At 35.7% G+C, this 144,179-nt stretch overlaps 7 protein-coding genes across 10 annotated transcripts in view; 4 read left to right on the top strand and 3 right to left on the bottom strand.

The window, feature by feature from the left end:
- LOC144451201 (ubiquitin carboxyl-terminal hydrolase 48-like) overlaps positions 1–12,271 on the top strand; it is a 24,256-nt gene extending 11,985 nt beyond the window's left edge. The window contains exons 13-26 of the mRNA XM_078142001.1: positions 302–377; positions 1,207–1,364; positions 1,516–1,676; positions 2,325–2,440; positions 3,185–3,277; positions 4,081–4,205; positions 4,836–4,952; positions 5,371–5,543; positions 6,290–6,414; positions 7,156–7,355; positions 8,253–8,384; positions 8,806–8,983; positions 9,823–9,849; positions 10,442–12,271. Coding sequence (XP_077998127.1) covers positions 302–377; positions 1,207–1,364; positions 1,516–1,676; positions 2,325–2,440; positions 3,185–3,277; positions 4,081–4,205; positions 4,836–4,952; positions 5,371–5,543; positions 6,290–6,414; positions 7,156–7,355; positions 8,253–8,384; positions 8,806–8,983; positions 9,823–9,849; positions 10,442–10,464 — 1,704 coding nt within the window. The 3' untranslated portion in view covers positions 10,465–12,271. The remainder of the gene's footprint in view (positions 1–301; positions 378–1,206; positions 1,365–1,515; positions 1,677–2,324; positions 2,441–3,184; positions 3,278–4,080; positions 4,206–4,835; positions 4,953–5,370; positions 5,544–6,289; positions 6,415–7,155; positions 7,356–8,252; positions 8,385–8,805; positions 8,984–9,822; positions 9,850–10,441) is intronic.
- A 4,092-nt stretch (positions 12,272–16,363) lies between these two features.
- LOC144451202 (salivary C-type lectin 2-like) lies at positions 16,364–19,743 on the bottom strand. Its single transcript, XM_078142002.1, has 5 exons — positions 19,666–19,743; positions 19,249–19,258; positions 18,218–18,617; positions 17,655–17,728; positions 16,364–16,661 (listed from the first exon to the last, which is right to left on the bottom strand). Exons 1-5 carry the CDS (start codon positions 19,741–19,743, stop codon positions 16,597–16,599), a joined length of 627 nt encoding a protein of 208 aa, XP_077998128.1. The 3' UTR covers positions 16,364–16,596.
- Positions 19,744–27,978: 8,235 nt separating this feature from the next.
- Positions 27,979–42,201, bottom strand: LOC144451147 (ATP-binding cassette sub-family F member 3-like). Its single transcript, XM_078141928.1, has 19 exons — positions 42,128–42,201; positions 40,858–41,002; positions 40,251–40,336; positions 39,040–39,092; positions 38,679–38,767; positions 37,668–37,793; positions 37,442–37,546; positions 36,774–36,935; positions 36,304–36,393; positions 35,390–35,449; positions 34,880–35,015; positions 34,075–34,275; positions 33,667–33,743; positions 32,897–32,941; positions 32,291–32,423; positions 31,633–31,813; positions 31,112–31,244; positions 30,698–30,785; positions 27,979–30,117 (listed from the first exon to the last, which is right to left on the bottom strand). Exons 1-19 carry the CDS (start codon positions 42,198–42,200, stop codon positions 29,965–29,967), a joined length of 2,136 nt encoding a protein of 711 aa, XP_077998054.1. The 5' UTR covers position 42,201; the 3' UTR covers positions 27,979–29,964.
- Positions 42,202–42,260: 59 nt separating this feature from the next.
- Positions 42,261–74,696, top strand: LOC144451384 (protein LZIC-like). Its single transcript, XM_078142210.1, has 7 exons — positions 42,261–42,313; positions 47,794–47,956; positions 49,317–49,452; positions 52,492–52,590; positions 60,746–60,841; positions 72,131–72,212; positions 72,755–74,696. Exons 2-7 carry the CDS (start codon positions 47,856–47,858, stop codon positions 72,811–72,813), a joined length of 573 nt encoding a protein of 190 aa, XP_077998336.1. The 5' UTR covers positions 42,261–42,313; positions 47,794–47,855; the 3' UTR covers positions 72,814–74,696.
- A 6,895-nt stretch (positions 74,697–81,591) lies between these two features.
- Positions 81,592–116,257, top strand: LOC144451093 (calsyntenin-1-like). 2 transcript variants are annotated; one of them, XM_078141865.1, is made up of 16 exons: positions 81,592–81,742; positions 82,290–82,412; positions 98,628–98,925; positions 102,035–102,243; positions 103,065–103,211; positions 104,154–104,348; positions 107,776–108,030; positions 108,492–108,776; positions 109,615–109,811; positions 110,424–110,536; positions 110,703–110,914; positions 111,170–111,319; positions 111,733–111,878; positions 112,526–112,679; positions 113,328–113,497; positions 114,289–116,257. In XM_078141865.1, exons 2-16 carry the CDS (start codon positions 82,328–82,330, stop codon positions 114,457–114,459), a joined length of 2,787 nt encoding a protein of 928 aa, XP_077997991.1. In that variant the 5' UTR covers positions 81,592–81,742; positions 82,290–82,327; the 3' UTR covers positions 114,460–116,257. The 2 variants fall into 2 exon arrangements, with proteins under 2 accessions (XP_077997991.1, XP_077997990.1); XM_078141864.1 differs by lacking the exon at positions 81,592–81,742 and having other exon boundaries at positions 82,222–82,412.
- A 15,209-nt stretch (positions 116,258–131,466) lies between these two features.
- On the bottom strand, positions 131,467–139,692 carry LOC144451426 (2-phosphoxylose phosphatase 1-like). Of its 3 annotated transcripts, none has more exons than XM_078142262.1 (5): positions 139,624–139,692; positions 138,086–138,443; positions 137,172–137,282; positions 135,514–135,609; positions 131,467–133,954 (listed from the first exon to the last, which is right to left on the bottom strand). In XM_078142262.1, exons 2-5 carry the CDS (start codon positions 138,168–138,170, stop codon positions 132,738–132,740), a joined length of 1,509 nt encoding a protein of 502 aa, XP_077998388.1. In that variant the 5' UTR covers positions 138,171–138,443; positions 139,624–139,692; the 3' UTR covers positions 131,467–132,737. The 3 variants fall into 3 exon arrangements, with proteins under 3 accessions (XP_077998388.1, XP_077998385.1, XP_077998386.1); XM_078142259.1 differs by having other exon boundaries at positions 139,618–139,651; XM_078142260.1 differs by lacking the exon at positions 139,624–139,692 and adding an exon at positions 138,836–139,173.
- A 280-nt stretch (positions 139,693–139,972) lies between these two features.
- LOC144451353 (solute carrier family 25 member 36-A-like) overlaps positions 139,973–144,179 on the top strand; it is an 8,460-nt gene continuing 4,253 nt past the window's right edge. Inside the window, exons 1-3 of the mRNA XM_078142164.1 lie at positions 139,973–140,100; positions 141,024–141,212; positions 141,569–141,747. Of these exons, the coding sequence (XP_077998290.1) occupies positions 140,060–140,100; positions 141,024–141,212; positions 141,569–141,747 (409 nt within the window). The 5' untranslated portion in view covers positions 139,973–140,059. The remainder of the gene's footprint in view (positions 140,101–141,023; positions 141,213–141,568; positions 141,748–144,179) is intronic.

Raw genomic sequence — 144,179 nt, forward strand, 5'->3', positions numbered from 1 at the left:
AATTTGGTGGTTGCAATTTTTTCAAGAAGGTGGCCCACAAGTTGGTTCTTGGTGGCAGTCCATTGAAAAGTCACTATGGCAAAAACACTTCAACCATTCAAATTATGTTTATTTTTATTTGCAATATAAAGCATAGTGAGCAGGCGGGAGGGGTTCCAAAAAATTAATGCATGAAAAATAGTGTATTGTGAAAACCAGTGATTCTCCTAAACTACTTGCTTGAGGACTGCTGATATATAGAAAGATGTGTATGTGGTATCATTTACCTTGATTGACCTTTGACCTGTACTTACCTTTACAGGAAATCAATGTGTTAAGTGGGAAAGCCAGGCATGATGAAATCAAACAAATCTACAGTTTACTACTGCCAAAAGAAGGTAAGTATGTCAGCAGTTGATAACACCTGTGTACATTTAAGGTATGATTGTTCTTTGTAGAGTGTTTGCTGTGCCTTTCCTTCATTGTAATCCAGGGAATCCATGCCTCTCCATCCTTTCCCATGCCTCTCCCATCCTTCCATACGTCAGCACATTTTCCTTCGTAGTATACTTGAAATAAGAATGCAGATACAAACTGATTTCTAAATTCATTTAAAATAATGTGATGTCATATGTGTTTGACCAATCAGTTTCTCTGTAGGTCTTCCCTATGAATATGTAATGAATACCAAGGTTTACATCCTATAATTACAAGCTTGATGTTTAGTAGATGCAAAACCTGATCAAATTTGACACTAGAGTGGTGTTTCTGATCACCTCCACATATGATTTTACAGTGTGTATTTTTAGGAACTTCCAGTATTTTACACTATCTTGATTACAGGATGATTATGTATCCACACAACAAACACACAGCTATCACACACTGGTGTAATCTACCACATCATACAATAATATAGTTAGTGTCTAGTTTAGTAAACTGAAAGTTTGTCTTGTCAGGGGTGTACTACAATTGGCTATTGTCATCTGCCTCAGAAGAGACACATGAAATGAACTTGAGAGAACAGCTGAGAGTATAGCTAATGAAAGGTACGGCCCATTGTACTACACCCCTGACAATGCTGATGAGATGTTAGCAAAAATCTTGGATTTGTTTTGTAGAAATTTTTGACTCGATGAGCAGAAATTTTTATCAGTAACTATGAACCCAGAGCCCATGAACATTCATCATTTATTCTCTTGTGTTTATCTTTATGTGTGTATTCAGGTGAATATGGTGAGTGGCTTGCAATTGACTGGATAAAGAAATGGTTAGCCGATACCAACACAGTGTGTCCTGCAATTGATAACTCCAAACTCTTGTGTCGCCATGACAACGTAGATCCTGATCAAGTTCAGAATGCAAAGTTAATAAGCAAGCAAGCTGTAAGTGTCATTTTTTATTTTACCAAGTTGAATGTTTGTGCCTTAGAAAATAGAGTTACCCTTGGTTACGATACAAGAACTCATTATTACTATGTTTTACCAAGAATGTATTTTAATAAGGATAATATTTTATGTTGATCCTTACTTGTAGGCTGATATTATATTCACTAAATATGGTGGCAAACCTAGGATAGCTGAAACACAGCTGTGTAAAGCATGTGTTGTAGAAAGATGCAAGTTACTGAGAATGAAAGTAAGGTTATCAGAAGACTACAAGGCTATTAACAGTCTAAGTAAAAATAAAATAGACAGGTAAGGACAAAACAAATTCTTTCCTTGTTCTGGAAGTATTCATTTTGATTTCTTCGAGTTTCTTAAAGTGGGAATATGGATAATTTATCCCAGGTGACTTGCTCTGCACCAATCACTGGACTTACTTAGATTATCCCAGGTGACTTGTTTTACACCAATCACTACACTGCTTTAGTGTACCCCCAAATGATTTGCTCTGCATCGACCACTTGACTGCTTTAGTTTTCCTTGTGACGTTCTGCACCAATCACTAGACTGCTTTAGTTTACCCCATGTGACTTGTTCTGCACCAATCACTAGACTGCTTTAGTTTACCCCATGTGACTTGTTCTGCACCAATCACTAGACTGCTTTAGTTTATCCCATGTGACTTGTTCTGCACCAATCACTAGACTGCTTTAGTTTACCCCATGTGACTTGTTCTACACCAATCACTGAGCTGCTTTTCAGTTTATCCCTTGTGACTTGTTCTGCACCAATCATTGGACAGATTAAGTTTATACCATGTGATTTGTTCTGCACCAATTACTGGACTGCTTTACCTTATCCCAAGTGACTGTTTGTACGACTGTCATAGGTTAGTGTTGTACAGCATATTAGCTAAACTCCAACTCAGTGTAAAGTTATAATAAGTTTTTGAAATTACAGGGGATTCTGGATCGGGAAATGTTCACTTCGTTCCTGGAGACGAATTGTGCTTGGAAAACTAGAATTGAACGGAACTGAAGACACAGAAGAAAATGAAAATATAAGTAAAATTTCAGGTAGACTATATCTTTTACGTTTATTATTATGAATACTCTTATGGTATTATTGATTTATGCTGATATGATTATTAACACTTCTTGTGTAAAATGGAGATTGAGGTCGAAAGTTTCAAGTTTCAAACTTTTTGTAGGACAAATCCTTTACAAAGTGAATTTTTATATATGTACTATGTAATATATACTCCAGAGAATGTGATTGTTAGCAAATCTTTGAAAACATGAAAGCCTTGCTAAACTGTGTCATCACATCTCACTATAAAACTTTGCTTGAATAGATAACATTAATGTGTGTGTAATGTTTACCAGATATACAAAATTGGAATCATGGTTTTGTTAACTCCATGTGACTTGTTCAACACCAATCACCATACTGGTTTAGTTTACCCCATGTGACTTGTCTTGCACCAATCACATAACTACTTTAGGTTTTAAATACCCCATATGAATTGTTCTACACCAATCACTGGACTGCTTTAGTTTACCCCATGTGACTAGTCATGTACCAATCACAGAACTGCTGTAGGTTTACTCCATGTGAATTGTTCTACACCAATTGCTGGACTGCTTTAGTTTACCCCATGTGACTTGTCTTGCACCAATCACAGAACTTCTGTAGGTTTACTCCATGTGAATTGTTCTACATCAATCACTTGACTGCTTTAGTTTACCCCATGTGACTTGCCATGCACCAATCACAGCACTGCTTTTGATGCATATTTTTGATGTATTTTCTCTTTGCAGACAAAAGTACAGAGGAAAGTAATAAATGCAGTGGTAGTGAGGATTCAGAAGAAGAGGATTTAGATTTTAATGAAGATATTCTATGTGAACATGGTAAGTACATTTAAATGACTCAGAATAAGGATTATCTGGCTCAAATTCTAATCCTAATCTTCTATTGATCTTTAAGTCAGTTTTGACTTTAAAGCTGTACTAGCTGTAACTGGGGTTTTAGTTGTTATTCGATATGACAACCAAGAATATATTCACTGAAATTGTTATAATACTAATTATTAGACATTGTACATGTTAATTAAAGGTATTTTTTTTTTATCTATAAGTAATATAAGTAATAAGTTGAAATTGTGATTCACTGGGGCACTTATTTTTGAGTGTGGTAAATAAAAAAAAAATTTGAATAGATAGAGTATGCATACTGGTACACAAATATATTTACCCACAGATGATTCAATATCGTGGCCATATGGATGAAGATTGGGTATTTATTTTGGATTTTTAATTTACAAAACAATTTTATCATGGCTTCCTACTTGAAAACTCACTGCGAAACAACATAGACAAAGTATGTGTTTGTATGTCAATACAGAGCAAAAAGCTAAAAAATGTGTACAAAAGTTTGTTATTGTACGTACAATAACAAACGTTTTATACATTTATTAATCTTTTGCAATCTATTGAGTTACAAACAAGGACTTGGCATATGTTGTTTCACATTGATTTTCCAAGTAGGAAGCCATGATGAAATTGTTTTGTAAATTAAAAATCCAAAATAAATACCAAATCCTCATATGGCCACTGTAGAAAATGCATTCTAGTTGCCGCTAGTACAACTTTAATGATATTGATTGCATGGAAGAATCATTTGTAATCCGGTCTTTTCTTTGCTTTTTTACCAGGCAACTTGACAACTGATGAGAGTTGTCGACGTCTGGTGTCCGACGAAGTCTGGTCCAGGTTTCAGTACTATTTTCCTGATGCCTCTCAGTTTACATCAGATACAAAGCCATGTTTAGATTGTCAGGTATGTATGTGAGTATATGTGTGTGTGTGTGTATGTGTGGGCATATGTACATGCATGTGTGCATATGTGCGCACTTGTGGGCATGTGCATTTGTCTTTGTGTGTGTGTGTGTGTATGTATGTATGTATGTATGTATGTATGTATGTATGTATGTATGTATGTGTATGTATGTGTGTATGTATGTATGTGTGTATGCATGTATGTATGGTATGTAATATGTGTGTATGTACACATGTGTATGTATGTGTGTGTGTATGTATGTATTATGTATGTATGTATGTATGTATGTATGTATTATGTATTTATGTATGAATATGTACGGTATGTATGTATATATGTACATATATAAGAATGTACATGCGTGTGTGTATTTGTGTGTGTGCGTGCATGCATGTATGTATGTATGCATGTATGTATGTATGTATGTATGTATGTATGTATGTATGTATGTATGTATGTATGTATGTATGTATGTATGTATGTATGTATGTATGTATGTATGTATGTATGTATGCATGCATGCATGTATGTATGTATGTATATATGTACTGGTATATACAACAGTGCATTGTATGTTTTATTAAATTGTGTTGAATAACTGAGTAAGTGATCTAATTTCTATTTTTGCAGATAACGGACAGAGCAGATGAAGAAAGTAGTGAACGACTTAAAAAGATTGCAAGTGAACATAAAACATTATTATCACAGTTATACCATGATAGAAACAGACCGTCATGGTTTAAAAGAGTAAGTCAGACATGTTTCTGTCTTCAGTTCACTTTAAACTTGTATTGATTACTGCTCTATTACATTGGTTTGGTATAAGTTCATTTCACTTTTGAATTCAGATAATATAACTTATCTAAATAATTTAGCTTCATTCATTTATTTTGCAATGAAAAATAGAGAGGAATTTCCCTCTATGAACTGAAATGTTTGTATTACTGTTTGCTCTTTGAGCCTGTGGCCTTATTGTTATGAAATAAACTGATTGATTGAAACTGATTGGTATAAGTTACACAATATGTAATATCCCCTAGCATTCTCAGTGTTGCCAAAAAAAAACATCTGTAAGATAGAATTCATATGAAGTATCATATAGCATTTACAGCTAAAAAACAAAAAAACAATTGATTTGATGGCTTTTTTTTTGTTCTCTACACAGGATGTTAGTATTCTGTATGTTGTCACAAAGCATTTTGTAGAAGCATGGAGGAAATTTATCAAACAGCCACTGAAATCTACACCGGTAACTTCCATCAACAATGCTATGTTTTTATGTGCTCATCATAGATTAATGTTTCATCCCAGTCTAACGGATCAACAGTGTATGGACATGTAAGTATTTAGAGTGAAATGTATTTATTTGGCAGTAAAAATTGTTAGAGAATACCACTCCTAAGAGCTTCTTTCCTTTGCATAAATAGTCATGAATTGAAAAAAAGAGTATTCTTTCTACAAGACGTGGAATAAGCTCAGAATTTGGTAACTTTTGCGTTCTTTGAATTCCTTCAAAAGAGCTTATTGATTAACAAACTAATTTAAGTCATGAATATTCAGCGTAGTACAACTTATGAATATTCATGTTTGCCAACCTATGATGCAATGGTGTTCCACTGAAAGGGCAACAGAGATGAAAAAGAATTTCAATTTGGTGTGTCTTGGAAACTGAGTGAAATTTATATGATGTGAAATCATGAAATGACTCTCCAGAACCCAAAGTTTATGAAAATACCTTTATTTCCTGGATTGACGTTCCCCTGTATCCATATCAAAGTACTGCCGAGATTAACACAAGAAAGCAGTTAGTACTTATTTCAATCATGGTGTTTGAGATGGAACGGATGTTTATTGTTATCTTTAGGCCACAGGCATTAAATGAAAACATGTATCACTGTAGTTCTGTTTCACTTGGAGAGTGATATCGAACACCTTGATATATGACCAAGTTATACCTAACACTTTGATGTCTGACCCAGAATGATATCTAACACTTACATTTGACCTTTGACCCAGAACAATATCTAACACTTTAATATTTGACCTTTGACCCAGAGTGATATCTAACTCTTCATTGTGTACAGGGTTTGCTATGTTTGGCCACATGAATGGGAAGTGTTGAAATCCCTGCTAACAGTTGATTATACGGTGGAAATAACTAGAATCACAGAGGATGAAGGAAAAACAAAGACATTTATATGTAATCCAGGTAAGATGAATTTTAGTTTGAGGATGATTTTGGTGCAGTGAAGATTTCCATGAAGCTAGCGGTATTTAAATAACAGTTATCATGTAACAATTCTTTAGGGTGCCCTCAGTGTTGGCAGAGATACTGGTATGTGCACTACAGAGTCAGTGAGTGCTTTCAAGTTCAACAGAGTTTACAGGGTTGTCCGATTGAAGTTATAACATTTGTATGGCCACAAAAATGAGTTGTTTCTGGTCATGGCATTGTGCTAAAAGTGGGGCAACATTTTTTTTTTAATCACTGAGTCTGCTAAGACAGTCACTGATCATGCGCCTTGAAGAGCTTCCTTTTCCTTCACAGCATTTTAGGTTTACATTCAGTACAGGTTAGGTAAACATCAATTGTTTGTTCTCCTGATATTAAATCATCTCCACCACAATGACAGCAAATGGCAGGAAACAGCAATGAGGAAAAACAGGGAATTTCAACTGATGATGTGCATTCCAGATCTTATCTTTACTTCTCCACTTGCCGTCACACTAAAAGAAAAAAAAGACTGACATGCTGGTATCCAAGTTACACATGTGCTGGCCAGCAACAACTTTATTTTTGGTCTATGCAACACTTTTATATTTCATAAACTTCAAAATCAAAACTTGGCAGAATAGAAACTGATAAAGGAAAATGAAATAGAGATATTTCTTGTCTCCTTGAAATGTATTTTGATTGAATTCTGAGTGTTTTTGATTCCTTCTCTAACAGAGATCTGTGAAGAATGTATTGCACTCAAGTTAAGTAGAGATGAGATGGAAAGACGAGAATATACAGAGGGCGTTATTTACATCCGTAAATTGACAGACACAGAGAAACCTAACTTTGCTATGCTTGAAAGTCTGGACTATGAAGGCGTAGATGTCAATGATGGCAGTTTTAAAGATAACAGTGACCCAGACTTTACACAGGTCAGTCACAATGACCTGGACTTTACACAGGTCAGTTACAGTGACCCAGACTTTACTCATGTCAGTTACAGTGACCCAGACTTTACACTGCAGGTCTGTTAGTGACCAAGACTTTACACTGCAGGTCTGTTAGTGACCCAGACTTTACACTGCAGGTCTGTTACAGTGACCCAGACTTTACACTACAGGTCTTTTACAGTGACCAAGACTTTACACAGGTCAGTCACAATGACCTGGACTTTACACAGGTCAGTTACAGTGACCCAGACTTTACTTATGTCAGTTACAGTGACCCAGACTTTACACTGCAGGTCTGTTAGTGACCCAGACTTTACACTGCAGGTCTGTTACAGTGACCCAGACTTTACACTGCAGGTCTTTTACAGTGACTCAAATATTACACATGTCAGCTACAATGACCCAGACTTTACACATATCAGTTACAGTGACCCAGACTTTATACAGGTCAGTTTCAGTGACCCAGACGTTACACAGGTCAGTTCCAGTGACGCAGACTTTACACTGCAGGTCTGTTACAGTGACCCAGACTTTACACAGGTCAGCTACAGTGACCCAGACTTTACACTGCAGGTCTGTTACAGTGACCCAGACTTTACACAGGTCAGCTACAGTGACCCAGACTTTACACAGGTTAGTTACAGTGACCCAGACTTTACACAGGTCAGTTACAGTGACCCAGACTTTACACAGGTCAGTTATAGTGACCCAGACTATACACATGTCAACTACAATACAAAACACTTCCTTTTATTAGCGAGCACACTGCTACATGTGGTTTGTTAGTCTAGTGTAATTATTAGCGATCACACTGCTACGTGGTACGTGGTATGTTATCGTAGTGTGGTGATTCCAACGTAATGTTTACTTGTCTTACAGAGCAACAAGACCAAGAAGAATGGCTTGAGTGTAGATAAACAAAGAAGGAGAAGTTCAAGACACAGACGAACAAGGGGAGAAAAACAAATTACAGTATCTGCCTCAGATACACTCAAAGAATTGAAACTAAAGGTAAGCATGGTGTAAAAGTGTCCATGTTGGAGGCATTCTACGTAAAGTAAAATTCTTGCCATTGTCTACAAGGGTTCGTAAGTATAACAAATGGAATCATCGGCAATTGGTAACTTGCGATAGGCTCTACATTGCTGTTATACTAAATTTGAATGAATTCAATATTAAAGGTCCAGTCAGACATTACTTCTGCTTTTACTCTTGTTACTGATTACTACAAAGTTAAATATGATTTGGGTGACAAAATAGCACCTTGGTAAATTTTTCAATTTTTCAGTTTTGTGAAGAACCTCTCTACTGCACTTGACATGTGTTCAGCCATAGGCATTTCCTGCAAGGGTTTATGGGAAAACCTGTAATGGGTACATCACAATCTAGTTGTCATGACACCCTTCTTCTCTGTCTATTCATCGATATTCAGATAATGAATGAATTTAGTGTAGCACCATTTGATCAGCATCTAATAATTGAAGATGGAAGTTACTTGACGCGAGAAACTGCCACCTTGGGTGACCTTGGGGTGACCCCTGGAGATGTTCTCTACCTGAAAGTGGATTTACCGTGTGAGGATCCTCTATTTATGGACGAGATCATGAAAGGTAAAGAATTTGATTTATTCCTATTTTGTTCCAGTTGAGCTCAAAAGTCACTTGTGGATTGTGATCATGTGTATATGAGATCAATCTGATTAAAATCCGATGTAGTGTACACTTCTTTTTGGCTGTTACAGTTACTGTCGTTTGTTCTTTTGTGAGCGCTCGTTGCATACATCTGACATAATACCTTGGTTGGTTGGTTGGTTGGTTGGTTGGTTGGTTGGTTGGTTGGTTGGTTGGTTGGTTGGTTGGTTGGTTGGTTGGTTGGTTGGTTGGTTGGTTGGTTGGTTGGTTGGTTGGTTGGTTGGTTGGTTGGTTGGTTGGTTGGTTGGTTGGTTGGTTGGTTGGTTGGTTGGTTGGTTGGTTGGTTGGTTGGTTGGTTGGTTGGTTGGTTGGTTGGTTGGTTGGTTGGTTGGTTAAAAAGAAAAAAAAAATTAAAAAGTAAGTGTATGTGTATATGTTGGTGATACTTTCAATTCATAATGATACTTTAACAGTCTGAATGACTTAGAAATGACAAAAAGGGAAAAAAAATCAAAATCAACTTTGGCCATTTGTTTAAAGTTCTCAAATTCCAGTATAATTCTTGAAACTCAAGAATCATGATGTATCTTATCATTAATTATGACTCGTGACAATCTTATGTTATCAAATGTGTAATACTTTTTGTCAGTCGAACACTTCAGAGCTAATCAAAACTTGTAATTTAGTATCTTATGATTTGATTTCAGTCTTTATTGCGTTTTACTTCAAACTGCAATTCAGTACCTCCATGATCTAATCGTAAGTTTTAACTGTGACATGGTATAAGTAATAGTATTGTTTATCTGATTATTTTGCAGCAGGTGCCCCAGAAGAAGGGTTCAAAGGTAGGTCAATGTGTATGTCAATCATTGTCTGTTGACCAATCAAAGAATGCCTTGGTAGGTCACTGTGTGTCAATAAAAGTCAGTCGACCAATCAAAGGATGTTTAGGTAGGTCACTGTCAATAAAAGTCAGTCGACCAATCAAGGAATGATTTGGTAGGTCAATGTTTGTCAATAAAAGTTTGTTGACCAATCAAAGGATGCATTGGTAGGTCAGTATGTGTCTATCTGTTGATGCCTTTGTAGATCAGTATGTGTCAATCAATATCTGTTGACCAATCAAAGGATGCCTTGGTAGATCATTGTGTGTCAGTCAGTTTCTGTCGACCAATAAATTGAAGAGGTGGTAGGTCTCTCTGTGCCAATCAATTTAGACTATAAAAATGTAAACTTGAAAGCACTAACAATTGAGTTTTTATATCTCAGCAATTTGTGTGTACATTTTACATGTTCTATGACCATGTCAGACAAGCAGAGAGTAACCAGAGTGAATCAAAGGTCAAAGGACCTTGCTGTTTTGAAAAAATGCAGAGACAGTGATAGTTAATTATATTCTGAAATAATTAAGAATATCCACAATATTCTTTGTTACAGGGACTGGACTTGTGAGAAGTTAATGAAAGATTGGAGAAAAAATACATTAGCCACAATCTGCCTATATACCGAAAGTTACAGTATTTTCAGTTGAGATGTTTACCTGTGTACTGGCTTTATCTATGATACTCAGAACGTGAAGCTCTACACAAAGTAAAGATAGACACACATGAAAATTTCAACTTCTGTAATATATTGCTATAAGTTATCAATGGACACTGAAGTACTTACACTCATTATTTTCAGTTGAAATACTTACCTCTGTACTTGCTTTAATACCTATGATACTCAGAAAGCTGTAGGTAAAGTAAAAGATTAGACACACATCAAAAACTTTTCTGTAATATGTTGCTATAAGTTATCAATGGACACTGAAGTGATTACACTCAATATTTTCATTTGAGATGTTTACCTCTGTACTTGCTTTACCTATGATACTCAGAAAGCTGTAGGCAAAGTAAAATAGACACAAATGAAAAACTTCAGTATATGTTGCTATAAGCTAATATCATAACTAGGCAAAGCCCATAAGATCGTGCAGGGTATATTCATTTTTCACCAGCTGCCTCATGATGATATTGTAGATAGCGCCCTCTGGAGAATGTGCATAGTATATAGAACGCACATGCATAGTCATTGTGCCGCAATGCATCCTTGGGTAAAACCACCAAAAAAACATCGCATAGTATGTAGGACGCGCATGTGTAATAGTCGTTGAGCCGCTGCGCAAGCTATTAATGGATACTGAAGTATAAATTACACTCAATATTTTCAGTTGAGATGTTTACCTGTGTACTGGCTTTATCTATGATACTCAGAAAGTGAAGCTATAGGCAAAGTAAGGTATAAACCGGTATACCGGTATTTCCATCGGTAGGCAGATAGTTCATAGATATTACCTCCTATTTTTCACATTTGATCAGCTACTGTTAAAATTAGCTACATCCCTGTTTGTGTTGACGACAATATGTATAGATACTGTTAGAATTATTGCAGTGATGAACTATGTACAGTAGTGGAATCACAGATTGAATCAGTACATATTGGCTTTTTATAGTAGTAAGTACATAACTAGGGTTAGATAAAAGATGTAATGAGTACAAAGTTGGTCTCAGATTCAGATTCACAATCAGATTCACATTGGAGGACAATATGAGGCCAGTCGCCTCAGGTTCAGTCTCATATTCGAAAAATCATGATAAGACCGAAAGAAAAGGAGTCAAACAAGAAATAATAATGTCCAGGCTACAGGAAATGTTCCCCCTTCACACACACTTGATGGGAGAGTGGATGTCTCAGCTTGCGTAGGGAAAATTACCTGAAAATCAGAGATAAAAGTGTGTCGTCAAGACATTAGTGAAAGGTCAAAGTTCAGCTGATGTGTTTGCTGGTAGGCGCACTATACCAATGATGGAATCTGCATTGCGGCTGTTTAAAAAGATTTTAGTGGTATTTAAAAGTCTGTAAATGTAATATTTTATATGAATGAGAAGTGGAATGTTTCCTGCTTTTCTTCTGGTGTTATGATTTTTTTTTCCGAATATGAGACTGAACCTGAGGATCAAAATGAGACTGGACTCGAATTGTCCTCCAATGTGAATCTGATTCTGAATCTGAGACTAACTTTATACTGGTACTACAAGCTGGATTACAGGTAGCAAATTGTGTCAGACACACAAACAAGAAAATTTGTATGTATTCGTAAGAACTGCCATCAATGAATGGTTTATGGAAAAATTTGATTTTTTTGTATGCCTTTATTGTACATGTGAATAAAAGAGAATTATGTGTTGTATTTATACATAGATGTGTGAATATTATACACATACAAGGAGACTTTCAGTTAATATTGATATTATTGTTGTCTTGTGTTGTAAAGATGTCATTGATGAGATTAAAAATGATAACAATTTCATCTATTTCACATCTAGTGGTCTATTTGTTATTGACGATGTGTGTGCGTGTGTGTGTGTATGTATGTATGTATGTATGTATGTATGTATGCATGTATGTATGTATGCATGTATGTATGTATGAATGTATGTATGTATGTATGTATGTATGAATGTATGTATGTATGTATGTATGTATGCATGCATGCATGCATGCATGCATGCATGCATGTTTATTATATATATATATATATATATATATATATATATATATATATATATATATATATATATGTGTGTGTGTGTGTGTGTGTGTGTGTGTGTGTGTGTATGTGTTACTGTGTGTTAGTCTCAATTACCCAGACTATACCACTTGCCTATCCACCCCTGTTGTCACATTTGCAGTACACACCATTATTTGGCTGTTGCTATGGATGTGGTCATATGTTGCTAGGCATAGCAGTATTTGCTTTTTGAATGTCTGTCAATTTGTTTGCTATTGGAATGATCATGTTACTGAGTATGTTAGTAGGTATATGTGTATATTTTGTCAATGAATATTTATGAGATGTTTTACACTACAGGGTATAACTATAAGCACGAAAGAAGTCATGAATATTCATTATTCAACCATGAATAATTATTTCTGCTGACTCCAATGAAGAATTGTCCACAGGACCATAGCAAAAGTATCCCATAATTTATACAGGCACAAGATCAACTCGATATTTCTCTGAAATCGGAAGTAATTGTAGGATATATGTAACCATGAAATGACTCTCCAGAACTCGTAAAATATGAAAACATCTCTATTTCCTGGAGTGACCTTCCCCCTTAACTTTGCTGGATAAAAGTAAAAAATCAAACAAAAAACTCTACCACGAATACCACGAATAAGGACGTACTGAGCGCCACCAACGGCTGCACTTAAGAGTCTGACATTGACAGCTCCGTGATCTGGCGGGCTGACACATGGGAACGTAAGTATAAACTTTATTTGTCACTGTACATGCTGCAAATGATCTATCATTGACTGTGCTTAGAGTGATCATAGAGGGACGAGATATTTACGGAAATGGAAGAGATTTTTTTCATGTGGGAGGAATTTCGCGGTGCCATACATACATGATACACCGGGCCTGTCACACAGTCGCTTGCCTTGTAAACTGTTATTCCTTTCCTAATGGTTTTATTCTTGTCTATGACGGTCCTAATACAGAACAGTGACGTTATTTAGGGATTGGCGATATTCTTATAAAATCGGTAGCGATGTCATACCCCCTACATACATACAACACATGTAGTTGTACAATTGCCTGCATTTTATTTCTCGAAAGGATACCGGGAGAGGATAAATAAAACGACGAATTACAAGTTTTTGTACTTCAACGGGAGAGGGCGTGGTGAAATTATTAGACTCGTATTTGCAGCAGCAGACGTCAGAATTTATAAAGAGAAATGGCGAATTAGCTGAACTCAGAAAGTAAGTAATATGACGGGAGTAAGTAATATATTAGATTATTCATGCTATTGTGGTGTTCTGTGGTACATGGCAGGAGCAGAATTTGCGAATTTATTTTGGTCAAAAATTATTTCGCAGTGCCCTTCCCATTCTCAAAAAATTTATCCCAAAAGAACTCGAGAGTTTTAGTAGCTCCCCGGGGTACGCAGGGTTTAATAATAGGGTTAAAAAAAAGTTCAATTGTACTTGGTAAATAATCACTCCTGAGGTCTAATTTTGTTCAAAACCTTGTCATTGAGCAAATTTTTGTGAACCATCAGAATTTCCATGGGCCTCTTTGCTCTTGGTTTTCAAACACAATATTTACCCTATTCATTTATAGGTTTAACAAATTGTTTTTAGTAAAAAAAAATGATAGATAGATAGATCTCGATAAATAGAGATAGATAAATATAGATAAATAGATAGATAGAGAGATAAAGGATATAGATCTAGATAGACAGATATATAGATCTAGATAGATAGATAAATATATATATATATATATATATATATATATATAAAGGATAGATAGATAGATAGATAGATAGATAGATAGATAGATAGATAGATAGATAGATAAAGGATATATAGATAGATAGACAGATAGATAGATATATAGATCTAGATAGATAGATAAATATATATATATATATATAAAGGATAGATAGATAGAGAGAGAGAGAGAGAGAGAGAGAGAGAGAGAGAGAGAGAGAGAGAGAGAGAGAGAGAGAGAGAGAGAGAATTTGCTATCCATGTGATCATTATTGTCGCTAGAGCTGTTGAGTTCCTCTCATGTGATGGTATTCTGTTACATGTTCTCTGAAGTGAAAGACAGTGGTTGAATGGGCGCATTCAGTCGACAATATAATAGTTTGGTCTGCAAACAGTTGAAATCCCACGACTCAGTCGAGTACATCATGATGTGGTCAATGTAGAATAAAAGCATAGGCCTGAGTATTGATCCATGTGATACATATAAGTATTGCTATATTTGGTTTGATCTGTTGTCCCCAGTGTTATCGTTATGAATTGATTTTCCATATACAGAAAGAGTGAAAACCTGATTTTTTTAGAAGAATTCCGGTAGTTAAAACCATCACATGCTTCTTTTAAGATGTTGATAATTAGTATCAAGGCAAAGAAGTCTTTGGACAATTTTGATCAGCAAGTAGCGAGTTTTGAATTATTTGTCTCCCAGAGTCCGTACTTGTTATATCCCAGAAGTGTTGCGTTTTTTTCAGGAAATATAACAAACTGATCATACAGAGTGTGGATAGTATCGATGTGAGTCCAGTTTAACTGAAGCTGATTCCTTGCAAAGTTTTATTTGACTTGTCACTTTGGCAAATTTGAGGGGAGATGGATAATTAATATCTAGGGAAGAGAAGAGTATTAACAGTTTTGTATTACATATACATAACACTGGAATTGAATGGATAGAGTCTGGGATAGAGCATGCCATGGGCTGTATTAAAGCTAGATAGAATCAGTTAAGGTATAAGCTTACACCTATATGAGAGGGTGAATGAAGGGATCAGTGATTGTCATATTTATAACTATCTGGAGATCTAGGAGTGTCATGTCTTGGGGTAATACCACTGTCAACAACTACACAGTAGACTGTCAGAGGTATACCGTGTTTATTTTTTTTATTTTTTTTATTTTTTTATATAAAATGCTAAAGTGAACAATAGCTCATAAGATGTGACCAGGTCATACACAGATATAAGCAGCAAAGCACTATATAAGTAAATCTCATGAGCCAAAGCAATGGTTCACAGCAGCTTAGGAGTACATTAGAGAATCTTCTGTTTCTTTAGGGTGTTGAAAGATGTTTGTGCACACGGCTCTTGAAGGACTGAGCACCATTATCACTGATCACTCCAACTATATTGTCAGGGAGTCCATTCCAGACATGGACTGCAGTGTGGATGAAAGTTCTGCCAGTGGAGTAAGTTCTTGATACTGGTTCGATGAGTGCATGACTTGACATTGACAAACTGGTGCGAGTTGCTCGTCTTATCACATGGCTGAGGAAGCATTGCTCTCAGATCAGATGGGCACAAACTTGTGTGCATTATGACCATTTGTTTATCTTAGACACACACACACACACACACACACACACACACACATGCACACACACTTTAACTTAAGTAGTCAAAAATATGAGTAGAACACGAGTCTCGTGACCTTATTTCCACTTTTTCTGGTTATGCATATGTTGTCTGTCAGGGAGAATATAACATACAGACATCAAACAAGGTGAGATTACTGCTGGTCCACCTGGTCACACAGCAAAGACACAGTACTTTCCAATGACATTACAACAAAGTCCCATGAATATTTTTTGTGTCATTTTTTTATGTTTTATTTCATGCCTAATTACTATGCAGTGATTCAAATTACAGTCCATGGCACCAAAGTAAAGCATTTTCTGTATGTACCACAATCATTTATAGCATCCATATCAAGTGTAAAAGTATACTGTTTCATTTGCTAATTGACCACATTAGAAAGGCCACATGCTAGGCTTGTAAATAAACCAATTGAAACAGTATACTTTTACACTTGATATGAATGCTATAAATGAGTGTAGCACATAGAGAAAGTGCTTTACTTCAGTGTTACTCAGTGTACATTCGAGAACGTAGTAGAAGCATGCAAGAATAACAGTACAAGGTGGTCGTTAATTTATTAGTACAGCTGAATAGTACATGAGGCACAACAAGTGACAAACTTTGACGTTGTCCAATTCTCTAACCATCCATGGCCCAGTTGGGACATGCGGGTATCCATCCTGGGACATCATGACAATGCGGATCTGTGTAATAAAGCAGAAAAAAACATAATTGTGAGATTCCAATACTGACCATCTTGGAAATCAGTACAGGAAGATATTGCAGGTCAAAGTTCAGAGCAACTCTCAAACAATTTTATCAAACTCTTTGTCGAGCACTTATTGGCCTAAAGTGGCCATATGGATGAGAATGAATAATCTATTTTGGATATTTTGATAAATAAATTAATCTACCATGTTTTTTTTCAAATTGACACAGAAAAAGTGAAACAATAAGATTAAGTCTTTGTTTGTAGATATAAATTGCATTTAGACTGACACTAAGTTGTTGTTATTGTACATACAGAAAGTGATTTGTAAATAAACTATGGAAACACAGATAATCCTTACAATTATGTCGAGTCCGTGCAATACATCTGTCACTTCCCTATGTAAATTTGACAAGTCACTTAGTCTCACAGTCACACTGCATGACTTATGGCTTTCTAAGGCTTGTGATGTGCACACAAGCAACAACGCCACAGGAGGAGGTCAGAACTACAAGGCAAGGCACATGTTGATCCACACAACCTTGCTATCAATATTCATTTTACCCCAGATCATGAGCACAAATTTTCTTGAACCGTCATCAGAATTTTCATGGGCCCCTTCGCCCCATCACTCCAGTACCACAGTGACTTGTGTGTGTGATAACCACAATGTGTTTTGTACAGTATCAAAAAATTGATCACATCACTTCAGTACCACACTGACTTGTGTGTGTGATAACCACTAGGTGTTTTGTACAGACTACTAATAAGTGATAATGTTGCTTTATAACTCTTACAGCTTTGTCGCTTGAGACGTGCTTTGCATGTGTGTCTTGACGTAAAGTTACGAAATCTGACAGTGAGACTACAACTTATTACAAATCACCATGTTTGGTAGATCAAATGATTTACAAAGTTTATAACACATATTCAAGCAGTTCAAAGTTTTTAGCATTGATTTACTGAAAGAAATATAAACAACACTTACAGCGTTCCTCACACACACCACCTTTTGGTCTCACATTGCAATATTCATCATCCCACAGTCCACCACGTCTGAACCTAATGTAAAGAAAGAATTACAATCAGTGAGTTACTCCTTCACAACATTGAATTAGAAGTGCATATAAGCTTAGAGGCAGACCCTGATCTCGGTAGGGGGGAGGGGGGCTGGAGAATTTCTAGAAAAAATTGCCGCTGGCCAAAAGGGGGGGGGGGGGGATTACTGACCAATACATGACAGAAAAAAAATTTGCTTCCCAGGTATGGGCTAAAAAAATTGTCATGCAGGGCAGCATATGTTGATTGCATTGTAACAGTTGACAAGTTGGTGACAGTGCTATAGAAATGATCAACATATTTCATTCATGTGTTTAATGTGTTAGTGGACAGTTCCTTTTATGGATTAACAGCTAGTATACAGACACACTTTCTTTGTGTAAAAGTGTCCCGTTATTAACTTAACTGAGAAAATGTCTGCTAAATTGAATATTGAGAACACAGTTGAAACAAAGGGAAAGAGTTGGAGAGGAGTATAACTTCATCACTCACCATAATTGAACGCAGTCTTGTCCACCTGGGTCATTCTTTTTAATGTTATTATTTGGCTCGCCAGATGCCCAGTTGCTGTAGTCTCCAGGCTCACACAGTCCATCACGAACTGTGTCTCCCAGCCATACAAAATCACCTTCCTCATCTCTATCATCCAAACCTATCCAGAAGCCGTGTTTGGTAATACATGAGTTGTCGTCCAAAGCATTGTCTTTGATGTACCAAACAATGGCGTTGTGTTGTTGCTCACTTTGCAGTCTTGCAAGGCCATGATAGTTTTTGAGGCAGAACCGGCTTGCTACCTCATAGTAAGAATGGATCCGTTCACTGTTTTGTTCACAGAAGAAATGATAGACCCTGCAATCACAGTCTGGTTCGTTCAGTTCTAAATAGCAGCTACCTAGATATGAAGAAATTCAAAACAGTACAAATATCTGAGTCACTAGTATGTGGAAGTTTTCAAAGGGAAAGTATGACTATAAAGTCCTTTTTGGGATAATATGAATACATCATACACACACACATATACATACATACATACATACATACATACATACATACATACATACATACATACATACATACATACATACATACATACATACATACATACATACATACATACATACATACATACATACAAGGAAAACAGGTCAACTGACTTCAAATAATACTGAAATACGTTATGAAGAGTATATCGACAGCCAGAAATGAAACAGATTACTAGACTAAGTATATACTGAGGCATACAGAAAGACAGATTGTGAACAGACATCAGCGGGCATACAAAACGACAGCAGACATACAGACACGTACACCCTTCAAGCAATACTGTATGGACAGCTAGACTGCCAAATGAAAGACCCAACAATGAACATGCACTTGCAATCAAGCAACAGTAAAACAATGACAGAAAAAAAAACACACTGACCAATAAGTCGAAAAACGAACAGAAAAGAAATCATGGTTCTACAAGTCCTAGGGAGATTTGATATCTAGATAAGAAAACTATTAAAACACCAAATACTCACCTTGATATTGCTGTAGTGTAAACAAAGTTTAAAAAAAACAGGTTATCTTACGAAATACATGACTGTATGAAACAGATTTGTAAGAAGTGACCCCCTAATCCCCCTGTAATTACTGAAGGGCCCCTTAAGCTACAAATTATGAGATACGATTGTAATAGTACTGTTGGTATTCGCTCTACAGATCTCTGCCAATTACAATGACTGTGACGTAGTACGTTTCTAGAGAAACGCTCCATAATATGCAAATGATGTTTATTACCAACTCGATCTAAAATTAAGTGCAGGGAGGATGTGATAATGGAATGTTGTTTTAATTGCATTCATTTGCTTATACATGGTAATTAAGGGATTTTTAGATTCTAAAACCAACGGATAGCTTGTAGATGACAAAATAATTTAGTTCCTTGAATTACTCACCCCCTCGTAGGGATTATCAGGATCAGCAAAAGCACAGGACAGTCCATATGCAAACACAAGAGCTAACTTCAAATCCATGTTATGATATATTCCTGTGTTATAACGATATTCATATTATGATACTAGTATATATTTGTGTAATTTTTATTTATGCCTAATTATTACTCTCACTGGTAATTGAACCTTCGGTTTTCTAAGACAGACACAAACTAAAACTATTGTTGCAAACATGTTGATACAACAGTGATAAGCTATTGAATGGATGTTGGTTTAATTATAGTCTCAGTAGGGAGGCATGTACTGCAGAGTTTTATTGACAGAATATTTAAGTGATGCGCACTGACCAGAAACAATTCTTTTTTGGGGGGTGTTTAAAACTCTTTCTACGGTGAGTGCTATGCTACAACGTTCTATAAAACTTCACATTACATATTCTGGTCGGCCAGGAGATTGCTACAGCAAACAGCAAACAGCAATCAATGAGAAAAAAATAACTTATTGCATATGTTCTGTTGTATTCCAACAATTGTCTGTAGGAACGAGAATCTCAAAACTTTGCCCTTACGGAAGGCATTCAGTTTAAATCTGGTTCTGTATAAACCCACATCACTATAATAAAATTACTACATGTATACTATTATACTGTAAAGACATTGACCTACACTAAAAAAATGTCGCGACAATAAAAAAGAAGAGAAATGAAAGAAAGAAAAAAATGAATAGGAATAAGGGTTAAAATAAAGTTAGGTAAATAATGTGATGGATAGAGAAGTCTGGTTCGTTAAAAAATAAAGTACAACTTAAAGTGGCCATATGGATTTTGATTTTTAATTTATGAAACAATTTTATCATGGCTTCCTACTTGAAAAATCAATGTGAAACAAGATACACTAAGTCCAAGTCCATTGTCATGAACAGTGTGTTAATGTTTCCCGTAAAAAAGTTATGATTGCTACGGTAACCTGTATACTGCCAATAAACACGTCCCTAATTAATATGTTGTACTGATTGTTGTATTAAACTTACACAAGACATCAGATCTGCACTCAGAAGGTTGTCAAACAAAAGCTGAGGTTGACGGTACATCTGATGCGTATAGTCTTGTATCAAGACCGTATCTGAACGTGGACAGTTGTCGAACAAAAGCCGAGGCTGACAGTACGTCTGATGCGTAGTCTTGTATCAAGACCGTATCTGAACGTGGACAGTTGTCGAACAAAAGCCGAGGCTGACAGTACGTCTGATGCGTAGTCTTGTATCAAGACCGTATCTGAACGTGGACAGTTGTCGAACAAAAGCCGAGGCTGACAATACATCTGATGCGTAGTCTTGTATCAAGACCGCATCTGAACATGGACAGTTGTCGAACAAAAGCCGAGGCTGACAGTACGTCTGATGCGTAGTCTTGTATCAAGACCGTATCTGAACGTGGACAGTTGTCGAACAAAAGCCGAGGCTGACAGTACGTCTGATGCGTAGTCTTGTATCAAGACCGTATCTGAACGTGGACAGTTGTCGAACAAAAGCCGAGACTGACGGTACATCTGATGCGTAGTCTTGTATCAAGATCGCATCTGAACATGGACGGTTATCAAACAAAAACCGAGGATGACAGTACATCTGATGTGTTGCAGAAATGCCCTCGATGTGCACCATAGGTGCAATATGCGACCTCATATCAAAAGAAAGCCCAACAGTCTAACATTTAGACTATGCTTGTTGGTATAAAAATGAAAGTTTATGGAATTCAAAGTTACTTTTAATACTGATAACATTGATGATGGATCATCTACGAACAATCAAAGTAAATTTCGCGCCAGAAATTGAAGGGCTAAAGTGTATATATAGTTATGTATCACTATAACGTGTAGAAATGCCAGTCGAAACAGTGTGATATAATGAAGATATAACATAAATCCTGGTAGTAAATGCAAAACAAGTCAGAAAGGGGAAAAATATCGGCATGAAAGTGTTGCTGTTAAATTTCATAAAGTCTACTTCATCCAAAAAATATTTTACTTACGTAACTCAATTCTGTGTATATCTTCTCTTCGATGTAATGTATAACTTCTGAAGTCACTGGAAAGTTGTCGAGTTTGATGAAATCAGGGGCTATATATTTAGTTTTTGGCATCGGGGGACCTCAGTTGCAGTTGTGGAATTCACATTGAGCCAAAAACTCACAGTAATCATGCTTCATTAATCTTCTTACTTCCAGGATAGTGGGGTATCCCCCCGTTTTAAAACTTATGTTGTTTTCATTCCAAAAAGCTGACTAGTGTGCTGGACACAATATGGCCATTGCAACAGATTTTGTTTGACTTTTTCTGCTTTCTAAAAGATAGGCACCACATCTTCACTTGTTACAGAGAGATAATCAGCTTATCATAGAGAAAGATGATATATGGCTACGTCAGAGCGGAATTAAAAGCCACACGCTTTTCAGATCTTCAGTATAATTTCTAAAATGATGTCACACATTTGAACGAAGTATAAACTACATATTAAATGATCAATCCAATTTCCATCTTCTCTTCCAACTCCTCATTCCCTAAATCCTTTTGTTTCTACTGTCTGTCTGTCTGTATATATCTGTGTCTTTATCTATCTATCTATCTATCTATCTATCTATCTATCTATCTATCTATCTGTCTATCTATCTATATGTCTGTCTATCTATCTATCTATCTATCTATCTGTCTGTCTCTATCTGTGTCTGTGTGTGTGTGTGTGTCTGTCTGTCTGTGTCTTTCTCTGTCTGTCTGACAGGCATTCTCTCTGTCTCTCTCTCTCTCTCAGCCTTTAGACAAGGAGTACAGTATATGTTAATTTCTACTATTAAACTCAATGAAATCATTAAATTTTCAAACGACAAAAAATTCCATAGAATGAAGCAATATTCTGTTATTGTTTAGGTATCCATCTGCTATCTAAAGTATTAGTGACCGACTTCAAACATTGATACTAAAATATTCATGAAAGCTATTCAAGCAAATATACAAACATATGGTACATAATTATCTATCTATCTGTGTCTGTCTGTCTGTCTGTCTGTCTATCTATTTATCTATCTATCTATCTATCTATCTATCTATCTATCTATTTGTCTGTCTGTCTCTGTCTATCTATTTATTCATCTATCTATGCATCTATCTATCTATCTATCTATCTATCTATTTATCCATCCGTCTATCTATATATCTTAATCTGTATAGTGCAATTTAAGTATATCATGTGATTATTTTCATTCTTTCTCTTTTTTTACTAAAAATGATTGGTTATAAAAGTGTAAATGATTAGCTATAGTATTGAATATGGTAAATATTGTGTTTGAAAACCAATCATTTTTGGTGATGAATGTGACAGTAATAATTCTCTCCCTTCTCTGTCCATGTCCTGTCTTACTAATTCTCTTGATTCCACCTTAAACATAGAGGTTGAAATCTTCACAATGAAATATTCCCTGGTGACGTCAGTATACCAGAGAGTGATGGAGAATGACATGATTCAAAATACAACAAAAGCAACAATCACACATATTGTCTATCTAACATGTAAATTGTGGAATTGTGGAATTCACATTGAGCCAAAAACTCACAGTAATCATTACTGGGACAAGCCATTAAAGAAGCAAGTCCACTTGTTATCAAAGAGTACCAATATTTACACATGTGATGATGGGCTCTTACATAACACAAGTAAACAGTGTAGTTCACAGCGTAAGATCATTTCTAAGGAGTGGGTCAATTGAGGCAAACCTTATCTCCGTCTTATATCAGTTGTTATCAATTTATTAGGCTATTATAAGTAACACTACAAACAGCTTTAGAGATGCAAACAACTTTTATGACACCCGTTTTCGTCAGGCAAGCCCGCGGGTTTGTTGCACTTGGACCGTTAATGGCTTGTGAATGTCATGTCATGCTTCATTAATCTTCTTACTTCCAGGATAGTGGGGTATCCCCCCGTTTTAAAACTTATGTTGTTTTCATTCCAAAAAGCTGACTAGCGTGCTGGACACAATATGGCCATTGCAACAGATTTTGTTTGACTTTTTCCGCTTTCTAAAAGATAGGCACCACATCTTCACTTGTTACAGAGAGATAATCAGCTTATCATAGAGAAAGATGATATATGGCTACGTCAGAGCGGAATTAAAAGCCACACGCTTTTCAGATCTTCAGTATAATTTCTAAAATGATGTCACACATTTGAACGAAGTATAAACTACATATTAAATGATCAATCCAATTTCCATCTTCTCTTCCAACTCCTCATTCCCTAAATCCTTTTGTTTCTACTGTCTGTCTGTCTGTATATATCTGTGTCTTTCTCTATCTATCTATCTATCTATCTATCTATCTATCTATCTGTCTATCTATCTATATGTCTGTCTATCTATCTATCTATCTGTCTGTCTCTGTCTGTGTCTGTGTGTGTGTGTCTGTCTGTCTGTGTCTTTCTCTGTCTGTCTGACAGGCATTCTCTCTGTCTCTCTCTCTCTCTCAGCCTTTAGACAAGGAGTACAGTATATGTTAATTTCTACTATTAAACTCAATGAAATCATTAAATTTTCAAACGACAAAAAATTCCATAGAATGAGGCAATATTCTGTTATTGTTTAGGTATCCATCTGCTATCTAAAGTATTAGTGACCGACTTCAAACATTGATACTAAAATATTCATGAAAGCTATTCAAGCAAATATACAAACATATGGTACATAATTATCTATCTATCTGTGTCTGTCTGTCTGTCTGTCTGTCTGTCTATCTATTTATCTATCTATCTATCTATCTATCTATTTGTCTGTCTGTCTCATCTGTTTGTCTGTCTGTCTATTTATCTATCTATTTATCTATCTATCTATCTATTCATCTATCTATTTATTTATCTATCTATCTATCTATCTATCTGTCTGTCTGTCTGTCTGTCTCTCTGTCTGTCTACCTATTTATCTATCTATCTATTCATCTATCTATATATCTATCTATATATCTATCTATCTATCTATTTATCTATCTATCTATTCATCTATCTATCTATTTATCTATCTATCTATCTATCTATTTATCTATCTATCTATCTATTCATCTATCTATTTACCTATATCATGTGATTATTTTCATTCTTTCTCTTTTTTTACTAAAAATGATTGGTTATAAAAGTGTAAATGATTAGCTATAGTATTGAATATGGTAAATATTGTGTTTGAAAACCAATCATTTTTGGTGATGAATGTGACAGTAATAATTCTCTCCCTTCTCTGTCCATGTCCTGTCTTACTTCTCTTGATTCCACCTTAAACATAGAGGTTGAAATCTTCACAATGAAATATTCCCTGGTGACGTTAGTATACCAGAGAGTGATGGAGAATGACACGATTGAAAATACAACAAAAGCAACAATCACACATATGGTATGTCTATCTAACATGTAAAATGGATGCCTTTCATGAGGGAAAAAATAGCCTTTTCATTGTTACTCCCACACGTATTGTCAAAATGCAAAATTCTGAGCTACTACCGAGGTAATACTGAAAAACCACACACTTCTATTTGTACTGAGTCTCCAAAAATAATGTTACAATGTGACAATAAAATGATAACACTTGGTGCCAAAATTTGTTGTCATTCAATTTGATATTTGTTGTGATGTCTAATATTAGTATCCATTATCAGGGTTGTAGCTACTTTAGTTAAAGTGGCCATATGGTGGAGAATTTGGTATTTATTTTGGATTTTTATTTGATGAAACTGCTTCACTATGTTTTTCTACTTGAAAAAATAATGCGAAAGAACATATACCAAGTCCATGTTCATAACTCAATACATTGCAAAAAGATGCAAAAAGTGTAAAAAGTTTGTTATTGTATGTACAATAACAAACATTTTATACATTGTTTAATGTATCATGCACTGTAATGATGTAGTACCACAGAACCAATGACATAGACACACATTGCCATGATGTAGTACCACAGAACCAATGACATAGACACACATTGCCATGATGTAGTACCACAGAACCAATGACATAGACACACATTGCCATGATGTAGTACCACAGAACCAATGACATAGACATGCATTGTAATGATGTAGTACCACAGAACCAATGACATAGACACGCATTGTAATGATGTAGTACCACAGAACCAATGACATACACACGCACTGTAATGATGTAGGATGACCAGTGCATAAACTCCATATATTTTGTTCAAATCAACTTGGCTTGCATGAGGTATAACAAAAATGGTGAAAAAAAACTTTTCTGGGTTCCTATAGTAAGCATACACAAATATAGCCAAGACAAAAACAGCCTCATACATTGGTAACCCTTTAATAAATTAATATAGGTGGGCTTATTTTCTTTACTTCTACATAAATTATACATTTTCAAATGGAAATTCATCTGTATTGGTAAACCATAGGATTGAATTGAACTCCAGGCACCTATGACCCCTTATCAGGGTCACGTGTCCATAAGGTCACGTGTACTGAATAGTGGGTCAAACTGTTGACAAAGACTGAAGTATGCAATTGAAAATTTCAGGTAAAATTTTCAAGTTGGGTTTGGAACATAAGTTCATTTCAATGCTATAAATTATACACAATGTATTTCAAACATTCTTCCATACATAGAGTATGTGATACAATTCAGTAACATCACATGTTTTACATAAAAATATGCATTGTAGATATATTGATACATAATTATACTAGGAATAAGAAACCTTTAAAGAAATCTGACGTAGGAATTCCGTTCATTTCCTTTCATCACCTTCCTACAGGAAGAAGCAATCATTCCCAGAAAGACAAACACAAAATACAATGGAGAATATATTATTCATGACTCAAAGAATCACGAGGACAGTACAGTGTAGTTACTTTGGAACGGTAAATTGGAAACGAATGCGACGTTTCGATCCGTCGACTACGGACCTTGATCATAGCAGTAATGTTTCTCTTCTTGTCAGTTCAGAGGAAGACATTAATGCTGAATACGTAATTATATCATTGCGTGATCAAGGTCCGCAGTAGACGGATCGAAACGTCATTCGTTACCAATTTACTGGCCACAAAAAAAAGCGACAATGTTCAAAGGAATAAAAGGTTAAAGTGGCCATATGGATGAGGATTGGGTACTTATATTGGATTTTTAATTTATAGAACAATTTCCTGCAAAACTTGCAAAAGATTAATAAATGTGTAAACTATTTATCGTTATACGTACAATAACAAACTTTTTGCACATTTAGCTTTTTGCAATGTATTAAGTTTCAAACACAGACTTAGTCAATATTGTTTCACATTGATTTTTCAAGTAGAAAGTCATGATAAAATTGTTTTATAAATTAAAAATCCGAAATAAATACCCAATCCTCATCCATATGACCACTTTTAAGGGAATCAGTTTTAATAATCAGATTGTCTTCAAAGATGGAAGCCAAGAGAAAATATTGATCCAAAGTCATACTCTGTCTGCTTTCACTGGGATAAGAATGTTACATGTCGGGAAAGTAGGATGGAAGTCTGGAAACGTGTCGGAAATGTGGGAAAGAGTTATGGAAAGGAACACTTAAGTCAAAGTCCTTTAAAATGATAATATTAGTGAAAACAGAATTCAGGGTTTTTTTTGCATTGTATGTCCAATGAAGGCAGTTCTGGAAATGAATATTTAACTTGTATGGAGATTACATAGTCATTCAAAAAGGAAATTAATATTTTGTTTGTATTTTATTTCACTGATATAAGAGAATAGACTACAGAATGTCTTGTACACTGTAAGATATCATATGTAGGCTTGTCAGTAATCGATTAACTCACATGCATCTTACTACTTCAGGTCTAAGTTACTACCAAATTAGAGTGACTATAGAGCTTCAATTAGGCAGCACAATGTTTTTTACTACCAAACTAGAATGACTATAGCATTTCAACAGGGTAGTGCGATGTTTTTTACATTTTACCAGAGTGACTATACCATTTCACTGGGTAGTGCGATGTTTTTTACTACCAAACCAGAGTGACTATAGCATTTCAACAGGGTAGTGCGATGTTCTTTACTACCAAACCAGAGTGACTATAGCATTTCAACAGGGTAGTGCGATGTTTTTACTACCAAACCAGAGTGACCATAGCATTTCAACAGGGTAGTGCGATGTTTTTTACATTTTACCAGAATGACTATAGTCTCAACTGGGTAGTGCGATATTTTTTACTACCAAATTCCAAACCACACACGATTTTTGTGACATAAAATAATACATAATTTTCTTTTTTAAAACACAGACACTGATAACACACAATCATATCTCACTGTTAACACAAATCTACATCAATGTCATGAAATAAGGAAGATTCAAACACAAAACTGTTTATTTGTGTTCACAGTGAGATAAAATGTAACATTTCATGTGCATGCTTGCTATATTTTGTTTGTGTAATTTGTAGCAAAATTGCACAAGATTTAAAAAACTTTGTGGCCCTTATTGAAACTCTATAGTCTTTCTAGTTTGGTAGTACCACTGCAGGCTGGATATGAACACACCCAGTACTGGCTGGACTTGATTGAAAATTAATCAGGTCTACATGTAAGGAGAATTGAAAATTAATCAGGTCTACATGTAAGGAGAATTGAAAATTAATCAGGTCTGCATGTAAGGAGAATTAAAAATTAATCAGGTCTACATGTAAGGAGAATTGAAAATTAATCAGGTCTGCATGGAAGGAGAATTTTCAATTTGACCCTACTGAATACAGATTTGTTACTGTGTTGTCAGACTGTGCCATTTAAAATTATGACAACAGTGAAAAGACTAAGCTAGGGATATGCATAAAATGTAGGTTCTATGCATACCTTTATTTAAAGAGCGCCCTCTATTGCGGCACTCAAGTCTAAAGGTCTTCATAAGACGTATCTTGATTACATTGTGTATCGAAGAAAAGATTATCAGCAAAACTATTTCTGAATCATTGCAGATATTTTGTAAAAAGAAAATGGCATCATACTGTTTTTTTTATACAAGACTTTAAAAGAATTTATTGTCAATACACAAAAATAAAATTCCATAGAATCACAAAGATTTCTCTTTTTCATCAAAAAATTGATATTTCTGGTTGTACAGTATCGCTTTATCGTACGGAAGCTGCTGTTGGCAGTGTAATGACAATATGTAAATTATAGACTGCCAACAAAAGGGCTGACGGTTTAACTTAGTAGCGTTTGTTTTGACAAAAACTGTTCTTAGTCCAAGGAAGAAGGCACCTCGGGACAAACTTACTTGAATATCGAAGTATCTTGCATGACCCCAGACTTTGCCTTATACGGCTTATTCCTGGTCACTTGTAAGTAATATGCGAAATTTCTGCTTCACCACCATGTTTCATGACCGGATCAAGCCGTAAGCCAAGCAAGTGGGGTTTCACCTCACTTCTTATCACTAAGTAGTGTTTGTTGCCAATATTTACAAATGTGAGAATGCACTCTTACATAACACCAAGTCAACAGGAGTACATCATATCAGGCAAAGCGAAGCTCAATGTTGTATCAGTTGTTATCAGTTTTATTAACCCATTATCAGTGACATTGCAAACAGCTTTAGAGATGCAAACAATTTTTATTATACCCGATCTGCTGGCTCACCAAGTCGGGTTTGTACCACTCGAACGGCTTATACAGGAAAACCGTCACATTCATGGAAATCGACAAACTCTAATTATGCCATAGCATTTCACACTTCAAGTGGTCATATGGATGACAAATGCGTATTTGGATTTTTAATTCTTACGACAACTCTAATATGTTTTCCTACTTGAAAAAAAAACTACATGAAAGAACATCGACCAAGTCTGTGTTAGTAATTCAATAAATTACAAAAAACTAAAAAATTGGCAAAAAGTTATTGTACGTTTTTAATGTTTTGCAATTTTTTTGAGTTACAAACAAGGATTCATTATATGTTGTTTCACATTGTTTTTCCAAATATGAAAACATAGTTTTGTGAATTAAAAATCCAAAATAAATATAATTTGTCATCGATACGGCCAAAGTAGCCTTTGTAGAATCTAAAGTGTAGGATTCTCTACAAAAAGTTCGGATTTTAAAATAATTTTGACGTCAATTTCACAAATTTGTACGATGACCCATGATTTTTTTTCCTTGATTATGACTAAGAATGGATTCGCAACAAAGTAACAGCAAAAGTTTACGACTTTTGTTTCCGAGACGCATTCTACATAAATTAAATTCTGGTCAAAACTCCGATTAAAGTTATATTCAAGTTGTGGATATTCATTGGGTGAGTAAAAACTCGGCCTCTATTATTTTCTTGTATTCGTCGAAACCTCCTTCAACTTGTCGAACGGTTCCATTACCACATACCCACAATTCCTTGCAAATCATACGAATCAGTCTTTCGTCATGGGATACGAGAATTACGCCTCCCTAGTGAAATAAACGCAAATATAAATGCACAATTCGTCATGAGAAATCCACCTCAAAATTGACAATGTTATTTGCTGAGGATGCTTCAAACAAACTGTTTTCATCACCATGTTTGTTATGTTTTGGTAATGTTTGAATACTTATCATAAATTACAAATACAAGTAGTTTCAGTTTTAATAATACCCAGACTCTCATCGCTGGGGGCTCTCGCTTATGGTTACCGCCACCCAGAGTGTCTACATAGTTACCGCCATTTTACAAGCTGCAATTGTTTATTTTCTAACTTATAATCAACATTTCAACTTGACTACTTCTACATCCCCACTGTGCCCGGCACCTATGTAATTGTTTCTTTTGCATTAGAAGTTGTCTGAGGGTGTGTAACAAATGTCATGTTACATGAGTGAAACACTAAGCCTTCATCATTTTAGCTGTAACTACATTAGAAAGGTCACATACTAGGCATATAATGAAAGCAATTGAAAGAGTATACTTTACACCTGACATGAATACTATAAAAAGAGTGTGACAAATGTAGAAAGTGTATTACTTGAGTGTTAAGGGTTGTTGAATTCTCACCTTAAATTTATTGAGAGCTTTTCCAAGTGCTTCTATAGTTTCCATATCCAAATGATTGGTAGGTTCATCAAGTATGTAGAAATTAGGACTGGAAAAGAAATGGAATAAAAATACATAGGTTCATCAAGAATGTAGAAATTAGGACTGGCAAAGAAATGGAATACAAATACATTAGGTGAAAGCGAATGTAATATTGTCAAATTGTAGTGATGGCTGGTAGGTGTGAGACAATATGAAATACTATGTTTGATACATACTGCACTAGCTAACAGATCAGTACAATGTATGTGCAACACATACTGCACTGGCAAACAGATATGTAACACACTAAATTATGTGCAACACATACCGCACTGGCTAACAGATCTGGAACACCCTAAATTATGTGCAACACATGACAGTTACATGACTTACTTTGTCATACACATAATTGCAAATGCAACTCTACTTTTCTGTCCACCAGATAAACTTGATACTTGTCTGAGAGCTAAGTCTCCTGATACACCAAACCCACCAAGCTGATGTCGATATACTTCTGATGGGTGACCTATAAAGTAAGAAAGTTTAGTCTTGTTAAGGGGGCACAAGCTGAGTTTATACATATTTGGGCATAGTTTTTACATATTTGGGCATAGTTTTTTACATATTTGGGCATAGTTTTGACATATTTGGGCGTACTTTATACATATTTGGGCGTAGTTTATACATATTTGGGCATAGTTTTGACATATTTGGGCATAGTTTTTACTGCATATTTAAAAGGTACTCACATTATTGTACCTATTGAAGCATACTTAACTACCATTTGTAATTGACTGAACTCAACCCTGGTATTAAGATATAACCCATAAATGATCCAATGACGTAATTTATGGTATGTACCAAAAAATGTTTAGGAAATGATGTACAGACAATTGCCATAGTAACTGACTGACCTTTGAACCTGGAAGCCATAAGTTCTAATGATGTACACTCCATTTCAAGTTGGTCTACGTGATGCTGACTAAAATATCCGATTTTCAGATTCCTGTGGACATGTCGAATACCTTTCACTGGTGATAATTCTCCAAGCAGTATCTTTAGTAGAGTTGTTTTACCTGTACCATTTTCACCAACCTAGACAAAAATATGATGTGATATTTACATGTATTTACATCACTTCAAATTGTAAATAAAGTTGTGTGAGAAAGTGTGTGTTTGTGTATGTATGTATGTATGTATGTATGTATGTATGTATGTATGTATGTATGTATGTATGTATGTATGTATGTATGTATGTATGTATGTATGTATGTATGTATGTATGTATGTGAGTGTGTATGCATTTACATGTGTATGTGTGTGTGTGTGGATGGATGGATGGATGGAAGGACATACGTACGTATGTATGTATCATGTATGTGTATATGTATGTATGTATGTATGTACGTACGTAGGGACGTATGTACGTACGTACGTATGTATGTATGTATGTATCTGTCTGTCTGGCTATCAATCCATCCATCCATCCATCTATTCATCTATCTATCTCTCTCTCTACGGTATCTATCCATCTATCTATCTATCTACAGATATACCTGTAAATATACTTACTATACAAATCCTTGCATCAAGCCCTGCTGATACATCAATTTTATGAAATATTGGCTTGTCTTTATTGTAGTAAAATTCCACCTCATCTAACTGGAGTATAGGAGGTGACAATTTTTCTTGCATTTCTGGTAACCTAGACAGTAAAAGTGAGAATATCATAGGTGAACATGTATACAAGTTATTATGACGGTAAATGCTAACAAACTGTTATCTAGTCACAATACTCTATGCATTATATGTAAATTATGTAAAGTGCAAAAATGAAATTCAGCAATCATTTTGACGTCAGATCCCCTCCCCCTAAATGAACAAAGTTCATTTTTTGAGCTTGTGTGACATTGTGCAATACAAATTTCCTGAATCACACTAATTTTTTCACATTTGCCCTTTTCAAAATTCATTCCTGTAGTTTTATTGAAGTGATTTCTCTGTACATGAAAGTTTGCCATACATACTTCAGATAATATTTCATACGTAAAACCGCACATTTATAAACATATCTGAGCATGTTCAGATGCAAAGGATTATGGGATAATCCCAGTTGGATCTTATGTACATATGTTGACCAAAGGATTTGATGAATTGTTTGTTTGTTCTAACACTTACCTCAGTATAACTTCACTTTCCCTTGTCACTGGTTTCAATTCTGGCCTGTAATGATAGTGATTTGAACAAATTTAAATACCAGTCACTGTCTGATAAGGCATAGTTTTTTAAAACTTCATTCTCTGTTCACTGTATAATTTTACAAAGTTTTTAAAATTCATTTTTCATGCACTTAACATTCATGTATTTCTGTATTGTGTATTTCATTAAATATATTTTCCATTCACTGGCCGATACTTTATAAACCAAATACAGAAATATACCAACATCTGCAGGGAGATACAGCAAGTAACACTGACGTAAAGCACTTTCTTTATGTGCTACACTCATTTATAGCATTCATATCAAGTATAAAAGTATACTGTTTCAATTGGTTTATTTACAAGCCTAGCATGTGGCCTTTCTAATGTGGTCAATTAGCAAATGAAACAGTATACTTGATATAGATGCTATAAATGATTGTGGTACATACAGAAAATGCTGTACTTTGGTGTTATGGGTTGTATGGATGCTATAAACGATTGTGGTACATACAGAAAATGCTTTACTTTGGTGTTATGGGTTGTATGGATGTTATAAACGATTGTGGTACATACAGAAAATGCTTTACTTTGGTGTTATGGGTTGTATGGATGCTATAAACGATTGTGGTACATACAGAAAATGCTTTACTTTGGTGTTATGGGTTGTAGTTACATGTATTATAAGACTTGTTAAAAAACACCCCAAAACACTTTTATAAGTCTACCTGTATTTCAGCCCATACTTACATTCTTTCTATAAGTTTAATTTTACTTTGGACAAGAGCTGCTCTGTTGGCATTGTATCTAAATCTATCAATAAAGGCCTGCAACAAAAAACACAAGAGATCAAAACATGTGTAATAAGAGGAACGAGGTGATTTTCCCCATACATATACAAGATGGCTGTTCTATTACCAATACAAAGATGACTGCTGCTATATACCAATACAAAGATGGCTGATACAACCATTACAAAGATGGTTGCTCTTATACCAATACAAAGATGGCTGTTCTAATACAATACAAAGATGGATGCTATATCAATACAAAGATGGCAGTTGTAAAACCAATACAAAGATGGCTGGTCCAATACAAATACAAAGATGGCTGCTATGCATGTTGCTGTATATGTTAGAAACCAGTGTAATATCGCACCTGTATGTGTTCCCGTTCTCTTTGCTGTGCCTCATATTCACGTTGTTGATTTTTTAATTTCTCCGTCATAGTTCTTAGAAATGTTTCAAAGTCTCCTTTATAGTTATCTAATCTCTGAGAGTGTAAATGTATACAATCTGTGGCTGTACAGTTCAAGAAATTACGGTCATGAGATACTACCAGTAAAGTAGTGGGCCAGTTCTGTCAAGATAATCAAATAAATGTATGATTATTTTAATAATTAATTAATCAATCAATCAATCAATTAATCAATCAATCAATCAATCAGTCAGTCAGTCAGTCAGTCAGTCAGTCAGTCAGTCAGTGAAGCAACCAACCAACCAACCAATCAGTAAGTCAGTCAGTCAGTCAGTCAGTCAGCCAGCCAGCCAGCCAATCAGTTAGTTAGTCAGTCACTCAGTCAGCCAGTCAATCAGTTAGTTAGTCACTCAGTCAGCCAGCCAATCAGTTAGTTAGTTAGTCACTCAGTCACTCAGCCAGCCAGTACGCCAGCCAATCAGTTTGTTAGTTAGTCACTCAGTCAGCCAGCCAACCAGTTAGTTAGTTAGTTAGTTAGTTAGTTAGTTAGTTAGTCACTCAGCCAGCCAGCCAGCCAATCAGTTAGTTAGTCCCTCAGTCAGCCAGCCAGCCAGCCAATCAGTTAGTTAGTCACTCAGTCACTCAACCAACCAGCCAATCAGTTAGTAAGTCAGTCAGTCAACCCATCCATCCACTAACCCATCAGTCTGATCTCTAAAGTTTTGTTTACATTTTTAAGATTGATGCATTTAATGTTGTCTCTCACCTGTAGGTAATTTTCAAGCCAGAATATAGCTTTGAGATCTAACATGTTGGTGGGTTCATCAAGAAGTAGTAAATCAGGAGTTGAAAACAATGCCCTTGCTAATGCCAGCCTCATCCTCCATCCACCTGAAAATTCTCTGAAATTTAGACAATACACCGAGATGTTAGTTGGTTGTGAACTAGTGTGTGTGTGTGTGTGTGTGTGTGTGTGTGTGTATGTATGTATGTATGTATGTATGTATGTATGTATGTATATGTATGTATGTATGTGTGTGTGTATGTGTGTGTATGTGTGTGTGTATATATGTGTGTATGTATGTATGTATGTATGTATGTATGTATGTATGTATGTATGTATGTGTGTGTGTGTGTGTGTGTATGTATGTATGTATGTATGTATGTATGCTTGACTGTGTATCTATGTCACTTTAGGTTTGTCTATTTGTCTGTGTGTATGTAACTGTATGTTCCTGTGTACAAATCACCAGCATAACTAGTTTTTCATACTCACCTAGTTTTCTGTGTCTGCATTTCTGGTGAAAATCCCAAACCTGCTAGAATGACTGAAGCCCTGTATATTAAACAAAACAGACATTTGGAGTAACTAAGTGTAAGTGCTGACTTGTCTTGTCAAATTGATCTCAAAGATGGTGTACTTACAACCCTTCTACAGGACAGGGAAGTGAATTAAATATATGGCATCTTTACGTGTTATGACTTTGAGAGGATGGTTTTTATACAATGATTGCCACATTTGTAAAAGCATAACAAGGGAAATATAGGTGATGGTTTGTTTTTTTTGCAATTTCAGAACTGATTTATGCTAACAATTTAAAGTGGTCATATGGATGAGGACTGGATATTTATTTCGCATTTTTAATTTATAAACAATTTTATCATGGCTTCCTACTTGAAAAATCGATGTGAAACAACATTGACCAAGCCTGTGTTTGTAACTCAATACACTGCAAAAAGCTAAGAAATGTGTAAAATGTTTGTTATTGTGTACAATAACATAGATTTGACACATTTCTTAGCTTTTTGCAGTGTATTGAGCTACAAACACAGGCTTGGTCAATGTTGTTTCACATCGATTTGTCATGTAGGGAGCCATAATAAAATTGTTTTATAAATCAAAAATCAAAAATAAATACCAATCCTCATCCATATGACCATTTTAATCATCTTTCAGAAACTGATGCAGTCGCACAGTAACTCAAGTACCAGTATGTAAGAGAACTGAAATATTCACAAGTCGCTGACATGTTTTACCAGAGTTCCTGTCAAGATCCTTACCACCTACAACCCTCTCTATTTATTGTATATCAAACTGAGGTAAGTGATAATAATCACAATTTTACATATACCAATAGATGCAAAGTACTGGTAAATCTTGTAATCAGGGGGTGTCACTCCTATACTCACCGTGATGGCGCTTTATCAGCCTCTATATCTTCTAATTTTGCATAGACTTCAGATAGTTGCGAACTCAGTGAACTGTCTGTTGATCCGGGACTGAAGTACATAAAATATGAATAAATATTTATAAATGTTATAGCTTTGACATTTATTTTGACTATAATCATTGGAAGCAGCGTCGGACAAAATGTTCATAAGTCCTGAGTGTCTATACCCGTGTGTAAAACATATCTCATGAATATTCATTAGGCAACTTGAATATATTATTTCTGGTGATTCCCATAATGTAATGGAGCATTGCATAGATACCCTATAAAGGCACAAGATCAACTTGATGTTTTTCTGAAATCGTAAGTACTCGCAGGCGATGTAAAATCATGAAATGGCTCTCAAAACCATAGTTTATGAAAATGACTTCATTTCCCGGACTGGCACTCCTCTTTAGAGCAACAGAAAATGGGTAACAAAGGTCTTACCTTGTTGCTTGTATTTTTTCATTTAAGTCTCTCTCAGCTTTGAGAAGTGATTCTCTAACTTCATCACATTCCAATACACTGTCCAATGCAAGGGTGTCATCTCCGACCACTTCTTGTTCAACATGTAGTGTACGTACATGAGATGGAATTCTCAGTTCACCCCTTAAAAGGAATAAGAAAACCAGTATTATAATCCTAAACAAGTTTGATACGGTCAAATTTTCACTGATTTGACAACCAAAATGAAAAACAGAGAAATATCATAGTTACTACCAAACCAGAGTGACTATAGAGTTTCTTTAATTAGACTGTACAATGTTGTTTACTACCAAACCAGAGTGACTATAGAGTTTCTTTAATTAGACTGTACAATGTTGTTTACTACCAAACCAGAGTGACTTTAGAGTTTTAACTAGGTGACACAATGTTTTTACGTCGCACACAACAATTTTTGTTATGAATTACACAAACAAAGTGCACGCACTGATAGTATGCATGAACACGAAATGTTACATTTTATCTCGCTGTGAACACAAATATAAATAAACAGTTTTGTGTTTGAATCTTCAGTGGTGTTAATTTGTGTTCACAGTGAGATAAAATATGACATTTTATGTGTGTATGCGATGTGTCTATTTTTGTGAGTGACAAATTTTGTTTTAACTTACGTTGATATAAGGCGGAGTAACGTAGTTTTTCCAAGTCCATTTCTGCCAACTAAACCATAGCGTCTACCAAAGACTAGATTTAGATTAGCTCCAGTAAGAAGAACTCTAAAAAACAGAACAAAATGAACCATTGTGGGTACAGCTTTCACAATCCTACGATAAAAAATAATAAATATTGAAAAGTACAACTATAGGGGCAACAAGAAAATTGCTGTAGTGTACTTACTTATCTCCAAATGCAATGTCAAAGTTTTCAATCTTGATGTCACGTGACTTGCCGCCGGCCGAATCCATGCGGCTTTCCTTTCTATCAATGACTTGACTGGCAGAGGCTTCAGCACCGAGAGACACGCTGAAATTAATGGAAGACTTGATAATTATGACTCACCTAGGTGGTATTATTCTAGCCTAGGTAGCCATTATGACTTACCTAGGTGGCATGATTCTATCTTAGGTAGCCATTATGACTCACCTAGGTGACATGATTCTAACTTAGGTAGCCATTATGACTCACCTAGGTGGCATGATTCTATCTTAGGTAGCCATTAAGACTCATCTAGGTGGCATAATTCTATCTAAGATGGTCATTATGACTTACCTAGGTGACATGATTCTATCTTAGGTAGCCATTATGACTCGCTTAGGTGGCATTATTCTGTCTCAGAAAGTGATTGAGACCCACTTAGGTGGCAGATTTTAATCTTAAATAGCAATGACTCACCTACTGATTATGATTCATGTTATTGAAGTAATGAGTATTTCACTACTTTCTACATCCGCACCGTATACCTATAAACCTTCATTCACATCACTAATAATATGATGGAACCTCATGAAGCAAGAGTGCAAGTGTGGCGTACTCAGTGTATTTGCATGACTACTTGCAGTGTTTTTCGCGATCGTACATTCATGAGCGTAACAAGTGAAAGTGCAGCAGAAAACACTGTAAGCATAAGTGCAAATACTCCTGAGTACCCACACTGGCAGTATAATGTGTGGTTCTGTTATTATTATATGTTTATCCAAAACAGCAAATTCCATAAAAACTGTGTGATCACTAGCTTTTGAGTACATGTACAACAAATAGTGTGCCCTCATTTGCATATCATTTGCATGTAGGTTTACACTAAAGTTTTTGGTACTGCACACTGCAGTGTGAATACCACATGAATGTGTGCGTACTGATGCAAGTAATCTGTGGTACACATGGAATAATGCACAGAATTCTGTTACATACCCAGGCTTGACATCCTCTCTCAGTGATCTTCTTTCCTGTTTGGCCTTTAGTTTGGCTTCTGCCTTCTCTAATTTCTTCTTATCTACAACCTGTGTGGAAAATACACAATATTTGGTTATAAAAAACAAAACATGTCGTCGTCATAGTAGTAGTCATTGTCATCATTGTAGTAGTAGTAGTAGTAGTAGTAGTAGCAGTAGTAGTAGTAGTAGTAGTAGTAGTAGTAGTAGTAGTAGCAGCAGTCGTGTTGTCGTAGTCACCATCGTCGCTGTAGTAGTAGTTGTTGAAAAGGAAGGAAAACAGAAAATATGATGTTACTCTAGTTATAAAAAAACGTCAAAAATAGGAAACAGTCACTTACTGAATAATTATCTTTCTGAACAAGCCATATTCCTTTATCAGTTTCAACATCACCTAGAAAACAGTAAAAGGTACAATATAATAATAACAAGTCATTGAGAATGACATAGTCCCCGCTATGATTGGGTTTTAAGGAATTATCACTACTCTGATCACGCAACAACACTTGTGAACCTAAATCAAACAGACTTAGATATGTTGTGTCTGCTTGTTGGACATGGAACATGCCTACAACAATAAAGGATTGGTCGGGTATGGGGGATCATATCACGATGAAAATGGATATGCACATGTATGTCATAGAACACTGTCCTAATACCAACTTTGAATGTGATCTGTTCAAGCATGTCTGAGTTATGGCTTTGGACACAGAAAAATCGCAAACAAAATGGCTGCCAGGCGGCCATATTGGATCATATCACAACAACAATGAATATGCACATGTATGTCATAGAACACTGTCCTAATACCAACTTTGAATGAGATCTGTTCAAGCATGTCTGAGTTATGGCTTTGGACATGGAAAGTTCACAAACAAAATGGCTGCCAGGCAGCCATATTGGATCATATCATGACAACAATGAATATGCACATATATGCCATAGAACACTGTCCTAATGCCAACTTTGAATGAGATCTGTTCAGGCATGTCTGAGTTATGGCTTTAGACAGGGAAAATTTGCAAACAAAATGGCTGCTAGGCGGCCATATTGGGTCGTATCATGAAACAAATTGACGTGCATATGTATGCCATTGTATGTTGCCCCTGTGCCAAGTTTGAAAAAAATCGGTCCAGGCATCTCCAAGAAATGGCTGCGGATGGACGGACGGACACACGGACGCACGGACAGACAGAACCCAATCCATAAGTCCCCGTCCCGGACTTCGTCCGGTGGGGACTAATAATGAAGTCAGAGTGGAGTGGTTATCCAGGAATTCAATAAATATACAATTAAAATCATGAAACTTGAAACACTATGTCATCTGGCGTAACAAAAATCTTACAATATTGCTACATTTTATCTCTGATGCAATGAAAATCTGACTTACTTTGCTACACTTTATCGTCTGGTTCAACAAATATTTGACCAACAGTGTTACATTTTATCATCTGGCTCAACAAAAATCTTACCAACAGTGCTACATATTATCATCTGTCTCAACCAACAGAGATATTCGTTGAGCAAATCACAGTATTTTTAGATGACTTACTTTGTTTTTGTACAACTTCACCGAGATGGACTGGGGCATCTAATAATATCATACCGCCATTGCTCATCTCATCATCTTGCTTTTCTCTGAAACAAAAAGTAATGTTGTCGATGACTTTGTAACATGTTCATTCAGTAACACAAATTATCATATACCCAGTTATCGATTCCGATGCAATTCAATGCAGAGCATACACATCGAACCCGAGCAATAATTTTCCATATCACGGCCAAATATGGCAAGTGGCGTGCTCATCAATATCCGTTCGCTCAAAGATTTGGCTTTGTTAATTTTTTCACTATTTTTATGATTCTATGAATAAATTAACATTTCAGTCCCAATTTATGTGATTATGTGATTCAAATGTTGTTTCCATGCCACTACATGGGATGTATGATAAAATCTTTACGGCACGGATATGGGTTTTGTGGACCTCGGTAATACTGCTTACGAGGTTCCTTTTCAACATTGATACTAAATCACACTGATATTCTACAGGTCCCTGTTCGAAACACTGGCTGCTGGCACTGAATTATGGTACATTTATTTTCCACATGTCCCTGTTCCACATTTTAATAAGTACGTTAGTTTATGTTTAGAGACTTACATGGACATGACCTTCATTAACTGACTGCATATATCTCTGATATCGTCATCACTTTTATCTTGGGCGACTTCTTGTAACATGTCTCCCACAGCCTCATAGAGATCATCCGGTGATGAGAAGTCATCTGATCCATCCTCTAGTATACCTGCAGTCAGTACATCAATATATAACAATGTCATATTTATTTCATCAACACAGAAATATAACTTTGTCTTGAGAATCTTTAGAAAAGTCTACCCAAATGTATTCATGCCTTTCAATAATTCAACTACAATGTGATGGATGAATGAATGAACAAATGAATTAATTGATTAATTAATGAACAAATGAATGAATAAACGAACAAACAAACGAATGAATGAATAAATAAATGAATGAATGAGAGTGAGTGAGTGAATGAACGAATGAATAGATGGATGGAGTGAATGAATGAATGAATGATAGAAATTATGGATAGATTATCAATGTGGGATGGGAATGGGGTTTGGTACCTGAGTTGGTTGATAAATACTGAATGAATGAATGAATGAATGAATGAATGAATGAATGAATGAATGAATGAATGGATGGATGGATGATAGACTAGTTAGAAATTATGGTTAGATAGATAGATAGATAGATACATGAACGTTAGCTGGAAATGAGAGTTGGTTGATAAAAACTAAATGAATGAATGAATGAATGAATGAATGAATGAATGAATGAATGGGTGGGTGGGTGGGTGGATGAATCACTTGATAAATGGTGGAAATAATCTACCATTTGATGTGACGTGTATTAAATCTAAGATTCAACACCAATAGAAATCGTGGTCGTGAATACTTTCTGTAAATCTACATACATATTATATGATACAAAAGCTTATCACTATCACTGCCATACGTAACATTACCTTTTAGCAATATTGTTTCGTGGCATTGCGTTGTCTATGGTAGTTTGGAAAATGTTAGATTCAGTGTACATACACGTATACATGTACCAAACACACGTTAGTGATAAATTGTATTCACATAACACCCTTTAAATAGAATAAATATCAAGGTCTTGAGTTTTACAGTGAAATGTCGTGGCACGTTCCAACACTCGAGTTGTCCACATCAGCGATTGATTGTGAAATTCCAAAATAAAACGTGGTAACTTATTGCAAACGTACTGCAAATGAACCGGCTTCTTGTGAAATCCCCATCAATGATTTATTTAAAATCAAAACTTAACTAACACAGAGCAAGATGATACATGTGTGAATTAAGCCACATTACACGTTACTTACCGTTCACATATTGAAATAATTCCGTGTCCATCGACGGAAACGATTGACGTAAAATTTCACAGTGGGTCGCCATTTTGAAATATTTCTCATTTCTACCTCAAGAGGTCGCTACACACTCCGACTGCTTCCTGTCTGCTCAGTCAACAATCCATCACTTTACAGCAGACATATCTCACGCCTGGACAGGTATGTAATAAACTACATTACTTGCGACAATATAGTAGTCATCTCAGAATTATGCATATCGTAGTATTTCTTTCGAAGGATTCCAGGGAAGTTTAATTCCAACAAATACATCTTGACTACATGTAGGCTCGAAATATAATTTATGATGCATACGGTGTAGTCTACAGACTACAGCCAAGGGATGGGATATGGTGCACTGTTGTACAGTTTACATGTTATTTGCAAAAATAACGATATCACATAACCATGTGCCGTTATTTCAGTGAGAGAAATCAGTAATCCTGTTAAGAGTACCTATACGATTAACCTTTATGTGGCCTTGGTACCTCATTTGGGTGTACACGTTGTTTGAACAACGAGTGTGAAGCTACCATCATATTCATATTCATATTCACTTTCAAAAGTTGACCTCTACGATCAATGTGAATATGATGATAGCTTCACACGTTCATCATCAGATTCGAAGTCTTCCGAATGGGTACGAACAAACGTTCGGCAAATCACAAATCCTTCATTGGCAGGTTAAAATCATGTGATTGTAGTTACTTTTCACTTGATTAGCGTGGATTTGCATGCTTTCTTCTTATTTTTGCCAGAGTATCCAATTTGCACCATGAATTATTGTTGTCATATAAAAAACTAATTTGGATGTTAAATATGCCTCTCCCATATCTTTGAAAATGAAATATCAATATTTGGGTGTACAAAAAACCTGTATGAGTAATGTAATAAAATACGGCCTGCCTGGGTGTGTTTTGATTTCCCACAGTGCCGCTATCTTTGAAACCCTACTTAACACTTACACTGGTGAAATTTACACAAAATAGTGTTGTCAAGACCACAACTATCACAATGTGTGTAGTTCCCTTGATCGGGATCAGTCAACGCAATCGATACTCTGGCAAAAATAACAAGAGAGCATGCAAATCCAGGCAAATCAAATGAAAAGTAATTCAATCACATGATTTCAACCTGCCAATGAAGTGATTTGCCGAACGCATGTTCGTACCCATTCGGAAGTACTTCGAATCTGATGATGAATGTGTAAGCTATCATCATATTCACATTGATCGTAGAGGTCAACTTTTGAAAGTGAAGATGAATATGAATATGATGGTAGCTTCACACTCGTGTTTGAACATTCCGTGCACGACCCTGCGGACTACATTATAAAGGTCATGAACTGTCAGCGCACATCCAAGACGCACACAGAATGAAAACTTGAAACTTTTTGGAAAAAGTATTAATGAAATGATATTTTTATGTAGCCATCCTCTCTAAAATAGGAATACCTATATCAAATACAGTCAAATACTGTTATAGTTTGCTTTGTTTATATATATCTTTGGTAGATTGGCAGGGAAAACAATTTTATGTGTGATGGGTGGGGAATGTATTTACAAGGAAATCCTTCAGCCAACATTTTCACATACACACCCTGTGTCATCTTTACAATGTTATTCAGCTTTTCTACATTCTGCAAACTTTAATAGATAACTCATTAACATTTATTGAAATTGCTCGTCACAATTTTAACAAAGGTAATAAATTATGGAGGGGTGGGTTGCAGTGCAGTTGGGTGGGTTGGGATGGGGTATAGTAATAGTAGGGTATAGTGTAGTGTAGTATGGTGTGGTGTGGTGTGGTGTAGTATCGTATAGTATAATATAGTATATCATAGTATAGCATAGTACAGTGTGGTTGGGTGTAGTGTAGTGTAGTGTAGTGTAGTGTAGTGTAGTGTAGTGTAGTGTAGTGTAGTGTAGTGTAGTGTAGTGTGGTGTGTAGAGTAGTGTAGTGTAGTGTAGTGTAGTATAGTGTAGTGTGGTGTGTAGAGTAGTGTAGTGTAGTGTAGTGTGGTGTGTAGAGTAGTGTAGTATAGTGTAGTGTAGTGTAGTGTAGTGTAGTGTAGTGTAGTGTAGTATAGTGTAGTGTGGTGTGTAGAGTAGTGTAGTGTAGTGTAGTGTAGTGTAGTGTAGTGTAGTGTAGTGTAGTGTAGTGTAGTGTAGTATAGTGTAGTGTGGTGTGTAGAGTAGTGTAGTGTAGTGTAGTGTAGTGTAGTGTAGTGTAGTGTAGTGTAGTGTAGTGTAGTGTAGTGTAGTGTAGTGTGGTGTGTAGAGTAGTGTAGTGTAGTGTAGTGTAGTGTAGTGTAGTGTAGTGTAGTGTAGTGTAGTGTAGTGTAGTGTAGTGTAGTGTAGTGTAGTGTAGTGTAGTGTAGTGTAGTGTAGTGTAGTGTAGTGTAGTGTAGTGTAGTGTAGTGTAGTGTAGTGTAGTGTAGTGTAGTGTAGTGTAGTGTAGTGTAGTTTATTTGACACAATATGAAAAAAACATAATTCATTGCCAAAAATAGAAATATGACAAAACAAACACTCAGTGATATATTTAGCCAATCTGACTTAATTAATAATGAATACTATCCCAGGTCACTAAAAATTCTTTAAATTATTGTTCATCTGATACATTTTGATAGTTTACACCATGTATGAAGATTTAGTTTATCTAATACATGTTGTGTGAAACCAAGGCACAATGGAACCAAAACTATCTACCTCTGGTTTCTAGTGAGTCACCAGAGATCATAGTTGTAGTTTTGAATATCAAACCAGCAATTCTAAAATGACATGCATCATATAATTTATCCTATGTTTGTAGATTTAAAGGCCTATGTTTCAGTCCCGGGTCATTTCATTTAGTGTTATCTTAATTAGGATTACGTGTGATCATTTTTTTGTTCTGGACCAACTCTTTCAACCGTTTTTCACACCTAGATCCCGAGTAGACCTTTATCATGTTCTGCTGCACCGTATACTGTTATAAACATACACACACACACACACACACACACACACACACACACACACACACACACACACACACACAGAGAGACAGACACACACACACACAGACACAGACACACACACACACACACAGTTGTGCTATAAAGCCATTGGTGCTATTTTTTTCAGTTTGTTATTATAGTTGATGAATTTTCTTAATATGATGCTTAATCTTCATTGATAGTTATACTATAATTCAGTGTAATATGCTATCTTCTGAAGTTCCAGCCATTTCTCAGGTAACCACCACAAGAGGGTGCACCAGATTTGGCAAAGTGAAGGCTAAAATTTGGTCATGGCCACTGATCATATGGCAGTGGACTAAGCCATGAAAAAATGTGTGTAAAAGAAATTTTGTGTTCTTAAAAGAGCGTTATCATAGTAGTTAGGTATGGTTTAATTACTTGCAGTCACTGATAAAATTTAAAAGAGTACAGTTTGAATAACATGAAAAATGAGTGGTAAATTTGTGTCTTCTGTCTTTATACTACAGTCAACTATTCTGACCCTCACTTCTTGCCCCAAAACAACTTGCGAACAGCACTCCTAGTGGCCAAACTGTGAGATCTTTTAGCTCTCTGCAAAGATAACCAGAATGCGGTGTATTGCTATTATAAGTTGAGTTCTCTCAATTTATTGAGTTCTTGGTTCTTTGTTCTACCGTATTGTATTTTGAAAACAATAGAAGATATTAACATTACTATTCTTTTGTCATGCTAATTAGAAATGACTTCATCATCATCATATGAATTCAAAGTGATAAAAATCCGATGTAGATGTCGGCTAATCGTTCATCATTATTTGACCTCGGTATTTTTGTTTCAATTGACCTTCGTGATACATGTCTATGTTTACGTCGTGGTGACCACCTCCTCTAGAAATACTGCGGTAAAATAACGATGAACGATTAGCCGACATCTAAATCATATTTTAATCAGATTGCATATGAATTATAAATAGATGTATCATCATTTTTTCTTGCATACTCATGTATGGAAAATAACATGAAATACAACTATTTATGACAGTAACATGAATTTTTCGATATACTGGGGTTAAAGGTCAAGACATGACAAGTGAGTTTTGCTGCATATAAATTGAAATTATTTTTATGGTTTCTTTAATATTCTTTGTAGCAATGAGATGAAACTTGTCAGGATTGCCGTACAAACCACAAACTGATCTAGAGCAAATTCAATATGTAAAGGTCAAAATTGGTCTTCTGCCTTCAGAAAAACGATTGTCATGAACCGTAATGTTTTGCTTGTGCAAATATAAAACATTAGATCGTTTGTCTGTATTTTGAACCCAACTGGCTTTCACTACCCAGACACTCTCAGATTACAGTCTTTATAATGTAAGTTCTCAAATGGCAGCAATGGTAGTGGAATTCCGAAAATATGAAAAGCATATCTTTACTTCTCTATTCAGTATAAAAATATTTCAATATAGACTATGGTTAGTTCTGATATTGTCATATGCTTTTGTTGGTGATATCTTTCTATATGAAGCACTCATGAGCACAGCTCAAAGTGCTTTATTACCCCTGGCATGGACCTATAATGAAACAATGCCATTCATACCATCTAAACTCACTGGAAAGCATACAACCCATTGCTGCCCCTACTAGCACATAGGATTTTATCCTTCAAACAACAATCTCTGGCCTACCAGGTCCCCATTTATACAGCTGTGTTAACTAGGGTATAGTGATGATACTGCCACTAAGTAAATAGCATTAAATCCTTCACATTGCAATCTCTATCCTACCAGGTCCCCATTATATACAGCTGTGTTGACTGGGGTACAGTGGTGGTACTGCCACTAAGTAAATAGCATTAAATCCTTCACATTGCAATCTCTGTCCTACCAGGTCCCCATTTATACAGCTGTGTTGACTGGGGTACAATGGTGGTACTGCCACTAAGTAAATAGCATTAAATCCTTCTCATTGCAATCTCTGTCCTACCAGGTCCCCATTTATACAACTGTGTTGACTGGGGAACAATGGTGTTACTGCCACTAAGTAAATAGCGTTAAATCCTTCATATAACAATCTCTATCCTACCAGGTCCCCATTTATACAACTGTGTTGACTGGGGTACAATGGTGGTACTGCAACTACGTACACAGGATTACAACCTTCACATGGCAATCTCTGTCCTACCAGGTCCCCATTTATATGTAGCTGTACTGACTGGGGTATAGTGGTGGTACTGCCACTAAGTACACACGATTACAACCTTCACAAAACAATCTCTATCCTACCAGGTCCCCATTTATACAGCTGTGTTGACTGGGGTACAGTGGTGGTACTGCCACTAAGTACACAGATCAAATCCTTCACAAAACAACCTCTATCCTACCAGGTCCCCATTTATATAGCTGAGTTGTGTGAGTTATTGTAGTGGTTCAAATGTTGCCAAATGAATGACTTTTAGTCATTTAATAACAAATGGTAGTAACAAGGCTCGACTTGACAAATTGCAGATATTTAGCTGGTCACTAACCATTCGACCATCTTTGTTTTTATTGAAACCAAAATAACAGTAGCCAGGTTCAAACCAACACATTTGAGATTTTGAATTAGCCATGGCCACTCTAACTATTCAACAATCATGACTGTCTGTGTTATGTTTGCAGGATCCAGGCTGATGTAGTAACAATCATAACGAGAAGATAGTTCAAATTGTGTCAAAATTACCATGGCTTCTAGAGGTAGGACAGAAACTTCCAAGCTGCGTCAAAATTTAGAAGAGCAGCTGGATAGATTGATGGCACAACTATCAGACTTAGAGGAATGCAGGTAAGTGTACTGGAAATTTATGAATATTTCACAGAGTCTAAGTGCAAACAATAGGCCATTCCAGATTGCAAACAGGAAATTGAGAATACAGCGCCCTCGCTCAAATTGGGGGTGTCATCACCTCATAATACCATTTCTTAAGAGTTTTGTCCCTGGGTATTCTGTAGAAGTATAAATCAGGGATGTTTTTTGTATTGTTCAGACAATGAGGAAAGCAGCAGTGCTCTATGATTAACCGAGTAACCTATACAATGTATACCCACAAGGTACACACAGACAGGAAGTAGATATTTATGATCATGATGTACACCATAATATATAGTACCCAAGTATGAACAATACAGAATTTTGCAATCTGAAAAGATAGTAATACATATAGTTAGTAAAGTTTGAAGTTGGTAACGCCAATTAAAAATTGTGTACTTGTTTATAAGCTTTCTGACTCAACTGAGTCCGAGATCACATGATCTTCCTATGATACAGTGATTTCTTTAGATGTATGTTGCTGTCATGACCCCCCTCATTCCACTTTGAAGTATATGGGTCCAGAAGGTGAAGTATTGTAGCAACCTCAGCCCTTGTTCAGGGTTGGGTTAGTCACATATAAATGTATGGATTCCTTCACCCCGCTCTCAAACCACCTGACTTTAAAGAAATCCCAATGTCATCAGATGATCATGTAATCAGGGACTCAGTTGAGTCAGAAAGCTTATGAACAAATTTTTATCCAAAGTTACCAAGTTCAAACTTTATTACTAATCAGATGACAGGTGTAAATAGCAAACTTCCATATAGCAAAGTTAGATTTTTAAGAACTCTAAAATGTTCAGTGAAATTCATCCCCTAGGTGCATTCTACCTTTATAGTCTAGTTCCTGACGACCATCTTCCGATTTTACACATTATCTTCCCACATTGCGTCTAGTGAATGTCGTTACTCTAGGCGTTTAATGTGGTTAAGCCGTGCCCAAGCAGCGCATGTCAGTAGTAATCCATCACAAATTGACAGGCTGTTGCTATCGCTCATTAATATTCACTTGGTACAGCTGTGAACCGTAAAAATGTAAAAACCGAACCCCAGCTCCAGTACAAAATCACGTGGGGAAGCGACAGTGTCATCGTGTTTATATGAACCCTGTAGGGGGGAGCACAGAATTCTGTGCGAGAGTAACAACATTGACTAGATGTAATGTGTGAAGATAACATAGTGTAAAATCGGAATATGGTCATCAGGAACTAGACTAACCCTTAGATGACTGATATTGTTATGCTAGGCCAAATTACATAAACATGTACTTTGAGTCGAGTACTGGTAATGAAGTGGATGTACTTAGTAATTTGTATGAATTTGTCCTCACTAGGGAAGACTTAGATGACGACGAGTACGAAGAAACCAAGTCAGAGACATTAGAACAATTAAAAGAACTTAAAGAAACTCTTGCCAAGATAACACATGGAGACATGTCATTGGTAGATGAATTAAATTCTATGCAGTTGGTATGTAAATACTTCTTGATTTCTTGGTATTATATATATATATACATATTACATCATATTTATATAGCCTACAGTGATTGGCTTAGATCATATCACATGGTATAGACTACTGACTCATAGTACATAGATTGTGCACTAGTCACATTCTATTTTCCCTAGGGCACTATTCATGTAGCATGGAAGTCTTATCAAGGTGTGGGTTTAGAATCTCATTCAGATAATTTAACATGAGGTGACACAATTCAGACAATTCTGATAGTAAACCCTCATGTCTGCCATTACTATGGAAACGCAGACAAGAAATGCAACTATTTAAACAAAGGAAACAAGCACATCTGTTAAACCCCCCCCCCCCCCCCCCCCCCCTATTGGTTCTGGTCAGCACGTGCATCACTTAAATACCCCCCGCGTCGGTCTTTTTTGTGTGTGTTTGTTCAGCCCATGCAGTCTGCAGATCTGTGGGAAAACACAAAAATAACCCTCCCTACTTCAGTGAAGATAACTACAGAGTCAATCCATGAACAAGCAAATTACATCTGCCCCACATACACACTTGCTCTAAAGTACTAAATAAAACGAACAGTAACTGTCATAAATAGTAGATTGAGTGACAGGTTTGTTGAGAATAAATAAAAATGTGTTGTCACACCATTTTAGACAAACAGTCCTGACCAGAAACAATTCTTTTTTTTTATTTGGCCTTAGCTGTGTGCTGTTAATGAGTGATGAAGTATATGTATGTTTTATAATCAGTGGTAAGCTTGTAATAGCTTCACGTCACCACTATCCAATCAGTGGTAAGCTTGTAATAGCTTCACATCACCACTATCCAATCAGTGGTAAGCTTGTAATAGCTTCACATCACCACTATCCAATCAGTGGTAAGCTTGTAATAGCTTCACATCACCCCCAGATTTAGGGTAATACCGGTTTTTAGTAAGCATTTAGTTTGGCGCCATGCATGAAGATTTTATCAAACGTTGAAATCTTAGCTGAGAGATATATTTATTCTGCAATGCATGGTCTTATAGGATAAGTAAGACAGGTCTAGTAGCATATGATACCACTATGTCGATTTATTGAATTTGAATAGTTTCATAACGTGCCTTGGTGGTACAATATACTACCGACTGCCCCTAAGTAAGAAAGAGTATGTTAATATAAAGCTGTTTAATCCAACTGAAATGGTAGTGATTAAATCTGTCCTGGGGTAAATAGATCTCCTAATATTTGCCCTAGTACTTCTTGAGACATCTTTTCAATGCATGCCTTTGTGTAAGTTTGGGAACCCCAATAATATAGGGATAAATCTGGTAAAGCTAGCTTATATTTCCATACATTGTGTCTGAATTTTGGTGGGGAACCCGAGACAAGATGCTGGGAACTCAGATGGTGTACTTAACACTGCCTTGAACAATCTAAAATGATTAGTAAGGTTTACAGGAGGAGATTATCTGTTACTAGCTGATAAATTATTTAAGAGATGTAAGTCTTGTTGGGGTCATGGTATAAAAAATTTTAACACTGTAGCTAGATTAAATATTTTTAGCAAAATGTCTACATTTTAAGCCTGAAGAATAGTTATTTTGTATTGCTATGTGAAAACTTATACCATCAGATAGAGTCTTTCTTAAGATACCATCATCGTAAACCACAGCCTCTTGAATGATATTTCACAGTGTTGTGGAAGAAATATTCACTCAGATTTGTGAGAATGTAAGACACAAGGTAGAGTTCAATGGTGAGAGATGAATATTGTTTTTGTTTGTTGATTCCAAGCAGTCATCTGCATTCACTCAACACAGAGGGCGCTGTTCATGTGACACCATTAGTCTGTTCTTCCTTGCTATGACATGTGGAGATCAGACATACTGATCACGAATGATTGTAATATTTCTTAATCGAAGTTCACTAGAGTTTCCACTTATTAATAATACCTTTTGTGGGTAATAAATTGGATAGCATTAATAGCATATAGCACAGACAAGCTGGAGAGAATTTCATTTTATTAAATTCATTTTAAAAGTTAAAGAATTTGACATGGAGCTCACAGGTACTATGTTTGCCGGGCCTTGGTGACTCTGGGATAGTCTGTGGACTGACTGGGAAAGCCTTGATAGTTCCACAGTGACGTGATATAGAGCTTGCAACATAGCCCTGTCACGTAGTCCCAAAAAGAATTTGACGGTTCAATGAACAGACAGAAATAACAAACTCAGACTCCCATACAGGACAACGTGTTATGAATATTCATTTTACTGGCAGCAATGCAATTACACAACCAACAGACAGACAGACAAACAGACTGTGACTCTAGCAACATCCAATGTTTACTATTTTTACTATATTGGTACTACATGTCTACCTTTCAGGCAAATGTTTTTCGAGTTCTCGATTTGTTCTTTTATTTTTGTAATTTATGTTTGTAAATTGGTTGCATTTTATGAATTAATTTTATTTGTTTTTTCTGTACGTAGCACCAGAACTATTAGATTTTTTTACTTCATAAATGTACATTTATGAAGTAAAAGGTATATTGAACTTAAGTAAAAATTATATTCTTGATAGTTATATAAAAGATTTTGTAATATAAGTTTTGGAGTTATGGTTAGAATGGCCAGTTTGGAATCTGCAGGTTGCAGGTTCGAGCCCCATCGCTGCCATTTGTTTCTGAATGGCTACAGTCCTTGTGGGCAAGATTTGAACCAAAATTGCGCCTCAGTCCACCCAGCTGTATAATTGGTTACCTGGTAGGATATAGGTTGCAATGTGAATGCTGTAATCCTATGCACTTATAAATGCTTCAGTGGATTGTATACTCCCTAAGGAGTTGAGGAAGTATAAAGGGCCATTGTGCTGATATAGATCTGAGCCAGAGGTAATAATTGTAAAGTGCTTTGAGCACAGAGTGGGAAAGTACTATATAAAATAAAACTAACACAACATAAGAACAAAATGGTTCAAACAAATCCATTCAAGAATGTTTATAATAATGTAAATGTTATCATATTCATTTCTGATATTATTTGATATTTACAGGCAATCCAGGCAGCCATTAGTCAAGCATTCAAAACTCCAGAAGTAATCCGACTGTTTGCAAAGAAACAACCAGGACAACTAAGACAAAGAATGGCTGAGGTATGTAACAAAATATTACATTGTGTCTGTCTGTCTTTTTACTATGATCTCGGTGGAACGTTACGAACATTCTGACGTTCTCTTGCGTGATGATGTATCACGCTTTACTTTTTTTTACCATGAGCTTGTTTAAGGCACCTATACTTAATTCTATGTTCACATCGTAATACCTAAAAAATGATGGGTCAGTCTGTCGGGGAAAACTGAAAAAAAAAAGTTTCAAAAAAAGTTAGTATATGAGTGCATATTAGTAATACTTTCAATTCATGACTGTACTTTAACATTCTGAATGACTTAGAAATGACAATTAAGGACATAAAGGAAACATTTTGTTTAATCAAAGCTTCCAAATTTCAGCTATAAACAATAGTTTTCACTCAGATATGCACTCGTAGGTTTGCCATCCTATAATCAGTGATGTTGTGAATTTTCTAATCCTGCCGTTGTTTTTTTTTAATTATTTCACCAGATAAAAGAAATATTGGGGTAATCATGTCATTAGAAACATAGAATTAATTAAGGCCACCCTTTTAGAAAAACATCGTTTATCACGAAAAATATATATCACGCAAACTCTGGTCCTCTACACAGGACAACTTTGCAAAGAATGGTTGATGTATGTGAAGTGATGTTACATCGATTCTAGTTGTGTTCTATTGTCACATTACACAATAATTTATCATATCTTAGTTAATGATTTATCGTTTATGACGAAAATACATATCACGCAAACTCTGGTCCTCTACACGGGACAACTATGGCAAAGAATGGCTGATGTATATGAAGTGATATTTAATACATTGTATATATGTAGTGTTCATCCGTTATGTTACATGACGACTTACCGTACTTGAGTTAATAAATCATCGTTTATGACAGAAATATAAATAACACTGTAACAGCATGATTAGTTACATGATACATTGTATTTTACATTGTATCTATGTATCTTTAATACATGACGACTTATCGTACTTAAGTTAATAAATCATCGTTTATGACAGAAATGTAGATAACACTAACAGCATGATTAGTTACATGATATGTTATATTGTATCTATGTAGCGTTCCGTCATTCTCTTACGTGATGATATTTCATACTTTAGTTAATACACTATCATTTATGACAGAAATATAGATAACAAGAGCATGATTAGTTACATGATGTTATATTGTATCTATGTAGCGTTCTGACGTTCTATTTAATACATGATAATGTTTTGTACTTTCGTTAATAAATCATCATGAAAATATAGATCACAGTAAGGAATAGAGTAAATACGTCTTGTTACATTGTATCTATGGGTTTTGTACGTAGCATACTATCTTGTTACGTTATGACGTCTCATACTTTTGAATTAAATAAATCATTTTATTATGAAAATAAAGATCCCAGCAAACTTGCATCCCCTACCATCAATAAACACAAACGGTGTTCAAAATGACTAGGTAGACAAAACACATTTTACTACACAACAATGCAAGAAAGGACTGCTGCTTTCGGATTTGCATATTTGTTTTCACCTCTTTTTCTTTCACCTTCGTTACATGGTGATGTAATGTACTTTAGTCATTCCACCAAAGCTACAACAACAGACAACAGACTTTAGAAATCCTTCAAGGTTGATTTACACTGTAAATCCTAAGTGCTATTGAAACCATCCTAATGACTACAATTATAAACAAATGCAGTGTCTGTATTGTCTGTATTTTCTCTGTTTTATCTATAACGTTTACGCACGATTAGGTCTTTTTCTTGTCTAGAATTGACTACTTTGAATTTTGTTTTCAAAAGCCCAGTAGTAAAACAGGAGTATTTCCAACAAATTCACCAAATTGAGCTTGGTGACTTGTATTTTACCAAGCTGACTTCTTCCAATGCCAAGCCCTGGATCAACCAACAACACCAAAGTTTATCTAACTAGTTTACACTGATGTTGTACCCTGTTACAAACTTAAAGGTCAAACTATCTGAAATCTTAAGAAATGTTGCGAGGTTTTCAAAATCTTATAATAGAGAGGAGAAATCTAATGAAATCTAATAAAATATTCTGTTTCCTACATGTTCAGAAAACTTGAAAAAATAGAAGTAGATTATTTCCAAACAATACTGAACTTGTTTTCTAGAAACAAATCCGATATCCTCTATTTCTTTCCAGAGAGTTAACTTACCATTAGGCAGCCATTAAAACTTCCAAAAATATTTACAGTATTTTGTTTCCTGTGAACGTTGTTTAAAGTTTCTTTGTGTGAAATACTTTGAAATTCTTGAATATAACGTGTTATCAAGTTCCATGAACAACAAATAAAGTGTAATCAGGTACCAAGGTAGACCAAGGGTTGTTGTTGTTGTATTTTAGGTGATCACGTTTGTGCTACGAATGTAACCTATATAATAGAAGCCTTTTAATGTGAAACAGAATGTCCTCTGACTCTGTAAAAATCTCACTAACATTGCTACATTTTATCATCTGGCTTTACAAAAATCCTACTAACATTGCTACATTTTATCATCTGACTTTACAAAAATCTCACTGACGTTGCTACATTTTATCATCTGGCTTTACAAATATCTTTCTGAGACTGCTACATTCTGTAAATTCATAGCAATATTTCTGCATTTTCTTAATGTAAGCTACCTCCGAATAGGTGATCCACAACCATGTATTGATTTAAATGTAATAATCGTACTTAAATTTTTTGTTGAGCTGATGATAAAATGTAACAATATAACTAGATTTCTTTTGAGCCTGACAACATTCTGTTTCAGGTTAACTCGTTTCTCTTATATAAAAAATATATGTAGAGAGGAAGTTGGTATGATTTCAAGTATTAGACTGAGCTCACATGATCTACAAATTGAAACTGGAAGACATAAAAGACCAGAGATAAAAAAAAATAGATTATGTAACATCTGTAATATGATAGAAGATGAAATACACTTCATCACAACATGCAACAACTATAACATTGAGAGACAACAAATTTATACCAGACTAATTCCAATCAGGGGTCTAGGTAATCTCAAAGAACTAGAAAATGAAACCAAATTTATTACTCTTTTAACTCTGATCAAAGACAAATACGTATGGCACTGACAACTTTCATAAAATCAGCACTTATCAAAAGGAAAGACATTCTACAGAGTTAAAAGATATATAAATTACATTTATCTAACCTAAAGTTTACACTTTCGTATAAACATTATTTTGTTATTTTTGTTAACTATTATTACTTTTAGTATATAAATACTAGTTTTAGCAACAAATACTTATGGCAGAAAATCCTATTAAGAAATCTAGTTTTCTTAACGGATGCAATAAAGGTTTCATTCTATTCTATATATCATGGAGCATTAAAAAAAATAAAATATTGGTATATAGATAATGAATATGTATTTGTAAGATAGCAAACATTCCCATGTCACTTTCTGTCATGTCGGTATGTATTTATAATGAAAAAAAGTAAAGAATTATGTTGAGACAAATACATGTAAAAGAATGATATTAAAAAAAATGATATATGCAGAAAGTGATAAAGATGGCTGTCAGCTTTGACAACAAAGTTCCCATAATTCAATGCCAGGTTTTTGCATATTAGTTCATTCTTATCAGTGTTGCCATACCAACATATCAGTGGAGCTATTATATAAAGATCAGTGGGATTGTTTTCAGATCCAAATGTTGTTTCACTAGGCCAGGCAATTATTTTTCCCACCCACATTTTATCCAACTTGTACTTCGTCATTTAAAACTAAATCTGCAGCTTAGTAGCCCCTGTATGGGGCTATAGGAGTTACTCTGTCCATTCATCCATCAGTCCGTAGACAGCCATATCTCAGACATCCACAACTCAATTTCAACCAAACTTGGCACACATGTCAAATACTATATGGTATATATGTGCATTACTTAATTTCGCGACTTTGACCTTTAAGTCCAAATGGCAGCCATATTTGTGGTAAAAAATGCACATTTTGCCTCGTAACTCAAAAGTTTAGTTCATACTGACACCATTTAAATGTCTACCCCACATGGTGAACTTTCTGATGAGACCTTGATATTTGACCTTGATCTCCATCTTCAAGTCCAAATAACCAAAGTATGTCTTTCAACCTTAACACAAGAAACAATTGTCTACAACCATATTATCAGAGATAAGCTGTCTTTTTATACCTTGACCTTTGACCTTGACCTTCAAGTTCAAATATGAAATTGCTCAATAACTTTTGGAAGTTTTATATCTAGAGACACCATTCAAATGTCTGCACCGTGTGTAGGCTTTCAAGTCAAATACAAAGCGTTGACCTTGACCTTTATCTTCAAGGTCAAATAGCAGATTGCTCAATAACTATGGAAACTATAATCAGAGAGAGTGTTTAAGTACATGCACCAACATTGTTAGTGATTAGCTTTCTATTTAAGCACTTACGTTTGACCTTGACTTTGATCTTCAAGGTCAAAGTGAATTTGCACAATAGCATAGTAACTTTAGCAGTTTTGATCATAGGAGCATTATTCAACTGTCTACACTAATATTATCAGAGATATTTTTAAAACTTTTTCGATAATACACTATGAATAATGTTATGAACTTTCCAGTGAATATTTTAGATATTTTAGACACAATGAACGGCACATTTAATGTTGTTGTTTGTTTGTTTGTTTGTTTGTTTGGGTTGGGGGTCTATGTCTTTAATAAAGACCTGTATTGAAGTGTGTTTTGAATTAACATATTCACTGATTGTTTTTCCTGGTATTATTTCACAATATCAATCTACTGACTAGACTCCCTAAGTAACTATTACATTTTCATAAGTGATTATCTTTGTACAGTATTACTCTGTCACAGCGGTGTATTTTGTCTTTCTTCAACAACGAATTGTATTGTATTATATTTTTGAATTAACATATGCACTGATATTTTTTTTATTTTTTAATATTTTATTTCAATATTTAATATCTAAAAATTAGGCTGCTTTTAATTTGTATTCAACATTTAATGAAAGTAAGTTATCATATTTGTATAATATTACTCTCTCATAGTGATATATTTTGTCATATTTCTTCCTGATTAAACTAAAATAAATTACCAGCTTCAAAACATAAATTACTACTTAAAATAAAACACTTCCTACACAAAATTTGATGATCTATATATTTAAGGGTATTCAAAAATATACAAGCAGTTGCCATGGTAACCACTTAGGAGGTATGCATCATTCTGACATTGATATTTTCATCAGCAGTTCTGGACAATGAACAGAGCTAAAATGTCAACATGACTGTGAATTATTTATACTCAATACAGCTAAATTGTGTTTTTAGGATATTAGCTGAAATTTTAATGAGCTATGTTTTTTATAATTGTTTGGATATGTATGCTGATTATAATGTGAATTGGGGTCATCAGAGTTCAGCTTTCCATACTCTGACTTCTTTCTCACATCCTGAACAGACATGGAATTTTAAACGGAAAAAAAGTATAGCAGGAACTATCATAAATATGCATTTTAAGGATTATGCATTTTAAGCTCTCAATAAAAGACTTTGACCAAACCTGGTTTAGAGACATTTGCATCCAGAGTATGGTACAGTTGACAGATGTAAATATGGTCCGGTAGCCAACAAAGACAACCAACATCTTCACAATATTTTGCTGGCTACTTTTTCATTTTTTTTTCTAAAATTCTTTGTTTCAACCAGTATCTTTCCATCATTAGGCAGATTTATGATGTCGTTCCTTGGTTACCCAGACTCTCACTGCTGGTGGTTCTGCCTATGAGACCTCCCCAAACAAGAGTCTGGGGTCAGGGGTGGTCTCGAAGGCAGAGGCCCCAGCTGCGAGAGTCTGGGTAACCGAGACTAGTTCCTAGACAGTACTGCCTACAAATCAATTACTGAGAATGATTTCTGTAACTGTAATGCTGAATTCTAAGCTTCTTATTCATATAATACTTTAATAAGATTAGATTCTGTTTAATTCATAAACATGTCATATGAAGGTATATCAAAAATTACTAATCAAACAAATGTTGATGTATGATGAAGCTTTCATTTCTGAAAATTAATAAGGTAGTTATATTGAGTAGATCTTTTCACGATTTCTCACGTCTTGAATTAGTTGATAAGAGGTAGATATTATTCTTAGTCACAATGCCTCGATTTTCACATTGGATTTGTTAGAATATAAGATTACATGTTTCGGTACTTGTGCAACTATCGGATTTGATACTGTACAGTTTATGTAACTACTAGTATACTAATGGACAATCGCACAATTTCACACAAGCTGAAGAAACAAACTTTGTTCGTTTAGGAGGGAAGGGAGTCTGATGTCAATACGATTGCTGAACTTCATTTTCGCTACCCAAGGAGTTGAGGAAGTATAAAGGGTCTTTGTGCCACTATAGATCCATGCCAAGGGTAATAATTGTAAAGTGCTTTGAGCACAAAGTTGGAAAGCGCTATATAAAAACCAACATTATTATTATTATTATTACTGGTACATGTTATGTGAAATTTTCAGCATTTATCTCAAATGATGATGGTATTGTACCCCAGGTAGTTCTAAAAGAGAGTGTAAGCTGTTGTAATACATTAGTAAAACTTGTATCATGTCCCATTATATGTTATCACCCCAGGCCTTTAGAGAATACATGCAGCAATTTCCACTCTATAATTTTATGAAAATGATACTAACTAATTTACATAACATATTCTTTTGATATGTAAATTGCTCACTTTCCATCATTTGTTTCCTGGGAAGACACTGGTTATACCATCAACTTGGTGATATGTAAACATAAATTCTCTTTCTACTGGGGATGGGGAGGGGGTTTGTTTGTACACAAAAAATACAAGTTAAGGAAAGCAGGATTAGAGAACCCCATGGTGTATATTTGGTGGGGATGTTCTTAAGGATGTGTACATAAAGGATTGTTCATGACACGATGATTCCATCACGTAGAGTACATGTATGTACTCTTGTGTTTGGGGTGTATTCAGCTGCACTTTCACTCACTACACTTATGAAAGTATGACACTGAGAACATTTCAAGCACTCATACAGATATAGTTTAGTGCTATCCTTAATCGAGTCTTACGATCTCTCTTTTGAAATGATTCGATACCACGTTGACATCCAGACTATCCTGAGTACCAAAGTGGCACTCGTTTGTCATGTGGTTCTGTCATATTGTTTGGCAAATATTTTACCCAATATAGTAATAATTGCTTCCTTTATGAAAAACACCAGATAAATGTGTTTAACATCAGTAACAGAGTGTCTGATAAGCTGAAATGATTGCTTGATATGGCCTGGGAATAAAGGCTTGGTTTGCATCTGTTATATTATAGTCTTATCGAAGACATAAATTGATGAATAAATTCAGTAATGTGCTGTGAGTCTAAATATCTGAATAGTTTAAAAACCCTTCTAGCTGTGAGTTTTTTGCTATTTTTTCATTAATTTCTGCTCATTCAAAAACACAACAAACTTTACTAGAAACATTGTGATTAGTTGTTGATGGTATTGTGTGTATTGGCTTGATGTCCATATGTAAATAATATGTAATGACCTGGACAATTCTTGTTACTTGAAATAGAATTTTACCACCTAAGTATGTGATAAAATAACAATTCATGTTATTTGAAATAGACTTGTACCACCTAGGTATGTGATAAAAATGACAATTCTTGTTGTTTGAAATAGACTTGTACCACCTAGGTACATGATAAAAATCACAATTCATGTTATTTGAAATAGAATTGTAGTTTGTACCACCTAGGTACATGATAAAAATGACCATCATTCAATGTCTTGGTTGACATGACGACCTCCACTCTACATGCTACACATACATTACTATAGGCACATGGGAGTTAAACTATATGTTAGCCTTCTTGGTCTATTTTGAGCATCTAGCATTTATTAGGTACCAAAAATTCAACCATTTGTCCAAACTATGCAAAGCTGATAGGGTTGGATTTTTAGGTAACCAATCATGCTTCATTGTGTATGTGACAACAGAACAAGATGCCAACAAGAAGTCATCTCTTATTCTCATAAAATGTGTGTATAATTTTTCTGTATTGTTTCACTGCCATGCTTATTAAACAAGTGAACATATTTTCTTTATTTATCTTTATTGCAGATTGAAAGAGATACAAAAGTTGGTAAACTCACACAAGATGTTTGCACACAACAGAAAGTTGAAATTTTGACAGCATTGAAAAAATTAGGTGATAAGGTAAGTCATTCCATCATCATATATCCATGTTATGATTACTTACATCACTGTGACCCTTGTGTGACCTCTGTCAGTCAGCTGTGACATGTGACCCACCTGTGACCTCTGTCAGTCATCTAAGACTTTTCTTATGTGTAAGCTGATTATAAATTAAGGTGACGTGAGGTGAACTTATCTTTTATCATTTAATTTTTGTGAAATTTTCAGTACATTGTCATGAAGTTTTTAACCTAAGAATTCAGCAAAATAATTGTAAATCATGTACAATGATATCAAAGGTTACAAAATTTACTGATAGTACTATCAATGTGTTTTCAGCTCAGGATGCCCAAACTTAATTCTCTGTTTCTCATCACCTTAAAATGATGGGTTGTTCAGTTAAAAAATTAAAGAAAAACTTGAAAAAAAGAAAGTGATACATTTGCGTAGGTGTTCAATGGTGATATTTTCATTTCATAATCATATTTTAACAATCTGAATGACTTAGAAATGACAATGAAAGTCACAAGAAAACTTTGAACCTGCGTTTTGTAAATTTCCCAAATTTCAGCAATAAACAATCATTTTTGCTCAGAATCAGATAAAAACTTGTTGGGTTGCCATCTGACAATTAGTGACGTGATTTTTAGCACAACTGGACAGTAAAGTTGTTCAGTAGGGCTATACATCACAAAATGTGTGTATGTGCGGTTGCGTGTGTGTGCGTGTGTGTGTGTGTGTGTGTGTGTGTGTGTGTGTGTGTGCACGCATATTTGTGTGTGGGTGACAGGCAGGCAGACAGACCACATATTCACAAATGTCTCTGTTATGGCTAAAAACCCTTAGTTCAAATTGCAATTTACCTAGTTTCATTGAGTGTCTATTTACCTATACTAAAACTAGTCTAAATAAAAAGACAAATAAAAAAATGAAAAAGTTAGTTGTTTATTTTTTGGGTAAGTTTCCAAGTGAAAATCTTTTCCCTAATTGTATTATGATTTTGGTTCGTTTCAAATCTGTTATCAGTCAGTAAACCAATGTTATACCAAGTTGATGTGCTATAGATTTGTCTTGTTGTCAGTGCTACCGGGCTTGCTAGCTGATAATTAACTCGGCATAACACAGTGTACAGACTGTTTGAATTTGAATTTATTTCATAAGAATAGTGGTCATTACCCATCATTCAACAATAAGAGTATAAATAATACTGTAACTTTTGGAACAAATGACAAGTAAACTAGAAATTACAAAGATAATAGCGTCTTCTCTCTGAGGAAAAAAGCTTTGAATACACAAATAGAGAAAGGAAAAATCATAAATTAGGTTACTGATTGAAAGTAATACTAGTAATTGATTTTTGTCGTGTTGGGTATTGTATAAAAATAATTGGAAGTAGTTCTTGTTTGAAACATCTGATAAAAAGGGCAAAATATAAAATCATGGCGTTAATCTTCTAAAATATTTAAATCAACATTTTCACAAGAAATATATTTTCTGTCAGAAATAGCTTTTCCGACATTTTTGTCGATGAATAGACTAGATTAGCTATCTCCTCCACTGTATAGTCAAATGGATTTCTCTAGCACAGAATTCCGGGTTTTTTTTACCACCAACAGCAAAAGTTAATGCTATTGGAGTGTTGATGTAAACCGTGATGACGTTATCGCATCCTCATGTCACTTACTTTCAAACTAGAAGTTGAGTTTGTTGTAAACTGAATGAAGTAACCAATTACAACCACCTGTCTGTGTGTGGTGGATTACTACTGACATGCACTGTTCATTCCTTCCCCAGCAGGAGATTTAGATAGATTTTCGATAGAATTTGTCTGTTTCACTCTATGTTAGAAAGAGATTATAGAGAACAACTACACATATAGTAAATAGCGTAAGACAACTGATGCATAGAATTTTTTGTTTTCCCAGCTATCCCTTACTATGCTGTAATTCATAAGAAATAAGATTTTATCATTTTCACCCACATCAAAAAAAAAGATTTTCTTTCGTGAGTGGGCACACTCGGTGAAAGTAAAATAATTGATTGAAATTCTAGCTACCACTTTTATTATGTGTACAATTTGAGTGTGTTCAAATAATCGATTCAAACTACACTACATGTACTTTGTTGTTACTGCTTGCTAGATACAACCAGGGTTGTAAATCAACACTACTGCCGTAGGGAAGAGATTAAAATGGAACTTATCAAAAGTAAAGAATTCCTAATGTTCTGTCTGGCAAGGTTTTATAGATTCTAATTTGTCTTGTCTTATCCATTGTAAGGGAGGGTCTCATAATGTCGCATAAACTTAATAAACGAACTTAGTTGTTTAGGATAAAACCCTTTCCCCCTAAATGAACCTTCACAAGTACAATATTGATACGTTTATATATGATGTAAACCATGATCAAAACTTTAACGTTCATACCATTACGATCGGTGCTATGTACAAACATGATTGAAGTTCCAACCATATGAACCTGTTTACTGAGATGATGGTAAACACATCAAAATATTACCGAAAGCCCAGCACTGTATCTCACATCAGAAGTAAATTTTTATCAACTTATCAACATCTTAGTAGTAAATACTGAAACTGTTACCATTGTAGGCGTGAAAAATTCAAAATTTGGTTAGAAGTGAGAAAATGAAGTTCAGCAATTCCATTGATGCCAACCACCCCCTCCCCCCCCCTCCCATTCGGTTTATTGAGATTGTGTGACATTGTGTGATCATCCCTAAGATTGTATGGATTGCTAGAACAGTACATCATGGATCAAAACTAAGGAAAGTACCGTATGTATATAATCAATCATTTTTATATTGCTGCAGAAATCGGGAGATTTTTAACGGCAAAATTTGAATTTATGATGATTGCCGTGAGAATACAACAAATTAGTCCCATTTGTTCGGTTTTCTCTCATAACATGAGAATGAATTCTTTGTAAGGAAGGACACATATCCATCAATGATTTAGTACAAAAAATATTCTTGGATGTTATTCCCCAACATATTTCTTTGTTCAGCTAGGGAAAATATGAGTGACCTAAGGGGGCTTTGTCACTACGAGTTGATAGATGAGTAGTGGCAACCCTTGGGTCACACATATTTTCCAGCTGACTGAAGAAAAACATTGGAGCATAACATAATTATACCTGCGCCAGTAATATCAAACAAAAATCAGGGAAAGTAATGGACGTTTTGACTCATATTTTGAACACAGCAGAACCAGTAACGTAGGCACGCGTTAATTGTTGTGACATAGACCACCGTTGTCATGACGTAGAATGACCAGGGTATATATTCCATATTTTTTGTTCAACTTGGCTCATTTATGGCATCAAGAACTACTATAACTACACATCTGTTCAATAACATTCTCTACAAAAGCTCATCTGACGAAATTACTGTAACCTAGGCATTTTTACCAATACAGAATATTTTACAATTCTAAGACAGTCTTCAACTAATTCCCAAAGACTAATACTTACAAGTTTGTATTAAGCCTGATGTACTGTGTTTATATACAAGAAGGCATTTTAGCCACTGTTTATTTTCACATTTTTGTTTTCAAGCAAATAAGTCTTTAGTGAAAGTTTTCACACTTCTAACCAAATTTTGATGGAAAATTTTCACTCCTTCAGTGATAACAGCTTTTGTATTTACTACTGAGATGTTGATAAGTTGATAAAAATTTACTTCTAATGTGAGAAGTGGTGCTGGGTTTCTGGTAGTATTTGTGAACAATCATGTTTTTATATTATATCAATCAGTGTGGTGTGACCGCTACAGTTTTCATCATAGTTTATATCATATATAAATGTTTGATGTCGCACTTGTGAACGTTTGTTTAGGGGGGGGGGGGGGGGGGGGGGGTGACCTAAACGAACGATGTTCGTTTGTTGAGCTTGTGTAACATTGTGCGATCGTCCCTAAGCCAATTTGACACTAACGCACATAATTTCTAGTGACGCACCAAAATTTGGTGTTCCCCTACATCTTACTATGTGGTGACTCACAAGAAATCCCAGTTCTTCTCATTTTGACTCACAACAACAAAATGTGTCTATCATTAGAAGGCACACAGATAATCATGTAACCATGACAATAGCAAGTATGTCTCAGATTGGTTTAATTTCAGTACAGTCGTACTAAGAATGCCTAGATACAGTATCAATAATGATGGTATTTTGTCAGAAGTTTTCCAATTTTAATGACATTTTTTCCATCATGTGTACACAATCATACAATGTATACAGCTATACACACGTTTCCTATACATGATGCCATACACTTGATGGGGTACAATAAGTCAAGACATTATATCAATCAAGACTATCCCAAAAACCACTTCAGTTATCGCTATTCAGCTGCTTGAAAGGTTGCCATAACAACAGCACCAGATTTCTATTTAACATGATAAATTGAAAATTGATAGAACATAATAAGGAACTTGCAATCCAGACTGAGCATGCTCAGACACAAAAGGACTATGATATTATCTGTGGTTATCGTAATACCTAATCTGGAGCTACCTATAAAATAAACCTCCCACAATGGTCAGGGTAATTATGAATTGATTATTTGTGGTTACAAACAATGTATCAACATTGTTTACAATACTAATTGATTAGTTTTTATTATCACATTTCCCATGATGCAACATTCAACATGGCGGGTTTGCAAGTTCCCTGTTGTCATCACTGAATTCTAGTATTCATTTTGTGATAGATATCACCATTTGTAAGAGAATTAGCTATCATGGAAAGGAAAAACTAGTCAACAATGAAAACGTAATTAATAGACTTAAATTTGGATTAGTTTGCTACCAAAAAATTAATTAACCAATTGACAAGATCGTGGTAAACATTGAAAAACGTTCTGTATTACCAAAGGTAAACCAATCTGAGATATAGTTGCTATTGTCATGGTTACATATATATATATATGTAAATATCAAATAATGAATTAACAAAGAGGTGGGATTTTTGTAAATATTAAAACAATAACAGTATTGAATGACATGAATTATTATCAAAAGAATTAATTAAGAGGCAGAATTTTGGTAAAATTAAAAACCAGACTGATTAATTAGTTGTTAATTATGATTGAGATATTACACAAAAAATATAGAATTTCATTTAAAACTGTTTGTTGTACATATTACCAAAATAGTTAATTAATAAAGATAAAATTTGGAGTAAATATTGAGAGATAAACTCCATAATTTGATGGCAGTATCTCTTTTTTTATTAATTCTGGTTGACATGGTTAAAAACAAGTAATTAACAAAAGAAGAAGAATTTTGGTAATTATTGAAAAAAATAGCATAATTTAAGGACATTAACGATTTATTAATCTGATTGATATGATATAAAAACAGTTAATCAAAAAAGAGGAGGAAATTTTGGTAAATATTGAAAAAAAAAACTACCATAATTTAAGGACATTAACTATTTATTAGTTCTGGTTGACAAATTATCATAGAAATTAATCATCATGGGAATAGAAACTTTAAAAACAACTAATGCATTACCATAACACAATTATTTATTTATTAATTTTGATCATCATTTAGTCTAAATTATTGATTTTGAGTTGCCAGGGTTGAGTTGCCAGGGTTGAGTTGCCAGGGTCGCAGCAGGACAGTTGGCTCTCTATTTTTATGTGTGATGTTCTTTTAATGAATAATTTGTCTTAATCCACTGGCTGTTTTCTGAAATATTATCCTTTGTATTTGAAAGAACTTTTAGCCAGCAAGTCATTTTATATGCCATTTGTACCCTTTCTTTTGAGACATTTTATTGGTGGGTTTTTTCCTGTTTTCATAGCTGTTGTATTATTTTTCATCGTTAGTAGTCAGTTTGCTGTACAATACGCTGAGACGTAAAGTAGTGCGTTTCTTTAAGAATTAAATAATAAATTTAAAAAATCAAGAATACTGTAAACATGGAAATTTTCGTTAAAGACTTATTTTCGCTAATTTCGCTGGAAAACAAAAATACAAAAATAAGTAGTGACTAAAATGCCTTTTTGCACACAATGTACCAGTCCGGTAATTAGTGAAAATTAGTCTTTGAGAACTAGCTGAAGACTGTAAAAGTGCAAAAATTTGAAATAGTGAAAATATCAAGGTTTACAGTATTTGTTAATAAAAAATAAAGTATTATTCACAGAGTCAAAAAATTATCGAGCATTTACTTACAAGTCCAAAAATTTGCTGACATCTATGATGATCTGTTTCAGACTGTACTACAAAAACAATGTTCATTTTCTTATTTATATGTAACTATGGTAAAAGGAAAAAAACAGTTGTTGATGACATAATATATTTTTATATTAACACAAAAATAAGGTCTAACAAACGTCTGGTTCCGGTTGAACTGACCCAACCTAGTTTTTTCAAAGTGACCCTGAACTTTTTTTTATGTATTCGAGAAAAAAATAATAAAATCGCGAAAATTGTGAATACCTGACTGAAATAGTGGATGGGGAAACTGACATCAACTTAAAAAGACAATATAAAACCGCTCTTCCAATCTCTAATGGCTGTACATCTGATGAGAAGAAACCAGTAATACAGAGACTATATAGAAAACATAACTACCTGAACTAGACACTCACATATGAAAAAAATAAAATAAAATAAAAAATCTACCTACCTATTGAGCGTAATTGGAACCACACAATTTTTTTGTTAGGTCTAATGTAAACTTCATATTGGTATATTGTTGATTTACCCATGTTTGATTGGCATGCTGCCAAGAGCAAATTTAGAAAATACTGCCAATATACAAAGTCTTGTCATGTGGTATTTAGAAAGAAAATATACTCTTCAGATGTTTTAGAGGCGTAGTTTAATTTATTTTTTTTAACAAAGAAATGAGAATAAAGGTTTCAAGGCTATTGACATGTTGTAGATTTGGCAATTTTGATTGAAATACTGCCAGGAGAATACTTCGGAAATTACTGTGAATATAGAAATCTGTGGTGGTATAAAATAACAAATTAAAACTCTTTGATGACATTAGAAGTATATCTTAATTTTGAGCACGATATAGGTTCTTGGTAAATGTTGATAAATATTGACATGGTGTAGATTTGCCAATTTTGATTGAAATGCTGTCAAGAAAATAATTTGGAAATTACTGTAAATATTAAAGTCTGTATAAAGAAGAAATAAATACTCTTTGATGATGTTGAAAGTAAATCTTTATTTTGACAAAGATATAGGGTCTTGGCAAACATTGAAAAATATTGACATATTGCTAATTTACCAATTTTGATTACGTGCTGTCAAGAGAATTATTCGAAAATTACTGTAAATAAAAGAAGTCTGTGGTGGTATAAAAAATAGAATTAAATTTGCTTTAATGACATATGAATCATATCAGTTTATATTTTTTAAATAAGGTATTTTTGTTTGTAAATAAACTAATATAGTACAGAGGAAAATCATCGTCAGAAGTAAATCTTAAATTTGATGACTATATTACTTTTAAGTTAAATGATCAAATTGAAGAGTTGAAAAAGCTGGTTTTATAAAACCATTTATTAAAAAATTCAGACATGTAGCCTTTTCAAAACCTGGAGAAAGGTATTTGTTGAATCTATAGGCATATTGTTGCTTTTGATTGGCATATCGTCAAGGTAACAATTTCGGAAATTACTGTAAACATAAGAAGTCTTTGGTGGTATAAGATCGTTAACCCAACGTTACAGGACTGTCGTTGGCTGTTAATAAAAATTCTGTCACAGTTCTTGTCAGTTCTAACTTATCTACAAATTGTCTCTGATTGTCTCTCGCTCTGTTATTTGCAATTTTATCTATCCTAATCTCAATTTCATTTGCATTTAATGTCGTCGCACTGGCGACAATAATAACAAGCTTAGAATCCACTGATATGCAGTATGCACTAGAGCGGTGTGAAAGAATAATTAGTGCTAAAATGTCTTTCAGTTTATAATGTACAAATATTTTCTTAAATTTATGAGAATTTTATTTTCAAAATGGCCAGAAAATTGTATGAGAAACACTTCTGGTCTTAAAATGATATGCAAAACATTTTTTTCATTTTCATGAGAGTGCTTTTTCCAAAATTTTTAGTAAATTTATAATACACACTCCTGGTCCAAAAATAATTGCCTTATAATATACAAGCATGTTCTAATGGTGAGAATGTGGATATTTTTTCAAAATGGCCAGAAAAATGTATGATAAAGCTACCAGCCTTTAAGATAACTTTTTATGACACACACACATTTTCTCAATTTATATTCTCAGAATAATGTTTTTCAAATTGCCAGAAAATTATAAGATAAATAAAATATTGCTGGAAATAATAGAATGTAGATTTTATCAACTTAGTATCTAATCTCCAACTTGTCAGACTACATAATTTATGTACAAGCAAGCCAGAGCACATATTTCTGATGATGCAACGAAATTGCAGGTATGTTTTGGACGGTGTCGTAATGAGACGTGGTTTACGACGTTGCAAATCTCAATGTCACTCCAATGATAGTCTGGATGCCAACGCAGTTTCTAACTAAACATGTAGGAGGGGGGGAATGGGGCTCCAAACATGGACAAAATTCAACCATGTTGTATGGTAGTTAGGTTAGAGATAACCAACTGTGTGGCTGTGACGTACAAGTTAGAACCCTCAAAATTTTGAGTTGATTTGTGTAGGGAAACTATTGGCGATACATCCCCGGATCGGTAATAGTTGATCCTTCTTTCTGAATGTTTCAAAACCACCTATAGGGTCTCTTCATCAGTCACAGTTGTTGTGATAAATTCACCTTCCCATATTTGTTTGCCCAGAGTTTACTTGTATTGTTCATCAAACAGAAATGCCAGTATTTCAACATTCCTATTATCCAGGTTTTTATTTTCCTAGATTTTTAAATTCAGAATGCTTTAATATAGTGCTAACTAATTTCAAGTCTTCGAGGTTCTTGTTTCGTTTTTGTGCTATGATTGGAGGTGTAAATAGTAATGATACTGTATAGGAACTAGACTATGTGAGTGGAGGTGTAAATGGTAATGATACTGTATAGGAACTAGACTGTGATTGGAGGTGTAAATGGTAATGATACAGTATAGGGACTAGACTATGTGATTGGAGGTGTAAATAGTAATGATACTGTACAGGAACTAGACTATATGAGTGGAGGTGTAAATGGTAACGATACTGTATAGGGACTAGACTATATGAGTGGAGGTGTAAATGGTAACGATACCGTATAGGAACTAGACTATGTGAGTGGAGGTGTAAATGGTAACGATACTGTATAGGAACTAGAGTATGTGAGTGGAGGTGTAAATGGTAACGATACTGTATAGGAACTAGACTATGTGAGTGGAGATGTAAATGGTAACGATACCGTATAGGAACTAGACTATGTGAGTGGAGGCATAAATGGTAACGATACAGTATAGGAACTAGACTATGTGAGTGGAGGTGTAAATGGTAACGATACCGTATAGGAACTAGACTATGTGAGTGGAGGCATAAATGGTAACGATACTGTATAGGAACTAGACTATGTGAGTGGAGATGTAAATGGTAACGATACCGTATAGGAACTAGACTATGTGAGTGGAGGCATAAATGGTAACGATACAGTATAGGAACTAGACTATGTGAGTGGAGGTGTAAATGGTAACGATACAGTATAGGGACTAGACTATGTGAGTGGAGGCATAAATGGTAACGATACCGTATAGGAACTAGACTATGTGAGTGGAGGTGTAAATGGTAACGATACAGTATAGGAACTAGATTATGTGAGTGGAGGCATAAATGGTAACGTATAGGAACTAGACTATGTGAGTGGAGGTGTAAATGGTAACGATACAGTATAGGAACTAGACTATGTGAGTTGAGGTGTAAATGGTAACGATACTGTATAGGAACTAGACTATGTGAGTGGAGGTGTAAATGGTAACGATACTGTATAGGAACTAGACTGTGAGTGGAGGTGTAAATGGTAATGATACTGTATAGGAACTAGACTATGTGAGTGGAGGTGTAAATGGTAATGATACTGTATAGGAACTAGACTATGTGAGTGGAGGTGTAAATGGTAATGATACTGTATAGGAACTAGAGTATGTGAGTGGAGGTGTAAATGGTAACGATACTGTATAGGAACTAGACTATGTGAGTGGAGATGTAAATGGTAACGATACCGTATAGGAACTAGACTATGTAAGTGGAGGTGTAAATGGTAATGATACAGTATAGGAACTAGACTATGTGAGTGGAGGTGTAAATGGTAACGATACAGTATAGGAACTAGAGTATGTGAGTGGAGGTGTAAATGGTAACGATACTGTATAGAAACTAGACTACTCCAACGATCACACATTAAAATTATGAAAATAATGATTTTTTTTGAATGGTTGAATAATAGTGTAATGAACTGCTGTAAGATATTGTGAGTTAAGTCTTGGATTCATCGCGTTATCGTTTCAGACAAATTAAAAATCTCCACGCAGTGAGAAATTTCTGAAAACATAAATTAACCTTAAAGTTCAAATTTTCAAACAACAAAGCAGTCGTGTCTTACCTTGGTTACCACGAACAACCAGTAAACGTGACTTGAATCAGTTTCCATGGTAACCAAGGTTGTATATTTGATAATGTTCTGTGTACTCAAATCAACAAAAACAGTTCTAGCCTTTAGACAGATTTTAGATTCTTCTATTGTGTTCAGATGAAAGTAACATGAAAATAAGAAGATAAATAAATAAATCAGTACTCTAGTACATTTGAACAAAATCGTGTCGCCATGACAAATCGATGTTATATCGAGGTTATTCATAGAGTGATTCTGTCATGGTTTCAGGTATCATATATTCAATAACTTGCTTCCTCTTTTCATGTTAGTCAAGTTACAAGAAACCAATCCCTGTGTAATTTTTAAGTCAACTGTAAGCAATAATCACATGTCGTACTCAACAAGTTATCAAGAATCTATTAAATACATGTATGTGAAATTGTAAACCTTAAGTTAAGTTTTCATTTCAAACTGTCCGATATGGAGAGTTGGGGGGAGCAATAAGCCTGTTAACTGCGCTGTGTAGATATCGTTAGCTGGTCATACCCAAAGTTAAGTTTTCATTTTAAAACTGTCATATGGGGGTGGGGTTGGGGTGGGGGCAATAAGCCTGTTAACTTGGCACAAAGGTGATTTGTTCTTATTTTCAAATATTAAAATTCATAGTTCATTATTCAGGAAGTGTTGTAGTAACCTTATTTCAAGCTCAAAATTCTATAGCCATGATGTTTTGTATATTCACAGCTTTCACCCAGTGAAGAGGCATTCCTGACAACAAATTCTAACGAAGCACTGAATGATTTTGAACAAGTAACAGGTGACATAGGTAAGAACTGCACTTTGTTCTATAGAAAGCATTATTTTTCAACCTTAATGATTTTATCCACCAAATTAATGATAAATGTGTAAAGATGGATGATATGTTAATTTCACAACCAAAAACTAATGAAAAATATGTTATTAGGACTATGTTCTGGGAGTGATAGTACATCAGATTTGAATCCTCTTTCTACTGTTGTAACAAAAAAACATAAGAACAAGATTATACAGATTGTTACACGACATACAGTACTGTATTTGAACAATCATTGAATTCAGTTGATAAAATGTGTGCCTATGGTTAAAGTCAATGCTTTGTAACTCATGTACTAATTTGCTTGGCCAAGGGAACACCTGAAGTGTCGCAAATGGATATGGATACAGGCGAAGTACAAGACAGCGAATTTTTGTGTCGTAATTGAAAAACAGACATATCAAATGACATAATTATTTGACTTCTGATATTGGAACACGTTGATATGTGTACTAGTATTTACACATTTGGCTCCTGAAGTCTTAGTTCTTCTTTTTTCTTCTTTTTTTTTACAGCTGCCGGCGATAAAGTACTAGCCATGGCAGAGTCACAGGTGCAAGATACTAAAAAGTAAAAACTATAAGGTATTGCATGGAGTTATTTAAAAAATGCAAAAGTCAGCTTATATGTTGTAATGTCTTTGTTGCCATGAATTATTGAAATAACCTGCTGAGAAAATGAAGAAATGAGAGTAAAAGTTTTGTAATCTGACTTATCATGATTCCAAAAATAATGTATCATTTATGTGTAACTTTATGCAAATGAAATGGTGCTTTCGTGTGTTGTTCCAATGTCATATATAGATTGAAAACCCAAATATGGTGTGAAAACCCAAGATGGTAGGTATTACCATATATGGTGAGAGTGGGAAATACCATATTTGGTGAGAAATACCATATATGGTGACATACCATATTTGATGGGGAATACCATATATGGCGACATACCGTATTTGGTAGGAAACATACCCCATATGGAGGGAAATGCCAGGCGAGAATTACCTTAAACGGTTGGAATTGCCAACTCAAAATATCTTATGATACAGGGATATGAACTAACATAAAGCCAGAGTTCTTCAAATTCAAATGAAAACTTACATTGTAATGTTCACAATAAATACAGTGGTAGTCATGGTGATTACTAATCAAATGAGTTTCACATGTTTTGTTACGTAACTGTTTTCATCCGGACCTTTCATTTCAAATAAAAATTTGTTAGCAGGGATTGTTGATATTAAATTTATATGCTAATGTGTAACTTTGCACTTTTGTCAAGTCTTCCAAAATTCAGTTATTTCAAACAAAACATATTATCTAGATTGTAGGGTAGTTTTATTCATGTTGCGAACAAATTCAAATTTTATCAAAAATAATTTGATATGATTTCAGTCACATTTGGATATGTATTTTACATGTTTCTTTATTTTATTTTATTCTTTGAAATTGTATTTTGTTTTTATCTGTACCATATCTAAACAATCATTGGAGGTTTTTTGTTTCTCTGTGTAACTTTGTGTTACATGACTGTTTTATTTGTGGTTATTTTCTTACATATACAAACCTTGTGGCAGACACCAAATCCTTGTAGAGGCATTGTAGTCGTTCGATATTTTGATCAAAGAAATGTCATTTGTAGACTGGAGAAAAGTTGAGATTTTGCAAACAAGCATTTTAGTATCTTATGTCACAGATTATGACTTAACATAAAGCCAGAATTGTTCAAATTCAAATAAAAAATATCACAGTATATGTTTATTAGAAATAGAGTGTTTAATAGATAAACCAATTTATAATTTGTCAACGAATGGAAATGTTTCAAACCATTTATTCATCATGAGTACACATGGACATCAAGTCAGTGTACATCAATGACTCCTTGACAGTTAATTCAGCTAATCGGAACTGTTTACACATGGACATCAAGTCAGTGTACACAATACCATCAATGACTCATTGACAGTTAATTCAGCTAATCGGAACTGTTTACACATGGACATCAAGTCAGTGTACACAGTACCATCAATGACTAGTAGAGAATTCAGCTAATCAGAGGAATCAGACTGTTTCTATAAAAAAAATTCAATGATCAAAGATTAAGGTAAACTAGTGAAAAATTACTGCAAGTGGGACAATAAAGTTTGATTTTTTGTCACAAACATGTTTAGCAGTACAGATTGGGTGGTTTTGACACATTATTTCAATGTAGCAAAGTACAAATGAGGTAATTTACTGTCAGAGATACTTTTAATACGTATCTCTAGACAGTAAAGTTATCTCTTACTTAGAGTATAACCAAGAGGCTTGTTTTATTGTTGCTAGAATTTTTCCAAATTTAATTTATATGTTCTCGAAGAGTCCACAAATCGTAAAACATAGTTTTTTGGTTAGAATTAGAGAAATGTAACTACTTTATTGTAACAAAATTTGCAAAAAAAAGTAGAAACAAAATAAACGAATCACTGATGCATCATATTATCTTTGTTGTGAGACTCCAATATTTTACAGATTGAAAGAGTGTGGTCTTCCTAGTCTAGAGGCTATCTGTGGTATCAAATCTCAAGATTTCTCTTCACCCTGTCTAACTGAATGAGAAATAATGATCCAAAAGTTGTTCATGCAAATTAGTAAATTTTAGCTGTTAAAATGATGTACATAAACGTGACATTTAGTACCAATAGTGCAGAGGAGATAAGAGTATTGTAGTATGGTATGGTATGGTATGGTATGGTACGGTACGGTATGGTATAGTATAGTGCAGTGCAGTGCAGTACATAGTAGTTTATTATAGTGGCCATTCTCGCAAGTCAGAGCTCATATTTCTACTGAAGCAACGAATATGTGTATACCTCTTGATGGTGCATCTTGGACGGTGCTGTAAAAGAGTCTGTGGTTTACAACAATGTATAGTGACATGCATATCTTAAAATAACTTACAACAAATATATGACACAAATATACATCTGCCCAGTCCCTTCGGACTTATAAGTCACCTTTTTCAAAATAAATTAATAAACAAACAAACAAACAAACAGAACATCTATAAGTTTACATACAATATGTAAACTTAGACGAAAAAAATATAGCTAGCACATCTACATTGCAGTAGTAATTTCTTGTGTATGGTAGTATTCATCATCGCAAACCACAGCCTGTTTTACAGCAATGTTCTTAATGAGCCTCCCACAGGAAATGTAGTGGTAGAAATAATAACTCTGGTTTGCGAGAATGGGTAGTGTTTATCTCTCTTTGCATTTGCAACCTTGCCCCTTTACTATATGTATGTAAATCTGAAAGCTGTCTAGATAAACTGTGGGGAAACCAACCCTTGTATTGTGATTAAAAGGTAAAAACTATTCACACTTCAATTAATGGAGACTAGTAGATATGAACCGGGTGACTTACAGATCACAGAGTTGACAGTAGAGGCCAGAGATGCCTCAGAATGAGTGTATGAATCTACTCCAATTCTTGGCATCTGAAATACATTTGTTAAAGGCAAGTCTAACCAGGAAAGGAGTAAACATGGTATTATGGATAATAGACCTTCCAAAATTTGATATGGTGGCGCTCTACTTCCTGTCTGTGTGTACCTTGGGGATATACATGGTATAGGTTACTTGGTTAATCATAGAACACTGCTGCTTTCCTCGATATCTGAACAATACGAAAAACATCCCTGATTTACACTTCTACAGAATAGCAAGGGACAAAGCTCTTAAGAAACGATACTATGAGGTGATGATACTCCCAATTTGAGTGAGGGCGCTGTATTCTCAATTTCTTGTTTGTAGTCTGGAATGGCCTGTTCTTGAAGTGATACACCATTGCATGATGGGTCTTAGCAGACATGATTATTCATTAGATGCACACATACATTGAATACTTATGACTCCTATAAAGAGTTTACTTTACTTCCTATATCTATTGTATCTAAACGATACTATGAGGTGATGATACCCCCAATTTGAGCGAGGGCGCTGTATTCTCAATTTCCTGTTTGCAGTCTGGAATGGCCTATTACACTGCCTGGAGGGAACAACTGCCAGTCAATGAACTAACTGACAGAATTGATTGTAAATAAATTACCAACACTGAGGACTGACTTGAAAAGAAAAAAAAGGAAATGTATGTAAGTGATGGTTAATTAGTCTAGTAAAGTAGTAGTGCATAACAAATCATTGATGTCAATTTACTCTGAACTCTGCGTGTAGAGTTACACAGGGAGAACTATGGATGGTACTTACTCTACATTGAAACGAAACAACCCTATTGACGTATATTAAGTTCTGTAAAACTAGTTTTTTCCCTAGAGAAATTTATTAAACATAGAATTTTGTATGTCATACTGTGTGTTCGGGAAAAATCTAGCTATCCGATGTATTCCAGTTAGATTTCTACTTTAAACATAGAATTTTGTATGTCATACTGTGTGTTCCGGAAAAATCTAGCTATCCGATGTATTCCAGTTAGATTTCTACTTTGTATGTATATCTCTTTCATATTGATTTCTGGAAGTTTTTATTCCATTTTTGTTCCCATTTTGATTTTGAAAATTTAATAAGCAAATTTCTCAGTCATTAATTAGTTTCCTTCTGATTTGTTTTATGCTTATGACCAAATAGACAACATCCTAGACTGTTTACTGTGCTAGTGGTACTCAGTTTATATCTTGTATTTGTGAAATATGAGATATAAAGCCTAATTAAAAAAATTGTGTGGTTCCGATTACACTCAATTTTAGAATAGGTGGGGTAGGTAGATTTTTTATGTTATCTTTTTTTTTAATATATGGGTGTCTAGTTCAGATAGTTATGTTACCCATTGTTTTCCATATGATCTCTTTGTTATTGGTTTCTTCCTATCAGATCTACAGCCATTACAGATTGGAAGAACAGTTTTATATTGTCTTTTTAAGTTGATGTCAGTTTCTGCATGCACTAGTTCTGGCGAGACTTCACAATTGTCTTTTTCTTGAATATCTATAAAAAAGTTTAAGGTCGGCAGTGAAAAACAAGGTGGGGTCGGGTAATCAGAACCAAACAATTTTTTTCTTTAGGCCTAAGCTTTACTTTAGTGTATAAATGGAGTACCATAATATGTGGAATATAAGATATAAACAGTGTATCACTAGTGCGGAAAATGGGCAATCAACATCCCAGTGGAGACTATCATAATTTCTGTCAATCTATATATACGGTTGATTTCCTGATATGCAACTTTAGTTGGGTTTTTTCAGTTAAGCCAAATTCTAAACTAATTCTCAATGTACCAAATGAACAGGTTTCCATTGAAACTTTTTAAACAGGCTTTTAATATGGCGACATTCATAACCAAATATTGAGCTAAGTTTTTGGAAAATTAGTCTTAAAGTTTCATTTTTTATGAAGTACTTTATCCAGAAATTGTAATTAAGGTTAATTCAATTTGAACGATGAAATGGAACATGCACACGGTGAGGTAATACACGAGTGGAGATAGTGATCTATACTTTTTTTTTTTGCTGTGTGAGTAATCTTGATGGCATATATAGCGGGGAGTGAGTTTATTCCATAGAACAGCTCTGAAAAGAATAGAATGAAGTTTGCCTCTATTTTAAACTCGTTGATTCATTTACATACAATGTGTAATATCGCGTACCACTGACTTGAAGTAAACATGTGTACGTATTGCAAATTGTATAGATGTTGATGACATTGCTTGTCATCTGTTATTCCATTATCTTTACTTCAGATATTTTAAAATATTAATAAACGCAAACCCTTTAAAATTATTTCTAATACAAATGGACCTGACACCATTCATACCACAAGCGCCTAAATACTGTGTATATCACAGAAAAAGGAAAAAAAAGAACTCCGAAGATGTTTGATTAGCCTTCGAAAAGGACAATGATACATTTTTTCTGATGACGTAATGTTTTTCATATGGATCAAGTTATGGGGTTATGAGAGGTCATGATGTCACGTGGTGGGCACATGACCTACGAACTATTTCTTCCTTCATATTTTTGGTAGAATATTCACTTCCATTGTATGGTAATTATGCACGGACTTGTTGACTGAACCGTCGCCGTTGGATTTTCGACTTTGATGCATTCCTTTTATGATTCTCACGAACAATGAAATGAGACGATAGAGCCGTCTTTAATTAAATACTTGTTTACAAAAATACATTTTCTTAAAAAAGTGATATAAATATATATATGATATAAATGTTATAAGCTTACATATACATATATCTCACTACAGGATATATCTATATATATATCCTGTAGTGAGATATATGTATAATTATGCAAGCTTATAAGATTTATTTAATAACCTTTTATTTAAGGGAATAAAAGGGCGATATTTTATGATCTTAAAAAACTCAAGTGTAAAACTAAAGACGGGCTAGACTTCATCCTCTCCACAAAGCATCACTAAGACACCACTATCAAATAAATATATTATGCATAGTATTTTACAACCCATAATGCCAAAGTAAAGCATTTTCTGTATATACCACAATCATTTATAGCATCCATATCAAGTGTAAAAGTATACTATTTCATTTGCTAACTGACCACATTAGAAATGTCACACGCTATCCTAGTAATAAACTAATTGAAACAGTATACTTTTACACTTGAGATGAATGCTATAAATGTGTGTAGCACATAGAGAAAATGCTTTACTTCAGTGTTACTAGTTGTATACAGTATTGTACTAGCTGGTTATCTATGACCCACGGGACTCAGTTTCAGAATATCATCATCATTGGTAACTAATTATGATTGGGTCGAATCCTTTATATTACATTGTGTGTTGTACGTGGTTTTTTTTATATCCACCTACATTATATAAGTAAGTAGCTATAGCCTTGGTCAGTGGTACTTAGACTGTAAGCGTGTCACAAATAATATTGCAGTTGTTTGGTTTTATACAAATTAATGATCCTATGTGGTAGACGTCATGATTCAATCATAAAAAACATCCACAAGTTCCAAATCATATTATATTGATCATTCCGACATTCGGGAATACACGTATAGAATCATCGGCAAGGTACTAAACTAGGAAAATTTGGGTATAGTTTGATTTCTATTAAAACGGGCACAAGGTCGTCCCCCCCCCCCTCTCTCTCTCTCTCTCTCTCTCTCTCTCTCTCTCTCTCTCTCTCTCTCTCTCTCTCTCTCTCTCTCTCTCTCTCTCTCTCTCTCTCTCTCTCTCTCTCTCTCTCTCTGCGATCAGAATACATGATCAGTAGTTGCTAGGTGTGTCTATCCTATCACGCTGCGTCGCAATCCACAGTAGTACATGAACTGTCCTTGTCCTCGTAATAAACTTTGTCATGATACGTTTTACATTAACATTAAGACAGATTCAAGGGCAAAGAACTCAGCTTACACTTTCATCTGAGGCTACATACGATACATCACGTGTTCCATTCACCTGCTTCGTGTTGATCGGCATATTTTTCGTATTGAAGGCACAGTACATGTTTTACTGCACGTTCATTATTTATTTGCGATTTCTTCGTTAAATTACCCACATATGTATACCCATAAGGAGTAGAAATCGTATTAAAATACAATTTTCCGCCATTTACACAGACGTGAAGGAAACTGAATAGTCTCAACAAATTATATGGAGATGGTTTCCCATACTGTCCATCAGACCATCACTACTCGGGGGCATCGTCATGGGTTACGAAATAAGAACAACGTATAGAGAAACATACACCAGAGCATTACATTGTAAGGGAGCATACGATAAAACAACAAATTACCAGATATACATACTAGACGGTTACAAGCAATTGGATGTACTAATTTGTAAAACACAAATAAAGAGAGAAATATGAGGTAAAAACAGTTATAATAATTAATATTGACAGTAAGAAGGATAATAGTGTAGAGATGAAAACTCAAAGTACTTAACTGCTTATGATATCTCACATTTACATTCATACGTCTGTCTGTCTGTCTGTCTGTCTGTCTGTCTGTCTGTCTGTCTGTCTGTCTGTATGTATGTATGTATGTATGTATGTATGTATGTATACTATGTATGTATGTATGTATGTATGTATGTATGTATGTATGTATGTATGTATGTATGTATGTATGTGTGTGTGTGTGTGTGTGTGTATGTATGTATGTATGTATGTATGTATGTATGTATGTATGTATGTATGTATGTATGTATGTATGTATGTATGTATATGTAAATGCTGGGCATTCCCATTTATTTTTACGATTTGGGTGTGTATATGGAATTTACAAACTCAGTCGTGGGTACGTATTTCCTAAGACACCAGATACATCGCTTTAATTTATAAACGACGACGTGATTAAAGTCAAGTCAAAATTATATACAGTGGCCTTCAATGGAATTACGATCTCGTATAAACTTACATGTAATATCTAGTGTGTTAGTGTATCTATGAAAATCAGTGAACATAAAAATGATAGATTATGTTGTTGATGAAACAATGTCAGTAATTTGTATGTTGTCATAACCGATAAATTGTTTCGCGATATAATTTTTCTCAGTTTTATTATCAACACGTATGTGTTTGTGTCAAGTGTGTGTGTGCACGTTTATGTGTCATGTGTGTAGTATAGTTTTTACCTTCAGGAACCGTACAACAAACCATAGCCCCTCCTGGGTGGAGGGTCTATGAACAAACTTACTTTAATTTTTTTGGCCACAAATTGTTGAACTTCTTGCTTGAACTTAATTTTGACTGTTAATTTTTTAAGATAGTGTTTCGGTATTTTTAGCATGGATTTTTTTTTTAAATACTTGACTTTTACTATTTCCTGTCAATATAATTACATGCAAACAAGAGTACATCATTTATGAACGCACAGGTACCTCTATGATAATTTATAAAAAGTAGACCATAATGCTTAGAAAGATAAAACGTATCACGATTCATGGATTATAATGTAATAAAACAATAAATATCAGAAGTACACAGAACGCAGATGTAAAGATGATACTGCGATATCAATTCTTAATTTGCTTCTTAAAAAATAAAGGGAGGTATAAAGCTTATTTCTTTGATGTGCAGTTTATTACCGTCACTGGTATTTTAAAACGGGTCGTCTATTTTGGGTTAACAATTACTTTACTAGTATGACACGTTTATGTATTGCCGAAACTTACCAAACAAATTACATATACTCCAATTTCCTATAATAATCCTGACGTCAAAAAAAGGCTTTTTAGGGGAACCCCCTTTCCGTTCTTACCTGGAAATTCTATTGTCTCGTTTGAACTTTTATTGTATGTACGATGTACGTATCCGGACAATTCGTACATCACGTATGTCTTTATTAAAACACTTGAGTTAGTCCTTAACAAACACCATTGCGTCGGTAGGTGTGCAACCACTACAGTAGACCCTTTCATCTATCAACAGGAGAAAAACGTTAATAATTTACTTCTCAGTGCTGAAGTAGGAATTTTTTTTAATATCTCGGTACAATTATCCTACCTGTGGCTGTTCCGTGGGCAGGTAAACCATTATTATGTTTATTTATATTGTTTGTGGATATTATTTTTTTTTTATATGGTAAATATTATTCGTAATATATTGATGGTAATAATATTATTGATTATCAATATTAATTATATTGTTCCCGTGTCTAGATGATTAATTTGAATAAAAGGTGTGTTTTGAGGAGGGATGATAATAAATGGAATTTCCGAGCATTGTCGAAGAACCTTGTCCTCGTCGACTTTTTACAGGGAAGGTTTTTAATAGTACTGGGGTACAACTTTTATTGTTTGATTCACTAATGACACTTTTTAATACATAAAGTTCTTTCCAGTGTCTTAAGTGTAATACAAATATTAAAATTACTTTTTAAAAATTGCTACACAGTATAGGCAGTAAGCCACATGTTTAATGATACTAGCTAACCTCCCCTTCGTGTCTAATGAAATGTTCCACTAGCCCATGACGTCATGTAATATTGAAGGTTGCTCCATTGGCAAAACAAGTGAGTTACTGGACGGCCATATTGGCCTAGAAAATAAGCTTTTTACTACATTTTTTACAGAATTATTGGACTTTTCTGAGGAAACAACATAATTCAAAATGCTCTATAGCTTGAGCAGGATATACCGGTACGCGGCGGTGCTGTTATTACTGAGCTGTGGCTCAGTTTTCAGCGAAGATGAAGGTAAGTCTAACGACATTACATGTATACCTTGTCTGTGTGTCATTGCGTGTCACAAATCGGTTACGTCGCTGTCGGCCAAATTTCTCCTTTCATTTGGAAATTATAGCAAAAATTACCCGTAAGGACACATGAAGTATAAAACAGTTTAATTATTGACGCCGGTAATAAGACAATTTCTTAGAGGTTTTGGTCGTAAATCATCAAGTTCGGGTCGTACTACCGGAGTCTTACGATTGACCCTAAGAAACTAAATGTATGTGGGGGCCATTGAGGGGGATGGATTGAGTCACCGAAGTCTTTCTCAATACGATATCTGATGAATTTCATATCACAGATACTTTATGACACCAAATGATTCCATTGATATAAGAAATATTCAATTGATAACTGATGAAATCAATAATAATCCACGTATATTGTCATCTTTTGAGACCAATGGAGGTGTACTGTATACACCTCCGATTGCTGGGAGTACGCCGATCGATATACGCGCAGTTTCAAAATGGCGACTGTTCGTATAACACCTTTTAGCAGTACTTCAAATGTACTGGAGTTTGTCATGGTAAAACGCAAAATACCGGTGTCTCATTCAGTAATACTGATATTCCCCACGAAGTCTATGATGGCTTTTAAAGTGTGTCATATTTTACCATATGGTTTTCCGATATCGTTGTTGTGATACCCCACATTACGGTTGTTGCCACTTCATAAAAATAAATATATACCCAGCCGTTGAAACCAGCAGAATGTGTGATCACGGGATTAGACCGATATTTTAGACACATTGTATTTGCTGCTGTATAGTAGTATCACTAAAAATGTAGTTTCGACAGTCGAAAAAAATATTATGAAATTGAAACCCTACAAAATGACGTAAATTTCCTGTCATGCTCAGCTGACAGGTTTTATAAATTGCAGTAGCTTCCCTTTTTATTATGTAATACTGATAATCACCGTGATTTCGTCTTTAGTAAACATACATAGAATTGAGTACATGAATTTACATGTAAATTCGATGCTGCACAACATAGACTTCTGATGGAGGTTTATAATAATTACCTCTCATAGAAGATAACCGGAAGGGCAGAGAGGACGTTGTGTTATTAAGCGTCAGGAAATTCTTTGTAGTGTATGCTTTGAAGATTGACTGATATGTTTCCTTTGTGTGGGTTGAAAATTTGAACAGGAATGTTTTGTCAGAGTATAAACTGCACAGAAATGACTTAAAAATTGTTCTAAACTTCTCAGACTAGTGAATATTTCTTCTTTCAGACACCACATGTTGTTTGATAACTTGTTCTTGTCTTGGGTGTGAGTGTTTTCATGTAAAAGGAATAGTCCCTTTGTGTTGTCAATGCAGCTGCCAACTCCACATGGCCCACAGTAGACAATAGTAATATGGCTGTGTTGTTATCTCTAGTCTGAATATTTATGTTGATGTGACCCAAACCTGTAATAAAACCAAATTAGAAAGTCAAATTGACCAGTGAGTCTTATGATTATAATGATCATGGGATTAACTAGTATGATCTCATAGGGAAGTGCTATCAGGATCTCCTAGGGAAATTCCTATGTGACACAGAAATAGCATGGAACTGGAAGAGGACAACCTGTCATGTGTTGTATCATAGTGGACACAGGTGAAAGTACATTTAGAACCTCCTTCCAAGACAGGTCCTAGGTGGTAATTGGCATAGAAGTATACACTCCAACTCTTTGATATAGTGGGAATTGGTCACTTTACATGTATAGTTATATTATGGAAATTTGTGCAAAGTAGACTCCTCCCAACCTTATATTGAATTGACAAAAGGCAACCTCATAGCAATGTTTCTAGGGGGAAATTGGTACAAGAGAACGTAATCCATTAGTTTGATAAGGTGGGAATTAGTGAAGAAAGCCACTTTCTGCCCATTAGTTTTCTACCAAGCCTGGGTGAAAGTACACATTTATGTAGATCACTCATCCTTACACACAGTTTACACAGTACGAATTGACGAAAGGCCACCACCAAAGTGTTTCTAGGTGGAAATTGGTGATAATAACTGAGGGGAAACAGAACGGTTTTCAATATTTGGAATTGAAAAGTCTATTTAAGGTTATTTGTGGTTGCCATCCAATGTAAATTTAGCATCACAAATTTCTTCCTAATAATCATTCATCATACTTCTGCTTCTGTGTACAATGTATGTTTATGATGTCGTTTTTGAAACAGTGTGATATGGCAAGCTGTGACCTTTGCATGTATACACAGTACACCTGGTGTTTGTGTGTGTGTGTGTGTGTGTGTGTGTGTGTGTGTGTGTGTGTACAGGTCAGATCTTCCCACGATGTCATATGATGTGTTTTGTAACTAGGTGGTGTAAATCTGGTACAGTTGGCATGCACCTAGTCTAGTTCCTATACAGGATTGCTATGATTTATACCTTCACTCACTCTGGTTAGACCACTGTTGGCATCCACCCTAGCATGCACCTCAGTCTGAAAGATTCAGTGTTCGTCTACTTTACAAGTAACCGCTCACGCACTACCCCACATTCAGTTGGAGCTAGTCTGGATGCCAGTATGGTTTATAACTCAATCATGTTGGCATCCATGTGAGTGGAGGTGTAAGGAACTAGACGAGGTGGGGCATCTTACACAGCGGAAATAGTGACAGATCTTGCACTGTTACAGGTCAAATGGTACATGTACCTTAAACTGTTTGTAGTGTTTGAGAGAGTTAACATTACTTTTTATAAGTCAAAGTAATAGTGTATTTGACAGTTTGCTATACAGTTTGGTTATGACAAACAGTCCCACCAAAATATTTCAGAAATAGTGTGTTTGAAACCAGATATTACTACTTGGTTACTGGGGTTGTAAGTCAGAAAGAAATATCAATGAAATACCAAAAAGCTGACCTCTCATTTGGCTCTCTGTCTGTGATGGAACCTGTGTGTTGAGGTGACAATTATACATTCATATCTACATGTATGGTTGTTGCTGGTAAAGAGTATGTGAAGTTAAACTTCAGGGTATGCAAAAATGGACAGCCAGAATGATGTCTCGGCCAGACGGAAGGGGATTACTAATCTGTCGCACATTTTTCACAGAATTCTGTACTGTAAATTATAATTTGTCTGGTAATGTACATATTAATACATGTGTAGATGTATACATTGGGAAATTCCAGAAATGATAAAATAGAACATTTTGTTCCTTTGTTGGATGTGATATCCGTGTTTATAGCCCAGAGATTGGTCGTGGTGTACCATCTCCAGAAGCTCTCTACACCAGTCTTGTCTTGGTTTTACCTTCTGATGTTTAACACCAAGTGTCTGGTGTACTGTGTCTGTGAAAGGGTAAAAGAGCAGCTAGCATCACAGAATACAAATGACCTGAGTAGAAGTTACAGAAATAGATAACTGACACTGACATGAATACATAATTAATAACAATAAAGAAGTTGCATGTAGGGTAATGATAGTTCATATATCAGTATGTGATGATAACACCACTAAAATGACGGTTGACCTACCAAGGATCAAAGGAGTCATCGTTTTACTTTGTCGCAGTCTAAAAATATTAGATATTTCGTAACCTATCTAGTGGCTGTACATGTAGCTCCGTTACACTGGTGATCAAGGACTGTTAGAGTCACAGATTCAGCCAGTAGATAGCCTACACGTTTCCTGATGTGGATACATGTATTCTTATCTATATATCATGTGCACATACATATGAACTGACAATGGACAAATTATTGATAGAAATAGAGATATGCTAGAACTATGGATAGATGTAGAATACCTAATTCTGATACATTTTGAATAATAACCTATCTGGAAATACAATCTAGGATATTGTACTTCACTCTTTTTTTCAGTTTTATTACTGATTTCAATATAATGGTATTGGAGGAGAAAAGAAGCTGCTTGGGAAATAGTCATATCATATCAAAACTATAAATGGAGCTGTACATTGCATTCTCATTATTGTATTTATATCACCTGCCTGCCAGTTCACTTTCAAATTGCCCTAAATTTAGCAAATTAGTTATCCAAGCTGGCCAATATCATGTACAATGGAGCCAAGCTGTATGTACATGTATGTAAGGGTTAGTAAGGGTAATGTGAAGACAAAATCGGATTCATGTCCAAATTTTATAGTTATGGTATTTTTTCTGTTCTAAAAGTGTAGTATTGTTGGAATCCATGATATATAATTTTAAAATCAGTTTGATTTAAATGCAAGTATTAATGAACAATCATTGTGGTATTTTGTTTTCGTAGAAAATATTATTTGTTATTTAGGAATGAGCATTCCAGAATTATGATAATATAAAAGTTTCCGTTGAGAGATAATGATGACTAATCATTTTGAACAGTATAGAAAATAGTAATTTCAAATTAGTCAATCTTGCCGGAGGACACAAGGTCGTGATTGATTCAGTGCATATTTGTTTTCCTAGTTGACTCCAGGCGAGTATATAGATTGAACAAATATATCGATTTTTGTACAGAAAGTCAGAAAAAATTCTGTGTTTATTAGGCTTAGTGTTAGAAGGGGCCCCAGATGCGAGATCGATTTTACTATTCTAGAGATTTTAAAGAACGGTCAGAGAGATGTGGTCATTAAATAGTGGAAACACTCATTTATGTTACATAAATGTTGAAAGGAAGAAAGTTTTAAACTCCGATATCAATTAAAAAAAATTCCACTTCAAAAAATGAAAATAAGTCTTGATTTAGACATATTACATTTACATTTATACTTAATAGGGGTATTTCAATGAGAGTCAATATTTTCCCGTGGGTTCTGACTCAAAAAAAAATTGTGTAGAATATTGTAATAACAATAAGGCATTCTCAGTTGAAATAGTTTGCTATTGTATTCATGTTTTTGTTGTAAAAATGAAGGAATTGAGGATTACGTCAGCAATGTGAGACTGAATGTTTATGGATGCTTGGTTCATAGTTAAAAATAAAAATTTTGTACCATGTCAAAAAAGTTTTTTTGACCTGTGAGTTGAAATTTCCATGTATTATATACTATTACTTCAGAAATGTTTGAATTTTGAGTTTGGTGAAAACCCCATATGTAGATGTTGTTGATGTAACTAGGGTGTGCTCTATGTCATGGAAGTAAAGTAGCCAGTGTGAATATGGTGTCTGCAAAGACAACACTTTTGTTTCCTGTCAACGGTCTTATAGTTCTCAAGACTACTTTCATGCCTGTCTGGAATCAGTGGTAACATACTTGTCAAATAACATCACATAAGGACGGCTATTAAGAAACTGACCAATTGTACACCATTTACAACTGGTTGTCATGGAATTCAACATCCATTCAGTCTAATGGGTTATCTGAAAAGGAAACCAATATTGTGCAGCTTGAAGCTAGTAATCTTAGAAACTCTGTACAGATATAAAACTTCAAGCCTGCCTTTGTCCAAACTCTGACTTGTTGAGAGATTTTGACCTCGACGGAAACATGACGACATGCTAGTCCATACATTGGGAGAGAATAGAGGCTTTGTTTGTTGCGTGTGAAACGAGAGAAAGTGGTTTTAGAGTCTGATTGCAGCAGTATTGGAATCCGGTGTAGATAAATTGCCAACTGTAAAGTGGTGCAGGTTTCTTAGATTACAAGGTCAACAAACAATACACTGGGCAAGTGCTTAGCAGTAGACAGCAGATATACTAACTCAGTTGTACTTGTAAAATCAGGTGCTATGAAGTTTTCACAAATGAAATAGCTACAACAGTACGGAATGAAAACATAAATAGTTAAAATTCCACACTCACAATGATTTCATATCAATTGATACAGCTAAAATGATGTTAGCTTGGTGTTTCACTCATGCAACATGACATTTACACTACCGGTAATACACATCCTTAGACAACTTCTAATGCAAAAGAAACAATTACATAGGTGCCGGGCACAGTGGGGATGTAGAAGTAGTCAAGTTGATATGTTGATTATAAGTTAGAAAATAAACAATTGCAGGGATTAAAATCAAGTCCATGTGTAATGTTTTCATTAGAAACCTGTTTTTACTGCACTGTGAAAGAATAGCAATGCTTATCACTGTTCAGTGTGATTGGGCAAAAGATCCTGCTGTGTTATTGTGTCTCTGTTATTGTTAGTCTAGAGTCGAAATATGTCTATCTTTGTGTCAAAAACGTAATGTCCCATGAGTGAAACACCAAGCTAACATCATTTTAGCTGTAAATGTAGTACCCTATTTAGTATAAGAGTGATAATGTAATGGTGGTGGTATGTATACATGTCATGTTAGGTCCTGCTGTGTCCATTGTTTACATTGATAGGTTTTGTAATTGCCTATTTATAGAGCTAATTATCATGCACAGTTACTTCATCAAATCCTGCAATTACCACAAACTAAGCCATCCCATTACCACCCAGTGTCTCAATTTACATGGCTTCCTATGTATGAAGGAGAAGTAGCAATGACTTTTAGTATGCAAGAGTTCTAGTGGTAATGGTCTGTTTCCAATAAAAAATGGGTCATTTGCTGCAAGTTTGTAGTCCAACTAATGAGAGACGTAAAAAGTTGTAATTAAGGGGTGTGTTTGAAAAGTAAGGAATTTTTAGGAGATCGGTTTTCACTGCTAGGCCAACCAGCATCAATAATGTTGCATGTTTGACTTCACTTTCTCATGCTTTGAATTAGTTTAGTTCCTATACGGTATTGTTACGATATCATCCGCTCACAGCTAGAGACCACACTGGCATCCAGACTAGCCTTGGATAGATAGATGTGTACACATTAAACTGCTGACAGTATTAAAGAATAAGAAAAAAATTTATGACGCTTAACCCTCTTGCTCCCAACTAGTAATTACTCATTTACTAATAATAACCCCTTGGGAGAAAGAGAGGAATACTGCAAAACAAATATACACACATCTTGGTGACTGGTTAGGCTGTAGGGCAGTACAGTTTATGTTGGTGAGGTGATAAGTTTGATCAACGTATGTAACATATTGTATGTATCATAAGATATGTAAAATGAAAATTGATGGATACACATACACTTGTATGGTGTGTGTGCCAAAGTACATGAACTTAGGGACGATCATACGATGTCACACAATTTGAATTAAATTAAACTATATACACGCACACCACTTACCATATTCAGGCAAGGCCGGGGTACAATACAGAAAATTATTGCATAGATTGCCATATTTAGGCAAAGTGTGCCAGGGCACAATACAGAAAATTATTGCATAGATTGCCATAGTTAGGCAAAGTGTGCCAGGGCACAATACAGAAAATTGTTGCATGGATTCGCTCCACATTGAATTACATGTATACGTGGCAAGAGACACTGGGTATATGATAATGCATTATTAATTCACCTGACTACGTGTATAGTAGCCTGTTGACTTTTGAGGTCTTGGTAGAGTTAGCCTATTCGTAGGACACAGCTGAGACCTCCTTGACAACTAGTAACCCTTTCTCCTCTTGTAATAATGTCTTGTAAAGACTATTTTACAGTCTATTTGACTGACTAGACCACAGAAAAGAAAACTTGTTATTCTCCCGTACAATTCAGTTGAAAGAAAGAAAGGGTAATTTATTTAGTATATGCAGTCAAGCAAAGCAGTAGAAAAAACAGTAAAGATAATTACTTGATACTTGGTTGGACTTTCTAATCATGAATTCTAGTCATGCCTGGCTAGACAGGTGATGGAGAACTGAAATTATTTTCCAAGTCATTAATAATAGATTCATGTGTTGGAAGGTTAGTGGTCATGTCAAAACTGGTTCTCATCTTATTAACATGCAGGAGGCTGAAAGCGAAAAATATGTCTGAATTGTTGACAACAGGGGCAGGTCTGTTTTTGTGTCACATGCTTTAAGCATGAAGGTAGTGAGAGCGGAATGTTTGGTACAGTTATATAAGTGACAATAACATTGGGTCTACAGGAATGTTGCTTACCAAGTAAAGAAAATAGGATTGCTAGTTATATGTAAATTACAGTTTGGCATTTGTCCAGGGTTGGTTGATTGAATTATAAGACAGGGTTTTTTTGAAGCCATGTGATGTCTCACTTGTCATCATCAGGTGTTCTGTGTGTCCAGAGATGAAAAAAATGGGTTCTTGCTTGTCCCCAACTGTAAGATTAGACAAACCTCCCTCAGACCCCGGGCAATTCACATACTTACATACATACAAACACACAAACAAACACATACACTTTAGTTATATTTAAAATATTAACTCATCAGAAACTATGGCATCAGCGTAGTCTTTAGATATGAAAGCCTTTGTAACAGTAGTTTAGAATCTTCAGCGTATCGACTACAAGGCTATCCTAGAGTATAGGAACAGAAAGGGAGGGGTAAATCTGAAGACTTGCAGTGTATTGTTTCTGTATAGCGTTACTGTAGTTTGCAGCTTTGTCAAGCCAGATAGACAAGTCTCTAGGATAAGGAAATTTAATGAGTCAATGAGTTTAGCAACTTATCACCTGATTGTATAATTGGATAGGGCAACAACATAGGAATTTTCAGGTCCAGTATTTCGGTCAAAAACAGTATTGTTATGCCATATAGCCAAGTCTCTTGGCGCTGGAATAGGTATTAAGGTACATGTATACCTGTGACACGATAAATATAATTTGATAGAGAGAGAGAGAGAGAGACAACATAGTAATTTTCAGGCCCTGTATTTGGGTCAAAAATAGTATATTGTCATACCAGATATACTATTAAAGTCTGTTGCTTAGGAATTAGGAAGTTACCTTTTTGTACACTCGTGACTCAAGTACAGAAATGATTGCTACTTTGATAGACACATCTTTAATATACAGTGTCGTCTGATATTTGTGAAGGATATTTATTCACCACGACTGTTGAATACTAAATCCACTTTGATGTGATATTAGACTATTTTCTGGTAGTACTCCGGAAGTACTGAGGTAGCTAATAGGAAGCCATTAACAGTGAATAAGAGGAAGTGAGTAGGAGTAGGACAGTGGTCTGTGAATTCATAAACCAGTAGCATGGAATCCATGTAGTCTGTAAGATATACAAATGTAACATATCATGCTTCCCTATCAGACAGCACCAACTCAGACTGAAGAGGGCTGTGTCATGCTACCATACCAGCCACAACCAAAAGAGAGTGGTTAGGGTAGACGGTAGACCGACGTGACATATTTTATAGTTGAAGAATCCATGCTGTTCTGAACATAGAAAATGGTAATACTCGGTAGATGCTTAGATTTCCTCACTACCAAATTACTAGTTTTGACTACCAGACATCAGACTATTTTGCTTTGTGTGAAGGCACAACTGGAAGGCTACCCAGGGAAAAGCAAATAGTTTCTAATGCCATGCGTGTATATTGCTCATTCTAACCTAACCTAGCCCAGAGACCTCATCAGCTAAGGATCTGGCCTGACAATGTCATTCTTTATAAGCCACTGTCCAGTAGGCCACATCTATAGACCATTTCACCAAATATATATCATTATTATCAACAAAATTGATGGAGGGATATGGAGGTTTATGCTAAGTACAAATGTATGTGTACATATTATATGTGTGTGTGTGTCCTCTTATCTTCAGTCACCTCTTCGTAAAGGTCAGACTACACTTAAAAACAAAACCCAGGGCACAGCTCAAAGTCATCAGATGTGTCTCTAACACATAATTTAGTACATCTACATTGCAACAAGTGTACCAAGCTAGTGGTACAGTATTTGTCAAGGGATCTGTTTCAATTTATAATACATATCTACAGCAGATAAAGAATAATACTTCAGAGAAACAAGTGAGCCTCAGGTGAATTTTGTTGGAGATATATATTGAAGTCGTGTTAATGGAACTACTCTTATAAAAAATCTAAGAACAGTCACTCACAACAATTTATTTACTCAGGTAACTTTGCTGGTAAGTCAGCCATAAATGAAATTGAAAATGCTTATTAAAATAAGTAAAATCTTTATACCATTTCAGCTACACTGGTAAAGCAGTTGTAGAATTTGTCAATAATTGAATGATTTACATATTATGGAAAGATGACGATGTTCAATAAGTATTAGTAAGAAAACTCAAAGCTGGTTTCATATCAGTCTGTTTTCAAAACATTTTCCTAAGAGCCACTTACTTTTTACATGACAACTTACCATACTTTACAGTTTGGTAAGTACTTTCTATCTTCTTGAAATCTGTTGGACCTAAAAAAAAAATAATTGTTTGGTGCCGGTTACCTGACCCCACCTAGCTTTTCACTGCTGACCCTAAACTTTTTATCACGAATTTGAGAAAAAATTGATAAAATCCCGAAAATTGTAAAGTCTCACGAGAAAGAGTGGATGCGGAAACCCACATCAACTTAAAAAGACAACATAAATCTGTTCTTCCAATCAGTAACAGCTGTACATCTGATGGGAATAAATAAACAACACAGAGGCCATATGGAAAACAATGGAAAACCTGAACTAGACACTCACATGGGAAAAAAATATAATGAAATAAAATAAAAAATCTACCTACCCCACCTATTCTAAAATTGAGCGTAATCGGAACCACACAATTTTTTTTCATTTAGGCCTTATTGGAAAACTATGAAAAATGTAACCAAAATATTGCTGAGAGAGAGAAGACCTCTGCTCTTTTTGTCATACATCACTTCATAAATGTTTGCCCAAAGGTACCGACAAAATCACTTCACTGCATGCACACTGTATAATTTAGTTGTTGTGCCTCTGGATGTGTATTAAATTTCATTTTCAAATTGTCTGTGAACAGTCAGTGATTGATCACATTATACAAGGTGGTTTGATACACCCCACATCAATCCAAAATGTCTACATAATTAAATCATTGCAGTCCTAGTGGATGCAAAGAAAAATGTAATACCAGCTTATATTCAGAAAAGTATATTTACCAGAGAACAGATGCAAGTGATGTAATTGATAATTTGTACATGGAAATCTTCACAAAAAATATTAGTTATGTGTTGTTTAATCATAACAAAGTTGATGTAATAAACATGATCATATAAATCAAAAAAAAAATTATTGCAATTTTAGTAATGTGTTCCTATTGTTAATCTGGTAATCATAACAAAACATGGATGTGATATAATTGATAATATAAATTTAAAAAATATTACAATTTTGATAATGCATTCCTTATGTCTGGTCATCATTTAGATGGTATGAAATGTATATGTTTCATATCTCAATAACGTAATTTGTTATTTAATAATCCCTGTCTGGCGGGTCTATATTATATACAGGAAACATACATGTGTTTTTCTCAGTATCATGCAATATGATATAACTCTGTAGTCTAATGCAATCTAGATTGATTGTCGTCTATCTGTCGTTGCCATGGGGATGAAGACGAATTTGAAGAAAATTTGCAACTGATTCCTACCTAAGCGTAAGAGAAGTAGAATTCCAGCATTTATGTTTTCAAATGAGGCGATGGTATTTTTTTAAATTTTGATTCTAACCGAAAGTATTTTCATGATTTAACTTCAGCGGTTTATTAGCGTGACTGGTACGTGTTCTTTTTATTGTGATTTGGTTCACGGTGATAGAAGTAACCTAGGGGACATTTTGATAACAGCAAGCAAATCTGATACGCACTACAAGATACTAGTCATCAAATGATGTAAACGAGAGACTAGTAATGTGATGAAACATGTCTGGAAAAATGTACAAGGAAATTAGATTGAAGCTGACGCTATAGGTGTAATGAGATCAGTCGGACATGATTCCATGGGAACAGGCAAGCTGGTAGAGGAAGGAATGAGACAGAAAATATGATGCAATATATTGTAACTGAATAATTGTACATGTACCGTTTAAAACTTTTTTTTGACCATTTTTAAGTGTCTTGAAAAATGTGGTAGTGACGGAACTGTTTTTCACCTCAGGCAGTGGACATACTAATATATCTCTTCAGAATGCCATCTCCAATCTGCCATTTCTCAGGTGTCTGATTCTAAAGAAGAAAATCCTCATGACGATACTCTTTTCCAGTCCACAGTTGATGTATTTCTTTTGTGCAATTACACTTTGTAATCTCATCTCCAATCTGCCATTTTTCAAGTTTGAATCTCGATAAGAAAAAATTATGGTAGTGACAATCCTTTTTTTTTTCACCCCAGACAGTAGATTTATCTCTTATCGGGAAATTTGTTTGCTAGCATCTTCATTTCCAATCTGCCATTTTTCAAGTGTCTGAAGACGAAAATATCCTACTGGGTAGTGACAATACTTTTTTTACCCCAGACAGTGGATTTATGGCTTATCAGAAAATTGTCCTCATAATCTTCCCTGTAACCTATCCAACTATTGTTAGCAGCTCATGTGCTCAGACAGTTGAAATCAAAAGATTACATAAAGTTTAAGTAAACTCCAAGCTGCTTTGCAGTTGGAATCCCTGGAAAATTATTTGACATTTCATACAGGGATGAAATAGAATATCAGAGAAATATAAAACATTGGCTATATAAATGTTATGTCTCCCATGGGATATATTTAACCCGGAATGTCAATGTTTAATGTGTCTGTGCGTACACTGCAATAGTGTAAAAACAGATTTATTTACCAACTGGATCATCTCAAATCTATCAAATATGGCGAACTTAGTGTACGAGTGTCTGTGTTTTGTTAGGAGTATAAGTAGACTTATCTACCTGAATTCTCCATGTTACACCAAAATTAGGGAATTTAAATGTTTTACCGGGTTCCCCCTTTGTTACCTGGGTTCCCAAACGTTATCAAAAATAAAGCATTCTAATATAGTTCTAAAAAGTCTTAACAAAAACATGCCATCAATACTGAAAAAAATAGGAAGGAGCAACTTTAGCTGTCATTTGACAAAGAAACATTCTCAATCACTTCTTCCGTGTGATATTGGACATTTGTATGGTGTCATTATAGCCTTGATGAAAAAAAAAGTTAGCCATGTGTGTGTGTGGATGAGATTGCATGATCGTGTTTCAATTACTCCCCATCTAAGAATCATTAGGTGGCTTCATTCCCATATAGAATGAACTGAAACGGCTAAAAATAGTCGGGATTTCATTTTAGTTGGCAACCAGTGAACAACTGTGTGCATACAATCTTGTTATCCTCTATGGCTTCCCTGTATGTGCCTCTTACAAACATGTATATTATTAATATTATTATTATTATAAAATACCTTTATTCAGGGTAAAGCCAAGTGTTACATGCAATGCAAGGCATTACATGGTCGACTTCTTTCTATTGAGGTCCTCATACATAGTATCGACATTCACACAAAAATCACCTTACAATGATCTCAATAGATACATCCAAAGACATGCATGAAATATTGTTTAATTATTCCTCCACATATACAAAGTAAATGTTAGGCAATGAAATTTTCTCTAAATCGTTTTCAAAGTATGTAAAAAAAAATTAGCCTGCTTTACATATTCAAGTTATGAATTTCAAAGATTTCCACCTCACGAAGCCAGCTTTGACACTACCGTAGAAACCTTAGACTTTGGGAAATCGGATTATGGTTTTATGATACATGTATGTACATGTGTAGGCGTAAGAAGTAATATGGATTTATGACTGCCAAGTATGTATGTGTTAGTCTAAATTATTAATGACATGCAAAAATAGAATAAGTTGTAGTGCCTTTCCATCAGTGCCTACACTGGTATTTGAAGGAGTGAACAGAAAACCTCTCACTTGTTAGGATGGAAGGAAGGGGTTTTATGTTTCATTTCGTCTTCCATATTGATTTCTGGTTATGTATTTCTGTGTATGCAAATTATGTGTATTGCCTTTTGATTGGTGCCTATATTAGGTGTTAAAGGAATACATGTTGCTTATTAGATGACGGGTAGATTTGACAAGTTTTAAGTTTGATTAATTGATTTTGAGTGTGTACTGTTTCACTTAAGATGGAGGGGAGGGCTTATAGGTGTCATGGTAGAGTTATATTTTGATATTGATTTCAGTAGATATACTGTTAACTATTTTGCTTGTAAGGAAGGGGAGGAGATTTCAGGTGTCAAAGAGTCTTATATTTTGATATTGATTTCGGTAGATGTACTGTGAACTATTTTGATCATTTGATGCGTCATTCATTTTACTTAGGACTGGTAAAAGCTATGGTAAATTAAAATGAATGGTTTTAGTATTCCCTAGAAATATGATGATTCAGTGTTTGAACACACGGTGGAATTATGTCTAATCTACTTAAATATGAATGCTGACATCAGCAGACTTTTCACCATATTTCATGAAACTGGGTGTCAAGTTGGGATTTGAATGTTGTGATCCAACTCGGAATTTGAATGTTGTGATCCAGTCTACATCAGTAGTAAAGTATATGTACTCGTTAAAAATATAAGCGTGGGCTAGTTTTCCATGATCTCTCTTTCCCTCTCTCCACACCTTATGGTTAAATGTCTTTCTTTAGCACAACATTACATTCTTACCACTGACAGTGATAGTTTATGCTATTGGAGGGTTGATATAAATGTGCTGATGTTATTGCATTCTCACAGCACTTACATTTAAACTGGAGGTTGAGTTTGTAGTAAACTGAACAACGTAACCACTTATAACCGCCTATTAGTGTATAATGGACTACTACTGGCATGCACTGTTCACCCTTTCCCCAGCAGGAGAATTAGCTAGATTTATGGTGGAATTTGTCAATTTGACTGGAGAGAGAGAGAGATCATTCATAGAAAACGAGCCCACATGTATAGTTCTAGACTATACATATATGTATACTGGCAAGGTTTATTTGGAGAGCAGAGTTCTTGATAGGATTGTACTTATTGTACATGTCTCCACGTAGATAGGCTAGAGTTTTGACCTATCTGTCAGTGGACAGAACAAACCAGTATATCATGTCAGATAGCCAAGTCTCTTGGCTAGATTTTAGAATACCAGCATTAACATATTAACATATAAGACAAATTTGTTACCAAAAAAATTGAATATTTTTTCCATGAATTCTTTTAACTTACCTAGGTTTTGTAAAAATGGGTACAGAGAGGTAATTGCTTGTATAATTGTCAGTTTCGTACAGGCTATATATACATAAACATATTTTCATTTGTGTACCCAGGACAAGACAAATCTGATAGAATTTAGTTTCATGTGAACTTCTCTATGTTTTCACAAAATTTTAACACGGATATATTAGGAAGGGTGAATATTTGAAATTACATTTTTATGTAAATTGATGCAGTATGTGGTTGGGGCGTTGTGGTTAGGTGTGTATTTGGAAAATGCATAGATTATTCCTTCCTGAAATGAGACAATTAACATAACAAAATATTCCCAAATGTAAATTGCGAGGTTTGATAATCCCAGGAGAACATTTCCCATATCAACATTTCCAGAAGAAGCAGCTTTACTTTCTTTATAAAACTCACTTGAATGAGATCATCGTACAAAGGTAGAAAAAGGGTTTTCAACACCGACTTCTTTTGTCAGATATGTCTCGTGAGTCACATCCAATGACCAGAATGGATATTAACTTGTAAGCCAGAGACACAACATTAGAGAGATTCACTCAAGGACAGATTTATGTTAATAGCACAGGAAATGAAATTCACAATGTATGACGCTTATCGGCTTCAGGGCTGAAACCATAAAAAAACATTATTTTGTATATTTTATACAAATACAAATCAAGTGTCTTGTCTGTACAGCGGTAATACTGGGCCCACTCAAGTGTTGAATTAAGCTTGAAATTAATTAGGATAAAAACAGTTGTCTGGCAGAGGTATAAAAAAGATGATTTTGAACAATAAAATGCTCCTAAAAAATACATGGACATCAGGTTGCCCAGGTAGTAATGTAGTAACTGTGTATTGACTCAATTGCATAAATTTTCTGAGAAAGATTATATGTATAATGTATGTATGTATGTATGTATGTATGTATGTATGTATGTATGTATGTATGTATGTATGTATGTATGTATGTATGTATGTATGTATGTATGTATGTATGTATGTATGTATGTATGTATGTATGTATGTATGTATGTATGTATGTATGTATGTATGTATGTATGTATGTATGTATGTATGTATGTATGTATGTGGTTGTTTATTCATTCATTCATTCATTCATTCATTCATTCATTCATTCATTCATTCATTCATTCATTCATTCATTGTGGCATATTTGGAAATGTAATAAAAAGTATATTTTCATTTCTTTACAGAAAACAAACACAAACCATGGCTTGCAGATGAATTTTTTCATGGTGAAATAAATGAAAATGAACACACAGTAATACTCCATCCAGCATTACAAGCATTTGATGCTGATGAAGGTACACCAGGAAAAATTTGTGGCTTTGAAATCACTGAGAAAGAAATTCCTTTTGAAGTGGTTACTGAAGAAAGCACAGGGGATTGGCACTTAGAAGCTACAAATCCAGTGGATTGTGAATCACAAAGGGAATACCTATTTTATATGCAAGCATTTGACTGTGGGGAACCAAGGAGATATTCACACAAGTAAGTAGATCTTCCGTCTTGCCTTTGGTTATCTCCCCTTTAGAACTAGTTTTTCTAAAAGTTAATTACAATTCAAAGGTCCTTTGAGAACCGTTAAGTAAAGTTTGAGTCTCTCTGATGGTCATTATAATTTAAATAATTTTGTTGTGTTACTGATTAGAACTGTTCTACTTGCCAGAAGGGTATTCTGGAGATAGTAAATCTGAGTTGACAATACTAAAGTGTACTTGGTGTTGTATATATTTTTTCCCTGACCGGCTTTTAAATTGGAGCAAAGCGTACATAGGTGACTTTAATTAGGATGTGGGGACATATTCAGTGGCAAACTGTTTTACCAATTACGCTATTCTCTATGAATGCCAGAAGGGTATTCTTTAGAATACAAATCAGCGATGTGACAACATGAAAGTACACTTGGTACAGTGTATGATTTTATCCCGGCCTGCTTTGAACTGGAGCAAAGTGAAGGCTGTATAAAGTTTATACATACATGTACGGATGTTGGCATACATGGTCCTATCCATTGCAAAACTGTCATATAAAATGTAGTATGCACACGCACCACAGTCCAAACTGAAAATGCTGTAGGTTTACAAATGAAGGTGTAAAAATGTACATGTGAACAGCAAAGGAATGAAATGTTGCTATGACAAGACCTTGATCGTACATGTATATACTATACTAGTTTATTAGTTTATTCTATCATGGAGCATGCTTGTAGTTTGTTGCTTGCTCAATATTGCAATTATTCCTGTCTGGTGTGAATTTTACAGGTACGCCATGCACAGGTAGCTGGTGCCAATAGATACACTTAGATTTGTGATATTTTTCCATCTATGCCAGTAGAATTCGCGTTCAAAATTTTCATCCCAAAATAGGTACATATACAGCATAAACATTGTAGTTGGGGATGCAAATATGGTCTAGTGATTGGAAGTGTAAATCGTAACGATACTGTATAGGAACTAGACTATAAACACTTATACCTGTCCAAAGTATAAGGTCTTCCCCCCCCCCCCCCCCCCCCCCCCCAAAAAAAAAAAAAAAATCTAAATGTGTAGTCAAGAATCTATATATTAGATCTAGGGGTGAAGAGAGATCTTTAGATTTGAAACCACAGATAACATTTAGACTATACTGTATACATGCATGTACACCTCAGGTTATATCTACAATTGAAAGGAAAGCTGTGTGTACTGCTTGTCCAAAGATGTAAAATGTTATGTAACGGGTTCAATCACCTGGCAAAGTATAAACCAATCATTTGCTTTCCCTTCCTTGCATGTTTTCATAGAGGAGTGTAGTTCATTGACCATTGAAAGGAGAGCGTAAACTGTTTTAGTCTAGTGTATAACCAGTGGATTAGTCCATTGTAACAGAAGGCAAGGTTATAGTCCAAGTTTTCACAAAAGTGACATACACATGTTCTGCTTTAGATTCACCCCAAGTGTGTCTAAAGTTTGTTGGTCAACTTGCCAAATTTTTGTCAGAATAATCAGCATTTTTGGTAAGGTTTGGGAACCACTGTAACACATGGCGAAAAATATGGTATATACATGTAATCCTCTTTCTCACTAGGGGGTATTGTTTGTACACAAGTAATTACTAATAGTTGGGCGAAAGAGGAAGATAATTTGTTTATACCATATTTCCTCTTCTGTTACCAACATGCTTTCCAATACATTGCACCAGCATTTTGGTGGTTAAATGTGATAAAATATGACAACAGCACGGGTAAATTTAACATGTACCTACTTACCACAAACACTAAATTCCTATGCAACACAGTGACTGGTATTGTTAATAGCTTTGGTTGGTTGTTATATGTAACTGAAATGTATGTTCAAGTGTCCAGTGCTTTGTTATATGTAACTGAAATGTATGGTTCAAGTGTCCAGTGCTTTGTAATATGTAACTGAAATGTATGGTTCAAGTGTCCAGTGCTTTGTAATATGTAACTGAAATGTGTGGTTCAAGTGTCCAGGCCTTTGTAATATGTAACTGAAATGTGTGGTTCAAGTGTCCAGTGCTTTGTATTTTATATAACATTGATGTTGTTCTATCATGGTTTCATCTTGTGTAACAAAAAAATGATGGGTTCAAACATAGATTGATTTATTCCTATGCAACACTGATGATGTTCTGTTTAATTTCATTCTCAAAGTGCACGCATTATTTTATTTACCGACCTTGTATGGTTGATTAATTGTTTTAATGTTAAGGAAAAAAGCCATAATACTTACCTAAAGAAGTGAACTTCTGAATGTTTGTTTTAAATAAAAAATGAGAAGCAATCACTTAACTCAGAACAATTAATCATTAATGCTTTCACAAGTCGAACAAAATTTAGTTGAAAATTATTTATAACAGTATCACCGCCAGATTTTGATTTGTAAGTAGTCTGTGCGTGGTCCTTGCAAATCATTAAGTAATATCCATTAGTGGAGAGTTTTCTGCTGAGCTCAGCGTAATTGAATTGCTAGCAAATGTCATTGTAGTAACTGAATATACAACATCAATTGTAAAGCCTACCAACTCAGAAATGTTGGCAATTGTAATTAAATTGTAGTGTCTACCAGTTATGTTGATGTTAGGATGATTTTATGAAGTGGAGTCATGAGGGTTATAACTTATATAGTTATATCAGCATCTGTGAGTTGCCAGTTTTAGCCTCGCTGGTGCCATGTGTGTTTGAATTGAATGAATTAAGTGCTTGAGCAATATTTGAACCACTAATGTGCCATGGTAAACCCAATGGTGTAAATGGGGAGGTGGTAGGATAGAGAGAGGACAACTTGAATCCCATATCCCACACTCTGCAGGAATTTAGTGTAGATGTTATTAATGGCATCAAATCTTAAGATCCCTCTTTACGAAAGAGGTGATTCGATACCACTGGTAGCATCTAGACTAGTAGAGATTGTATATTCCTCAGGTAGTTGTGGGTCTGTTGTGCCGTTACAAGTCTGTGTCAGGGGGTAATAAGAACTGTACAAGTGCACCTAAAGCTTTGCTGACAGAGAATAGGTGCAATATGTAAGTGGAAGGCAACCTACAGCTACTATATGTATTTGAGTAGCTCATGTTTGTAATGTGATTTGTTTTACAGAGCCCGCGTACACATAGAGGTAAATGATGTAAATGAACACACTCCTTACTTCCTTACCACGTCATATGAAGCTGAACTCGATGAAGGAAAACTCTATGATAAGATTGTACAAGTTGAAGCCACGGATGATGACTGCTCACCTGCATTCTCTCAGATTTGTGATTACGAGATTGTAACACCTAGTGTGCCATTCAACATCAGTAGAGAAGGTATGTGTACATGTTTGTTGTGTTTTTGTAGAGGCGGGGTGTGGGGTTGGGTGATAGTGAAGATTCTCAGATCATTGAAGCGATATTACTCCTTTCTCATATGTGAAGATTTCAGTGAAGGAGTTCATTTGAAATTCATTCACAAAATTGAAATTATAGGGAAAACTAGAAAGAAATGAGAAAAGCTCGCAAGTTTATCTTTCAATTAAAAAGTATTTTTCCCCCTACGTTTAACTGATCACTTTTAGCTATTTCATTGAAAGCTAGCACTGTGTTCACTCAGTACGTTGTGAAGTAGTGAGATTGCAGATTTGACATATTTGGTGAAATTATAACAAATTGTCTTTCAAATATTTTAGCACAGTTTAACAGATAAAATATAATGGTTATGAACTGAGAGATTACAGTTTTTTACTCATCTGTAGAAGACGTTAGAATAATTGTTTATCAACCGTTTTAGAACAGTACACTTTAAACAAAGTATGGTCGGTATGAACAGATGAAGTGTGGTATAAGTATTACATGCTGAACAGTATTGCTGAAACATCTCAATACTTTAAGTGGTACCAACATACGTCATCAAGGAACTCTTCCATAGGTATCAAAGGTTTCTATTTCCTATATACTGAGATAATCAGGAAGAGACTTGAGGAGATAGGTAGAAAAGTCGTGATGCAGACTTTAGTAAATGTGTCTATTGCAGATCTCAAAAGGAAGAAAATCAAGTATATATACATTTGTAGCAATGGAGACTTCAGTAAATGTGTGTATTGATGTGAAATATTGGAATGTATTAATATGTCGATTGGTATAAATTACAGGTCTCATCCGTAACACGGAAGCACTATCCTATGAGAAAACCAAAAACTACATCCTAGCTGTCAGAGCCTATGACTGTGGTGGAAAGAGAAGCACAACAGCGCTTGTAACTATTAGGGTCAATAAGATCTGTACTCCGGGATGGATGGGTAAGAGAACACTGTATTACATTAAACTGAGTGTCTGCTACTGGTGTTTAGTTGTCAGTCAGAAATATACCCTGATCAGGATTAATTTTTGTATCCCGTTCGGGATAAATGGTCTTTAAACACTCTGGCACATCTGCGACAAGGTGCATATGGAAATATGTGTATGTTTTCTACTCACAAAGACCTACAAAAAAAGCCAGGGGTTGGACATGGTTGTCCAGGGCTTTTTTTCAATACACACGTTTGAAGGGTTTTTATCTGAAATGATATGCTTCCCGATTGAGACAATTATCCCAATAATTAGGAGATATTCTGATTGGTGGTTTTACATAGAATAAATGCAACTCTACACTGTGCCTTCCCTAGCTTGTACTTAATGGTGCGATGGCTCTGACATTTTTGTAGCTGTCAGGTCCTGACAAATGGAAGTACAAGTTGGAATGAAAGATGTGTACTCTTAAATGAAAAGAGGATCCAATTTTAGATTTATATTGATAAATTTATACATCTCTCTCATTTCTAAGACAGTTTGGCATCATTGGCCTACTATGTATAAATTTTGATGAAGCACCATTTCCAGACAATGTAAGGTTTTACTGGGCAACCAAGACTAATCTGCATTTTGAATTTCTATTACCCATTACACATTTTTTTACAAAGAAGGTTTTTACACTGAAATTAGCATGTATGACGGATGTTGGTTCAGGTGTAGGTATGTCATGTTAGGTCAAGTCGGGTCATGTAAGGGCAATTGTAGACTCCCTAACTTTGTCTAAAATCATCCAATAGAACTCGTACGATAGAACTCTGCTGGGAGTTCCATAATGTGCTTCTGAAAGGAAGTGATAGTACTAATTAAGTGTTGGTTTTCACCTACCAGCTTATGATAGAACATTATACTATCTCAGTTATAATAATCAATTTTATTATTCTATGTTATAGGATTCCCCAAACGTATTGAATATGAAGCTGGATCCGGCCGTCAACAGCTGGCTGCTAAGATGTATCTAGAGACTTGTACAGTCCCCGTATGTAAAGACAGTGCCATTGAAGCTAAGATTACACTGGAAACAGATCATATTGGTAAAGGTTGTGATAGGGACACCTACTCTGAGAAGTCACTGCGTAAACTTTGTGGTAAGTTATTTTTACTCTACTCCTCCCAGAATGTGATGAAGTCTCAGGAAATTTATAAAATGAAAGAATATTAGGCCAAGATAGGCCAAGAAAAAAAAGAATTGTTTCTGGTCAGCACGCATGTTTTTCCAACCCATGCTGTCTACAGATCTGTGGGGAAACACATAAATAACCCTCCCTACTTCAGTGAAGACAACTACAGAGCCAATCATGAACAAGCAAATGACATCTGCCCCACATACACACTTGCTCTAAAGTACTAAATAAAAAGAACAGTAACTGCCATAAATAGTACATTTAGTGACAGGTTTGTTGAGAACACACACAAAAAAAAATTGCATCATCGCACCACTTTAGACAAACTGTCCTGACCAGAAACAATTCTTTTTTTTTTTTGCCTTAGAAAAGACTTTCTATTGCAGTCAAGAGGCATATTATGAATTTTAGAATATTTCAGACTCATTCTAGTTTTGGTTATAGGAGGCTTTCATTTATTTCTTGAATTTATAATTTACTTGTTAATGTTTGGGTAAGTACGTGTCCAATTAAAATTAGAAGTCTTTCCAAATATTTTTCAACTTTCAATTGTCAAGGAATCGTAAGGTGGAAGTCACCATATAAATGATAATTAGGTGATGTCATCGACATAGGATGGAACCCATGTTTATAAATTATTGGTAAAACCCTGTTCGTTTTGTGAAATTCTGCTGAAATTTATCATTTACAATTTACTGATCTGGTGATTCTCTGTAAAACAGTGTGAAATCTAGTCAGAACTTTTGGATACCCTTTGAGTTGAGTTTTGTCGATACAACCCAGTTTTCAGTTGTGTTTCTATGGAGATAATTCTTAGAATCAGCTGATTAATCTGAATGACATAAAATTTATCTGCATGATATTTATACATATTCTTTGTCGATAAAAGTAGATATAAAATTCAAATGTTGAATTCTAGAAATCTGTCCAATTCTAAAAAAATATCAATTTATCCATTCAAAATCTATAGTACACTTCATTTAAATTCATCCTGTGATAGAAAGTATATTCAAAATACAATACAGTACTCAAAAAGAAGAAAAAATGACAAAACGACGAACAATTTACGTGGATAAAAAAAAAAATTACAAAGTAAACAAGGCTAAAATGATAACAATAATGTGAAATTATGTGGCTAAATTGACAACATTATATAGTTTACGTGTAGCAACATTAAACAAGCCAGTTATTACATGGAAAATATCGTCAAACCTTCTCTCTGAAGTCATTGATACTGTTTATTCCACAAATGTACATTAGTCAGATTTTAGCGCTAGTAATCAGTACTATTACCATCTAATAATGACTCACATATTATTTGCATAAAAAATTTCATGAGTTGAAGGGTGTGTTGATTTCCTCCTTGAGTTACCTATCGTCTGTTTCTCATCCATCTTACCTTCTGTTGCCATGTCATTCCGAAATGAGATTGAAGAAATACACCCGTTACCATAGCAATAGGATATTAACTTCCAATTTGGGTTATTGATTATTATTTGGAAATGTTTGGTGCAAAGAGATACTGTGTAATGTAGGTTACTTATCATCTGAGAGGCCTGGTGAGGTGTTTCCCTGATTTACTCTCTTTTCCGTTAATTGACGGGATTGGAAGTAGACTCGGAGAGTAAACACATAATGCTTGTCAATTTAAGGATTCCATTAGATTGAATTTGTTGACATATGAAAGGGTTAAAAGGGCCAGTGAAGGACAAGATTTGAAATGTCACTTCTCTATCTCAAAATGTAGAAGGTTATGATGTCAGCTAAAACTGTAATCTTTATAAATTATGATATATATTGACACATCGTTAGATTACTATGACTACTCAAGTTGTGTGCCATTAAAACAGATTGTTTGTTGTTATTTCTGTACTGTCTATTCTGATCCTGTTTTTTCCCAACTTGTAATTTTTGTGTACAAACAAATATACACCCACTCCTTTTGCTGGTAGAAAAAAGGTTAAATTGCACAGTGGAAAATCATGTCAACAACGAAATACAAGGGCTGTAGTAAAGTGATCGACCCAAAATGTTGATCAGCTTGGTAGATCAGAGGTGATGGGATGTGATGAAAAATTAATGTATATGTCCACATAGTCTAGCTGATGAGTTTTAATCTGAAGATGTATGTGGGGTACAAATCTTCAGATTCAAACCCAAAGCTACCAGTATAATCTCTAGACTAAAGTCAGCAGTGAAGCAGCTTGGTAGATGAAATGAATTAAACAAGTGATAACACACAATCTCGTTGCTAAAAACCTCGGAACTGCTTGCATAGTAATACCTTTGTATTAAATTCCTAGTTTAAAAAAATGATTTTTACTCATCAAGTCAGAAATTTTAATTTTGTGAGTAGACATTTTCATTTCTAGCTCTGACCGACGAGTCTGTGAATATATTTTCTTGCAATAAAGTAATCATTATTGTGGTATTATAGACCATCCGGTTTTTTCTACAGTGGTAAATGTAAGCAAATAAAGTGCTCAAAAGTAACCATAGATTCAGTGAATGTGATTTTGATTAAAACAGACATAGGAAGTGCATTTTCCGTTCTGATTTAACTGAATAAATAACTAAGCAATGGAGTATTTACAGAAGGATTTTGTGTTTTCTGCTGAATAGAAAAATCTGTTATAATAGATAAAGTAAATATGGAATGACAAGAAAGTATTTTTAGACTAACATATTGATTTGATGGCGTTATAGCTTCACTATTAAGATTTTAGGTAAATCGTATATCTCAAAGTTGTCCATTTTGAGTGCTTTGTGCTATTTATCATCAGAAATATGTGATTACTGCGACATGTTCAACTGTCAAGGGCTTTAATCTTTTGAGAGCGGAAGTCATATTTCTTTCCAGTATTTAGTTTTGAAGATTCAAGGAGATATACATGCAGTGTTTCGTATCCTATATGTACCTAGGAGTATTATTTCTATAGCTTAATTTTGACTTCCAGAAATTGAAACGAAAAAATAATGATTGCATTAATTATTCATATTTCAAAAAAAAGTAGCCAATGAGACTACATGTATGTCGTATGGTGATGTTGTTTTTTCATAATTCGTGGTGTTTTCCCCCTGAAAATGATATGTAAAATTTGAGAAAACTGATTTAAATTAATTTCATCAGTTTCCTCAAATCTTAGGTGTGGGATAGGTACTCTTGTAAGGGTGTGGGGCGTACCCAGCTAGTAAAGGTTTATATTCAAACAAGTTGACATGATTTCTTGCTGATGTATCTTCTTGTAGTAACTGTGGAGTTCATAGATGGTGTATGTTTTATTGAACAAAATTAACATAATTTCTCTCCGTATTACGACATAGCTGGTGTACATGCATGTTCCATCGCACAAAATTAACATAATTTCTCACACTGTTTTTATGATAATAGGTGCAGAGTCTGGAAGTATTGAGTTATTGCCATCACCAGGTGTAGGCCATTCCTGGACTGAAGCTTTGAACAGAGATGAAGGCAATGAGAGTGACCAGATATATGAATTTGATGGTGAGACAACCGCTGTAGTTGTGCCAGACGATGTCGTCCCTGCCAATCTTACTGAACAATTCACTATCTCAACATGGATGAAACATGGACCTAACTATGGAGAAGGCAAAGAAACCATACTCTGTACATCAGATAAATCTGGTATGTCTAAAATACTCCCAATTTCTAAAATTCCTACAGTATTTTTGCTCGGGTTGAGGAAACCGGGTAACAGAAAGGGATCAAAATGGCCATAAACAGTAACAGCATGCATACTACTTTAATGCATTCTAACAACTTTCACTGGTTGCTGACCATGGATTTTGTTTGAACTTCAACAGATTATACCTTGTGTAGTAGTTACTGTTTATATCATTAGCTAAACACTGAGCCCACATGGTGTAAGTGATGTTTGTGTGTTATCTTTATGGTGTTGATCTCAACAACATGAAGTCTTGTGATCAGACTCACTGATCTTGATAGTTCATGTAATAGCTTTGACTCGGTCTGGGGAAAAGCACTGTAATTTGATTGATAAAATGTATCAGAATTTAGTTTAATTTAACTTTTTGCTTCCTCCTGTTCAACGTATTTAAGATTGTTATGTTTATAATTGTTTGCAGGTCTTGACCGCCACCATATTGCAATGTACATCCACAACTGCCGTTTGGTGTTCCTACTTCGTCGTGACTTTGGAGACCTCGAAAGCTTCCGTCCCGCCGAGTTCCGTTGGAAGCTGGATCAAGTATGCGACAAATCCTGGCATCATTATGTCCTCAACGTAGACTTCCCTCAAGTCCGATTGTTTGTTGATGGTGACTCCTATGAACCACATCACGTCACACAAGATTGGCCTCTTCACCATAGTAACATAGAGACTGTTCAGACCATTGGTGCTGCATGGCAAGGTAACATCACACACATCTACACTCACACACCTACACTCACACACCTACACTCACTCACACACAAACAACAACACACACACACACACACACACACACACACACACACACACACACACACATACATACATACATACATACATACATACATACATACATACATATACACACTCACACGTATACAATCACACACGCATACATACATACATACATACATACATACATACATACATACATACATACATACATACATACATACATACATACGTACGTAAGTACGTACGTACATACATACATACATACACACACATACACACACTCATACACACATACATACATACATACATACATACATACATGCACATGCACACACACACACACACACACACACACACACACACACACACACACACACACAATAGAGAAATAAATGGTTACAGCACAGAAACTGTTCAATTTAGGGTTAGTGAGAAACTCCTTGTGTGTTATAACCTTTGCAATTCATTTGATTTCCAAACTCAGAATCTGCAAGTTGGTGGCTTGCACCTCACTACTTCCATTTGTATCTAAAGGATTTAAGTCCATGGGCAAAATTTGAGCGACAATTATGCTTGTCAACCCAGCTGTTAAATTTGGGAACTGGTAGGATAGAGGTGGTAATATGTGTTCTTTATGCCTGTGTGGTTATAGACACTGCAATGGATTTTATGGTACTCAGGGTGTTGACGAAGTATAAAGGGCTGTAATGCTGTCATCCATCAGAGTTGATAGTTGGAGAGTGCTTTGAGCACTGTGTTAGAAAGAGGCGTCTGAAAACAGTCATTTATTTCTTACTTTGTAGGAGCTGATGAAGAATTTGTACAATATCTGAAAGGATACTTGGCAGGTCTAACCATACGCCCAGGTAGTATTGAAAGTGAGAGAGTTATTGCCTGTCTTCATGGCTGCAAAGAAAGCCTAGAGTTCCATGCCTTTGATCTCCTAGAACCTGGCCAAGAAGCTACCTTCAACCAAGCACAGTCAGAACTCACTCTCAAGGTAGGTATTGTGATGCTATCAGGTTGTATAGCTAGTGTGTGTGTGTCAGTGTGTGTGTGTGTGTGTGTGTGTGTGTGTGTGTGTGTGTGTGTGTGTGTGTGTGTGTGTGTGTGTGTGTGTGCGCGCGTGTGCGTGCATGCGTGCGTGCATGGAGTGCATGCGTGCGTGCATGGAGTGCAAGCATGCATAGCCTTTGTCTGCAAATCAGATCGTTATAATCTTGTATGAGACACAAAGAGTAGTGGAGTTGTGCAACTCAAGTGAAGAAGATTAGGCAAAATAATTTTTACAGGGTACCTTCCAGATCTGAACGTTGTCTGCACTGTTTTTATCTTATATAAACAAGTACTTATCTGATGCTACTTACTAACACATGTAGTTATCAGTTATTACATTTAACTATCACATCACACTTAGAACAAATTATTAAAATGAACTATTTATTAACATACGATTTAGATATACCCAGAAATTGATATTGACATCATGAAAGTATACTGTAGGAATGATCTTGATAAGTTATATGTAAGTAAGTAGTCATTACAGTTAAAAATAGTGTTTCAAGTTGGACTATGTAATATTGATGTATGCATTGTTTTATTTTGCTGCTAGGGTCAACTGGTAGGAGACAACTTTGTAAAAGTAATGCAGCGTGTGGCCTATGTCAATTCCCGTCAATTTCCAACACCTGGTATGAGAATCATCAGAGTATCTACCAAAGCACGGTAAGTAGAATTTAATGTGAAGCAATATTTGTGATGTAAGCAGGCTACACAAGAAGTAGATTTTAGACCAGGCATTGTAAATTATAATAATAATCTCTGCTCTGTTACGTGGGTTCTGCAAGATGACCTGGCAAATTTGACTAAATAAAGTACGTCTTCGTTTCAGATGTGACGATGAAGATATTCTGATTCCTGATGTGGAATCCTACATCATGGTATTACAGCCAGAAGAACCAACAATAACCATCACTGGCACTCAACATCATGCCCACAAAGTTAGTGACTTTGAAGCTGGTATTCAGCTCTTTAGCAGTATCAACATTGTCAGCACCCTTGAAGAAGAACAAGAAGAGGAGGACGAAGAAGCTGTCATGGAAGGTAACTATGGTTACAAAACCAGTATTTGGTATAGCAAGCGTACAGGAAAAAAGAAAGATTATGTAGTTTGGCCACTGGTGGCGCTGTTCATGAATCAACAGGATCCTTAATTAATGTATGAATTTGAATATTGTCCTTGCCTATCACAAGTCATTCTTGGTTAATATAACTGTCTGAGCATACAAGACTGAGAAGCATTGAATTCTGAATCATATTGTAGGTAGTAATTCATTGATGTCTTTATTTCTCCAATAGCTGTCAATATTGCTCATAACTTGGATTCCTGCATGGTTAAAGTAAGTCCAGCCTTCGATGAGAAGTATGAATACTTGGACCTACCTGCTGCTGAGTTACAGAAATGGAGACTTGAACTGTTCAATTCATCGGAAGAACTCGTTATCAGAGGTAAATATGTAAAATATATAGCAGACGTTAGTGAGTGGGTTAGAGGTTGGAAGGTTGTGGGGTGGGAGGGTTGTCAAGAATTTGTTATCAGAGGTAAATATGTAAAACATATAGCAGACATTGTTAGAGGGGGGGGGGGCGTTGTCAAGAGCTTGTTCTGAGATACAAGCCGTCTTGGTCTGTAACTGGCAATTTACAAGTGGTGTTACTAGTATCTGAGCTACTCAAAAAAATTATAGGCAGAACATAGACACTGGCCATGGCTTTATATGATTTTGAACTGTAGTCCTAGATATGCATTCTGCATAGGTGTTACTCAAAGTGGACTTAAAGTAAAGTTTCTCATTAAAAGCTGTAATTGTTATCTGATATAAAAATGAATGCTAATAACAATGGTGTGTATTATTTGACAGGTGTGGATTCCATTGCTAACTATATAGATGTACTCTCCAAAATCAAATATCTTAACATGAATGCTGGCAAATACTTTGACCGCGTCTTTACCCTATCCTGCTCTGAACTGAGTGGACGTTATACAAGCAATATATTGACAGTACAGGTAAGAATATAGATGTTATGTAAATCTTAGCTGGTTGTGTGTTATCTTGTTTGTGTGTTTTATTTTAAAGGGATCTGTGACATCGCTGGAAACCATTTGATAAAAAACTTGAAATTCACAATTTACTATTATATTAGCTTTGAACATACGACCTCTTTCTACAAGTTACTAATCACCTGAAAATCATGAGCAAGACCTAAAAAACATTGTTTGGTTATCTGACGCCAAACTTTTTTGTGTATTCAAGAAAAAAATAAAAATCGCAAAAGTTGTGAAGTCTCACAAGAAATAGTGAATGCAGAAACTGACATCATTTTAAAAAGACATATAAAACTCTTCTTCCAATCTGTAATGGCTGTACATCTGATGAGAAGAAACCAATAACACAGAGACCATATGGAAAACAACGGAACACATAACTACCTGAACTAGACACTCAATGAAAAAAAAAATTACCCTACCCCACCTATTCTAAAATTGAACATAATCGGAAAAACACAATTTTTTTTGAGGCTTAATATGTTAACTCTACATTTTATCTGATGGCTTGACAGTGTTATGCTCAGCTGAGTTTTGCATTTTTTCACGTTTTTCACGTTTTCATATACTAATGAAGCACTATTTGCAATGTCTTCTCTGACCAATAGGTGAACGTATTACATACCAGTTTCCCAGGACCCAAAGTCAATCATGATAAAGCAAATGAACACATGAAAGTCACCTTCAAACATAGCTCGCTCAATAAAGAAGTGGGTAAAGATCCACTGTCAGCTGGTAAAGGAGTGGCTGCCAGCACTACAGGTAGGTTGATAGCAAACCTAACAAGAGAACAAAACAAGCATTAAGAAAAGTAGTAAGAGACAGACAGACAGACAGACAGACAGACAGACAGACAGACAGAGATGAAAAAAGTTGTAGTGATTGTGGGACCAGATTTTGAATCCTGTAATTTTTAGCTACCATTGGTCAAAGCTGAAAGCGGGCTACTACATTAAGTTCTATCATTCTGTTTGCTGCTGCATCGACATGCACATGCCGATTTCATTCAAACTTTGCATAAAGGGGATGTACCATATAGGGGCATATACATGTTCTTTAGTTATTTTCAAATTTGAAAAAGTGACAGAAACAAGTGTGTTTTACAATTACATTTTCACTGTAATACACAAATAGACCTGAATATGATACTAGATATAAAATGGTGTCTAATTCTTGGTACCTGTAATACAATTTTACCACCTTGGTATGTCATAAAAGTTATTTCTCAGTCAACATTATACCTTCTGCTCCACATCCTACACATGCATTACTACAAGTCAAGCTTGTTCTATTTTGACACTCTAGCATGAGGTAAGATGTTATTGCAGGTACCGAGAATTATTTTGATAACCGAAATTATATCCAAATTTGACTGTACAACTGAAATTATGTTTTTTTGGTTATTGACAGGCACTGCAATGACAGCAGTTATTGTAGCTTGTGTTGGCTTCCTGGTTTTCATGATTGTGTTGGGAATATTCCGTATTCGTGCCGCTCATCGTCGTGCTCAAGTTGGTGATGACAAACAAGAAATGGCTTGGGATGACTCCTCCCTCACAATTACTGTCAACCCAATGCAGGTAAGTCTACATAACTTCTATAACGCTAAATACCCAATTTTTCAATCCCAGGTTCTTGCATTAGTGTTATCTTGTCATTGGAAGCACAATGTTGACATCGTTGTCACTTGAAAATATCACTTCTACCTTTCCAGCTCATTGACAAAATAAAGATGAAAAATGTTGATAGGTTACTAGTATTGGTTTCAAAGTTAATCTCCAAGTTTACTTCACTTGTGGAAGTGTACAGTGAAGTACTTGAAGACTTCATGATCTATCTCAGTTGGATACTGATAAGTAGTCAATGGGTTTGCCTGAATGAATAGACAACTTTATACAAGGAGTTGTCTGCTTGTCCTTGACTAAGTCTTGCTTTCTTTTCAGAGGTATATGCTCATCAATTTTGTGTTTGAACGAGTCCTTTTTAAATACCTATACGTTATATCTATGAAAGAATGCACATATTCGAAGTAGAATTACTTACTATTGTAGCAGCCATATCAGTCAAAAATACATGGGACTTGTATTTCCAGACAAGGCAACTACTAAATGTGTCCACCCTGGTGTTTACTGCTGATATTATCTCTTAGTTTTAGTGTAACTTCAACAATGTCACTGTTGTAGCAAATGTGCAAAGTTGTAAACCAATTCTCGTAAATCTAATAATATCTATGTAAACGTTGTTGTTCTTTATTTTGTCAAATCAGCTGTAACACCCAATATTTGAATCCCGGTGTTAGTAAGATTTTTTCAAAGTAGTTGATACTTTCAACATCTCTGTAGCATAACCTATACTTACTCTTTCTACATAGCAAACCTTGGAGTACGATGATGCAGAATTCCAGGCTGGACAAGAAGATAGCGATTCCAGCGACGATGATGATGATAGCAGTTGTCACGACGACCTTGACAGCTCAGAAGATGAAGAAGAGCCAAGTAAAGAACATCAACTTGAGTGGGATGATTCTACTTTAACTTTTTGAGCATCAGTTGTATAGAGACCCCCTAACAGACTTAATATTATCACCTGCTTATATCATCTGCAGTGATTCACTTTTGATTGACTTGTTTACAGGATACATCTTTTGCTCAGACTAGGGGGTCTTTTGTTTTTAGTTTGGCTGCCACAGAAACAAAAACCTGAGAAAATTGAAGTATACCACTCGAGAATATTATATTAGTGACAAGAACACTATTAATAGATACCAGTACAATCAGTGTACGAGTGTAATCTGGCACATCAATAACTTCACTTCCAAATATACGTAATCAATTCACATTTACAGTCACAATGTAATCAGCTGAGGGGAGGGGGAAAGGGGAGGGAGAAATGGGGTAAGAAGGTTTGAAAAGTTGAATGTATATTATTAGGTACTGTGCTGCAACTCTCTGACGATGAAGTAATCCCTCCCGATGTAAAACAAGCATTTTTGCCATCTAACAAACCAAGCAGAATGTTTTGATAAATGAAGGGGGGAAGGGAAGGGGAGGGGGGAATTGAGGGAAGCATTTAGTCTTTCCAATCATTTATTGAACAATAATATTTTTTTCTGCGAGTTTGTGTCGCTTTTACCAGACATTACATAGGAACTGGTTTGTGTGAATAGAATTACTTCAAACTCTGTGTAAGAAATGAAAACAGGAATTGTATGCAGTGATATATATAGAGCTGTATGATTTGTGCATCAGAATAATAACCAAACTTTAGGATGGGACGGGGTGGGAGGGGAGGGTAGGGGAGGGGGGAGAGAACATAATAATTCTAGTACAAATTTCATTGGTATGTGGTTCATAGTGTAGAGTTTGATAATATTTATATTACAGAGAGAGAGAGCTTATCATGTGTGCCGCAAGGTAACTTGGTTGTTGTTTTTTTCGTTTTTTTTTTTCATTGATAAATGTGTGACAATCTGGAGCAGTGTTGATTCACAGCGTCAAAATGGCACTCCATCTATCAACCACATTTGAAATGTTTCATTTGTATAAATATTATATCAATAATAATTTCTATGTTAACGCTTCAAGTAATACTTTTTTGGAGGGATAGTCAGATATGTATGGAACAAAAAAAAAATTGTGAATCGAATCGAAATCTTGTCGTCTGATTTTTATGAAACGAGCTGAATGAAAGTTCACTATGTATTTTTATCGTATATAGTACAATATTTCCAACACTGTCCTTTTATTCAATATTATGTTTTTAGTAAGACTATTAGAACTACAAAAAAATGTCGACGTCGTTTTATTTGGGACTTGATCATGTCATTATATTTGATTGATGTTTTTATTATTCTTAAAAAGTACAATAATATGGTAGTGTGAGCCAAAATGATGATATATTAGTTTTCTAGTTTTTAGATTGTTGCACAGCAGGGATATTTGAATACTATCGAGCAAAATTTCATGTACACTACCAAGTAATAACCCTAGTTTGCCATCCTTTCAAACTAAAGAGCTAAATCATTTTCAACTGTTATGTATTCCAGGTTACAAATAATGTTTCAAATTTTCCCTTTTCTGTAGAACATATTATTTTACGAGTGCTGATAGATTTTATGGGCAAGGTAGTGGGTCTTGTTTAATTACCGTATTGCAAATTTTGGGCAAGCTAGTGGGTCTTGTTTACATTCAAGTATTGCAAATTTTGGGCAAGCTAGTGGGTCTTGTTTAAATTCCAGTATTGCAAAGTTTGTAGTTAAAGTAGACACAAATTTTTCTTTTCTTTCTTTTATGTGTCACTGTCCTGTATAATTAAATAATCACTTGTAATTAACCCTTAAACCTGTGTCTTGTGTTCTATTATGTGTGTGTGTGTGTGTGTGTGTGTGTGTGTGTGTGTGTATCTGTATGTGAGTGTGCATACCTCGCCGGTCCCTGCTTACATTGCATTCGTATACAGGTATCTGGAAACTGCATCTAGTGTGCTGATTGGCTGAGGACGGCAGACCACCCAAGAATACCATAAAGGATATCAATGTGGAAATATACAGTATGCACTTTTGGTAATTCAATATGGCGGATCCAACATGGCAATTACTAGTTACCTGCGGTCTCGCATAAACTGATAGGTCATGTGAGAATGTGTGTGTGGTATGGTTTGTGTGTTGTACAGCAAAGTATTGATTTAGTTTGTCTATATCACTGGATCTATGACCTCATTAGTATTCATCCTCACCAGCATGGTACTAGTAGCCAATCAAACTCAGTCATTTAGTCTCACCCAGCATACCTTTAAATTATCACTCAACCTTCATGCTTTGTGTACTTGATGGAGGTTGGTGGTGTCGATGCTTACATTGACAGAATAATTTAATTTGTATAATCAAAGTCTGACTAAGTGTAATTACTCCCAGTTGAGACCATTTAGTTTTAGGGGGTACTTTAAAACCGTTGGTATCGGCTACCATTACAAGCTGGTAAGGACAAGTTCTAGTGTAGTCATAAATGCAATGACATAGGCCAATATGTCTGCAGCCAGTAGAGATACATGGAGACGAGCTGACTGATGCAATACTTTACCCCAATTTGACTTTATCACAGAGTTAGTATAGCCCAGAGACTTGTCTTGGTGTTACGATCTGTCCCAATTTTCATCTCTGCAATAATCGACATCACTAAACTACTGATATGGGCATGGATTTGTTGCTAGCTGGTCATATTTCCTTACACTTTGAGTGTTTATTGAATATTCATTTGCCTACCCAGCCCTGTTGTTATCTTTGTGATATGCATCATCATTTCACTGTTGCTGCTAGAACCAATTTTGTCAACAACAAAAATGTTTTCAACAATAAATGCAGAATAACACCTCCAGAAACATCCCCACCAAGTTTCAACCTTATCACCATGCAGTTTCAAGATATGTTTTTTACCAAACTTGAGAGAATTTTCGACCTAATTTACATATTGCTGATGGGATCATCACCAGAATCAATTTGATTTGAACAGTTTCCCAACTAGACACCCAAGGTAATACACCCACCAGATATCATGGCAACCGGTATAGCTGTTTATACACACACACACACACACACTTTGCCATCCTTATAGCACTACTGAACCTTATCAGTTCAGTCGTGCTAACAAGAGAATGTATCAGTTTGTTGCATATTTCTAGCCTCACAATAAAAAAATTTTAAGTTTCATTTATGAAATATGTTCGAATAATTTCATTCACTGTGTAGAATTCTCAACAAAATTAAAGTTAATTTCATATCAAAATAATGTATCTTCTATCTCTCCAGTGCAGGAATTGGACAGATATTCTTTATTCATTTTTTGTCTTTACTTTTTATACTTGTTCTATGGGCATTGAGGATGATTAAAAAACTAAACAAAACCACAATAGAATACAATATTTCCAGGTCATGCCCACATTCCCAAATAAATATGCATGTATGGAAATTATTCACTGAGACACGAATATGAATGTTAAAGAATGCCTGTAGATGGCAGTATTCTCTCTTGCCTGTGGTGTTATCTGATACCCGAAATTTTGTGTTTCATCGCCTCATGAATAATTTTTTGGGAAATTTTTAAAGTCTCCTCAGGATTAGAGATGATGTGTGACAGTGAGGGCGCTTCATCCTAGGTACCGAGTCAATATTTCAGATCGGCAGCTCGTTGGGACTGCATGTTTGTAGGGTCAAAACAACTCATTACGTAAGAGATGAAAAAATGTCAGTTTCTTTGTATTGTCAACAGCAACAGGTGTCCATGGCCCTAGTAAACCGTATTTTCAAAGATTTTATTGCAATTTAGGAAGGATTTTTGATAAGTTAAGATAAATATATATCTGCAATGGGAAATTATTCAATGAAAGTGTCTAGAGTGAGTGATGTGTTAGGGCACACAATTTCAACAGCTTGAACTAGGTACCGATCTGAAATATTGACTCAGTACCTAGGATGAGGCGCCCTCACTGTCACACATCATCTCTAATCCTGAGGAGACTTTAAAAATTTCCCAAAAAATTATTCATGAGGCGATGAAACACAAAATTTCGGGTATCAGATAACACCACAGGCAAGAGAGAAGTCTAACATTAACGGGTATGGTTTTGAAGTGTTAATAGGGGCATTACAAGCTCGGTAATCACCTTTCTTAGTTTGCAAAGATTTCTTTTGTTCTAACAAGGGCCGAAGGTTACCGAGAATTTCGTGATTTGCTCCTTTGTGCTCTTCGGGAATCATCGGCCGCCTTTGCGGCTTGCCACAGCATGCAACACCGAGGATTCCCGAAGAGCAAAAAGGAGCAAATCACGGAATTCTCGGTAACCTTCGGCCCTTGTTAGAACAAAAGAAATCTTTGCAAACTACGAAAGGTGATTACCGAGCTTGTAATGCCCCTATTAACACTTCAAAACCATACCCGTTAATGTTAGGCTTCTCTCTTGCCTGTGGTGTTATCTGATACCCGAAATTTTGTGTTTCATCGCCTCATGAATAATTTTTTGGGAAATTTTTAAAGTCTCCTCAGGATTAGAGATGATGTGTGACAGTGAGGGCGCTTCATCCTAGGTACCGAGTCAATATTTCAGATCGGCAGCTAGTTGGGACTGCATGTTTGTAGGGTCAAAACGACTCATTACGTAAGAGATGAAAACATGTCAGTTTCTATGTATTGTCAACAGCAACAGGTGTCCATGGCCCTAGTAAACCGTATTTTCAAAGATTTTATTGCAATTTAGGAAGGATTTTTGATAAGTTAAGATAAATATATATCTGCAATGGGAAATTATTCAATGAAAGTGTCTAGAGTGAGTGATGTGTTAGGGCACACAATTTCAACAGCTTGAACTAGCTACCGATCTGAAATATTGACTCAGTACCTAGGATGAGGCGCCCTCACTGTCACACATCATCTCTAATCCTGAGGAGACTTTAAAAATTTCCCAAAAAATTATTCATGAGGCGATGAAACACAAAATTTCGGGTATCAGATAACACCACAGGCAAGAGAGAAGCCTAACATTAACGGGTATGGTTTTGAAGTGTTAATAGGGGCATTACAAGCTCGGTAATCACCTTTCTTAGTTTGCAAAGATTTCTTTTGTTCTAACAAGGGCCGAAGGTTACCGAGAATTTCGTGATTTGCTCCTTTGTGCTCTTCGGGAATCATCGGCCGCCTTTGCGGCTTGCCACAGCATGCAACACCGAGGATTCCCGAAGAGCAAAAAGGAGCAAATCACGGAATTCTCGGTAACCTTCGGCCCTTGTTAGAACAAAAGAAATCTTTGCAAACTACGAAAGGTGATTACCGAGCTTGTAATGCCCCTATTAACACTTCAAAACCATACCCGTTAATGTTAGGCTTCACTCTTGCCTGTGGTGTTATCTGATACCCGAAATTTTGTGTTTCATCGCCTCATGAATAATTTTTTGGGAAATTTTTAAAGTCTCCTCAGGATTAGAGATGATGTGTGACAGTGAGGGCGCTTCATCCTAGGTACCGAGTCAATATTTCAGATCGGCAGCTCGTTGGGACTGCATGTTTGTAGGGTCAAAACGACTCATTACGTAAGAGATGAAAAAATGTCAGTTTCTTTGTATTGTCAACAGCAACAGGTGTCCATGGCCCTAGTAAACCGTATTTTCAAAGATTTTATTGCAATTTAGGAAGGATTTTTGATAAGTTAAGATAAATATATATCTGCAATGGGAAATTATTCAATGAAAGTGTCTAGAGTGAGTGATGTGTTAGGGCACACAATTTCAACAGCTTGAACTAGCTACCGATCTGAAATATTGACTCAGTACCTAGGATGAGGCGCCCTCACTGTCACACATCATCTCTAATCCTGAGGAGACTTTAAAAATTTCCCAAAAAATTATTCATGAGGCGATGAAACACAAAATTTCGGGTATCACATAACACCACATGCAAGAGAGAAGCCTAACATTAACGGGTATGGTTTTGAAGTGTTAATAGGGGCATTACAAGCTCGGTAATCACCTTTCTTAGTTTGCAAAGATTTCTTTTGTTCTAACAAGGGCCGAAGGTTACCGAGAATTTCGTGATTTGCTCCTTTGTGCTCTTCGGGAATCATCGGCCGCCTTTGCGGCTTGCCACAGCATGCAACACCGAGGATTCCCGAAGAGCAAAAAGGAGCAAATCACGGAATTCTCGGTAACCTTCGGCCCTTGTTAGAACAAAAGAAATCTTTGCAAACTACGAAAGGTGATTACCGAGCTTGTAATGCCCCTATTAACACTTCAAAACCATACCCGTTAATGTTAGGCTTCTCTCTTGCCTGTGGTGTTATCTGATACCCGAAATTTTGTGTTTCATCGCCTCATGAATAATTTTTTGGGAAATTTTTAAAGTCTCCTCAGGATTAGAGATGATGTGTGACAGTGAGGGCGCTTCATCCTAGGTACCGAGTCAATATTTCAGATCGGCAGCTAGTTGGGACTGCATGTTTGTAGGGTCAAAACGACTCATTACGTAAGAGATGAAAACATGTCAGTTTCTATGTATTGTCAACAGCAACAGGTGTCCATGGCCCTAGTAAACCGTATTTTCAAAGATTTTATTGCAATTTAGGAAGGATTTTTGATAAGTTAAGATAAATATATATCTGCAATGGGAAATTATTCAATGAAAGTGTCTAGAGTGAGTGATGTGTTAGGGCACACAATTTCAACAGCTTGAACTAGCTACCGATCTGAAATATTGACTCAGTACCTAGGATGAGGCGCCCTCACTGTCACACATCATCTCTAATCCTGAGGAGACTTTAAAAATTTCCCAAAAAATTATTCATGAGGCGATGAAACACAAAATTTCGGGTATCAGATAACACCACAGGCAAGAGAGAAGCCTAACATTAACGGGTATGGTTTTGAAGTGTTAATAGGGGCATTACAAGCTCGGTAATCACCTTTCTTAGTTTGCAAAGATTTCTTTTGTTCTAACAAGGGCCGAAGGTTACCGAGAATTTCGTGATTTGCTCCTTTGTGCTCTTCGGGAATCATCGGCCGCCTTTGCGGCTTGCCACAGCATGCAACACCGAGGATTCCCGAAGAGCAAAAAGGAGCAAATCACGGAATTCTCGGTAACCTTCGGCCCTTGTTAGAACAAAAGAAATCTTTGCAAACTACGAAAGGTGATTACCGAGCTTGTAATGCCCCTATTAACACTTCAAAACCATACCCGTTAATGTTAGGCTTCACTCTTGCCTGTGGTGTTATCTGATACCCGAAATTTTGTGTTTCATCGCCTCATGAATAATTTTTTGGGAAATTTTTAAAGTCTCCTCAGGATTAGAGATGATGTGTGACAGTGAGGGCGCTTCATCCTAGGTACCGAGTCAATATTTCAGATCGGCAGCTCGTTGGGACTGCATGTTTGTAGGGTCAAAACGACTCATTACGTAAGAGATGAAAAAATGTCAGTTTCTTTGTATTGTCAACAGCAACAGGTGTCCATGGCCCTAGTAAACCGTATTTTCAAAGATTTTATTGCAATTTAGGAAGGATTTTTGATAAGTTAAGATAAATATATATCTGCAATGGGAAATTATTCAATGAAAGTGTCTAGAGTGAGTGATGTGTTAGGGCACACAATTTCAACAGCTTGAACTAGCTACCGATCTGAAATATTGACTCAGTACCTAGGATGAGGCGCCCTCACTGTCACACATCATCTCTAATCCTGAGGAGACTTTAAAAATTTCCCAAAAAATTATTCATGAGGCGATGAAACACAAAATTTCGGGTATCACATAACACCACATGCAAGAGAGAAGCCTAACATTAACGGGTATGGTTTTGAAGTGTTAATAGGGGCATTACAAGCTCGGTAATCACCTTTCTTAGTTTGCAAAGATTTCTTTTGTTCTAACAAGGGCCGAAGGTTACCGAGAATTTCGTGATTTGCTCCTTTGTGCTCTTCGGGAATCATCGGCCGCCTTTGCGGCTTGCCACAGCATGCAACACCGAGGATTCCCGAAGAGCAAAAAGGAGCAAATCACGGAATTCTCGGTAACCTTCGGCCCTTGTTAGAACAAAAGAAATCTTTGCAAACTACGAAAGGTGATTACCGAGCTTGTAATGCCCCTATTAACACTTCAAAACCATACCCGTTAATGTTAGGCTTCTCTCTTGCCTGTGGTGTTATCTGATACCCGAAATTTTGTGTTTCATCGCCTCATGAATAATTTTTTGGGAAATTTTTAAAGTCTCCTCAGGATTAGAGATGATGTGTGACAGTGAGGGCGCTTCATCCTAGGTACCGAGTCAATATTTCAGATCGGCAGCTAGTTGGGACTGCATGTTTGTAGGGTCAAAACGACTCATTACGTAAGAGATGAAAAAATGTCAGTTTCTTTGTATTGTCAACAGCAACAGGTGTCCATGGCCCTAGTAAACCGTATTTTCAAAGATTTTATTGCAATTTAGGAAGGATTTTTGATAAGTTAAGATAAATATATATCTGCAATGGGAAATTATTCAATGAAAGTGTCTAGAGTGAGTGATGTGTTAGGGCACACAATTTCAACAGCTTGAACTAGCTACCGATCTGAAATATTGACTCAGTACCTAGGATGAGGCGCCCTCACTGTCACACATCATCTCTAATCCTGAGGAGACTTTAAAAATTTCCCAAAAAATTATTCATGAGGCGATGAAACACAAAATTTCGGGTATCAGATAACACCACAGGCAAGAGAGAAGCCTAACATTAACGGGTATGGTTTTGAAGTGTTAATAGGGGCATTACAAGCTCGGTAATCACCTTTCTTAGTTTGCAAAGATTTCTTTTGTTCTAACAAGGGCCGAAGGTTACCGAGAATTTCGTGATTTGCTCCTTTGTGCTCTTCGGGAATCATCGGCCGCCTTTGCGGCTTGCCACAGCACGCAACACCGAGGATTCCCGAAGAGCAAAAAGGAGCAAATCACGGAATTCTCGGTAACCTTCGGCCCTTGTTAGAACAAAAGAAATCTTTGCAAACTACGAAAGGTGATTACCGAGCTTGTAATGCCCCTATTAACACTTCAAAACCATACCCGTTAATGTTAGGCTTCACTCTTGCCTGTGGTGTTATCTGATACCCGAAATTTTGTGTTTCATCGCCTCATGAATAATTTTTTGGGAAATTTTTAAAGTCTCCTCAGGATTAGAGATGATGTGTGACAGTGAGGGCGCTTCATCCTAGGTACCGAGTCAATATTTCAGATCGGCAGCTAGTTGGGACTGCATGTTTGTAGGGTCAAAACGACTCATTACGTAAGAGATGAAAACATGTCAGTTTCTATGTATTGTCAACAGCAACAGGTGTCCATGGCCCTAGTAAACCGTATTTTCAAAGATTTTATTGCAATTTAGGAAGGATTTTTGATAAGTTAAGATAAATATATATCTGCAATGGGAAATTATTCAATGAAAGTGTCTAGAGTGAGTGATGTGTTAGGGCACACAATTTCAACAGCTTGAACTAGCTACCGATCTGAAATATTGACTCAGTACCTAGGATGAGGCGCCCTCACTGTCACACATCATCTCTAATCCTGAGGAGACTTTAAAAATTTCCCAAAAAATTATTCATGAGGCGATGAAACACAAAATTTCGGGTATCAGATAACACCACAGGCAAGAGAGAAGCCTAACATTAACGGGTATGGTTTTGAAGTGTTAATAGGGGCATTACAAGCTCGGTAATCACCTTTCTTAGTTTGCAAAGATTTCTTTTGTTCTAACAAGGGCCGAAGGTTACCGAGAATTTCGTGATTTGCTCCTTTGTGCTCTTCGGGAATCATCGGCCGCCTTTGCGGCTTGCCACAGCATGCAACACCGAGGATTCCCGAAGAGCAAAAAGGAGCAAATCACGGAATTCTCGGTAACCTTCGGCCCTTGTTAGAACAAAAGAAATCTTTGCAAACTACGAAAGGTGATTACCGAGCTTGTAATGCCCCTATTAACACTTCAAAACCATACCCGTTAATGTTAGGCTTCTCTCTTGCCTGTGGTGTTATCTGATACCCGAAATTTTGTGTTTCATCGCCTCATGAATAATTTTTTGGGAAATTTTTAAAGTCTCCTCAGGATTAGAGATGATGTGTGACAGTGAGGGCGCTTCATCCTAGGTACCGAGTCAATATTTCAGATCGGCAGCTAGTTGGGACTGCATGTTTGTAGGGTCAAAACGACTCATTACGTAAGAGATGAAAAAATGTCAGTTTCTTTGTATTGTCAACAGCAACAGGTGTCCATGGCCCTAGTAAACCGTATTTTCAAAGATTTTATTGCAATTTAGGAAGGATTTTTGATAAGTTAAGATAAATATATATCTGCAATGGGAAATTATTCAATGAAAGTGTCTAGAGTGAGTGATGTGTTAGGGCACACAATTTCAACAGCTTGAACTAGCTACCGATCTGAAATATTGACTCAGTACCTAGGATGAGGCGCCCTCACTGTCACACATCATCTCTAATCCTGAGGAGACTTTAAAAATTTCCCAAAAAATTATTCATGAGGCGATGAAACACAAAATTTCGGGTATCAGATAACACCACAGGCAAGAGAGAAGCCTAACATTAACGGGTATGGTTTTGAAGTGTTAATAGGGGCATTACAAGCTCGGTAATCACCTTTCTTAGTTTGCAAAGATTTCTTTTGTTCTAACAAGGGCCGAAGGTTACCGAGAATTTCGTGATTTGCTCCTTTGTGCTCTTCGGGAATCATCGGCCGCCTTTGCGGCTTGCCACAGCATGCAACACCGAGGATTCCCGAAGAGCAAAAAGGAGCAAATCACGGAATTCTCGGTAACCTTCGGCCCTTGTTAGAACAAAAGAAATCTTTGCAAACTACGAAAGGTGATTACCGAGCTTGTAATGCCCCTATTAACACTTCAAAACCATACCCGTTAATGTTAGGCTTCACTCTTGCCTGTGGTGTTATCTGATACCCGAAATTTTGTGTTTCATCGCCTCATGAATAATTTTTTGGGAAATTTTTAAAGTCTCCTCAGGATTAGAGATGATGTGTGACAGTGAGGGCGCTTCATCCTAGGTACCGAGTCAATATTTCAGATCGGCAGCTAGTTGGGACTGCATGTTTGTAGGGTCAAAACGACTCATTACGTAAGAGATGAAAACATGTCAGTTTCTATGTATTGTCAACAGCAACAGGTGTCCATGGCCCTAGTAAACCGTATTTTCAAAGATTTTATTGCAATTTAGGAAGGATTTTTGATAAGTTAAGATAAATATATATCTGCAATGGGAAATTATTCAATGAAAGTGTCTAGAGTGAGTGATGTGTTAGGGCACACAATTTCAACAGCTTGAACTAGCTACCGATCTGAAATATTGACTCAGTACCTAGGATGAGGCGCCCTCACTGTCACACATCATCTCTAATCCTGAGGAGACTTTAAAAATTTCCCAAAAAATTATTCATGAGGCGATGAAACACAAAATTTCGGGTATCAGATAACACCACAGGCAAGAGAGAAGCCTAACATTAACGGGTATGGTTTTGAAGTGTTAATAGGGGCATTACAAGCTCGGTAATCACCTTTCTTAGTTTGCAAAGATTTCTTTTGTTCTAACAAGGGCCGAAGGTTACCGAGAATTTCGTGATTTGCTCCTTTGTGCTCTTCGGGAATCATCGGCCGCCTTTGCGGCTTGCCACAGCATGCAACACCGAGGATTCCCGAAGAGCAAAAAGGAGCAAATCACGGAATTCTCGGTAACCTTCGGCCCTTGTTAGAACAAAAGAAATCTTTGCAAACTACGAAAGGTGATTACCGAGCTTGTAATGCCCCTATTAACACTTCAAAACCATACCCGTTAATGTTAGGCTTCACTCTTGCCTGTGGTGTTATCTGATACCCGAAATTTTGTGTTTCATCGCCTCATGAATAATTTTTTGGGAAATTTTTAAAGTCTCCTCAGGATTAGAGATGATGTGTGACAGTGAGGGCGCTTCATCCTAGGTACTGAGTCAATATTTCAGATCGGCAGCTCGTTGGGACTGCATGTTTGTAGGGTCAAAACGACTCATTACGTAAGAGATGAAAAAATGTCAGTTTCTTTGTATTGTCAACAGCAACAGGTGTCCATGGCCCTAGTAAACCGTATTTTCAAAGATTTTATTGCAATTTAGGAAGGATTTTTGATAAGTTAAGATAAATATATATCTGCAATGGGAAATTATTCAATGAAAGTGTCTAGAGTGAGTGATGTGTTAGGGCACACAATTTCAACAGCTTGAACTAGCTACCGATCTGAAATATTGACTCAGTACCTAGGATGAGGCGCCCTCACTGTCACACATCATCTCTAATCCTGAGGAGACTTTAAAAATTTCCCAAAAAATTATTCATGAGGCGATGAAACACAAAATTTCGGGTATCAGATAACACCACAGGCAAGAGAGAAGCCTAACATTAACGGGTATGGTTTTGAAGTGTTAATAGGGGCATTACAAGCTCGGTAATCACCTTTCTTAGTTTGCAAAGATTTCTTTTGTTCTAACAAGGGCCGAAGGTTACCGAGAATTTCGTGATTTGCTCCTTTGTGCTCTTCGGGAATCATCGGCCGCCTTTGCGGCTTGCCACAGCATGCAACACCGAGGATTCCCGAAGAGCAAAAAGGAGCAAATCACGGAATTCTCGGTAACCTTCGGCCCTTGTTAGAACAAAAGAAATCTTTGCAAACTACGAAAGGTGATTACCGAGCTTGTAATGCCCCTATTAACACTTCAAAACCATACCCGTTAATGTTAGGCTTCACTCTTGCCTGTGGTGTTATCTGATACCCGAAATTTTGTGTTTCATCGCTTCATGAATAATTTTTTGGGAAATTTTTAAAGTCTCCTCAGGATTAGAGATGATGTGTGACAGTGAGGGCGCTTCATCCTAGGTACCGAGTCAATATTTCAGATCGGCAGCTAGTTGGGACTGCATGTTTGTAGGGTCAAAACGACTCATTACGTAAGAGATGAAAACATGTCAGTTTCTATGTATTGTCAACAGCAACAGGTGTCCATGGCCCTAGTAAACCGTATTTTCAAAGATTTTATTGCAATTTAGGAAGGATTTTTGATAAGTTAAGATAAATATATATCTGCAATGGGAAATTATTCAATGAAAGTGTCTAGAGTGAGTGATGTGTTAGGGCACACAATTTCAACAGCTTGAACTAGCTACCGATCTGAAATATTGACTCAGTACCTAGGATGAGGCGCCCTCACTGTCACACATCATCTCTAATCCTGAGGAGACTTTAAAAATTTCCCAAAAAATTATTCATGAGGCGATGAAACACAAAATTTCGGGTATCAGATAACACCACAGGCAAGAGAGAAGCCTAACATTAACGGGTATGGTTTTGAAGTGTTAATAGGGGCATTACAAGCTCGGTAATCACCTTTCTTAGTTTGCAAAGATTTCTTTTGTTCTAACAAGGGCCGAAGGTTACCGAGAATTTCGTGATTTGCTCCTTTGTGCTCTTCGGGAATCATCGGCCGCCTTTGCGGCTTGCCACAGCATGCAACACCGAGGATTCCCGAAGAGCAAAAAGGAGCAAATCACGGAATTCTCGGTAACCTTCGGCCCTTGTTAGAACAAAAGAAATCTTTGCAAACTACGAAAGGTGATTACCGAGCTTGTAATGCCCCTATTAACACTTCAAAACCATACCCGTTAATGTTAGGCTTCACTCTTGCCTGTGGTGTTATCTGATACCCGAAATTTTGTGTTTCATCGCCTCATGAATAATTTTTTGGGGAAATTTTTAAAGTCTCCTCAGGATTAGAGATGATGTGTGACAGTGAGGGCGCTTCATCCTAGGTACTGAGTCAATATTTCAGATCGGCAGCTCGTTGGGACTGCATGTTTGTAGGGTCAAAACGACTCATTACGTAAGAGATGAAAAAATGTCAGTTTCTTTGTATTGTCAACAGCAACAGGTGTCCATGGCCCTAGTAAACCGTATTTTCAAAGATTTTATTGCAATTTAGGAAGGATTTTTGATAAGTTAAGATAAATATATATCTGCAATGGGAAATTATTCAATGAAAGTGTCTAGAGTGAGTGATGTGTTAGGGCACACAATTTCAACAGCTTGAACTAGCTACCGATCTGAAATATTGACTCAGTACCTAGGATGAGGCGCCCTCACTGTCACACATCATCTCTGATCCTGAGGAGACTTTAAAATTTTCCAAAAAAATTATTCATGAGGCGATGAAACACAAAATTTCGGGTATCAGATAACACCACAGGCAAGAGAGAAGCCTAACATTAACGGGTATGGTTTTGAAGTGTTAATAGGGGCATTACAAGCTCGGTAATCACCTTTCTTAGTTTGCAAAGATTTCTTTTGTTCTAACAAGGGCCGAAGGTTACCGAGAATTTCGTGATTTGCTCCTTTGTGCTCTTCGGGAATCATCGGCCGCCTTTGCGGCTTGCCACAGCATGCAACACCGAGGATTCCCGAAGAGCAAAAAGGAGCAAATCACGGAATTCTCGGTAACCTTCGGCCCTTGTTAGAACAAAAGAAATCTTTGCAAACTACGAAAGGTGATTACCGAGCTTGTAATGCCCCTATTAACACTTCAAAACCATACCCGTTAATGTTAGGCTTCTCTCTTGCCTGTGGTGTTATCTGATACCCGAAATTTTGTGTTTCATCGCCTCATGAATAATTTTTTGGGGAAATTTTTAAAGTCTCCTCAGGATTAGAGATGATGTGTGACAGTGAGGGCGCTTCATCCTAGGTACCGAGTCAATATTTCAGATCGGCAGCTCGTTGGGACTGCATGTTTGTAGGGTCAAAACAACTCATTACGTAAGAGATGAAAAAATGTCAGTTTCTTTGTATTGTCAACAGCAACAGGTGTCCATGGCCCTAGTAAACCGTATTTTCAAAGATTTTATTGCAATTTAGGAAGGATTTTTGATAAGTTAAGATAAATATATATCTGCAATGGGAAATTATTCAATGAAAGTGTCTAGAGTGAGTGATGTGTTAGGGCACACAATTTCAACAGCTTGAACTAGCTACCGATCTGAAATATTGACTCAGTACCTAGGATGAGGCGCCCTCACTGTCACACATCATCTCTAATCCTGAGGAGACTTTAAAAATTTCCCAAAAAATTATTCATGAGGCGATGAAACACAAAATTTCGGGTATCAGATAACACCACAGGCAAGAGAGAAGCCTAACATTAACGGGTATGGTTTTGAAGTGTTAATAGGGGCATTACAAGCTCGGTAATCACCTTTCTTAGTTTGCAAAGATTTCTTTTGTTCTAACAAGGGCCGAAGGTTACCGAGAATTTCGTGATTTGCTCCTTTGTGCTCTTCGGGAATCATCGGCCGCCTTTGCGGCTTGCCACAGCATGCAACACCGAGGATTCCCGAAGAGCAAAAAGGAGCAAATCACGGAATTCTCGGTAACCTTCGGCCCTTGTTAGAACAAAAGAAATCTGTGCAAACTAAGAAAGGTGATTACCGAGCTTGTAATGCCCCTATTAACACTTCAAAACCATACCCGTTAATGTTAGGCTTCTCTCTTGCCTGTGGTGTTATCTGATACCCGAAATTTTGTGTTTCATCGCCTCATGAATAATTTTTTGGGGAAATTTTTAAAGTCTCCTCAGGATTAGAGATGATGTGTGACAGTGAGGGCGCTTCATCCTAGGTACCGAGTCAATATTTCAGATCGGCAGCTAGTTGGGACTGCATGTTTGTAGGGTCAAAACGACTCATTACGTAAGAGATGAAAAAATGTCAATTTCTTTGTATTGTCAACAGCAACAGGTGTCCATGGCCCTAGTAAACCGTATTTTCAAAGATTTTATTGCAATTTAGGAAGGATTTTTGATAAGTTAAGATAAATATATATCTGCAATGGGAAATTATTCAATGAAAGTGTCTAGAGTGAGTGATGTGTTAGGGCACACAATTTCAACAGCTTGAACTAGCTACCGATCTGAAATATTGACTCAGTACCTAGGATGAGGCGCCCTCACTGTCACACATCATCTCTAATCCTGAGGAGACTTTAAAAATTTCCCAAAAAATTATTCATGAGGCGATGAAACACAAAATTTCGGGTATCAGATAACACCACAGGCAAGAGAGAAGCCTAACATTAACGGGTATGGTTTTGAAGTGTTAATAGGGGCATTACAAGCTCGGTAATCACCTTTCTTAGTTTGCAAAGATTTCTTTTGTTCTAACAAGGGCCGAAGGTTACCGAGAATTTCGTGATTTGCTCCTTTGTGCTCTTCGGGAATCATCGGCCGCCTTTGCGGCTTGCCACAGCATGCAACACCGAAGCTTGAACAAGCTTGGTAATCGTCTCTGGTAGTTTGCAAGGGTCTCTTTTGTTCAAACATATGCCGAAAGTTACCGAGTATCCCATGATTTTTCCTCGGGAACCATCACCTGACAGTTGTGTAATTCACACGAAGACATAACTCAAGTATTGAACTTGGTATTAAGATGGCTAAAGCAAAACAGCTGGGTATGCAGCAAAGTATACAGGCAGACACCAGTCAAAAGAAAAGCATAGATAATTCAGTACTAATGGCTAAAACAAAGTATAAAAACAAAGGTATAAAACATAAAGACGATGGGGGCGCTATATATACGTACATAATTGAATTTAGATTTAGTAAAAGTGTTAGTGTTAATTTCAGAACAGACTGTGCTTCCAAGGGAACAGCCTGGAGGCTTGGTGTTGACAACTTCTTGAGATAGGTAACAATAAGAAAACCTGATGGAGAATTCTTGAAATAGTAACATCAAGACACATCTGGTGTAGAGGGTACAGTGATCATATGGATGATGACTGGGATATTTATTTTGGATTTTTAATTCATAAAACAAGTTTATCATGGCTCCCTACTTGAAAAAAAATAATTGTGAAATAACATAGACTAAGTCTGTGTTTGTCACTCTGTATATTGCAATCACCAGGAACAAAACAAACAACACAACATATGGAAATAATGACATCTAGCCGTTTTCACCACATCAGATTTTAATCAGATTGGATTCTGCCCATACTGGTTTATACCAACCAGCACTAAAAACAATATCATCTTCACAATTTACTTCCAATGCTGAAGTTCCATTGTTTATGTCAAGTATGCTGCTATTGAAGATAACCTGTAACCATGGTAACTGAAATCCTTTGATTATTATCATTAACTTCATAAATATTAATACTGATCATTATTATATATGTACCAGTGATTACTTGAACTGTTGCGCAAACATACCAATGATGTCTGCACTATAGTGCAATACCAAAAACATTTATTGCATATCTATATGCAAATGATATGCAAATGATATGTAAATGAGAACACAAACTGTTGTATATATGAAATCGTGTACACTACAATTTTTAAGTATTTGCTCTTTCAGGTACATGTTATAATGACATCACATTCTGCATGAGTTCCAGTGCAGTTATTAGCGGGTATTTGCACTCATGCTTGCAGTGTTTTCTGTCGACCTTTCCGCTGCTACGCTCATGAAAGTACTGCAAGCACTTGTGTGAATACCCCCAAGTATACCACACTTGCAGCCATGCATCATGGGAGTTGTCAGTACTAAACCCAACTGCTATTACATCATATAGCAGTACAAATATAAATACACAATGAAAGGAAGCTATAAGCGATAGGTCATTTCCATGTTACTATGGTAACATCTAGTACATATTGCATGCAGTAAGTATTTTAGTAGATAATCTCATTTTTTTCTGCCTATATTGAAACTTATGCAGTCTGATAAAAATCCTTAAAATTACATTCATGAAGTGTTGACATTAATTAATATATTCTTTGGTTAATACGCTGGTAAAGTGTATTCGAGTACACACTTTCTAGTCTTTATGAATTCAGTGATGATATAGTTGTACAGCGCCCTCTGTGTCAGAGCGGAATATTTCTTTGTGAAATACGCTAAAATAATGTAAAAATTGTCTCACAGCTCAAAATCTGACTGTAATTTCAATTATGAAGATTTGAAAAATTGGTATAAATGCTTTTGACATGGCTACCAAAAAAAAGCATGATGCTGTTAAACAAAATGTGACAATGTGCATAAATTAACTTCATGTATTTTTAAATATTACATCATTAGAAAAGCAGAACTTTTTGAACTAATGCAATGAACCTCCTATCCCAATCTGCTTTTTAATAGCGCCCTCTGTGGCCAAACTATGTTATCTTTCATTCGATTCCAAATAACTCAATGGTATAGGCTTACTTATAACCACAGATTTTCTTACTTGTCTGTGTTATAACTCGTTTTATAACAGGCTTCTTTATAGGTGGTGCTATTAAAAGTTTTCAAATTTTCCAGTCTTACAAAGTCAGCAAACCGTTGCCATGGACACAGACCCACGTCATTGCTATACCCTCCGCAAAATCTGACATATTTGGTCAAGTCATCACCATTGTACAGAACTCGGACAAAATGCCGACTTGTTTTGTTCTCTTTCCACAGTTCAAATATCACTCTGGAGGCATAAGGTGGCCATGCATGATCGGGAAGACCTAATACATCAATTAATGGTGAAACTGTCAAATCGTGTCCCGAAAATAACTTAAACTTCACCCTATTATTACCTTGTATGGAACTTTCCATACTGTCAACTATTCTACTTAGCAATGGGTGCATATTTAAGCGTACAAATTTTTCACGGGGTTTACCATCCTGGTTGGTTACCCTAGCAACCATTTTCGTATGGTTGATAATACCCCCGAGATGGTTGATATGTAGGCATTCTCTTGGTCCGCATGGCAGTCGACGATTATGACACACAAAGGGTGTCAAAGCATCTTGAAGATGATTAGCATAAGGATGATACGATGGACCAACATTTAGTATCTTAGCAACAGCATCAATAGCATCTTTCAAATCCTCATCATTTTTAAGCAGTTGCAATTTTTCTTCGTTGACCATTTTTTCATAAAGATAAGCCGATGGACACTTGCAATCCATCTGACAAAAATTGAACCCCTCAGATAACTTAATCTCAAATTTATCAAAATTAAACGCTGGTAGGAAACCATAAAGAAAAGCTAAACTACTCTGTAATGTTCTTTGGTACTGTGTCGTTTCTATGGCAATATCAGATTGTGACCATTTTTCGGAAAGTAAATTGTGTTCTTTGTTATATACGACATCTAGATGACTCCCCAGTATGAGATGTTGCATTGCTCCGAGTGGTGTCAACTCCGACTTTCCACATACTTCTTCATCCGGAATATACTTCATTCCTTTCAATACAATGTCTGACCGGAGTTGATTGACATGTGTTGACATGTATTCCATATATGGGATATATATTCCAAATAATGGATTTTTTGCCAACATTTTTTGCGTAAAACGACAATTCCATGATGGTTTTGTGTTTGGTACGGTGTTCATTGGTGTACGGTCGCCATGGCGAATGACAGTAGTGACACTGATCAAGGTATACCCTGGGTGTTCTTGACCTGAAATGGGAAAACATGAAGACAATTACAAATTCTGTTATTTATATCATTATAACATAATATGAACATCAGAAATAAAAATATAAACTTTTGCTGTGGCTTTGCTCTTTAAGAGCCAAACCCACCTTCACTTACAAAATCTAGGATGGCTAAAATTAAACCGTGTTAAAATCCAATATGGCCGCCAATTACTGGAAAATACAGATTGTTGGTTTCCTTGAAAACAAGATGGTAAACCCCAAATTTGTTTTATTATTTCAAAAGGACCTGGAACAAGCTTCATATGACGTAAGTTTTGAGAGATTTAAAGAAATTTGATTTTTAGGTACATTCTGCCTTAACGTCCTACAAAAGTAATAAGGTTCTTATTCCATGTCATCATCCTTTGTGGGATAAGTGGATTGTTTAGAAACAGGTTCTGGAAAGGAATGACATCCGTACAACCAAGTACATGTACTATAAAGACAGCTATTCATACTTTATTAGCCCTGTCCTCATATCAATCAATTTCAAATCGAATCAAGTCGAGTCAATTCAGTTAAACAAGTTCGAAATCAGTTTATGTCCAACACGAAATGTTAGAAATGGATTTGAATCGATTCACTTTGGTGTACTGTCCTGACACGTCAAATTTGATCCTGTTTACTTAATTCGATGACGTGGTGAACAAAATATCCTACAGATCACACAGAAAGGTTTATATAGGTTTTTCTACATTCCATAAATTGGCCGCACTTCAGTTCCTTGAGAGTTTTTTAGTCTCATAATCTTCAAATGTTTTGAGTTTGTTGTTCACTATAAATAAACAACTCTTACTGCTATTCTTTTTTAGTTTTGTGAGTAAAAATTTTCCAACTTTTAAAAAAAAATATTCCCAATTACATATACTAATAGTCTTAGCCCACCTGTAGACTTGAAGGACTATCTATTGATACTACATGTACACTATTCTGCTACCCTAATATATATAACAGACATTTGGATTTTTAGTCTCCCAAGGGCTATACATGTGTTCACCCAACTATTTCACACTCAATCAGTTAGGTTATCATTCCACACAAAAGAAACCAGTTGTGTGTCGGTTTTAAAATATTTTATTTAAATATTAAAGTGGTCATCAGATGAGGATTGGGTTTTTTATTTATTTTTAATTTAAAAAACAATTTTATCATGTATCCTACTTGAACAATCAATGTTAAACAAGATTGATAAAGTCTGTTTTCATAACTCATTACAAATTATTAATAAATGTGTAAAATGTTATTGTATGTATAGTAACAAACATTTTACACAATATCTGGCTTTTTGCAAATTATTGAGTTACAAACACAGACTTGGTCAATGTTGTTTCACATTGATTTTTCATGTAGGATACCATGATAAAATTGCTTTATAAACTAAAAATCCAAAATAAATACCAAATCCTCATCCATATGGCTACTAAATAAGTAAAAATAATGAAAAATGCCTGGAGACTGAGCAAGTCTATACATGGATATCCTGTGGTCAAGAATACCAGCTGAGCTCAATGCATAACACAATGTATAACTTAAACTCACCTTCCATACCGAGACCAACATTTGCAGGAGAATTGCAGTACTTCAGTATGTCTCTATAAACGTTACTAGGCTGTCCTGTCATATTGTCATTCATACCTAAAATGTCCATGGGACATGATGATGATAAAAAAGAAAAAAAATTTATCAGAATCGGCCATTTTGACTATGTCAACTGTTCAGATATAGTACGGAAAATCTATTACATTATTGTACATATATAAATGTCCATCCAACAAAGATGTTCAAAATATTTATAATTTCATTTTTTATGCAAAGTCAGACATTTTGACTATGTCAACTGTCAGCGACAGCCCTGAAATAAACTCTAGCCTGGTACTAACACACAGATCAAAACACTTTTTACAGAACCCTCTTAAAGGCCAGGATGGCGTTTTTTTTTTGTGCTCCAAAAAAGTGCTATTGACGTCAGGGTCATAGTATAGGGACATGGAGAGTACAGAGCATATACACCTATTGTTGATCAGGGGTGTAGGCCCATACAAGTAATGAAAACTGGAAGTCTTGAGTCACGCTTTACCATACGTCTGTATATCGTTAATTCTCTGTACCTTTTACCTTATCCTAGGGGTCAAAATAAGACAAGGCCAACTTTACAGCAGAAACATGGAAGGGTCGCCAAAAGACTGTGCACATGATACACATTTCTGTTCCCCAAGAACAATTCAGATAGATAAGAAACAGGCTTCCCACAGACCACTCAATACAAATGTAAACAACACCATCCAACCCCAACTGATACACAGACACAGACATGAGCACACACACACACACACACATACACACACACACACAACTTCCTTGGAACAAAGAGTCTATTTAATGTCAGCACATTGCAAGCTCAGATTTTGACATATACAAATTGAAACTAGCAAGAATTTGAGTCTGATTGCATGGTTCCCCATGGTGACATGTGTACACATACAGTGCCTACTTGTTGGCAGGAGTGTGGTGTTGTTTGTATTTATAATCTGTGGGAAGCCTGTTTCTAAATTGTTTTCGGGGGAACACAAAATGTGTATGATATTACACATGCCTTTTGGTGACCCGTTGATATATCTGATGTAATGTGTTGTATATAGTAATACATTTGTATAGCCCAAACAGCAGACGTATTGAAATGGTGTCAACCAAAAAATAAAAATTACTGTTATTTTTTTTTGTGGTGAAAATCTATTTCAGGTAACAAGAATTCAATGGTCTACAAATTTACCTGACAATAGGTGTATTTATTTTATCAGTGTGTCCTAACATTGCTAAATATAACCACAATATACTGACCTAGCCTGGGCAATTCTTTGTTGTGGGTACTATACACGTTATACAATTATTGATTGTAAATAACAGCGTGACGTGGAATGCCAGCAAACATGTCTGATAGAGACCTGGTGACCTCCATAATGCAGGCGGTTTGTCAATTTTCTATACAATTGATAAAGCTTCAACAATCTAGACTGCAAGATATGTCACGTCGCTCCGGCTTCACTGGCCTCCTCTCTGGGTACCTTACAAAGCTATCTGCTGACCTAGACTGCAAGATATGTTGCATCGTTCCGCCCTCATCGCCCTCATCTCTGGGAGGGGTTGACCGACATGTGAGGGCACCCTGTCACGGCATACCTTACAAAGCTAAAACTGACCTGATTGTGCTGAATTCTCCATCAGATCTTCATAATGCAGACTGTCTGTCAATTTTTTATATAAAGCTGCCGATGATCTATCTTTGCCAATACCGCCAAATAACCAAATAGCTGTTATCAAAACACAAGACATTTGTAAATAATGTTTCAACTAGATGTATTTTTGAGAATGATGTGGTCATCTTGGGAGAGCAAAACATGGCTAATGTCCCGAATAAAAATTTAAATGTGATATACAGTGCTGGATTTCCATTTAGTATTTTTACAATGTTTTTACACTGTATTGATCGTAGTGGTGTTACTGCTACAATTTTCACCATGGTTTACATCATATATAAAATGTGTTGACGTAACACTTGTGAATGTTTATTTAGTGGGGGGGGGGGGGTTGATTCTAAATGAATGAAGTTTGTCTGTCGAGCTTGTTAGACATTACGTGATTGTCCCTTACTTATCTGAGATATTATTCATGTTACGGGGCTGGGGACAAAATATAGCTCTTATATGTTTGATAATCAAAACTACACATGACGGATTCTTTGCATTAGCAGTTCAAGTGCAACTTTCCTGACTAGGTGAGCCAGCAAGTTGGGTGTCATAAAAATTGTTTGCATCTCTAAAGCTATTTGCAATGTCACTGATAATGGGTCAGTAAAACTGATAACAACTGATATGACATTAGGGGCTTCACACTTAGATATTGAGCTTAGCTTTGCCTGATGTGTTATGTAATAGTGCTTTATCACATTTGTAAATATTGCCAACAAACATTATTCAGTGATAAGAAAGATAAGAAACCCCACTTCCTTAGCTAATGGCTTGTGTCTGTAAAGACACAATATTGATTTCTGCTGTTAGTTACTTATGCAAATATCTGAGAACTCCTTAGTTAAATTCTACAGCAATTCTCTTACATCTGGCAATAACTAGTATAACAATAAGGGTTGCAGCAATGATGACGTATCGTTTCCATATACGATTTATTGTTCCCTGTCCCATTGTGGAATAGATCAGTTCACACGCCTTGCGGCCAATCAGATATCACAACACACTGCATTTTGTCCAATGGTAGAAAATATCCAATCTAGTCCCTTGTAGCCAATCAGATCATCTGAGACATTGCACCTTGTCCAATGATGAGAAATTCAGATTGTATCCTCTATAGCCAATCAGATCATCCAAGATATTCCACTTTGTCCAATGATAGAGGAGTTCAGATTGAAAATCTCTTGTGGCCAATCAAATCACGCAATACATCATTGATAAGGTTATCTTAAATAAAAGGATGGGATAAAATGTTAGCTGAGTAATTAATTAATGAAAATTAATGAATATTAAATAGGTGAGTTCGTTTATATAGGCATAAACCCACAGAATATCATCCACCTAGGAGATAATTCTACATCCTGCTGGAAGCATAAACACAGCTTTGGATTCATATTACCCACAGAAACTATTTGACATCAAAGTGGAAAACAAAGACAGCTTTGGATTCATTTCTGAATACAGATAACTGTCAACTGCATAGATACTACACTCTTTCAGTTCTCGGAGCTTCGCATATGGCTAAAACTTGGGTTGTTTTGTATGTACTGATATCTACTGCATTAATTGTACTCGAATATCCCTGTATTGTACGTCTTTATCGATCACGCAGGACTAACCTTTCGTTGAATGTGTTAGTGTGACGCTCCATATGTTAATGCTCGGGCTTTGCGTTAACAGGGAGCATCACACTGGTATGGATCTATAGTGGCACAATGCCTCTTTATACTTCAACTCCCTGGGAAGCATACAATCCATCACAGCCTCTATAAGTGCTGGGATTAAAACCTTCACATTGCAACCTCTATCCTACCAGGTCCCCAATTGTATACATGACTGGGGCATAATCGCTGTTCAAATCTTGCACAAGGATTTTACCATTCAGAAACAAATAAATGCAGTGATCAAGGCTCCAGTCAGAAACCTGTAGATACAAAACTAGCCACTCTATTCTAACCATTCCAACATCATTTCTAGTACCTGCCATTTCATTCACATTTTGTACAATTCTATCACTAGACCCTAGCTACTGTTCTTTCTCAATAAGAGTGCAACACTCACGTTACATCCTTTGTATAACCATGGAAGTGGGTATAACTATCATTGAAAGTTGAATAGAATATTTAGTCACTCACTGTGTGCGCGCGGGGCGCGCACACATATGTACGCATGTACATATAGACTACACTGTAAATTTGTAATAGACAATCGCTACTCAAATTTCAAATATTGATAAAATCACGTTTGTGAATCTGTGACTTCTAAAAGTCTGCTGTGCCTACAATTAAAATTATGTCACCGTGCACATGTTGTCTTTAGACAGTTATCAGTGATGAGCTGAACATTGGTTTGAATAAGTAAATAAACAATGATAAAATTGTGAAAAATAAGGAAAGACAACCTGTACAGTCACACAGTGGTTGCGATGACCTTCGTCACGCAGTCAAAACATGATACATACATGACATGTGTGCTTCGTTGGTCACATGGCAGTTTCCTCATGCAGAACAATTACGAGCCTCATGATTGGTTGATGATATACTTACTTAGCATATAAAAAATTCGACCAATCAACTGTTTGGTTTTCACGAGGTTACTGAGGTCAACTTCATTTTGACCTAGGTTCACGTGAAACTGTCGTGAGTCAATCATGCAGAGGCGCTGCCTGAGGTGAAAGGTTACACTACAGCCTATCACTAGCCAGCTTACATCCAATCACATGACAATGTTTTGCGTGCTCTGCAATACGTAGTAAACTGGTAGTTGGGAATCATATGTAACGTCTCCATGTAGAGGACGTTGTGTGGAATATAACTCACCGAATTTTTGCAAAAATACATATTATGTCGCATCGAAATGTTCACATACATCTTATTGCAGGAGGGTGAGTAATGTGAAGATTGATTTTAAAAGTTCTTTTTGGGAAATATAGCGAAAGAAAACAATGTTTCGGACAGAAGTCGTGATGTAATCGTCAACACTCTACAGAGCAGAGTGAATCATGGACTCGACTCGTGCCCAAAAACACTTAGTTTCTCATATCATTAAGTTTTCACCAGTGTTTCATTCCCATTTATTTTAATTTAGAAACAGTCTAGTGAATATTCTACGATTACGTTTGTTGGTGAGGTCCCGTAAATGTGTTATACGTAAACGATAAGTATTTGGGGCAACGTGTGGTTATGACGGTTTATATGGCTGTGACGAGCATAGTGCCCAAAACGCAACGATGCAACGTGGGGGGAAAACCAAAATCTTAGTTGCGAAATACGCACTTGTGGCGGACGAGAAGCACCTTTGTACTAGACAGATCACCTAATTTACCAATTAAAGACATTGTTGTCAGTGTAATGTTATTATTTATTGTTGTGTTATGGAAAACGGTATTTGAGAAAATTCCAAAGTCATTTATCATTCATGAGCTATGGCGCGAAGTGAGGTGTTTGTTTGTTTACAATATACGAAGAAACCCTTTGTTTACAATTTAGCGTATAGCGGACCCAAGGATACACAAGCACGTGTAGGTACCCTCGTATGCACAAACTTATTCATGACTAATATACTAATACTACTATTTTTCTCCAAACGAATTGAAGTTACATCTGTACATGTTTTCCATTCCACTATGAAACACTGTAAGGTTTGAATTCTGACCATCATCGATGCGATGACTCACACTAGCCGTAACCTTACCTCGATTTTGATGCTTGTATTTCACGATGGCACTTCTTTTACATCATGGAATAGAGAGTTAATGAAGAAGGGATTATTGTTTTGACTGATTGGACATTTTTTGTTTGTCAACAGAATTGCTGGCACAACGGGGGCTGTTTTGACCTGTCCTTTGGAAGTTTTGAAAACTCGTTTGCAGTCCTCGTCCGCCACTTTCCATCGTCCAGTCTTCCTACCTGCCTTAAACCCGGCTGGACAAGTGGCAAACTTATGTACCTGTACGAACCCAAGACCTGCCCGTATGGGCATTATGATGTGCCTCAGGTAAGATATCAACACGTCGGTACTCGTAGTTTTCAAAAACATAAAATTAGTCCCCAATTCAATATACTAAACATGGACGGGATTTCAAGAATAATTGAAGAACTTGGGTTCTATTTGTAAACAAATAATCAAAGATGCTTTCAATGCTTTATTGTACATGAACACAATGTACCACTCTGGTAATTAGTTAAAACATTAGCAGTCCAGTTTGATTTCTCTTGTGTAACATTATAACATCCATTGCATTAGTATGTGGTGCACAGTAACTGCCACCATGTTCAGCATTCAAGTGAAATCGCATTTACCAATGCCATTACATACTAGTATATGGCTAATAACATTTCTGTCTTTTCCAGGCATATCATCGAAACAGAAGGCCCTTCTGCCCTATTCAAAGGACTTGGACCTAACTTAATTGGTGTGGCACCATCAAGGGCCATCTATTTCTGTGCTTACGACACCGCCAAGAATTTTTTAAACCAGAGACTGTCCCCAGAATCAAAGAAAGTTCACATGTTTTCAGCAATGTCTGCAGGTAAGCATGCAAGTAATGATGTAACTTTAGTGTTAAGGACACCCAGGTCGCATGGCAGTGCATATTTTTATCAATACTAGAAGCTACATTTTTTTTATGAAGGCAAACTCATAATCATTGTCCAAATTATTGATACACCAACTGCGTAATAAGTTTTTGAGCAGAGTTGTTTGAATTGCGTGGTAAAGTAATATGTTGAAAGTGACTTAGATTTGCAAATGGTAAGGGACAAGGGGTGTTCGCACAATGTTGCACAAGCTCAATAATCGAACATTGTGTAATACAGAAGCTATTATTGAAGGCGTGAAAGGTTTCGAACTTTGCTTAGATGTGCAAAAATGATTTTCAGAATTCTCATTGATTGCCCCCACCCCCACCCCCCACCCCACGATGAAAATATCATTGTGAGAATCAAGGGAAAGATGTGGAAGAGAAAATAAGAATATTTAAAAATAACTTTGGTTTCATTCATGGTGTTCAGTTAGAAGAACAAACGCTTAAATCACAAAGTGAATGACTTGGCATATTCTAAATATTTGTAGATAAGACCTCACTGTTTCCAAAAATTATCTAAATTCCACATTTATTGATGACATAAACACATTTGATTGATATAATCTTGAGAACGGAAGCAAGTGATGCAATTTATGCATCCTGGGTGAATGGCCATGTCATATACCCTTGTCTGCTCTAGCCTTGAGAGCATATATTGTGAACCTAAAACATTTCAATCTCTGACAGCCTGGAGAAAATAGTGTAGACACATGATGTATTGGATGGATCATCGACCAACATAAGCGTACCCCACCCCATACCTCCATCCTGCATTAGTTATTTGCCTTTAGTTGACAGAGTTTGTTGATTGGAAAGTTACAAACTGTAAATGGCGAAAAAAGGGAACAACAAGTATGACAGTAGCTTTACTTTCTATTGTAACAAAAGTAGGAAGAAAAGGACGTATATTGGCAGGTCATAGAGCAAAGTGAAAGTTGAACCCTGTGAATGTAGACACACTTAGACAATAGTTGTAATGCAAGCCTTGTAAGATGATCAAGCACTTACTCTAGGTTATTTGAATGGACACTCTTGGTCTCTCAAATCAGCATTTAGTGTTGCATACACTCCTAAATATTGTATTTAGACTACCAAATTTATAACATGGTAAGGTACATGTAGTCTGTAAGATCGATGAAAATCAATAGAAAATCATAGCTGAAACAGTTCACTTGGCTAAATTTGACTTCACTGTATACGTTAAATTTGAGACCTGCTGACACGCATTGAATTCAGACAAGTTAGTGTTTTGAGGAATACCTGCATCTGACAGCTTTGTAAAAGGTGTGAATGCTGCAGTTTGCACTTATCAGGAAAGGACACATACTGACCTGCTTTCATGCTACAAGCCCTGACCCTAGGTTTGAGAACAACAACTGATAAACATCTTCATTGCATGATATGATGTGTAGGGTTGTTTGCATGAGTAGAATGTAAAGCTATTCAAAATAGGGTGATTAACAGCTGACATGGTCCACTTTGTATAGACTGAATTCCCACTGCACTAATGATGGGAGAATTCTTGAAAAATAACACGTTTCACGGAGATCAAAATCTTTTAAACTTACTCTAATAAATGTGACAGGTTGAACTCTTACTGAACTTCTTTATTTTTGGTAATAACAGTATGTCATGTAAACCAGTGTCTTATTAGAATTGCAAATAGTAACTGTTGTGTTAGAAATTACTTAGCAGGATGTGTCATGAAACCAAATTTTCCAACAGTAGAAAATTTAATTTAAAACTTGAAAGTAGATTTATTATATCAGAAACTTGAGTTATCTGACTGATATTGATGTGGCTTGGTGACAGTTTTCAGCCTTAAATTTTTACTGAAATGTCACATATAGTGAACAAATGATTGTCATTTGATGTGATTTTGTTTGTGATAAGGAATTATGTTCTTCTAACCTAATCATGATATATTGATAATGCTAATGAGCTAACAGAGAAGTTTTGTGTAATTTGTTAGTCTGGATGCCAATGTGGTCTCTAACTAAACCAGTCTGAGTGGAGGTGTAAATCGTAATGATACCGTATAGGAACTAGACTAGTAATTTGTAGGATGGTATTGAATGTAGTAACGCTATGCTAGATTTATTTTATATAACAAATTATGGTTCTAATATAATTGAGACTTCCAGTACATGCATGTAAGAGTTTGTCAAGATGATAACCGGTGTGCACTCTAATGATAGCCTGATAGCCAAATTTTGTCAAAGTCAAAGTGAAAAAAATGGCATTTCATAGTAAGTCACCGTATCGATTGGGGAACACCAAATTTTGGTGTGTCACTGGAAAGTGTGTGCATCAGTGGCGCTTCAAAATGGCTTAGCAGGTACACTCACCACATAGTAAGAGATAGGGGAACACCAAAT

Source organism: Glandiceps talaboti, chromosome 21 (assembly GCF_964340395.1).
Source record: "Glandiceps talaboti chromosome 21, keGlaTala1.1, whole genome shotgun sequence".
In the NCBI taxonomy this organism is placed as follows: Eukaryota; Metazoa; Hemichordata; class Enteropneusta; family Spengelidae; genus Glandiceps; species Glandiceps talaboti.

Coding starts and splice junctions, on each gene's coding strand:
- LOC144451147 (XM_078141928.1), bottom strand. CDS start 42,200: ATGGCGACCCACTGTGAAATTTTACGTCAATCGTTTCCGTCGATGGAC. Junction 41,003..42,127: donor ATTATTTCAATATGTGAACG/GTAAGTAACGTG, acceptor TACTGACTGCAG/GTATACTAGAGGATGGATCA. Junction 36,936..37,441: donor TTACTCCGCCTTATATCAAC/GTAAGTTAAAAC, acceptor ATTCCTTTTAAG/GGGTGAACTGAGAATTCCAT.
- LOC144451426 (XM_078142262.1), bottom strand. CDS start 138,170: ATGGGACAGGGAACAATAAATCGTATATGGAAACGATACGTCATCATT. Junction 137,283..138,085: donor TATACTAGTTATTGCCAGAT/GTAAGAGAATTG, acceptor TTTTGATAACAG/CTATTTGGTTATTTGGCGGT. Junction 133,955..135,513: donor TGTTGGTCTCGGTATGGAAG/GTGAGTTTAAGT, acceptor TTCCCATTTCAG/GTCAAGAACACCCAGGGTAT.
- LOC144451202 (XM_078142002.1), bottom strand. CDS start 19,743: ATGGATTTGAAGTTAGCTCTTGTGTTTGCATATGGACTGTCCTGTGCT. Junction 17,729..18,217: donor CAAGACTGCGTTCAATTATG/GTGAGTGATGAA, acceptor TCTTTACATTAG/GTTCAGACGTGGTGGACTGT. Junction 16,662..17,654: donor TGGTGTGTGTGAGGAACGCT/GTAAGTGTTGTT, acceptor TTTATTACACAG/ATCCGCATTGTCATGATGTC.
- LOC144451093 (XM_078141865.1), top strand. CDS start 82,328: ATGCTCTATAGCTTGAGCAGGATATACCGGTACGCGGCGGTGCTGTTA. Junction 108,031..108,491: donor CTGTACATCAGATAAATCTG/GTATGTCTAAAA, acceptor AATTGTTTGCAG/GTCTTGACCGCCACCATATT. Junction 113,498..114,288: donor TTACTGTCAACCCAATGCAG/GTAAGTCTACAT, acceptor CTTTCTACATAG/CAAACCTTGGAGTACGATGA.
- LOC144451384 (XM_078142210.1), top strand. CDS start 47,856: ATGGCTTCTAGAGGTAGGACAGAAACTTCCAAGCTGCGTCAAAATTTA. Junction 49,453..52,491: donor AATTAAATTCTATGCAGTTG/GTATGTAAATAC, acceptor TGATATTTACAG/GCAATCCAGGCAGCCATTAG. Junction 52,591..60,745: donor TAAGACAAAGAATGGCTGAG/GTATGTAACAAA, acceptor TCTTTATTGCAG/ATTGAAAGAGATACAAAAGT.